The following is a 109884-nucleotide window of genomic DNA, read 5'->3' on the forward strand; positions in this document are numbered from 1 at the left end:
TTTATTGGTCCTATGCCCAGGCATGACGATGGGCATTTTATATCCCATGGACAACAACTGTTTCCCCCCTGGTGCCCCATTTAAGCAAAACACCTCAGCATCCTCCTCATCAACTTCCTCCTCAGCGCCAGCTACATCAATATCCTCCTCTCGGTCTACAACATTGACACCTTCATTATCTAAATCAGGAACTGCGCCATGGGTGATCCTTCCAGCATATGCAGAGGGTTTGCTGAAAATGGTGGAAGGAGCCACCTCTCCCCGTACAGCGATGGGAACATCAGGCATCGCAGCCACCAACACCCTTGGGGGTTTGTGATAACATGTCTTCTTTAGAAGGCAGAAATGTTTGCTGTGTTTTTGATGACAGCTGAAATCTCTTCAAATTTCTAAAGGGGGAGTAGGAGGGCTTCCATGGTCATGTGATGTTGAACCCTCAGTCATGAATACAGGCCAGGGCCTTAACCGTTCCTTGCCACTCCGTGTCGTAAATGGCACATTGCCAATTTTACGTTTCTCCTCCAATGATTTGAATGTATTTTTTTGGTCCTCCTTTTACTCAACTTTGGCTTTTTGGATTTTACATGCCCCGGACTTTGACACTGGACATCGGCCTTGGCAGACTACGTTGATGGCATATCGTCATCTATGTTATCATTACTTCTTGCATTTGCAGCAGATTAAGAAGTAAGAGGAAGCTGCCCTTCATCTTTCCCTAATTGATTCTCCATATTTTGGATCTCCATTATTTATGTGGAGTTATGTAATATATTACACCACAGGAGTGCAAGTATATACGGCAGTAGATGCACCAAATAATGAGATATTGGGGGAAATTTACTAAGAATACGAATACGTTTATTCTATCTTTTTACACTTAATCAGCACGGCGACCACCGCCCAGGGTCACCGGGGACAGCACCAGGCTTCAGCCTGGCCAGGTAAGTCTTGGAGGGGGGAATTTATTGGGGGGGTGTCCCCAGGACCCCTAGCCAGGCTGACTGGTCGGTAGGGTTAATGTTTTGGCCGCGGGACCTTACATAATAAGTGTCCCCTGTCTGTGACATTACCCTGCTGGCTGGTTGGGCCTGGGGCTGGTTCTTAAAATACGGGGGACCCCTACTCATGTTGTTCCCCCGTATTTTGGGAACCAGCCCTGGCCCTGGAGCCTGGGGCTGGTTTTAAAAAATCAGGGAACCCCTATTTGCTGGGTTTCCTGATTTTTTATTACCAGCCCCAGCTCTTTCAGCCTGGTGCTGGTTACGGCTGTGGGGGGGACCCCACGCCGTTTTATTTATTTATTTGTTTTACACTGAAGCCTGCGCGGAACTGACTGATCCGTGCAGGCTTCTGCCAAATACGACAGGAAAATAAAGTGTATTTTCCTGCCGTATTTGCCCGGCCATTCACGGATGTTTTACGCCAATTAGTGGCCGTATTTTCAAATACAGACGCTTAGTAAATCAGGAATCACCATTCTTTTGAATGGTGATTCCTGTCATATTCTATCGGTGGTGTATTCATTCGTATTTGTAAATACAAATACAAATGTCCCATCAATATGAAAAATCTTATTTTTGGCATAGTAAATGCCAAAAATACGAATACACCAAAAAAATAGTATTTTCCTATGAAAATACAGTACTTATGTAATATCTGGGCTCCCATTTTTCTTATGAGACCGCGTCCCCTCGCGGGGCTCGCTTCGCTCGCCACACTTCGGGCACGGTGGCTCGCTGCGCTCGCCACACTATATAAAATCAACTCCATGTGTAGTTGGATAGTAGGGGTATGAAAAAATGGGGTGCATTTAACATGGGAGCCCAGATAATACATAAGTACTGAAAATACGATTTTTTTTTTACGAATTTATCTTAGTAAATTTCCCCCATTATATATACGGCAGTAAATTAATTATGCCCCACCAGAAAGATGATATATATATATATATATATGATGTAAAGCCACCGGTTCTTGCTTCACGTTCTTCAAGAGTTGCTAAGAGTGCCGCACCTTCGAGTTTGTATATGGCAATTTGCATTGCTGTGAAGGCACCGGCTCACTTCACCGTGGTCAACTGGAGTGCCGTACCCTGGTCTTCATATATATATGATAGTAAATTAGTTAGGCACCACCAGAAAGATGAGTGGCGTAACTAGAAATTTTGCTCCCCCCAGCCAAAAAGAGTTTTTGCCGCCCCCCCTGGCAAACAACCCACTGCTCTCCCTTCATATGTGTAATATGGTGCGGTTTTCCAGGCTTCGCTGTTCCGCACCAGACAACAGCTCAACTGCTTTGCTGAGGCAGAGCAGCCAAGACACTATGCTGCTGCTCGGCTCCATGGAGAGAAGAGCCAGCGCAGCAGATACATACAGTAGTAATGCTGCAGTGTCAGGACCAGAGAGGGGTGGGGAGAGTGCACCAGTTCATTGTATTTTTAATTGTCATTTGCAGGGACTATGATCATACCTCCATTTTATCGGGACAGTCCCGATTGTCAGGGCCTGACCCGCTGTCCCACCCGCGGGCGGCAGTGTCCCGCGGTGTGGGGGGGCTGTTGGGAGTCCCCCCTGTCAGCTGCTAAGCAGCGGGGAATAAACGCTGTGCGCATGCGCACAGCGTCTATTCCCGCAGCCAGGGGGCTGGGGGCATGGCTAGAGGCTCACAGAGCCTCTGGGTCATGCCCCCATAGAGGCAAAATGGGGGCGTGGCCTCGCGGAAGAGCTGCGAGTATAGGCCACGCCCCCAAATTAGGCCACCCCCCCCGAAATGTCTACTCGGCTGCCCGGTGCCCTCCTCTCTGTAGCGCCGTACTCGGCAGCAGGCGCTGTTTGCTGGTGGGGGCAGTGGACGTAGGAGTGCGGGTGCGAGCCGACTGCGGCTCTGTTTGGTGTCACCCCACTAAAGGGTGACACCCGGTGCGGCCCGCACACGTACTGACTGTCACTCAGCCCAGCGCCCACACAGCCCAGCGCCCACACAGCGGGGGCTGCCTTACACTAGATTTACGCCACTGAGAAAGATATTATATATACGGTAGTAAATTAATTATGCACCACCAGAAAGATATACAGTAGTAAATTAATAAGGCCCCACCAGAAAGATGTAAGTAGTAAATTAATTAGGCCCCACCAGAAAGATATACGGTAGTAAATTAATTAGGCACCACCAGAAAGATATTATATATACGGTAGTAAATTAATTATGCACCACCAGAAAGATATACGGTAGTAAATTAATTAGGCACCAGCAGAAAGATATTATATATACAGTAATAAATTACTTATGCACCACCAGAAAGATATTATATATATGGTAGTAAATTACTTAGGCACCACCAGAAAGATATTATATATACGGTAGTAAATTAATTATGCACCACCCGAAAGATTTTATATGTTCGGTAGTAAATTAATTAGGCACCACCAGAAAGATATACGGTAGTAAATTAATTAGGCACCACCAGAAAGATATACGGTAGTAAATTAATTAGGCACCACCAGAAAGATATACGGTGGTAAATTAATTAGGCACCACCAGAAAGATATACGGTAGTAAATTAATTAGGCACCACCAGAAAGATATACGGTAGTAAATTAATTAGGCACCACCAGAAAGATATACGGTGGTAAATTAATTAGGCACCACCAGAAAGATATACGGTGGTAAATTAATTAGGCACCACCAGAAAGATATTATATATACAGTAGTAAATTACTTATGCACCACCAGAAAGATATTATATATACGGTAGTAAATTAATTATGCACCACCAGAAAGATATACGGTAGTAAATTAATTAGGCAACACAAGAAAGATATATGGTAGTAAAATAATTAGGCACCACCAGACAGATATACGTTATTAAATTAATTATGCACCACCAGAAATATATACAGTAGTAAATTAATGGTACTTGTGTATTTTGGCGGCGCCCCCGATCTCCATCGCGCGATGTTTTAATCGCATAGCATCGCATGCCATGCACCCGATGGCATGCGATGCGATGCAACGCGATTTTTGCCCCCCTATGCGATGAAAGATTGTATAAGCACCCTAAAGGGTGCTTTTAAGCACCCTAATGGGTGCTTACAATGTTAAATGCACCCCCACGCCACCCCCCCCACTATAAACGTGAACCCGAAGCGTGGCGAGCGCAGCCTCCGACCTTTTTATACCCCCACTATCCACGCCGGTGTGGAGTTGAGAATAGAAAGTGTGGCGAGCGCAGCGAGCCACAGAGCCCGAAGCGTGGCGAGCGCAGCGAGCCCCGCGAGGGGACGCGGATACCTTCACAGGTATCGGAGTCCCCTCGCGGCCTTCACAGGTATCCGCGTCCCCTCGCGGGGCACGCTGCGCTCGCCACGCTTCGGGCTCGGTGGCTCGCTGCGCTCGCCACACTTTCTATTCTCAGTGGGGGGGGTGGCAGGGGGGTGCATTTAACATAGTAAGCACCCATTAGGGTGCTTATACAATGTTTAATCGCATTGCATCGCATTGTATGGTATTGTATGCCATATACAATGTCATACAATTTTAAAATTGTATGGCATTGTACAATATCGCGCCGCATCGCATACCATCGTATGCCTTATGGTATGCGATGCAATGGGCGCCGCCAAACTACACAAGTACCAAATTAATTAGGCCCCACCAGAAATATGTACGGTTGTAAATGAATTTGGCACCACCAGAAAGATATACAGTAGTAAATTAATTATGCACCATCAGAAATATATACGGTAGAAAATTAATTATGCACCACGAGAAAGATATACGGTAGTAAATTAATTAGGCACCAGAAAGATATAATATATACGTTAGTAAATTAATTATGCACCACCAGAAAGTAATGTATGATTGCCATGAACTGTGGGGAGCTACTGTAGGTAATTGATATGAAAGGTATCACCACAGGTGCTGGCAATCCTACATTCCCAGGGAAGGCCAGGAACAGAGCGTTTTCTGGAGAGGGTCAGGAAGGCAACCCTGACATACATTCACTTACACACACACATACTATACATGCACTTACACACATACATACATGCACTTACACACACACATACATGCACTTACACACACACATACTGTACATGCACTTACACACATACTGTACATGCACTTACACACACACACACATACATGCACTTACACACACAAATACATGCACTTACACACACAAATACATGCACTTACACACACACATACATGCTTAGCGTTTCCACGCTCCACTGATGGGTGGTCCTCTTCTCCAGTAGACTGTTAGGTCCTGGCCGTATTTTAAATAAAATGGTTGCATTCGTACCGATTCAAGCTTGGTAAATTTCCCTCTATGGCCTTATACGGCCAAGTTTTATCGATCTATTCATTTGTACAGCTGAATTCGGCCAAGCCTGCTGTTTGTAAAAGCGGTAACTCAAATTTGCCGAGCACTGGGTACATTCATACAAATGTGATCATAGTAAATGTCCCTATTTGTGTACCACTGACATATATACCTGGATAACCCAGAGAAACTCTGACAATGGCGCAACCATACATGGTGGCGTCCTCCGCCCGCACATAACAGACACAGACATCAATCACCTCCTGAAAGATCTTTATTCAGGATTTTTTCCACCATTTTGTTCGGAAATTCTATGAAAAGAAACAAATTCTGAAGAAATAATGAATTTAGTCCTCAGGGGGCGGCTCTCCGCTTCGGATTGATGCCTACAATCAGGATGGGATGACTTGGGCAACTGCGATCCAGTTCAGTGGCTTTTGCTCCACAAACTAGATGACACCAATATTAGGAGTGAGGCACCTGGACATAACAGGTCCATATAGTTCTGTCACTTCTCCTACATAAACCCAGTAAAGTACAAAGTAGTTCTCAGAGTACACCATAGTCTAATCATCATCATCGTCGTCATCATCATCATCATCGTCGTCGTCGTCATCATCATCGTCGTCGTCATCATCATCATCATTGTCGTCGTCATCATCGTCGTCATCATCATCGTCATCATCATCATCGTCATCATCATCATCGTCGTCGTCATCGTCATCATCATCCTCTGTGTTGACCTTCCCAGATAACACATCTTCAATCCACTCCTCCAACTCGGACGGAGATGGCAAATCCTCAGCATCTTCCATATCCAGCCAGACACTGTCAGCCTGCAGAGCAGAGGATATGTTAGGACACCACAGGTCGATGGCTGCACATACTGTACTAAGAGTAAATCTGAGAGCCAGGCTGTGGGGGAAGGAGGTCAGGATTCCCACCAATGGGATGCTGGCTGGTCATCTCTTGAGAAGCAGTTGTAGGAGTGTCTGGGAAAAGTGCCGGATATTCCTGGGCAGTGGCTGAACAGACTCATACAGATTGCCCATCTCAGAGGCATGTTATGGGAACATGGTGGCCATGACTTGGCATACACAGACCATCACTCACACTGGGAGCCATACTCATAGATCTGGTGCAAGGATAGCACCAGGAATATTACATAACCTGCAGATGCTCCCAGTGGGCATCTTAGTCCTCCCAAGCTGTACACTAGTCATCTCAGGCCGGTGGCCGCCTTCTGATATACTCACATCTGTGACATTCACAACTCCAATCTGAGGCCGGAACAGGTCAATGTGGAATGTCCTCTCCCAATATGTCACCAGCTGAAGGTAGAAAAGAGAGGGTTGAATATGACATCATTCAGATTAACATATGACAAAATGACTACGATGTTCCTGACCTGACTGTCCTGTGTGACTGTAGACTGTGTTCCTGACCCGACTGTCCTGTGTGACTGTAGACTGCGTTCCTGACCCAACTGTCCTGTGTGAATGTAGACTGCGTTCCTGACCTGACTGTCCTGTGTGACTCTAGACTGTGTTCCTGACCTGACTGTCCTGTGTGACTGTAGACTGTGTTCCTGACCTGACTGTCCTGTGTGACTGTAGACTGCGTTCCTGACCTGACTGTCCTGTGTGACTGTAGACTGCGTTCCTGACCTGACTGTCCTGTGTGACTGTAGACTGCGTTCCTGACCTGACTGTCCTGTGTGACTGTAGACTGTGTTCCTGACCTGACTGTCCTGTGTGACTGTAGACTGCGTTCCTGACCTGACTGTCCTGTATGACTGTAGACTGCGTTCCTGACCCGACTGTCCTGTGTGACCGTAGACTGCGTTCCTGACCCGACTGTCCTGTGTGACCGTAGACTGTGTTCCTGATCCGGCAATATAGACTTGGCAATGTCGCCGTCACTCCCACCTTAGACCTCCCTATATTCCCAGGAACATCACTATGTACTTTTATTATCTCCATGACATGTGTCCTGTGTGGCCCTGACCAAGTCCCGCAGAAGGAAAGTCCTGCTCTATGAAAGGCCACTATTTATGTCTATGTCCCTGAGAAGGTCTCTGAGGAGGCCCAGGTTCCATAAGCATTGATTGTTTGCCACCGCTGACACCAGCTTGGGATCCCCATCACACCTTCTGCTATGTGATGTAACAGTGTCTTCTGCACAGGTCCTACATTGTATAATTGTTACTTTACCTTCTATCTCATGTTATTTTGTTTTAATAATGACCCCTCAATGTCCGGCACTATGTAATATGTTAGTTATTTATATATAATGTGTGATGCAAATCTCACCAGTGGGAAGTCATCTGGATCGATCCAGACTATGCTGAGTTCTGGATTCTCTGTATTCTCTCTGGCAACTTCCTTTAGGATCTGGATAAATTCATAACCATCTAAAATGAGATCCGGTGAGACCACCACAGGGAAGGAGATCCGGTGAGACCATCACAGGGAAGGAGATCCAGTGAGACCATCACAGGGAAGGAGATCCAGTGAGACACCACAGGGAAGGAGATCCGGTGAGACCACCACAGGGAAGGAGATCCGATGAGACCACCACAGGGAAGGAGATATAGTGAGTAGAGGCCACCAGATAATGGCACTGCTGTCATCATAACATAATCATTCCTGTCATCACCAAAACCACCTTACGTATCATCCCAATGACAAACATTCATCATCATCATCTCTCCTCATCATCATCATATCACCATAATCTTCATCATTACTATCAGTACCATCATCATCACCACCATAACCACCTTACTAATCATTACCCACCATAATCATTCATCATCATCATCAATCATCATCATCATCATCATCATCGCCCTCATCTTATATAGTGCAGGATATTCTGTTGCGCTTTACAATAGTAGACAGATAAAACAAACTGGGTAACAACAGACTTGGAGGTAGGAGGGCCCTGCTGTAAGCTTACAATCTATAGGGACATAGGAGGAAAACACAAGGATAGGCAGCAGTAATAGCATAGCAGTCCCACCAAGTTACAGGTCCAGAAGGGAAGCTATATAATACATAAGTGCCTCGGAGGGTTATGTGTGTGGTATATAAATATGATAGGCTTGCCTGAAGAGGGGAGTTTTCAGGGAACACTTGAAAGTTTGGAGGCTGGTGGAGAGTCTTGAAAGAAAAAAATGGGAAGTAACCAGGCGCTGATCTATTCTACTGATCTCTCTCCTTGAAATCCACCAATTCTATTTTCTGGAGGTCCTTATCGATGCCTATTGGACAACACTGACCTTGGTGTTAGTCCCTATATGCATGTAACGTTTTCTTTCATTCTGTGACCTCCCCTTCATTGGCCATCTATGGCCCTTATTCTGGTTCGGGCGGTACGGCCCGCGTGCGGCCGTACCGCCGATGTTTTTACTCTGCACATGCGCAGAGGTGAATCTGCGCATGTGCAGCCCCCTTCGCCGCAGACGTATTTCGTCCGCCGCAAAGGGGGCGTATAGGGGCGTGAGAGGCATCATGCCCTCATTTCCCTATGTGTACGCCCCGCGTTTCATGGGCGTTCCCATGCAAACGCGGGGCGTACGCATGCTAATGAGGGCATGACGCAACTCATGGGGGCGGACAGCTGACGTCGCCGGATGTCAGCTTTCAGCCCCCATACAAGCTACCACACGGACGATTGTCCGTGTGGTCTCAGCTTGCGGGAGCTGCCGCGGCGTGCGGACCTGCCTTCGATGGTCGACGACCATCGAATGCAGGGGGCAGCTCCCACCATGGTGGAGGCGTAGCCTCCACCATTTTTATGCGGATCGCCAGCCGTCCGTGTACGGACGGCCGTGGCGATCCGTAGGGTGGGCGGGGATTCGTCTGGTGCGGTCGGAGCCGCATATGCGGCTCGACCGCACCAACCAGAATAAGGGCCTATGACACAGGCAGACACAGTTTAAATCTTTACTGACCTGGGAAGAAACTGGTCCCTATGTGCCCGTAACAGGTTCTTTTAGGGTCTCTCAAATCAGGATACAAGGGATGACGGTTTTCCTCCAAAAAGTATTTATTCCACAAGAATGTTTAAAAAGTCCACAGCAACATTTAAAAGGTTAATACCAATTAAAAATAGGGAGCTGTTCCCAGGTTGGACATACACGCAATATACCAATTCCTCTCACCCGGAATGAGCACGAATTGTGTGCCGTACTCAGATGACAAAGAGCAGGTGTTCGTCCTTCCTGGTTCCAGCCTCCCTGTTTGTACAAACACCTGCTCTTTGTCATGGAGGTTGAGCGGGGGGGCGCACACAGCCTCCGCTACTGGCTGCTGTACTGTGTAGACAGCAGCGGAGGCAGGGATGAGGAGAATGGATGCCTGTGTGTGGCATCCATTCACCTCGCAGGCGGAGGCTGGGGGGGGGGGGGGTCACAGGGGCTGGGGGAAGCCCAGCAGCTTACCTTGGTGCAGAGCTTGCCCCCAGCGCGTCAGCGATCCTGGTGGAGTGATCAGCGTTCCCAGTGCTTGGAGATTATGTCATCTTTAAGCGCCACCCCGTTTACACTGCGGGTAGGTTCAATATCCTGGATCCAACCTGGCTTGGGTCCATGTTCCAAATGCCGGGTGGGATCCGGGTATTGGGTGTAAAGGGGTATCAGAGAAGCGAACACTAAAAGAGCGATCAGATAGGTAAGATGAGAACCAGGAAAGGGCTGTGTCATTAAGACCTAGGGAGTGTAGTGTTTGTATGAGGAGAAAGTGCCAGAGGGCTCGGGTCGAGAACGGAGAAGGTCACTGGCTGCGGAAGAGCGTACCACCTCATATCGGATGTTATCAATCTTATCCTTAGAGTAGGAGGCAATATAGTCATCATCATCATCCATCACCACCACCAAAACCACATTAATAATCATCATCACTATGGTTACTCATCATCATCGCTAACATCACAGTCATCATCATTACACTCAACACCATCCTCACCATAACCACAGTATTAATAGTGGCCCCTCATAATGACTCATCATCACCGATAATCATCATCACCAACCACATTAATATTCATCACCTCATCATTATTGTCAAACTTCATCATCATCATCACTATCATTACCATCATTTGTCTTAACGCCATCATCACCACACACAATATCATCATCATCATCATCATCATCATCACCACCCTCACAGCTATCATCATGATCAGTACTCTAAAAACCATCATCACCACTTATATCACATTAATGATCATCACCATAACCAGATATCAATATGAATGCTCCACTCCTCCTCCTCCTCCTCCTCATTATCATCACCATCACCAGTGTCCTCCTGTCCCATCGCCCAGCAGTAACCTCCTGTCCCATCGCCCAGCAGTAACCTCCTGTCCCATCGCCCAGCAGTTACCTCCTGTCCCATCGCCCAGCAGTACCCTCCTGTCCCATCGCCCAGCAGTACCCTCCTGTCCCATCGCCCAGCAGTTACCTCCTGTCCCATCGCCCAGCAGTAACCTCCTGTCCCATCGCCCAGCAGTGTCCTCCTGTCCCATCGCCCAGCAGTGTCCTCCTGTCCCATCGCCCAGCAGTGTCCTCCTGTCCCATCGCCCAGCAGTGTCCTCCTGTCCCATCGCCCAGCAGTGTCCTCCTGTCCCATCGCCCAGCAGTGTCCTCCTGTCCCATCGCCCAGCAGTGTCCTCCTGTCCCATCGCCCAGCAGTGTCCTCCTGTCCCATCGCCCAGCAGTAACCTCCTGTCCCATCGCCCAGCAGTAACCTCCTGTCCCATCAGACAGCAGTAACCTCCTGTCCCATCGCCCAGCAGTGTCCTCCTGTCCCATCGCCCAGCAGTGTCCTCCTGTCCCATCACCCAGCAGTAACCTCCTGTCCCATCGCCCAGCAATAACCTCCTGTCCCATCGCCCAGCAATAACCTCCTGTCCCATCGCCCAGCAGTAACCTCCTGTCCCATCGCCCAGCAGTAACCTCCTGTCCCATCGCCCAGCAGTAACCTCCTGTCCCATCGCCCAGCAGTAACCTCCTGTCCCATCGCCCAGCAGTAACCTCCTGTCCCATCACCCAGCAGTGTCCTCCTGTCCCATCACCCAGCAGTAATCTCCTGTCCCATCGCCCAGCAGTAACCTCCTGTCCCATCGCCCAGCAGTAACCTCCTGTCCCATCGCCCAGCAGTAACCTCCTGTCCCATCGCCCAGCAGTAACCTCCTGTCCCATCGCCCACCAGTAACCTCCTGTCCCATCGCCCACCAGTAACCTCCTGTCCCATCGCCCACCAGTAACCTCCTGTCCCATCGCCCACCAGTAACCTCCTGTCCCATCGCCCACCAGTAACCTCCTGTCCCATCGCCCACCAGTAACCTCCTGTCCCATCGCCCACCAGTAACCTCCTGTCCCATCGCCCAGCAGTAACCTCCTGTCCCATCGCCCAGCAGTAACCTCCTGTCCCATCGCCCAGCAGTGTCCTCCTGTCCCATCGCCCAGCAGTAACCTCCTGTCCCATCGCCCAGCAGTGTCCTCCTGTCCCATCGCCCAGCAGTAACCTCCTGTCCCATCGCCCAGCAGTAACCTCCTGTCCCATCGCCCAGCAGTAACCTCCTGTCCCATCGCCCAGCAGAATCCTCCTGTCCCATCGCCCAGCAGTAACCTCCTGTCCCAACGCCCAGAAGTAACCTCCTGTCCCATCACCCAGCAGTAACCCCCTGTCCCATCGCCCAGCAGTAACCTCCTGTCCCATCGCCCAGCAGTGTCCTCCTGTCCCATCGCCCAGCAGTGTCCTCCTGTCCCATCGCCCAGCAGTGTCCTCCTGTCCCATCGCCCAGCAGTGTCCTCCTGTCCCATCGCCCAGCAGTGTCCTCCTGTCCCATCGCCCAGCAGTATCCTCCTGTCCCATCACCTAGCAGTAACCTCCTGTCCCATCGCCCAGCAGTGTCCTCCTGTCCCATCGCCCAGCAGTGTCCTCCTGTCCCATCGCCCAGCAGTGTCCTCCTGTCCCATCGCCCAGCAGTAACCTCCTGTCCCATCGCCCAGCAGTAACCTCCTGTCCCATCGCCCAGCAGTAACCTCCTGTCCCATCGCCCAGCAGTATCCTCCTGTCCCATCGCCCAGCAGTGTCCTCCTGTCCCATCGCCCAGCAGTGTCCTCCTGTCCCATCGCCCAGCAGTGTCCTCCTGTCCCATCGCCCAGCAGTGTCCTCCTGTCCCATCGCCCAGCAGTGTCCTCCTGTCCCATCGCCCAGCAGTATCCTCCTGTCCCATCGCCCAGCAGTGTCCTCCTGTCCCATCGCCCAGCAGTGTCCTCCTGTCCCATCGCCCAGCAGTGTCCTCCTGTCCCATCGCCCAGCAGTAACCTCCTGTCCCATCACCCAGCAGTAACCTCCTGTCCCATCGCCCAGCAGTGTCCTCCTGTCCCATCGCCCAGCAGTAACCTCCTGTCCCATCGCCCAGCAGTGTGCTCCTGTCCCATCGCCCAGCAGTTACCTCCTGTCCCATCGCCCAGCAGTGTCCTCCTGTCCCATCGCCCAGCAGTAACCTCCTGTCCCATCGCCCAGCAGTGTGCTCCTGTCCCATAACCAAATCACGGAATATGTCATCTGAGGAGATCAGACACATCACTATGTTCTATACTTAGTATTAGGGGAATTAATTATCTAATTCCAGCATCTAAATAATCACAAATACGGTAACCCTTCCCCCTTATAACTAGAAATAAATGGAGACGCCGCCCTTACCTGGGTCCTCCTCCTCTGCAAAGGCCACAATGTGGATTCCATTCAGGTCATCCTCCTGTGACAGATACAGAAGAACAGAATAATGATGACTCATATGTAACATTGGCTTCCTAGACGGGAGATGCCCCTGGTGAGTACCTGTACTCTGGACATAGGGCCTTATTCTAGTTCACTCTTTCTGACAAAATCCTTCTTAGAAGTACAAACCCATGTGCACTGCAGGGGGGCAGATGTAAAATGTGCAGAGAGAATTAGATTTGGGTGAGTTATTTTGTTTCTGTGCAGGGTAAATACTGGCTGCATTATTTTTACACTGCAATATAGATCTCACTTTGAAGTAAAACCCCACCCAAATCTAACTCTCTCTGCACAAGTAACATCTGCCCCACCTGCAGTGCACATGGTGTTGTCCATCTAAGAAAGAGTGAACTAGAATAAGGCCCATAGGGACTATACTGTGCTTTGCTGTCCATTGGAGACCAGCTGGAGATCACTTAATTATCAACGTGCCATAAAGTGGTAGAACCTGTTCCTGGTAACAGCAGATTTATGGGGTGACATTCTATGGGATGAGATTTTTTTTTTTTCCATTTTTTTTCGCAAAAACTGCCGAAATCGCATGTTTTTCCATTTTCGCATATTTAATGAGCTGCGAAAATGTGAAAAAAGTGTGATTTTGGCCAACAAATTGGACATTCTGGAAATGCGATGGCTGTTTTTCGCAGCACATCGCATCCAGATGTTTTCACATTGAAAAGTATACAAATCGCATATTTAATGGTATGCGATTTGTATAAATGTGTCTAAAATTCGCCTAAAAATCAGACCAGGTTCTGATGGGCGAAATAGCCAGAACCCTGCACAGATCATTGAGATCTGTGCAGGGTTCTAGGAGGCCAATAGAATCAGTCTGAGGAGAGGCGCAGAAGATGAACATCTCTGCGTCTCTCCAGTCCGTGAGCGGGTATCAGCCGGGAGCAGCGCGTCTGGATCTGAAGATGCCGGGGACCAGGTGAGTAGGATTTCCTTCCTCAGGTACCCCTTTGGATTACTACGGATCCAGGACCCCGGAATCTTCAGCCCAGGAGCCCCGGACCCCGGACCAGCCCCGGAACCAGGACCAAGACACCGGAACCGGACTCTTCAGCCCTGGAGCCAGGACTCCGGACCAGCCCCGGAACCAGGACCAAGGCCCCGGAACCGGACCCCGGATCCAGGGACCGACCCACGGGCTCAAGGTAGGTAAGTATCAGTATGTGTGGGCTGTGGATGTATTAAACGTTTATTTTTCTGGGTGTCAGTGTGTGTTTTATTTAACTATTTCTTGTACTGTGGAACTACAAGTGGCAGCGGGCCCTTTAATGTTCCGCATGCTGGGACTTGTGGTTCTCCAAGTCCCAGCATGCGGGTAGGCTTGCTGGGACTCATAGTTCTACAGTATAAGACAATAGTTTTTATTCTTTTTTTTACACTTTTCATCAGCCCGATGCCCACCGCCTAGGGGCATCAGGGACAGCCCCGGACTTTCAGCATGGGCTGGTAAGTCCTGGAGGGGGGGCACCCCTTCTTTGGGGGGGGTCCCCACTTCCCCAGGACCCCTGCCCATGCTGACCAGCCAGGGGGATAATGCTTTGGCCGCGGGACCTTATATAATAAGTGTCCCCCGGCTGTGGCATTACCCTGCTGGCTGGTTGGGTCTGGTGCTGGTTCTTGAAATGCGGGGGACCCCTAGTCATTTTGTCCCCCTTATTTTGGGAACCAGCGCCGGACCTTGAGCCTGGTGCTGGTTTCATTAAATCAAGGGGAACCCCTATTTGTCGGGGACCGTGATTTTATGTCACCAGCACTGGCTCAATGAGCCCGGGGCTGGTTATGCTCTGGCGGGGGACACCGCGCATTTTTTTTTTTTTTTTTTTTTTTTTACATTGCGATTTCTTGCAAATGTGCGATTTTCAGACCTGAAAATCGCACATTTTCAGGACCAAAGAAATCGCATCAAATCGCACCTATTCGCACTATTTGGGCCGTTTTCGCATCTCATTAAATATGCGAAAAACGGCCCAATCTTGCGATTTTCAAAAGTGCGATTAGGTGCGGTAAAAAACATGCAGATTTTACTGCTACTCGTAGATTGTCACCCTAGGTGTTTTAGGAGTATTTGGCCTACAGTATGTCTACCAACCTGTTTGAGACAACAAGAGCTAACCGAAAGCAGAACATCTATGTCATGGCCCGCTGTGGTAGGTCGCTCCCATACTTACCTGTCCAGCATCGCCGGTCCCTCTGCTGTTTCAGAGGGCGGCTGAAGCACTCCGGCAGGTAGCTTGCTGGAGCCTCTCTCTGTGGGTCTGATGCATCCATCTTGCCTCTGGGAGGGAGGGCGACTTCTGGGTCTCTTCTGGCCTCTGCTGTAGGTTGGGGCCAATTACAGCCCTGCAGGAGGTATAAAACTCCTGGACCTGGATTTTCCTGTCACTGGTACCAACTTCCCAGAGTCCTTAGAGTGCGGTCTCAGCAGAAACACTCCAGTCTGGCTCTTTGGGTTCTTGCCACGTTTCCGGCTGCCGGGTCTGTTCCTCAGATCAGGCCAAATGGACCATCTTCAGTAAAGCTGAGTGCGCTACTTTTCAGTTCCCCTTATCACTCCCAGTGGGAGGTCTTCAGTGTAAACCCACTGTGACACTACCCAGACCACCCAGCAGGGGCACAGGTGTATTACCCGCTGCCACACTGTCCAGGCCACCCAGCAGGGGCACAGGTGTATTACCCACTGTCACACGTCCCAGACCACCCAGCAGGGGCACAGGTGTATTACCCACTGTCACACTACCTAGACCACCCAGCAGGGGCACAGGTGTATTACACAATGTCACACTACCCAGACCACCCAGCAGGGGCACAGGTGTATTACCCACTGTCACACTACCTAGACCACCCAGCAGGGGCACAGGTGTATTACACAATGTCACACTACCCAGACCACCCAGCAGGTGCCCAGATGTATTACCCGCTGTCACACTGTCCAGAGCACCCAGCAGGTGCACAGGTGTATTACCCACTGTCACACTGTCCAGAGCACCCAGCAGGTGCACAGGTGTATTACCCACTGTCACACTGTCCAGACCACCCAGCAGGTGCACAGGTGTATTACCCACTGTCACACTGTCCAGACCACCCAGCAGGTGCACAGGTGTATTACCCACTGTCACACTGTCCAGACCACCCAGCAGGGGCACAGGTGTATTACCCACTGTCACACTGTCCAGAGCACCCAGCAGGTGCACAGGTGTATTACCCACTGTCACACTGTCCAGAGCACCCAGCAGGTGCACAGGTGTATTACCCACTGTCACACTACCCAGACCAACCAGCAGGTGCACAGGTGTATTACCCACTGTCACACTACCCAGACCACCCAGCAGGTGCACAGGTGTATTACCCACCGTCACACTACCCAGACCACCCAGCAGGGGCACAGGTGTATTACCCGCTGTCACACTGTCCAGACCACCCAGCAGGGGCACAGGTGTATTACCCGCTGTCACATGTCCCAGACCACCCAGCAGGGGCACAGGTGTATTACCCGCTGTCACACGTCCCAGACCACCCAGCAGGTGCACAGGTGTATTACCCACTGTCACACTGTCCAGACCACCCAGCAGGTGCACAGGTGTATTACCCACTGTCACACTACCCAGACCACCCAGCAGGGGCACAGGTGTATTACCCACTGTCACACTATCCAGACCACCCAGCAGGTGCACAGGTGTATTACCCACTGTCACACTGTCCAGAGCACCCAGCAGGTGCACAGGTGTATTACCCACTGTCACACTGTCCAGACCACCCAGCAGGTGCACAGGTGTATTACCCGCTGTCACACTGTCCAGGCCACCCAGCAGGTGCACAGGTGTATTACCCACTGTCACATGTCCCAGACCACCCAGCAGGTGCACAGGTGTATTATCCGCTGTCACACTGTCCAGACCACCCAGCAGGGGCACAGGTGTATTACCCACTGTCACACTGTCCAGAGCACCCAGCAGGTGCACAGGTGTATTACCCACTGTCACACTGTCCAGAGCACCCAGCAGGTGCACAGGTGTATTACCCACTGTCACACTGTCCAGACCACCCAGCAGGTGCACAGGTGTATTACCCACTGTCACACTATACAGACCACCCAGCAGGTGCACAGGTGTATTACCCACTGTCACACTGCCCAGACCCCCCAGCAGGGGCACAGGTGTATTACCCACTGTCACACGTCCCAGACCACCCAGCAGGGGCACAGGTGTATTACCCGCTGTCACACTACCCAGACCACCCAGCAGGTGCACAGGTGTATTACCCACTGTCACACTACCCAGACCACCCAGCAGGTGCACAGGTGTATTACCCACTGTGACACTACCCAGACCACCCAGCAGGGGCACAGGTGTATTACCTGCTGTCACACTGTCCAGACCACCCAGCAGGTGCACAGGTGTATTACCCGCTGTCACACTGTCCAGACCACCCAGCAGGTGCACAGGTGTATTACCCGCTGTCACACTACCCAGAGCACCCAGCAGGTGCACAGGTGTATTACCCACTGTCACACTACCCAGAGCACCCTGCAGGGGCACAGGTGTATTACCCACTGTCACACTGTCCAAACCACCCAGCAGGTGCACAGGTGTATTACCCACTGTCACACTGTCCAGACCACCCAGCAGGGGCACAGGTGTATTACCCGCTGTCACACTGCCCAGACCACCCAGCAGGTGCACAGGTGTATTACCCGCTGTCACACGTCCCAGAGCACCCAGCAGGTGCACAGGTGTATTACCCGCTGTCACACTACCCAGAGCACCCAGCAGGTGCACAGGTGTATTACCCGCTGTCACACGTCCCAGAGCACCCAGCAGGGGCACAGGTGTATTACCCACTGTCACACTACCCAGCAGGGGCCCAGATGTATTACCCGCTGTGACACTGTCCAGACCACCCAGCAGGTGCACAGGTGTATTACCCACTGTCACACTGTCCAGACCACCCAGCAGGGGCACAGGTGTATTACCCGCTGTCACACTGTCCAGACCACGCAGCAGGGGCACAGGTGTATTACCCACTGTCACACTACCCAGAGCACCCAGCAGGTGCACAGGTGTATTACCCACTGTCACACTGTCCAGACCACCCAGCAGGTGCACAGGTGTATTACCAACCGTCACACTGCCCAGACCACCCAGCAGGGGCACAGGTGTATTACCCACTGTCACACTGCCCAGACCACCCAGCAGGGGCACAGGTGTATTACCTACTGTCACACTGTCCAGACCACCCAGCAGGTGCACAGGTGTATTACCCACTGTCACAGTGTCCAGACCACCCAGCAGGTGCACAGGTGTATTACCCACTGTCACACTGTCCAGACCACCCAGCAGGGGCACAGGTGTATTACCCGCTGTCACACTACCCAGAGCACCCAGCAGGGGCACAGGTGTATTACCCGCTGTCACACTACCCAGACCACGCAGCAGGGGCACCGGTGGATTACCCACTGTCACACTACCCAGACCACCCAGCAGGTGCACTGGTGTATTACCCACTGTCACACTGTCCAGACCACCCAGCAGGTGCACAGGTGTATTACCCACTGTCACAGTGTCCAGACCACCCAGCAGGTGCACAGGTATATTACCCACCGTCAGAGCTGGCCCTAGCCTAAATGATGCCCTAGGCAAGATTTTGGCTGCTGCCCCCTAGCACCGCCACTAGTTCCGCCTCTGACCCTGCTTCCCTTTCCCAGCACCATCAACCCACATCATAGCAGTCATCATTTTGGTGCTCCTACCCACAATATTTTAAATAGAAACAGTGCACATATTCGGGGCGAGATTTATTGTGTTGACCGTTTTCCGAAAATGCGATTTTTGCTCAAATCGCCCTGTATGGCCATTTTTTAAAATCGCATTTTTTTCCAGAAATCGCATTTTTAATGAGGTGTGTATTCCGGCATGAAAAGTGCGAGAAAGTGCGATGTAGGGCGATTTTCGGGATGAAAAGTGCGATTTTTTAGTCATGAAAAGGTGCGATTTTGTTAAAATGTGCGATTTTGTGATTAAAAAAAAAAAATTGGCGTGAGGTCCCCCCTCCTGTACATAACCAGCCCCGGGCTCATTGAGCCGGACCTGGTTCCAAAAATACGGGGGACAAAAAGCGTAGGGGTCCCTCGTATTTCTGAAACCAGCCCCGGACTCTTGGACCGGTCCTGGATCCAAAAATACGGGGGACAAAAAATCTGGGGTCCCCCGTATTTTGAAACCAGCACCGGGCTCCAACAGCCCGCAGTGTCATGCCATCTGGATACAGATGTTTCCTCATACATCTTGCCTCAATAGGCCATGCAGCTCCTGGCCAGTTCTGCTAACGTTGGGTGACTTTTTTTGCTGAAAATTCGTCTTATTTGCATTGTTATGACGAGCACACAAGGAGCTTCCAGTGATTAAAATGATGTGCAGCATGACTATATTCTGTGTGCGACTGTGGCTGTACCTGCATACGGAATGCTATGTTACAAAGATTTCCATGAATGCACTATTTCATATGCAGATACAGCCTCACTCACACAGAATATAGGCATGCTGCATATCATTTTAATCAGCAGAAGCTGCTGGTGCCCCTAAACATTCCAAATGCCCTAGGCAATTGCCTAGTTTGCCTATGCCTAAGGCCGGCTCTGCCCACTGTCACACTGTCCAGACCACCCAGCAGGGGCACAGGTGTATTAGCCACTGTCACACTGTCCAGACCACCCAGCAGGGGCACAGGTGTATTACCCGCTGTCACACTGTCCAGACCACCCAGCAGGGGCACAGGTGTATTACCCACTGTCACACTGTCCAGACCACCCAGCAGGGGCACAGGTGTATTAGCCACTGTCACACTGTCCAGACCACCCAGCAGGGGCACAGGTGTATTACCCACTGTCACACTGTCCAGACCACCCAGCAGGGGCACAGGTGTATTACCCACTGTCACACTGTCCAGACCACCCAGCAGGGGCACAGGTGTATTACCCGCTGTCACACTACCCAGACCACCCAGCAGGGGCACAGGTGTATTACCCACTGTCACACTACCCAGACCACCCAGCAGGGGCACAGGTGTATTACCCACTGTCACACGTCCCAGACCACCCAGCAGGTGCACAGGTGTATTACCCACTGTCACACTGTCCAGAGCACCCAGCAGGGGCACAGGTGTATTACCCACTGTCACACTGCCCAGACCACCCAGCAGGGGCACAGGTGTATTACCCACCGTCACACTACCCAGACCACCCAGCAGGGGCACAGGTGTATTACCCACTGTCACACGTCCCAGACCACCCAGCAGGTGCACAGGTGTATTACCCACTGTCACACTGTCCAGAGCACCCAGCAGGGGCACAGGTGTATTACCCACTGTCACACTGCCCAGACCACCCAGCAGGGGCACAGGTGTATTACCCACCGTCACACTACCCAGACCACCAAGCAGGTGCACAGGTGTATTACCAGCTGTCACAGTGTCCAGACCACCCAGCAGGTGCACAGGTGTATTACCCACCGTCACACTGTCCCAGACCACCCAGCAGGGACACAGGTGTATTACCCGCTGTCACACTATACAGACCACCCAGCAGGTGCACAGGTGTATTACCCACTGTCACACTACCCAGACCACCCAGCAGGGGCGCAGGTGTATTACCCACTGTCACACTACCCAGACCACCCAGCAGGTGCACAGGTGTATTACCCACCGTCACACTGTCCAGACCATTCAGCAGGGGCACAGGTGTATTACCCGCTGTCACACTACCCAGACCACGCAGCAGGGGCACAGGTGTATTACCCGCTGTCACACTACCCAGACCACCCAGCAGGGGCACAGGTGTATTACCCACTGTCACACTACCCAGACCACGCAGCAGGGGCACAGGTGTATTACCCACTGTCACACTACCCAGAGCACCCAGCAGGTGCACAGGTGTATTACCCACTGTCACACTACCCAGACCACCCAGCAGGGGCACAGGTGTATTACCCACTGTCACACTACCCAGACCACCCAGCAGGTGAATAATGTCACACTTGGGGACTTCCAGCACAAATCGTGTGGTAATAAATGTGGCCACAAGTTGTATTTCGCTGTGTACAGATATATGAGACAAGCAGGACATTCTCCATCTTCTGCCAGGCGTCACCCACTCACATAGATCAGACAATCAAATGACCAAATAATAGGTGACACTGAGACTACAGTTATTATAGAATAAGTGACAGACACAGGGAGAGATAAAGTGTCTGTGTCTGAGACTGGAGATTATTTTCAGATTCCGATCGTGTCACCAGATCCTGCCCAGGATCATTTTCTCCTATTATTAGACATCTCATCTAAATGCTAATGCACAATACACCCCCATCCAGACACATGACAGATAGAGGGGATGCGGTCATTCGTCAGACTGCATTTAGGTCTACAGTCATTAGGTCGACCCCACTAGGTCGACTGGAAGGAAGGTCGACCTGACTTAAGGTCGACATGGGCCAAGGTCGACATGACTTAAGGTCGAATTTGCATAAAGGTCGACATGAGGAAGGTCGACTGGTCATAAGGTCGACATGGGTTTTTCACTGTTTTTTGAGCCGACATGTGCCGACAGGCGGTATTTCATGCCCTACCATCCACTAGGGCGTGGTGGGAGAATAAAATAGTGTGCCGAGCGCAGCGAGGCACCGTGCCCGAAGCATTGCGAGCGAAGCGAGCGATGCGAGGGTCCGATTCTCATTGCCAACTGTGTCCATGTCGACTGTGTCGACATTCGGATCAAAAAACAGTGAAAAACCCATGTCGACCTTATGACCAGTCGACCTTCCTCATGTCGACCTTTATGCAAATTCGACCTTAAGTCATGTCGACCTTGGCCCATGTCGACCTTAAGTCAGGTCGACCTTCCTGCCAGTCGACCTAGTGGGGTCGACCTAATGACTGTAGACCTAAATGCAGTCCGAGAGCAGTGGGTTCAGGGTGTGAGGAGAGAGCAGAAGGAGCAGGGTGGGAGGACAGAGTAGAGGAGGAGAGTGCAGAGGAGGCAGGGTGTGAGGCGAGAGCAGAGGGAGCAGGGTGTAAGGAGAGAGCAGAGGGTGCAGGGTGCAAAGAGAGCAGAGTGAGCACGGTGCGAGGAGAGAGCAGAGGGTTCAGGGTGTGAGGAGAGAGCAGAGGGAGCAGAGTGTGAGGAGAGAGCAGAGGGAGCAGGATGCGAGGAGAGAGCAGAGGGAGCAGGGTGGGAGGACAGAGCAGAGGAGGAGAGAGCAGAGGAGGCAGGGTGGGAGGAGAGAGCAGAGGGAGCAGGGTGCAAGGAGAGAGCAGGGGTTGCAGGGGGAGCAGGGTGTGAGGAGAGAGCAGAGGGAGCAGGGTGCAAGGAGAGAGCAGAGGTTGCAGTGGGATCAGGGTGTGAGGAGAGAGCAGAGGGAGCAGGGTGTGAAGAGAGCAGAGTGAGCAGGGTGCGAGGAGAGAGCAGAGGAGGCAGGATGCAAGGAGAGATCAGATGGAGCAAAGTGCCAGGAGAGAGCAGAGCAGGGTACTGGAGAGAGCAGAGGAAGCAGGGTGCGAGGAGAGAGCAGAAGGAGCAGGGTGGGAGGACAGAGTAGAGTGCAGAGGAGGCAGGGTGTGAGGAGAGAGCAGAGGGAGCAGGGTGTAAGGAGAGAGCAGAGGGTGCAAAGAGAGCAGAGTGAGCACGGTGCGAGGAGAGAGCAGAGGGTTCAGGGTGTGAGGAGAGAGCAGAGGGAGCAGGGTGTGAGGAGAGAGCAGAAGGAGCAGGGTGCAAGAGAGAGCAGAGGAGACAGGGTGGGAAGAGGGCAGGGTGCGAGGAGAGAGCAGGGGGAGCAGGGTGCGAGGAGAGAGCAGGGGGAGCAGGGTGTGAGGAGAGAGCAGGGTGCGAGGAGAGAGAGCAGAGGGTATAGGGTGCGAGGAGAGAGCAGAGGAGACAGGGGTGGGAAGAGAGCAGAGGGAGCAGGGTGTGAGAAGAGAGAAGGGGGAGCAGGGTGCGAGGAGAAAGCAGGGGGAGCAGGGTGTGAGGAGAGAGCAGAGGGTGCAAGGAGAGAGCAGAGGAGGCAGGGTGCGAAGAGAGCAGAGAGAGCAGGGTGCGAGGGGAAAACAGAGGAGGCAGGGTGCGGGGAGAGAACAGAGAGAGTAGGGTGCGATGTCCGAGGAGTGAGCAGGGTGCGAGGAGAGAGCAGAGGGTGCAGGGTGCGAGGAGAGAGCAGAGGGAGCAGGGTGCGAGGAGAGAGCAGAGGGAGCAGGATGCAAGGAGAGAGCAGAAGGAGCAGGGTGGGAGGATAGAGTAGAGGAGAAGAGAGTAGAGGGTACAGGGTGGAAGGACAGAGCAGAGGGAGCAGGGTGGGAGGGCCGAGCAGAGGAGGAGAGAGCAGAGGAGGCAGGTGCAAGGAGAGAGCAGAGGGAGCAGGGTGCGAGGAGGGAGCAGGGTGCAAGGAGAGAGCAGAAGGAGCAGGGTGGGAGGACTGAGCAGAGGAGGAGAGAGCAGAGGAGGCAGGTGCAAGGAGAGAGCAGAGGGAGCAGGGTGCGAGGAGAGAGCAGAGGGAGCAGGGTGCGAGGAGAGAGCAGAGGGAGCAGGGTGCGAGGAGAGAGCAGAGGGAGCAGGGTGCGAGGAGAGAGCAGAGGAAGCAGGGTGCAAGGAGAGAGCAGAAGGAGCAGGGTGGGAGGACAGAGCAGAGGAGGAGAGAGTAACGGGTGCAGGGTGGAAGGACAGAGCAGAGGGAGCAGGCTGGGATGAGAGAGCAGAGGGTGCAGAGTGGGAGGAGAGGACAGATAGAAGTAGGTTATGAGGAGAGAGCAGAGGGTGAGAAGGGATCACAATGTGAATAGGGAGAAGAGTGTAAGTATGGAGAGCAGAATGTGAATACGGAACAGAGTGAGTAGGGAGCAGAAGGCGTAAAGAGTGTCTAAGAATGAATACAGAAGCGGACCCTGTCATTATATCTCACCCATGTCTCAAACATGTCCTCTGGACGCAATTTACGTAATGTTGCCCTAGAAAAAAGGACAGATATTGTTCCTAAATACCAAACATGGTGTCTAGGTAGCAGACATAAGTAATATTACATAGACTCTTTCTTTTCTAAATTAATTTAAATCCAAAAATGGTACATTCTTCAGGGGACAAGTATGGGTGCCTTTTAGGGGACAAGTATGGGCACTCCTCAAGAGACAAGTATGGGCGGTCCTCAGGGGACAAGTATGGATACCTCTCATGGGACAAGTATGGGCGCCTCTCATGGGACAAGTATGGGCGCTCCTCAGGGGACAAGTATGGGCGCTCCTCAGGGGACAAGTATGGGCGCTCCTCAGGGGACAAGTATGGGCACTTTTCAGGGGACAAGTATGGGTGCTTCTCAGGGGACAAGTATGGGTGCTCCGCTGGGACAAGTATGAGCACCACTCAGGGGACAAGTATGGTTTCTACTCAGGAGAAAAGTATGGGCACTCCTCAGGGAACAAGTATGGGCACCACTCAGGGGAGAAGTATGGGTGCTTCTCAGGGGACAAGTATGGGTGCTCCGCTGGGACAAGAATGGGCACGCCTCAGGGGACAAGTATGGGTGCTACTCAGGGGACAAGTATGGGCACTCTTAGGGGGACAGGTATGGTTGCTCCTCAGGGGACAAGTATGGGCGCCTCTTAGGGGACAAGTATGGGCACTCCTCAAGAGACAAGTATGGGCGCCTCTGAGGGGACAATTGAACATCCCCTTAGTAGGACACATCGTTCAGCAAGGTCCACTCACCTCCTGTGCTTGGATATAAAGTCCACCAGTTCATCCTCTGTGTAGGGTTTCTCTGGGATGGTGACTGGCTCATCCATAAATGGCTCATAGAAATCCACCTCATTCACCTTCAGAGTCAGAGTCTTTGCCACCTGACAAGAGAATCACATTGCCCTAAATTGCCTCATTCGCGCGACTGTGCCCCAAGTGTCCACAACCCTGATAACCTCTTATACTGCATCGTCATATACAGTACCCCAACCCAGTCTCCCATACCTGCTGCCATCTGCCCTCACCCAGCCTCCCGTGTCTGTCACCATCTGCCCTCACCTAGCCTCCCATACCTGCCACCATCTACCCTCACCCAACCTCCCACACAGCATCGCCATCTACCCTCAACTAGTCTCCCGTTTGTGCTACCATCTACCCTCACCTAGCCTCCTGTGCCTGCCACCATCTACCCTCACCCAGCCTCCCACACAGCGTCACCATCTACCCTCATCTGGCCTCCTGTACCTGCCATCATCTACCCTCATCCAGCCTCCTGTAGCTGCTGCCATCTACCATCACCCAGCCCGACGTACTGTACCTGCCACCATCTATCCTTATCCAACCACCCATACCTGACACATCTAGTGTATGTTGACCCAGCCTCCCTTATATGCCACCTTCTACCCTCAAGCAGCCTCCTGTACCTGCCGCCATCTGAATTAATCCAGCCTCCCATACCTGCTACTGCTACCATGTAACCTTTTCCAGTCTCCTGTACCTGCCACCCTCTACCCTTAGGCAGCCTCCTGTACCTGTCGCCATCTGAACTCATCCAGCCTCCCATACCTGCCATTACTGTATGTACCCTATTCCAGCTTCCTGTACATGCCGCCATCTAAACTAATCCAGCATCCTGTACCTGCCCCCATATACCCTCCTCCAGCCTGCTGTACCTGCCTCCTACCCTCATCCAGCCTCCTGTACCTGCCGCCACCTACCCTCATGCAGCCTCCCATACCTGCCACCATGTACCCTCATCCAGCTGCTCGTACCTGCTGCCACCATCTACCCTCATCAAGCCTCCCGTAACTGCGGCCATCTACCTTCATCCAGCCTTCTGTACCTGCCGCCATCTACCCTCATCCAGCCTTCTGTACCTGCCGCCATTTACCCTCATGCCGTCTCCTGTACCTGACGCCATCTACCCTCATCCAGCCTCCTGTACCTGCCACCATCTACCCTCATCCAGCCTCCTGTACCTGCCGCCATATGCCCTCATCCAGCCTCCTGTACCTGCCACTATGTACCCTCATCCAGCCTCCTGTACCAGCCACCATCTACGCTCATCCATCCTCCTGTACCTGTCGCCATCAACCCTAATCCAGCCTCCTGTACTTGCCGCCATCTACCCTCATCCGGCCTCCTGTACCTGCCACCATTTCCCTCATCCAGCCTCCTGTACCTGCCACCATTTCCCTCATCCCGCCTCCTGTACCTGCCGCCATTTACCCTTATATGGTCTTCTGTACCTGCTGCCATGTACCCTCCTCCAGCTGCCCGTACTTGCTACCATCTACCCTCATCCGGCCTCCTGTACCTGCCACCATCTACCCTCATCCAGCCTCATGTACCTGCCGCCATCTACCCTCATCCAGCCTCCTGTATCTGCTACCATCTAAACTCATCCAGCCTCCAGTACCTGCCACCATCTACCCTCATCCAGCCTCCTGTACCTGCCACCATCTACCCTCATCCAGCCTCCTGTACCTGCCACCATCTACCCTCAACCAGCCTCCTGTACCTGCCACCATCTACTCTCATCTGGCCTCCTGCACCTGCCACCATCTACCCTCATCCGGCCTCCTGTACCTGCCATCATCTACCCTCAACCAGCTTTCTGTACCTGCCGCCATTTACCCTCATCTGGTCTCCTGTACCTGCTGCCTTGTACCCTCCTCCAGCTGCCCGTACCTGTCACCATCTACCCTCATCCAGCCTCCTGTACCTGCCGCCATCTACTCTCATTCAGCCTCCTGTACACGCCATCATCTACCCTCATCCAGCCTCCTGTACCTGCCACCATGTACCCTCATCCAGCCTCCTGTACCTGCCACCATCTACCCTCATCCAGCCTCCTGTACCTGCCACCAAATACCCTTATCCAGCCTCCTGTACCTGCCATCGTCTACCCTCATCCAGCCTCCTGTACCTGCCACCATATACTCTCATCCAGCCTCCAGTACCTGCCACCATATATCCTCATCCAGCCTCCCATACTGCCCCCATATACCTTCATCCAGCCTCCTGTACCTGCCACCATGTACCCTCATCTAGCCTCCTGTACCTGCCGCCATTTACCCTCATCTGCTCTCCTGTACCTGCCGCCATCTACCCTCATCCGGCCTCCTGTACCTGCCGCCATCTACCCTCATCCAGCCTCCTGTACCTGCCGCCATCTACCCTCATCCAGCCTCCTGTACCTGCCACCATCTACCCTCATCCAGCCTCCTGTACCTGCCGCCATCTACACTCATCCAGCCTCCAGTACCTGCCACCATCTACCCTCATCCAGCCTCCTGTACCTGCCACCATCTACCCTCATCCAGCCTCCTGTACCTGCCACCATCTACTCTCATCTGGCCTCCTGCACCTGCCACCATCTACCCTCATCCGGCCTCCTGTACCTGTCATCATCTACCCTCAACCAGCCTCCTGTACCTGCCGCCATTTACCCTCATCTGGTCTCCTGTACCTGCCGCCATCTACCCTCATCCAGCCTCCCATACCTGCCACCATCTACCCTCATCAAGCCTCCCATACCTGCCGCCATGTACCCTCATCCGGCCTCCTGTACCTGCCGCCATCTACCCTCATCCAGCCTCCTGTACCTGCCACCATGTACCCTCATCCAGCCTCCTGTACCTGCCTCCATCTACCCTCATCCATCCTCCTGTATCTGCCACCATCTACCCTCATCCAGCCTCCCATACATGCCACCATCTACCCTCATCCAGCCTCCTGTACCTGCCACCATCTACCCTCATCCAGCCTCCTGTACCTGCCACCATGTACCCTCATCCAGCCTCCTGTACCTGCCACCATCTACCCTCATCCAGCCTCCTGTACCTGCCACCAAATACCCTTATCCAGCCTCCTGTACCTGCCATCGTCTACCCTCATCCAGCCTCCTGTACCTGCCACCATATACCCTCATCCAGCCTCCAGTACCTGCCACCATATATCCTCATCCAGCCTCCCATACTGCCCCCATATACCTTCATCCAGCCTCCTGTACCTGCCACCATGTACCCTCATCTAGCCTCCTGTACCTGCCGCCATTTACCATCATCTGCTCTCCTGTACCTGCCGCCATCTACCCTCATCTGGCCTCCTGTACCTGCCGCCATCTACCCTCATCCAGCCTCCTGTACCTGCCGCCATCTACCCTCATCCAGCCTCCTGTACCTGCCACCATCTACCCTCATCCAGCCTCCTGTACCTGCCGCCATCTACCCTCATCCAGCCTCCTGTACCTGCCACCATCTACCCTCATCCAGCCTCCTGTACCTGCCACCATCTACTCTCATCTGGCCTCCTGCACCTGCCACCATCTACCCTCATCCGGCCTCCTGTACCTGCAATCATCTACCCTCAACCAGCCACCTGTACCTGCCGCCATTTACCCTCATCTGGTCTCCTGTACCTGCCGCCATCTACCCTCATCCAGCCTCCCATACCTGCCACCATATACCCTCATCCAGCCTCCCATACCTGCCTCCATCTACCCTCATCTGGTCTTCTGTACCTGCTGCCATGTACCCTCCTCCAGCTGCCAGTACTTGCTACCATCTACCCTCGTCCGGCCTCCAGAACCTGCCACCATCTACCCTCATCTAGCCTCCTGTACCTGCCACCATCTACCCTCATCCGGCCTCCTGTACCTGCCATCATCTACCCTCATCCGGCCTCCTGTACCTGCCACCATGTACCCTCATCCAGCCTCCTGTACCTGCCGCCATTTACCCTCATCTGGTCTCCTGTACCTGCTGCCATGTACCCCACTCCAGCTGCCCGTACCTGCCACCCTTCTACCCTCATCCGGCCTCCAGTACCTGCCACCATCTACCCTCATCCAGCCTCCTGTACCTGCCACCATCTACTCTCATCTGGCCTCCTGCACCTGCCACCATCTACCCTCATCCGGCCTCCTGTACCTGCCATCATCTACCCTCAACCAGCTTCCTGTACCTGCCGCCATTTACCCTCATCTGGTCTCCTGTACCTGCTGCCTTGTACCCTCCTCCAGCTGCCCGTACCTGTCACCATCTACCCTCATCCAGCCTCCTGTACCTGCCGCCATCTACTCTCATCCAGCCTCCTGTACACGCCATTATCTACCCTCATCTAGCCTCCTGTACCTGCCACCATGTACCCTCATCCAGCCTCCTGTACCTGCCACCATCTACCCTCATCCAGCCTCCTGTAACTGCCACCAAATACCCTTATCCAGCCTCCTATACCTGCCATCGTCTACCCTCATCCAGCCTCCTGTACCTGCCACCATATACCCTCATCCAGCCTCCAGTACCTGCCACCATATATCCTCATCCAGCCTCCCATACTGCCCCCATATACCTTCATCCAGCCTCCTGTACCTGCCACCATGTACCCTCATCTAGCCTCCTGTACCTGCCGCCATTTACCATCATCTGCTCTCCTGTACCTGCCGCCATCTACCCTCATCTGGCCTCCTGTACCTGCCGCCATCTACCCTCATCCAGCCTCCTGTACCTGCCGCCATCTACCCTCATCCAGCCTCCTGTACCTGCCACCATCTACCCTCATCCAGCCTCCTGTACCTGCCGCCATCTACCCTCATCCAGCCTCCTGTACCTGCCACCATCTACCCTCATCCAGCCTCCTGTACCTGCCACCATCTACTCTCATCTGGCCTCCTGCACCTGCCGCCATCTACCCTCATCCAGCCTCCCATACCTGCCACCATCTACCCTCATCCAGCCTCCCATACCTGCCTCCATCTACCCTCATCTGGTCTTCTGTACCTGCTGCCATGTACCCTCCTCCAGCTGCCAGTACTTGCTACCATCTACCCTCGTCCGGCCTCCAGTACCTGCCACCATCTACCCTCATCTAGCCTCCTGTACCTGCCACCATCTACCCTCATCCGGCCTCCTGTACCTGCCATCATCTACCCTCATCCAGCCTCCTGTACCTGCCACCATGTACCCTCATCCAGCCTCCTGTACCTGCCGCCATTTACCCTCATCTGGTCTCCTGTACCTGCCGCCATGTACCCTCATCCAGCCTCCTGTACCTGCCACCATCTACCCTCATCCAGCCTCCTGTACCTGCCACCATCTACCCTCATCCAGCCTCCTGTACCTGCCACCATCTACCCGCATCCAGCCTCCTGTACCTGCCACAATCTACCCTCATCTGGCCTCCTGTACCTGCCACAATCTACCCTCATCTGGCCTCCTGTACCTGCCACCATCTACCCTCATCCAGCCTCCTGTACCTGCCGCCATCTACCCTCATCCAGCCTCCTGTACCTGCCACAATCTACCCTCATCTGGCCTCCTGTACCTGCCACCATCTACCCTCATCCGGCCTCCTGTACCTGCCATCATCTACCCTCATCCGGCCTCCTGTACCTGCCACCATGTACCCTCATCCAGCCTTCTGTACCTGCCACCATTTACCCTCATCTGGTCTCCTGTACCTGCTGCCATCTACCCTCATCCAGCCTCCTGTACCTGCCACCATCTACCCTCATCCAGCCTCTTGTACCACGGGATGAGATGCGCGAGGTGCTGTATGCTATGTGGTCAGTAGAGGGCGCAGCAGGGTAATCAGAGTGGGTACCACAGGATGAGATGCGCCAGATGCTGTGTGCAGTGTTGTCAGTAGAGGGCGCAGCAGGGGAAATCAGGTTGGGTACCACGGGATGAGATGCGCGAGGTGCTGTATGCAGTGTGGTCAGTAGAGGGCGCAGCAGGGTAATCAGATTGGGTACCACGGGATGAGATGCGCGAGGTGCTGTATGCAGTGTGGTCAGTAGAGGGCGCAGCAGGGGAATCAGATTGGGTACCACGGGATGAGATGCGCCAGATGCTGTATGCAGTGTGGTCAGTAGAGGGCGCTACAGGGGAATCAGATTGGGTACCACAGGATGAGATGCGCGAGGTGCTGTATGCAGTGTGGTCAGTAGAGGGCGCAGCAGGGGAATCAGATTGGGTACCACGGGATGAGATGCGCCAGATGCTGTATGCAGTGTGGTCAGTAGAGGGCGCTACAGGGGAATCAGATTGGGTACCACAGGATGAGATGCGCGAGGTGCTGTATGCAGTGTGGTCAGTAGAGGGCGCAGCAGGGTAATCAGATTGGATACCACGGGATGAGATGCGCGAGGTGCTGTATGCAGTGTAGTCAGTAGAGGGCGCAGCAGGGGAATCAGATTGGGTACCACAGAATGAGATGCGCGAGGTGCTGTGTGCAGTGTGGTCAGTAGAGGGCGCAGCAGGGGAATCAGATTGGGTAACACAGGATGAGATGCGCGAGGTGCTGTATGCAGTGTGGTCAGTAGAGGGCGCTACAGGGGAATCAGATTGGGTACCACGGGATGAGATGCGCGAGGTGCTGTATGCAGTGTGGTCAGTAGAGGGCGCAGCAGGGGAATCAGATTGGGTACCACAGGATGAGATGCGCGAGGTGCTGTGTGCAGTGTGGTCAGTAGAGGGCGCAGCAGGGGAATCAGATTGGGTACCACGGGATGAGATGCGCGAGGTGCTGTGTGCAGTGTGGTCAGTAGAGGGCGCAGCAGGGGAATCAGATTGGGTACCACGGGATGAGATGCGCGAGGTGCTGTATGCAGTGTGGTCAGTAGAGGGCGCAGCAGGGGAATCAGATTGGGTACCACGGGATGAGATGCGCGAGGTGCTGTATGCAGTGTGGTCAGTAGAGCGTACTGCAGGGGAATCAGATTGGGTACCACGGGATGAGATGCGCGAGGTGCTGTATGCAGTGTGGTCAGTAGAGGGCGCAGCAGGGGAATCAGATTGGGTACCACGGGATGAGATGCGCGAGGTGCTGTATGCAGTGTGGTCAGTAGAGGGCGCAGCAGGGGAATCAGATTGGGTACCACAGAATGAGATGCGCCAGATGCTGTATGCAGTGTGGTCAGTAGAGCGCACTGCAGGGGAATCAGATTGGGTACCACGGGATGAGATGCGCGAGGTGCTGTATGCAGTGTGGTCAGTAGAGGGCGCAGCAGGGGAATCAGATTGGGTACCACAGGATGAGATGCGCGAGGTGCTGTATGCATTGTGGTCAGTAGAGGGCACTGCAGGGGAATCAGATTGGGTACCACAGAATGAGATGCGCGAGGTGCTGTATGCAGTGTGGTCAGTAGAGGGCGCAGCAGGGGAATCAGATTGGGTACCACAGAATGAGATGCGCCAGATGCTGTATGCATAGTGGTCAGTAGAGGGCACTGCAGGGGAATCAGATTGGGTACCACGGGATGAGATGCGTGAGGTGCTGTATGCAGTGTAGTCAGTAGAGGGCGCAGCAGGGGAATCAGATTGGGTACCACAGGATGAAATGCGCGAGGTGCTGTATGCAGTGTAGTCAGTAGAGGGCGCAGCAGGGGAACCAGATTGGGTACCACAGGATGAGATGCGCGAGGTGCTGTATGCAGTGTAGTCAGTAGAGGGCGCAGCAGGGGAACCAGATTGGGTACCACAGGATGAGATGCGCGAGGTGCTGTATGCAGTGTGGTCAGTAGAGGGCGCAGCAGGGGAATCAGATTGGGTACCACAGAATGAAATGCGAGAGGTGCTGTATGCATTGTGGTCAGTAGAGGGCGCTACAGGGGAATCAGATTGGGTACCACGGGATGAGATGCGCGAGGTACTGTATGCAGTGTGGTCAGTAGAGGGCGCAGCAGGGGAATCAGATTGGGTACCACAGGATGAGATGCGCGAGGTGCTGTATGCAGTGTGGTCAGTAGAGGGCACTGCAGGGGAATCAGATTGGGTACTACAGGATGAAATGCGAGAGGTGCTGTATGCATTGTGGTCAGTAGAGGGCGCTACAGGGGAATCAGATTGGGTACCACGGGATGAGATGCGCGAGGTACTGTATGCAGTGTGGTCAGTAGAGGGCGCAGTAGGGGAATCAGATTGGGTACCACAGGATGAGATGCGCCAGATGCTGTATGCAGTGTGGTCAGTAGAGGGCGCTACAGGGGAATCAGATTGGGTACCACGGGATGAGATGCTCCAGATGCTGTGTGCAGTGTAGTCAGTAGAGCGCACTGCAGGGGAATCAGATTGGGTAACACGGGATGAGATGCTCCAGATGCTGTGTGCAGTGTGGTCAGTAGAGCGCACTGCAGGGGAATCAGATTAGGTACCACAGGATGAGATGCGCGAGGTGCTGTATGCATTGTGGTCAGTAGAGGGCGCAGCAGGGGAATCAGATTGGGTACCACAGGATGAGATGCGCGAGGTGTTGTATGCAGTGTGGTCAGTAGAGGGCACTGCAGGGGAATCAGATTGGGTACCACAGGATAAAATGCGTGAGGTGCTGTATGCATTGTGGTCAGTAGAGGGCACTGCAGGGGAATCAGATTGTGTAACACGGGATGAGATGCGCGAGGTGCTGTATGCATTGTGGTCAGTAGAGGGCGCTACAGGGGAATCACATTGGGTAACACAGGATGAGATGCGCAAGGTGCTGTATGCAGTGTAGTCAGTAGAGGGCGCAGCAGGGTAATCAGATTGGGTAACACGGGATGAGATGCGCGAGGTGCTGTATGCATTGTGGTCAGTAGAGGGCGCTACAGGGGAATCACATTGGGTACCACAGGATGAGATGCGCGAAGTGCTGTATGCATTGTGGTCAGTAGAGGGCACTGCAGGGGAATCAGATTGGGTAACACGGGATGAGATGCGCGAGGTGCTGTATGCATTGTGGTCAGTAGAGGGCGCTACAGGGGAATCACATTGGGTACCACAGGATGAGATGCGCGAAGTGCTGTATGCAGTGTGGTCAGTAGAGGGCGCAGCAGGGGAATCAGATTGGGTAACACGGGATGAGATGCGCGAGGTGCTGTATGCATTGTGGTCAGTAGAGGGCGCAGCAGGGGAATCAGATTGGGTACCACGGGATGAGATGCGCGAGGTGCTGTATGCATTGTGGTCAGTAGAGGGCGCAGCAGGGGAATCAGATTGGGTACCACAGGATGAAATGCGCGAGGTGCTGTATGCAGTGTTGTCAGTAGAGGGCGCAGCAGGGGAATCACATTGGGTACCACAGGATGAGATGCGCGAAGTGCTGTATGCATTGTGGTCAGTAGAGGGCACTGCAGGGGAATCAGATTGGGTAACACGGGATGAGATGCGCGAGGTGCTGTATGCATTGTGGTCAGTAGAGGGCGCTACAGGGGAATCACATTGGGTACCACAGGATTAGATGCGCGAAGTGCTGTATGCAGTGTAGTCAGTAGAGGGCGCAGCAGGGTAATCAGATTGGGTACCACAGGATGAGATGCGCGAGGTGCTGTATGCATTGTGGTCAGTAGAGGGCGCAGCAGGGGAATTAGATTGGGTACCACAGGATGAGATGCGCGAGGTGCTGTATGCATTGTGGTCAGTAGAGGGCGCAGCAGGGGAATTAGATTGGGTACCACAGGATGAGATGCGCGAGGTGCTGTATGCATTGTGGTCAGTAGAGGGCGCAGCAGGGGAATTAGATTGGGTACCACAGGATGAGATGCGCGAAGTGCTGTATGCAGTGTGGTCAGTAGAGGCCGCTACAGGGGAATCAGATTGGGTACCACAGGATGAGATGTGCGAGGTACTGTATGCAGTGTGGTCAGTAGAGGGCACTGCAGGGGAATCAGATTGGGTACCACAGGATGAAATGCGCCAGATGCTGTATGCATTGTGGTCAGTAGAGGGCACTGCAGGGGAATCAGATTGGGTACCACAGGATGAGATGCGCGAGGTGCTGTGTGCAGTGTTGTCAGTAGAGGGCGCAGCAGGGGAATCAGATTGGGTACCACAGGATGAGATGCGCGAGGTGCTGTGTGCAGTGTGGTCAGTAGAGGGCACTGCAGGGTAATCAGATTGGGTAACACAGGATGAGATGCGCGAGGTGCTGTATGCTATGTGGTCAGTAGAGGGCACTGCAGGGGAATCAGATTGGGTACCACGGGATGAGATGCGCGAGGTGCTGTGTGCAGTGTGGTCAGTAGAGGGCACTGCAGGGTAATCAGATTGGGTAACACAGGATGAGATGCGCGAGGTGCTGTATGCTATGTGGTCAGTAGAGGGCACTGCAGGGGAATCAGATTGGGTACCACGGGATGAGATGCGCGAGGTGCTGTATGCAGTGTAGTCAGTAGAGGGCGCAGCAGGGTAATCACATTGGGTGCCACGGGATGAGATGCGCCAGATGCTGTGTGCAGTGTTGTCAGTAGAGGGCGCAGCAGGGGAATCAGATTGGGTACCACGGGATGAGATGAGCGAGGTGCTGTATGCAGTGTGGTCAGTAGAGGGCACTACAGGGGAATCAGATTGGGTACCACAGGATGAGATGCGCCAGATGCTGTATGCAGTGTGGTCAGTAGAGGGCGCAGCAGGGGAATCAGATTGGGTACCACAGGATGAGATGCGCGAGGTGCTGTATGCATTGTGGTCAGTAGAGGGCACTGCAGGGGAATCAGATTGGGTACCACGGGATGAGATGCGCGAGGTGCTGTATGCAGTGTGGTCAGTAGAGGGCACTGCAGGGGAATCAGATTGGGTACCACGGGATGAGATGCGCGAGGTGCTGTATGCAGTGTGGTCAGTAGAGGGCACTGCAGGGTAATCAGATTGGTACCACGGGATGAGATGTGCGAGGTGCTGTGTGCAGTGTGGTCAGTAGAGGGCGCAGCAGGGGAATCAGATTGGGTACCACAGGATGAGATGCGCGAGGTGCTGTATGCAGTGTAGTCAGTAGAGGGCGCAGCAGGGGAATCAGATTGGGTACCACGGGATGAGATGCGCGAGGTGCTGTATGCTATGTGGTCAGTAGAGGGCGCAGCAGGGGAATCAGATTGGGTACCACAGGATGAGATGCGCCAGATGCTGTATGCAGTGTGGTCAGTAGAGGGCACTACAGGGGAATCAGATTGGGTACCACAGGATGAGATGCGCCAGATGCTGTATGCAGTGTGGTCAGTAGAGGGCGCAGCAGGGGAATCAGATTGGGTACCACAGGATGAGATGCGCGAGGTACTGTATGCAGTGTGGTCAGTAGAGGGCGCAGCAGGGGAATCAGATTGGGTACCACAGGATGAGATGCGCGAGGTGCTGTGTGCAGTGTGGTCAGTAGAGGGCACTGCAGGGTAATCAGATTGGGTACCACAGGATGAGATGCGCGAGGTGCTGTGTGCAGTGTGGTCAGTAGAGGGCACTGCAGGGGAATCAGATTGGGTACCACGGGATGAGATGCGCGAGGTGCTGTATGCAGTGTAGTCAGTAGAGGGCGCAGCAGGGTAATCACATTGGGTGCCACGGGATGAGATGCGCCAGATGCTGTATGCAGTGTGGTCAGTAGAGGGCGCAGCAGGGGAATCAGATTGGGTACCACAGGATGAGATGCGCGAGGTGCTGTATGCATTGTGGTCAGTAGAGGGCACTGCAGGGGAATCAGATTGGGTACCACAGAATGAGATGCGCGAGGTGCTGTATGCAGTGTGGTCAGTAGAGGGCGCAGCAGGGGAATCAGATTGGGTACCACAGAATGAGATGCGCCAGATGCTGTATGCATTGTGGTCAGTAGAGGGCACTGCAGGGGAATCAGATTGGGTACCACGGGATGAGATGCGTGAGGTGCTGTATGCAGTGTAGTCAGTAGAGGGCGCAGCAGGGGAATCAGATTGGGTATCACAGGATGAAATGCGCGAGGTGCTGTATGCAGTGTAGTCAGTAGAGAGCGCAGCAGGGGAACCAGATTGGGTACCACAGGATGAGATGCGCGAGGTGCTGTATGCAGTGTAGTCAGTAGAGGGCGCAGCAGGGGAACCAGATTGGGTACCACAGGATGAGATGCGCGAGGTGCTGTATGCAGTGTGGTCAGTAGAGGGCGCAGCAGGGGAATCAGATTGGGTACCACAGGATGAAATGCGAGAGGTGCTGTATGCATTGTGGTCAGTAGAGGGCGCTACAGGGGAATCAGATTGGGTACCACGGGATGAGATGCGCGAGGTACTGTATGCAGTGTGGTCAGTAGAGGGCGCAGTAGGGGAATCAGATTGGGTACCACAGGATGAGATGCGCCAGATGCTGTATGCAGTGTGGTCAGTAGAGGGCGCTACAGGGGAATCAGATTGGGTACCACGGGATGAGATGCTCCAGATGCTGTGTGCAGTGTAGTCAGTAGAGCGCACTGCAGGGGAATCAGATTGGGTAACACGGGATGAGATGCTCCAGATGCTGTGTGCAGTGTGGTCAGTAGAGCGCACTGCAGGGGAATCAGATTGGGTACCACAGGATGAGATGCGCGAGGTGCTGTATGCATTGTGGTCAGTAGAGGGCGCAGCAGGGGAATCAGATTGGGTACCACAGGATGAGATGCGCGAGGTGTTGTATGCAGTGTGGTCAGTAGAGGGCACTGCAGGGGAATCAGATTGGGTACCACAGGATAAAATGCGCGAGGTGCTGTATGCATTGTGGTCAGTAGAGGGCACTGCAGGGGAATCAGATTGTGTAACACGGGATGAGATGCGCGAGGTGCTGTATGCATTGTGGTCAGTAGAGGGCGCTACAGGGGAATCACATTGGGTAACACAGGATGAGATGCGCAAGGTGCTGTATGCAGTGTAGTCAGTAGAGGGCGCAGCAGGGTAATCAGATTGGGTAACACGGGATGAGATGCGCGAGGTGCTGTATGCATTGTGGTCAGTAGAGGGCGCTACAGGGGAATCACATTGGGTACCACAGGATGAGATGCGCGAAGTGCTGTATGCATTGTGGTCAGTAGAGGGCACTGCAGGGGAATCAGATTGGGTAACACGGGATGAGATGCGCGAGGTGCTGTATGCATTGTGGTCAGTAGAGGGCGCTACAGGGGAATCACATTGGGTACCACAGGATGAGATGCGCGAAGTGCTGTATGCATTGTGGTCAGTAGAGGGCACTGCAGGGGAATCAGATTGGGTACCACGGGATGAGATGCGCGAGGTGCTGTGTGCAGTGTGGTCAGTAGAGGGCACTGCAGGGGAATCAGATTGGGTACCACAGGATGAGATGCGCGAAGTGCTGTATGCAGTGTGGTCAGTAGAGGGCGCAGCAGGGGAATCAGATTGGGTAACACGGGATGAGATGCGCGAGGTGCTGTATGCATTGTGGTCAGTAGAGGGCGCTACAGGGGAATCACATTGGGTACCACAGGATGAGATGCGCGAAGTGCTGTATGCATTGTGGTCAGTAGAGGGCACTGCAGGGGAATCAGATTGGGTAACACGGGATGAGATGCGCGAGGTGCTGTATGCATTGTGGTCAGTAGAGGGCGCTACAGGGGAATCACATTGGGTACCACAGGATGAGATGCGCGAAGTGCTGTATGCAGTGTAGTCAGTAGAGGGCGCAGCAGGGTAATCAGATTGGGTACCACAGGATGAGATGCGCGAGGTGCTGTATGCATTGTGGTCAGTAGAGGGCGCAGCAGGGGAATTAGATTGGGTACCACAGGATGAGATGCGCGAGGTGCTGTATGCATTGTGGTCAGTAGAGGGCGCAGCAGGGGAATTAGATTGGGTACCACAGGATGAGATGCGCGAGGTGCTGTATGCATTGTGGTCAGTAGAGGGCGCAGCAGGGGAATCAGATTGGGTACCACAGGATGAGATGTGCGAGGTACTGTATGCAGTGTGGTCAGTAGAGGGCACTGCAGGGGAATCAGATTGGGTACCACAGGATGAAATGCGCCAGATGCTGTATGCATTGTGGTCAGTAGAGGGCACTGCAGGGGAATCAGATTGGGTACCACAGGATGAGATGCGCCAGATGCTGTATGCATTGTGGTCAGTAGAGGGCACTGCAGGGGAATCAGATTGGGTACCACAGGATGAGATGCGCGAGGTGCTGTATGCAGTGTAGTCAGTAGAGGGCGCAGCAGGGGAATCAGATTGGGTACCACGGGATGAGATGCGCGAGGTGCTGTATGCTATGTGGTCAGTAGAGGGCGCAGCAGGGGAATCAGATTGGGTACCACAGGATGAGATGCGCCAGATGCTGTATGCAGTGTGGTCAGTAGAGGGCACTACAGGGGAATCAGATTGGGTACCACGGGATGAGATGCGCCAGATGCTGTATGCAGTGTGGTCAGTAGAGGGCGCAGCAGGGGAATCAGATTGGGTACCACAGGATGAGATGCGCGAGGTACTGTATGCAGTGTGGTCAGTAGAGGGCGCAGCAGGGGAATCAGATTGGGTACCACAGGATGAGATGCGCGAGGTGCTGTGTGCAGTGTGGTCAGTAGAGGGCACTGCAGGGTAATCAGATTGGGTACCACAGGATGAGATGCGCGAAGTGCTGTATGCAGTGTGGTCAGTAGAGGGCACTGCAGGGGAATCAGATTGGGTACCATAGGATGAAATGCGAGAGGTGCTGTATGCAGTGTGGTCAGTAGAGGGCGCTACAGGGGAATCAGATTGGGTACCATGAGATGCGCGAGGTGCTGTATGCAGTGTGGTCAGTAGAGGGCGCAGCAGGGGAATCAGATTGGGTACCACGGGATGAGATGCGCGAGGTGCTGTATGCAGTGTGGTCAGTAGAGGGCACTACAGGGGAATCAGATTGGGTACCACAGGATGAGATGCGCCAGATGCTGTGTGCAGTGTGGTCAGTAGAGGGCACTGCAGGGGAATCAGATTGGGTACCATAGGATGAAATGTGAGAGGTGCTGTATGCAGTGTGGTCAGTAGAGGGCGCTACAGGGGAATCAGATTGGGTACCACAGGATGAGATGCGCGAGGTTCTGTATGCATTGTGGTCAGTAGAGGGCGCAGCAGGGGAATCAGATTGGGTAACACAGGATGAGATGCGCGAGGTTCTGTATGCATTGTGGTCAGTAGAGGGCACTGCAGGGGAATCAGATTGGGTACCATAGGATGAAATGTGAGAGGTGCTGTATGCAGTGTGGTCAGTAGAGGGCGCTACAGGGGAATCAGATTGGGTACCACAGGATGAGATGCGCGAGGTTCTGTATGCATTGTGGTCAGTAGAGGGCGCTACAGGGGAATCACATTGGGTAACACTGACCCCACAGCCATCTTACCGACTTTTCGAAGGTTGCAAAGAATTTGATGTAGGGGTGAAAATGTTCTGCAGCCTCTTCAAATGCCTTGTAATCTGCAAAGGAGATGAGGACATAGGAAGATGCTGAGCGTGAGATGACCCCCAGTCTTACGTGGCCTATGAGCGTGGGGCAATCCCTAAGGTGATGACATTACTGAAACTGAAGGGACGGGTCAGTAAAGGCCCCATACACTATGTGAGTTACACTATCAGGGGGGAAAAGTCGCACCCAGTTCCCCTGTAAAACGTCCGGAAGCTCCCCCGCAGGGTCACATGCCATTTTTCTCATGTAAAGACTCCTGAGAAGCTGCAGCAGAGAATTCAAAAACCGTAAATTAATGGGCGGCCTCTGATTGGCTGAGTAGCTCTCCCTGCCAATCAGTGACTGCTCATTCTTTTGTTTAAATCTCCTGCCCGCCGCTCAGATGTCGGACCCGCAGATAGGTGTGTGCCAGCGGCGCAGCACTGCTGGCACACACACCTACTGGCGGAATCGGACGTGATACATTGCGGGTGGTAAAAAGCACCCACGATGTGCCGATAATGGGTTCGATTTCGGTTTATCTTATATTCTGCAGGTCCAATCTCCGACTCCAGACAGCGCATTGGATCAGATGTCATACACATGATATCTGGGATGATTTCACCCAATTTCCCAATCAGCTTAAATCAGGCCTAAATGGTAGTGTATGAGGCCCTTAACTGTGATGCAGCTCTCACACTCGCTTCCATTCTGATCACTTCCTCTCACACTCTCCTCCACCCGCATCACGTCTCACACTCACCTCCATCCTAGTCACTCTGTCTCATGCTCACCCCCCTGATCCATTACTCTCACACTCACCTCCACCGTGATCACTTCCTCTCATACACACCTCCATCCTGGTCACTTCCTCTCACACTCACCTCCACCCTGGTCACTTCCTCTCACACTCGCTTCTATCCTGATCACTTCCTCTCACACTCACCTCCTATCACGGCCGGAGGATCTTGAGGACCCACCTCAGGTTCAGATTCAGGCGAGACTGGGGCGGGACGCCCTTGGAACTTGGCAGGTTGGATGTTCGACCTCTGCATATATTTTGGGCAGTGGGTTTTGGCGAATACTCCAAAGCGAGGGCGCGGAGTCTAACTGCCCAGCGGTCTTCTCCAGGGACCCCCGCAAGGAAGTTTGGTTTTCGCCGCGTCTGGACAGCAGGTCACGGCCCCTCACTCTGAGCACCCACGGGTGCCCTAGATGGAGCGGGCAGGATGAGCCGCACAGGTTAGGGGTCAGGACAGGAATAGGAAGGTCGTAGGGAGTACCGGGATGTTTGAGGCAATAACTGAGATGTGGATGACGTAAACCAGAGAATGCTGACGGAGGAACTGACGACTTGACCGGTGTGAGACTGTAACTGAAGACGGCACACTTGGCTTTTGAAGAATAAACGAGAACTGAAAAGAACCAAACTTGGTTTAAACGTAAACTGACAACTTTGTCCAAAAGGCGAGGCTTGAAACAGAAGACTGCCGACACGGCTACTGGAGATGATGACGGAACTGGAATATCAGGATAGCAGGGAGGGTCGGACTAACACACAGGAGCAGGAACAGGATCAGAGCTGGGACAGGAGAGCTGGATCTGACATGAGAGCAGGATCAGCAGTACCACACACAACCAGTGGAGCTGCAGGGAGATGCTGACAGCTGACGAGTTGTTCCAGCAATGAGGCTAAGAGCCTCCTGGAACTTATACCTCAGCCCAGCAAGGTCCGGCCCCCTAGTGGGGAGGAAGGTATCAAATAGAAGCCCTGAATGCCGGTCACGTGACCTGGCCAACATGGCGGCGCCCAGTCCCGGGAGCCGGCGTCTGTCGCTGCCGGACCCGCCGACAGACTGGGGAGCCTCCGGACCACCCGCCGCCTGCTTCCAGCCAGCCCTGCACCATCACGGCGCCAGGACTGGTGAACGCGGAGGGGTGAGTAGCCGGTGCTGGGCCTGGCGCCACGCCGGGTTGAGACAGTACCCCCCCTTTTAGGAGTGGCCACTGGACACTTAGCTGGGTTCCTGAGGAAGAAACTCTTTACCAGGTTTGGTGCATGGACATCTTCTGCTGAAACCCACAATCTCTCCTCCGGACCATACCCTTTCCAGTCTACCAAGAACTGAAGTCTACCCCGGAGTTGGCGAGCGTCCAGAATCTTTTTGATCTCAAACTCCACCCCTTTCTGAGTCTTCAGAGCAAGGGATCTGGGAGGAGTCCTCCGAAAACGGTTCAGAATCAGGGGTTTGAGCAAGGACACATGAAAGGTGGAGGAGACCTTCAATGATGAGGGAAGCCTCAGTCGGACAGCCACTGGGTTAATTATTTGCGTGATGGTATATGGGCCTATAAATCTCGGAGCCAGTTTCATGGTGGGCACCTTGAGTCGCAAATTCTTGGTAGACAACCAGACTCGGTCGCCCACATGATACAAGGGAGCAGCGGAACGTTGTCTATCTGCAAACTTTTTGTAGGGCAGAATGGACATTCTTCCAAATGTCTGAAAAGAAACGTAAGGAAGTGTTTACAGCTGGTACTTCGGTGGCCGGTAATTGAGGAAATTCAGGTACTCGGGGGTGTCTACCGTAAACCACAAAGGAGGGAGTCGTTTGGGACGAACTATGGTACATATTGTTATGCGAGAATTCGGCCCAGGGAAGCAATTCCACCCAATTATCCTGGGATGACGAAAGGTATAACCGAAGGAAGGTCTCGAGGTCCTGGTTTACCCTCTCGGTTTGCCCATTTGTTTGGGGGTGGTATGCGGTCGAGAATTTTAGTTGAATATGAAGAGTAGAGGGCACGCCAGAACCTCGCCACAAACTGTACTCCGCGGTCCGAAATGATCTCCTCTGGGAGGCCATGGAGACGAAAGACATGAGAGATGAACAACTGGGCTAGTGATGGGGCGCTGGGTAAGCCCTTGAGGGGCACGAAATGGGCCATCTTCGAGAAACGGTCGATGATAACCCAAATGGTGTTGAAACCCTCAGCGGAGGGTAAGTCTGTAATGAAATCCATCGCGAGATGGGACCAGGGACAGGATGGAATGGACAGTGGGCGAAGTTTCCCGGCAGGAGCCTGGCGAGGTGACTTATGTTGAGCGCATACTGGGCATGACGAAATATAGGACTGGACATCTTTTCGAAGGGAAGGCCACCAATAAGAACGTTGCAGGAAGTCCAATGTTTTCTGGACCCCCGGATGACCCGTGAATTTGGACTGATGAGCCCACTTTAGAAGCTTTGGTCTCAATTCAGTGGGCACGAATGTTTTGCCGGTCGGTGGGGTAGGCAACTGAGTAGCCGCAAAGACCATGGAGTCCAGCACAGGTGGTGTTAACCTCTCTTCCTCCGAGGGAGAAAAGGACCGAGATAAGGCGTCGGCCTTGGTATTTTTGAGCCTGGACGGAAAGATAATTTAAACTGGAACCGGGTGAAAAAGAGTGCCCACCGGGCCAGACGAGGATTAAGGCACTGGGCCGACTGGAGATACAGCAAATTCTTGTGGTCGGTGTAGACCGTAAATGGATGCTGCGCCCCCTCTAGAAGGTATCGCAATTCCTCCAAAGCGAGTTTGATAACGAGTAGCTCTTGTTCTCCTATGGGGTAGTTACGCTCGGCTGGAGAGAATCTTCGGGAAAAGAAACTGCAGGGATGAAGTTTCCCATCTTCCCCATACTGGGAGAGAACAGCTCCTACCGCCTCGGATGAGGCATCGACCTCGAGAATGAAGGGGTGCCTCAAATCGGGTTGTCGGAGGACAGGTGCTGTGACAAAGGCTTGTTTTAATTTTTTGAAAGCCTCTATGGCTGTTTGGGACCAGTTGGCGGGGTTAGCCCCTTTCCTCGTGAGGACCGTGATGGGGGCGACTATGGAAGAAAACCCTTGGATAAATTTGCGATAGTAGTTCGCAAACCCCAAAAAGCGTTGAACGGCACGTAAGGTTGTGGGCTGAGTCCAATCTAGGATAGCTGCTACTTTCTCGGGATCCATCTGTAACCCCTGCCCGGACACAATATACCCCAGGAAGGGCACTGCAGTTTGTTCAAAGAGGCACTTCTCCAGCTTACGGTATAATTTGTTCTGACGGAGACGACTCAGAACCTCCTTGACTTGATCCCGGTGGGTGTCCAGATCTCGGGAGAAGACCAAAATGTCGTCGAGGTAAACTACAACTGAAGTGTATAGGAGGTCCCGAAAGATCTCGTTCACAAAGTCCTGGAAGACGGCCGGGGCATTACAAAGTCCGAAGGGCATTACGAGATATTCGTAATGCCCATCCCTGGTGTTGAAGGCCGTCTTCCATTCGTCCCCCTCTCGGATGCGAATTAAATTGTATGCCCCACGGAGATCCAACTTAGAGAAGACTTTAGCACCTTTGATCCTATCGAAGAGCTCGGGAATGAGAGGCAAAGGATATCGATTCTTAATAGTGATCTCGTTAAGCCCCCGATAATCGATACATGGGCGAAGAGAGCCGTCCTTTTTTTTACAAAAAAAAATCCAGCTCCCGCGGGAGAGGAGGAGGGATGAATGAACCCCTTCTGTAAGTTCTCGGTAATATAATCTGACATGGCCCGAGTCTCAGCCAAGGATAGAGGGTAGATGCGTCCACGGGGAGGACTAGATCCAGGTATCAGATCAATAGGGCAATCCCACCTCCGATGGGGTGGTAAGATGTCAGCCGCCCTCTTGTTAAATACGTCCAGGAAGGATCTATAGGGAACGGGAACCTCAAATTGTGGTTTGGTCTCGGCACTACACAGGGGAACTACTCTACTTAGACAGGATTTAGCGCAGGAAGAGCTCCAGGAGAGGATCTGCATGGAAGACCAGTCAATCTGCGGGTTGTGTCTTCTTAGCCAGGGAAGACCTAGGACCATGGAAAAGGAGGCTCTGGGAATGACCAGAAATTCGATTTGTTCCTGGTGGAGTACACCTACCTGAGAGTTACAGGGGTAGTACGGCAAGATATCAGGCCTTGTGGAATGGGGCTACCATCCACTGCGGTTAGACAGATCGGGGTCTCTAATTCAAATAGTGGGATCTTATGTTGTTGAACAAAGTCTTGAGATAAGAAATTAGCAGCTGCTCCAGAATCCAATAATGCGGAGACGTTGATGTTCCCCTTTAAGGAAAGCTGAACCGCAAGTAGAGAGTCTAGACAAGTCGGAGAGGTTTGGACCTGTCCTAATCGGACCTCTCCAGACCCTATTAGGACCGAGAGTTTCCCGGACGCTTCACACATTGGGCAATTAGATGACCGGCCTCGCCACAATATAGGCAAAGATTCTCTCGTCGACGTCGCTGCCTCTCCTCAACTGACAGATGAGCCCGGTTCACCTGCATCGGTTCTTCAGGAGGTGGAGTAGGCACGGGAGGAGGACGAGGTACAGGATAGGTACGGGCACGCTCTCCTTTGTTTCTCTCCGTCTGTCTCTCACGGTATCGTAGATCAACCTTGTTACAGAGGGAGATCAACTCGTCTAGAGTCTCTGGAAGATCTCGTGTCGCCAGATCGTCTTTAATTCGCTCTAATAAACCGCTCCAGAAGGCTGAGAATAGAGCCTCTTCGTTCCAACTGACTTCTGATGCTAGAGTTTGGAACTGTACCACGTATTGAGCTACTGAGCGGTTCCCCTGCCGTATGCGGAGGATCTCCATAGCCGAGTAAGTATTGCGACCAGGCTCGTCAAAGATACGGCGAAATTGAGCAATGAAGTCACGGTAATTTGATAGAAGAGGATCGTCCCTCTCCCACAGTGGAGAGACCCAATCCAGAGCGGTTCCAGATAACAGAGAAACTATGTATGCCACACGCGTCTTGTCTGACGGGAAGAGACCAGGCTGCAAAGTAAAATGGACGTCGCATTGGTTTAAAAAAACGCGGCACTGCTTGGGTGTTCCATCAAACTTGCTTGGAGAAGGCAAATGGAGCTGATTGGAGGCGGAGGATGCGCCGGACTGAGAACGGGCAGAATCAGCTGGAGGCCGAGATGGAGCCTTAGGTAAGGATGTCTGTAGAAGATCTTGTCGGTGCGCAATGTCCTGAAGGCCCTGAGCCAACTGCCTCTGTGAATTCTCCAGCCCCTCCAAACGGGCCGCAATCTGCTGAAGTAAATCGGCCCCAATACCGGGTCCTGAGGCGGAATCCATGTGGCTGGAACAAACTATCACGGCCGGAGGATCTTGAGGACCCACCTCAGGTTCAGATTCAGGCGAGACTGGGGCGGGACGCCCTTGGAACTTGGCAGGTTGGATGTACGACCTCTGCATATATTTTGGGCAGTGGGTTTTGGCGAATACTCCAAAGCGAGGGCGCGGATTCTAACTGCCCAGCGGTCTTCTCCAGGGACCCCCGCAAGGAAGTTTGGTTTTCGCTGCGTCTGGACAGCAGGTCGCGGCCCCTCACTCGGAGCACCCACGGGTGCCCTAGATGGAGCGGGCAGGATGAGCCGCACAGGTTAGGGGTCGGGACAGGAATAGGAAGGTCGTAGGGAGTACCGGGATGTTTGAGGCAATAACTGAGATGTGGATGACGTAAACCAGAGAATGCTGACGGAGGAACTGACGACTTGACCGGTGTGAGACTGTAACTGAAGACGGCACACTTGGCTTTTGAAGAATAAACGAGAACTGAAAAGAACCAAACTTGGTTTAAACGTAAACTGACAACTTTGTCCAAAAGGCGAGGCTTGAAACAGAAGACTGCCGACACGGCTACTGGAGATGATGACATAACTGGAATATCAGGATAGCAGGGAGGGTCGGACTAACACACAGGAGCAGGAACAGGATCAGAGCTGGGACAGGAGAGCTGGATCTGACAGGAGAGCAGGATCAGCAGTACCACACACAACCAGTGGAGCTGCAGGGAGATGCTGACAGCTGACGAGTTGTTCCAGCAATGAGGCTAAGAGCCTCCTGGAACTTATAACTCAGCCCAGCAAGGTCCGGCCCCCTAGTGGGGAGGAAGGTATCAAATAGAAGCCCTGAATGCCGGTCACGTGACCTGGCCAACATGGCGGCGCCCAGTCCCGGGAGCCGGCGTCTGTGTCGCTGCCGGACCCGCCGACAGACTGGGGAGCCTCCGGACCACCCGCCGCCTGCTTCCAGCCAGCCCTGCACCATCACGGCGCCAGGACTGGTGAACGCGGAGGGGTGAGTAGCCGGTGCTGGGCCTGGCGCCACGCCGGGTTGTGACACCTCCACCCTGGTCACTTCCTCTCACACTCACCTCCACCCTGGTCATTTCCTCTCACACTCGCTTCAATCCTGATCACTTCCTCTCACACTCACCTCCACCCTGGTCACTTCCTCTCACACTCACCTCCACCCTGGTCACTTCCTCTCACACTCGCTTCTATCCTGATCACTTCCTCCCACACTCATCTCCACCCTGGTCATTTCCTCTCACACTCGCTTCTATCCTGATCACTTCCTCCCACACTCATCTCCACCCTGATCACTTCCTCTCATGCTCACTTCTATCCTGATCACTTCCTCTCACACTCACCTCCACCCTGGTCACCACCTCTCACACTCGATTCTATCCTGATCACTTCCTCTCACACTCACCTTCACCCTGATCACTTCTTCTCACACTCACCTCCACCCTGGTCACTTCCTATCACACTTGCTGCCATCCTGATCACTTCCTCTCACTCACCTCCACCCTGGTCACTTCCTCTCACACTCACTTCTTCTCACACTGTCCTCCATCCTAGTTACTTCCACTCACACCCACATCCACCGTGACCACTTCCTCCCACACTCAGCCTCATCCTGCTTACTTTCCCTCACGCTCACCTCCACCATAACCACTTCCTCTCACACTCACTTCCATCTTGGTTACTTCCTCTCACGCTCACCTCCACCCTGATCACTCTCTCACCACACTCACCTCCACCCTGATCACTTCCTCTCACACTCACCTCCACCCTCATCACGTCTCACACCCACCTCCACCCCGATCACTTCCTCTCACACTCACCTCCATCCTGGTTACTTCCTTTGACTCTTACCTACATCCTGGTCAATTCCACTCACACTCACCTCCACACTGTACACTTCCTCTCACACTCACCTCTACCCTGACCACTTCCTCCTCTCATCCTGGTTACCTCTTCTCACACTAACCTCCATCCTGGTTCCTTCCTCTCACACTCACCTCCACATTGATAATTTCCTCTCACACTCACCTCTACCCTCATCAAGTCTCACACTCACCTCCACCGTGATCACTTCCTCTCACACTCACCTCCATCCTGGTCACTTCATCTCACACTCAACTGCATCCTGGTCACTTCCTCTGATACTCACCTCCATCCTGGTCACTTCCTGTCACACTCACCTCCACCCGGATCATGTCTCACACTCACCTCCACACTGTACACTTCCTCTCACACTCACCTCCACCCTGATCACTTCCTCTCACACTCACCTCCACCCTGATCCCGTCTCACACTCACCTCCACCATGATCACTTCCTCTCATATTCACCTCCATCCTAGTCACTCCGTCTCATGCTCACCCCCCTGATCCATTAGTCTCACACTCACCTCCACCCTGATCACGTCTCACACTCACTTCCACCCTGATCACTTCCTCTCACACTCACTTCCACCCTGATCACTTCCTCTCACACTCCCCTAGTCCTTCACATCCCCCTCCACACTCACATACAGATTACACCACCCATACCGTATACTCACGCTCAGAGTCTTCTTTCTTGAAAAAGCCGATCACTCTGGTTTCTTCCTCCATCCGGTCCAAAGCCTTCAGCTCTGCGTGGCTATTAATGATCTCCACAGGGTCCTCAATCAGCTACAGGAAGGGGACAGAAGTATTATACAAATCCTATCATGTATCATTGTGCAGCCTGCTGTGCATACAGAGACCTGGAACTTACATCCAGCAAGAAATCCACCAGGACGTCAGCCGCCAACTCTCCATCAAACTCTATCACATTGTCTTCTTTAAAGGCATAAAGACTGCCTTCCTCTGTACAGCCTGCAATACACAATCAGTGCAACATGTCACTGTCGCTGTCCTCACGTCACTCATCTCCTGATATACTCTGTGCTGCTGGGAACCCTGCTCCTCCCACTATATAACTCTCAGTCTGTGGTTTCCTGCTGCCTCCATTCCCCTCCTCACATCTTGTCACTGCTCCTGTCACATGCAGCCCTGTCCTCACTGACACGTCACTCATCTCCTGATATACTCTGTGCTGCTGGGGACCCTGCTCCTCCCACTATATAACTCTCAGTCTGTGGCTTCCTGCTGCCTCCTTTCCCCTCCTCACATCATGTCACTGCCCCTGTCACATGCAGCCCTGTCCTCGCTGACACATCCCTCATCTCCTGATATACTCTGTGCTGCTGGGGGAGGGACTGCTCTTCCCACTATATTTGACTCAGCAGAGGATGCTGGGAGGAAGCGTCTTTGAGGCTGCTGGGTGGAGACAAGAAGAGAGGCTGCTAGAAGGATGACTACAACTGGAGGCTGTTGGGAGAAAGAAGTGGATTGGAGGCTGCTGGAATGAGAAAAAGAACAGAGGATGTTGGGAGGTGGACCACAACTGGAGGTTGTTGTGAGAAGGAAATGGATTGGAGGCTACTGATAGGAGAAAAAGAAAGGATGCTGTGAGGTGGACCACAACTGGAGGTCGTTAAGAAAAGGAAGTGGATTGGAGGCTGTTGGGAGGAGAACTGGAAAAGAAGATGCTGGGAGGACCACAACTGAAGGCTGCTTGGTCGAGAACAGACAAAAAGAGGATGCTGGGAGGGGGAATGGGATTGGAGGCTGCTGGGAGGAGAAAAAGAAGAGTGGATGCTGGTAGGGGCCCCACAACTGGAGGCTGTTGGTTGGGAGGAAGGAGATCAGAGGCTGCTGGGAGAACTGGTACAGAGGATGCTGGGAGGAGGACCACAACTGGAGACTGTTAGGAGGAGGAAGGAGATTGGAGGCTGGTGAGAGAAAAACTGACAGAGGTAGGGATAGCCATCATTGCCATTGATGGTTGCCATCGATGGCAATAGTGCAAGCAGACATTGATGGTTGCATACTATGTAATGGATGACCATTGATGGTCTACCTATTGATGGTCATCCATTTCTTTGACCAATTGGCCTGTGGACCAATTAGAACCTGGGGTGGGGCTTCAAGGGGTTGGGGGTGGAGCTATACTCCATGTCCTGGTCCGATGAGGAAAAACAAACCAAAACTATTTGGTTAATCTGTGCCATCGACAGAGGGAAAACACCTGGTTCTTCCCCATTGTGACCAAAACTATTGTACATCGGCCATAAACCATCGCCGATTAGGAATCATGGCCGTTCCTAAACAGAGGAGTCTGGGAGGATGACCACAATGAGGACAAACACAAATGGAGGCTGTTGAGAAGAGGAAGGGGATTGGGGCTGCTGAGAAGAGAACTGGAACAGAGGATGCTGGGAAGAGAACAGGAACAGAGGAGGCTGGGAGGAGAACAGGAACAGAGGTTGCTGGGAGGAGGAGAACAGGAACAGAGGTTGCTGGGAGGAGGAGAACAGGAACAGAGGTTGCTGGGAGGAGGAGAACAGGAACAGAGGTTGCTGGGAGGAGGAGAACAGGAACAGAGGTTGCTGGGAGGAGGAGAACAGGAACAGAGGTTGCTGGGAGGAGGAGAACAGGAACAGAGGTTGCTGGGAGGAGGAGAACAGGAACAGAGGTTGCTGGGAGGAGGAGAACAGGAACAGAGGATGCCGGGAGGAGGAGAACAGGAACAGAGGATGCAGGAAGGAGAACAGGAACAGAGGATGCAGGAAGGAGAACAGGAACAGAGGATGCAGGAAGGAGAACAGGAACAGAGGATGCAGGGAGGAGAACAGGAACAGAGGATGCAGGGAGGAGAACAGGAACAGAGGATGCTGGGAGGAGAACAGGAACAGAGGAGGTTGGGAAGAGAACATGAACAGAGGTTGCTGGGAAGAGAACAGGAACAGAGGATGCTGGGAGGAGAACAGGAACAGAGGATGCTGGGAAGAGAACAGGAACAGAGGATGCTGGGAGGAGAACAGGAACAGAGGATGCTGGGAGGAGAACAGGAACAGAGGATGCTGGGAGTTTCAGCAATAGCATAAGGACAATATACAAAATTACCAAGTTTCTTTGCAACCTTTGGATTCTTCTTGGGATCCAGAAATCCAAACCCAACGTGTTTCTTGTCCAGAACCTGTGCGGCCAGCTGTAAGACAGGAATAGTGGGTGACCCAACTGCTACACTCACCCTGTACTGTCACCTCTCGTACGCTATATGTGACAGTGCTGTTCCTAACCCCTATACTGTCCTGCCACATATAGACCCACCCATGTTCCTCCCTCTCACCACCCACATGCCCATCTGCACCTCACCACCTGCACCCATACGCTCTCCTCCTGGGCCAGATTAAGGACCTAATTGGCCTGGAGCTGGAAACATTGATGAGAACAGGAACAGAGGATGCTGGAAGGAGTACAGGGACAGAATGAGAAGTGGAGGAGGTGAGGACAATGTAGGCAGGTAGAACCATAAACTATATGCCCCAATATCTCCCTAAATGTATAAAGTACAAAACAGGAATGCGATGCTAAGGCCATGTGGTCATCTAGTGATCATCATGCTGTCATTGTTATGGTTTACGCCTGGGCTCTGGGTGATACGACAGCTGGCAGGAGGAAAAAGGTCAGGCGTGAGCCCGCAGCTGGGACCGCTGTTTAGAACGGCCACAGCGAAACCTACACTGACTCTGTTGAGTCCCCCGGGCAGATGGAATACCCCTGCAAGTGCTAGGCTTCGCCTGTAGCCGCCGTGTTCGACAGAGCCAGTTAGGCCGGCTCTGACCCCGATGCAGCCAGGTGTTAGGTAAAGACAAGGGGTGAGCGATCGCCAGGGGGTATCTCAAAAGGACCGTCTAACTACAGGGCCTAGCTAGGAAGAGGCCCCTAACTACCGGCACCTGGCCAAGAACAGGGAACGGTGACCCAGTCGCAGACACAAACAAGGAAATAGGGAATCTCGGAACAGGGACACCCCGAGACTGCGATTCCCCAAAACAAGGAGTAGCTAGAAGGGAAATACCCCTGCCTACCCAACGCTAAGGTGACAGACAATAACCAAAGAGGAAGGACAACAGAAATGATACCGCAAAGTAACAGCGGACCCACGGAGGGGTACAGCCACGGCGGGCCAAAGATGGTATAAGGAATAACCAGCAGGCTCCAACGGAGCACTTACGTGACCCACAGGCAGATAGGTAACGGGGACAGGTGCAGGCTCTGGCCCAGGACAGGATGATGATCCAAGCAGGCTGGGAGACAAGAGAGCAGGAGTATACACCAGGACACTTCAAAGACTGGAGCAACAATGCTCCGGGGACCGGGTAATCAGGCTTATGCTATTACTAGCAAGGAGCTGAGCTGCAGAGGATATATCCTGGGATCCAAACAGGAGACTGGAACAAGGGACCAGGAAGCGTGGCTAGGAGCAAACAGAAGTTCCCTGCAAATGCAGCAGGAACTTTAAACAGAAAGCTATCACTGGCAGAATACTGCAGGTGAGCCTGCCCTATAAAGGGCTCAGGTGATTAATTACACCTGAAGATTCAGGGAGCTGCCAGGCTAGTGCTTGATTAGCTTAATATCTCACAGCCTAGTGAATAAACTAAGCTCCCAGAACACAAAGCTGTAATGGCAACAGACCTGCCACTGGAGGTCACCAGTGAGTCAGAATGCCAAACAGAAACTGACAGAAAACAAAACAGACTGGTTCCCGACAGTACCCCCCCTTTGAGGAGGGGTCAACAGACCCCAAAATCCAGACCTCCAAAAATTAAATGTATCTGGATTCTGGATAACGGGGCAAAGGCAACAGAAAGGTGAACACAAGCTAAAACCACGGCTTGTCTCAGTGCCCCCCCTTGAGGGTGACCACAGGGCACAACCAAAAAGACAAACAAGACGATTCAGGAAAGCGGAAAAAGATTAATGCTTCTTTTTCTTTTTCCTAGATTTTGATGGAATCAGCAGTTTAAGGCCCCACACATTATCAGATCTGAGGTTACCTTCTATCAAATCACAGCTATGGGTTACCAAATCAGAAACAGAGTTGAAGTCTCGATCTGAGGAGATCATGAGAGTCTTTTTAACAGATGGAATCTCAGAAAGGGAAGAATGTCTTAATTGGCCATAGGCAGAACTCTTATTGGATTTCCCAGACCCAGAATTACAGGTACCAGATGTGTCCAAAAAATTTTTGTCAGGAGTCAGTGAGACAAAACCAATAGCTAAACTCCTGGATTCCGGACCAAGCGATGAGGCAGAAGAACGAACAAACAGAGACTGTGAGTCTCCAGAAGCCAGGTCCTTAAGCCCCTGGCTTCCCCTGGCTTATGCTGGGCACCACATTTCCAGGAGCTGGTGGAACCCCATCCTTCTTTTTGGGACTGAACTTCTTAATAACTGCATCACAGAAAGAAGATAGGTCTCGGATACAAGGGTCACCAGAATTAATCCGCTCGTAGGCCCATGTCTGAGGTCTACCCCTAAAGGCAGAAATGATGAGGTCCACAATGTTAGCCCAAGTGACCCCTGAAGATGGTTCTGATTCAAACAAGGAAACATAGTGTCCAACCAGGGCAATAAAATGGGCAAGATCTCCATCAAATACGATGGACGTAGGGCCATCCACCTCTGGGACCTCAGAACTGGAATTCTCTGTGTGAACGACCCCACTAGAAGTTAAAACTTCAGAAGTCTCCCTGGAAGCTGGCCTGACCGAGACCCCAACTGGGTTTATGGCTCTCAAGTCCTTTGCTGAGGCTGTGGTCTTTGGGACCTCAGCCAAGGAGATGGCCGCCCTTTCCAGGGATTCAGCCTCAAAGGTACCTCTTGGGGTAAAATGGACTGAGCCCCCTTCCGGGACCGGACTGGCAGAGTCCCCCTCAGGGACCGGACTGGCAGAGTCCCCCTCAGGGACCGGACTGGCAGAGTCCCCCTCAGGGACCGAACAGACTTGCCCACCTTCTGGGGCGAAACAGACTTGCCCACCTTCTGGGGCGAAACAGACTTGCCCACCTTCTGGGGCGAAACAGACTTGCCCACCTTCTGGGGCGAAACAGACTTGCCCACCTTCTGGGGCGAAACAGACTTGCCCACCTTCTGGGGCGAAACAGACTTGCCCACCTTCTGGGGCGAAACAGACTTGCCCACCTTCTGGGGCGAAACAGACTTGCCCACCTTCTGGGGCGAAACAGACTTGCCCACCTTCTGGGGCGAAACAGACTTGCCCACCTTCTGGGGCGAAACAGACTTGCCCACCTTCTGGGGCGAAACAGACTTGCCCACCTTCTGGGGCGAAACCGGCCTTTGGGCCCCCACTCGGGGCTACGGCCTTTGGGCCCCCACTCGGGGCTACGGCCTTTGGGCCCCCACTCGGGGCTACGGCCTTTGGGCCCCCACTCGGGGCTACGGCCTTTGGGCCCCCACTCGGGGCTACGGCCTTTGGGCCCCCACTCGGGGCTACGGCCTTTGGGCCCCCACTCGGGGCTACGGCCTTTGGGCTGAACACTTTCCGCACGGTCTTTAGGAAACCCGGAAGATCCCTTAGGATGGGATCGTCAGCCTCTATGAGAGGTTTAACCCACTCCAAAGCTCCTCCTCTAAAGCATGATAAGAGATAACGGACAGCAGAAGCAGGAGTCATCTTCACATTATGTGAGAAGTCCATTCCAGCGAGGAATTGCTGAGCAATTGGTCGGAGCTGGGCCAAATCTCCATCGAAGTATGGAGTGTTAGGAGTATCAGACACGCCCGGGGGGCCTTGGGCATCAAATTGGCTCGACTGACCTCGAGCACCACAAACGTTCAATGAGCCCCAAGCGCCCTTGCCGCAAGATGAGCCCCCGGCATCGGACTCGCCTAAGGAGACCGGCACTCCTGGATCCACAACCTCAGAGGCAACTCCGAGAACCCCAAGATCGGGAAAGATGTCACTAGAAATCCCGGCTGAGACTGATGTCAGGGATTCTTTTTTCGGAGTTATGCCTCCCAAGGCCTCATCAGGAGCAATGACCTCCATAACTCCATGTGGGGTTAAGTTCCCCAAGACCCTCTTAGGGGTGATGGCTTCAAGGACCCCCTCTGGGATTATGCCGCTTGAAGCCCCTTTTGAGGGAAAAACCTGATACTCATCTACGGGACTTAACAGTTCCAATGTTGAAAGAACGTTGATCTCCCTGACTGGAAGATTAGTATCTAACGTCTTTCTGTCTGGAATCTTTGTGGATGAATTCCACATTCCCGTCTGATTCCGTACCTCAACATGGGGCGCTCTAGTCTTAGGACCCCAGTTGTAAGTCGGAGCGTTACGTATGTGGGGTGTGTGGTCAGGCTCCTCCTGCTTAGAGGAGATAGGCATAGATGTAATCTCCTGATACCACTTGGATTGAGGAAAACCCTTCCCAGTACCACCACCAGGTCTGCGCAATTCGCAATACTGGAGAAAGTGGCCTGATTCCCCACAATACAGACATAGGTTAAAGTCTTTACGCCGTCGCCGCTCTTCTGGTGTGAGCCTTGGCCGTAAAAAACTTCTATGTCCCTTCTGAATCTCCTGATCTGAAGTTTGACTGACTACCCCCTTAGCCAGGGTCTCCCTAGGAGCTGGTTGAGCCCCAAAAACCTCAGACAGATCCAGGAAAATTTGGGTTAACAGATCTTGCAATTGCAGAAATGACTGCTGCAGACCCTTAACCCGCTCAGGTTTTAATTCTGTAAAGGCCGTATTTAAGGCCATCAAGGAAGCTTGCAAGGCCTGCATGATTAAGTACAGCAATGAAACAAACAGACCAGACCAACTGGGCAAGCTGAATAAAGCAAAACCCCGTAACGGGCAAAATGCGTGAAGAAAAAAAAATCTTAATATGGACAAATCTATAAGTCCCGCTACCAATCAAAAACACCCAAATCACCTTGAAACAATTTTATATATGCATGTATACCTATGACTACTGTGAACACATGCATATATCGGTATGGCCAGTGATAATGTTATGGTTTACGCCTGGGCTCTGGGTGATACGACAGCTGGCAGGAGGAAAAAGGTCAGGCGTGAGCCCGCAGCTGGGACCGCTGTTTAGAACGGCCACAGCGAAACCTACACTGACTCTGTTGAGTCCCCCGGGCAGATGGAATACCCCTGCAAGTGCTAGGCTTCGCCTGTAGCCGCCGCGTTCGACAGAGCCAGTTAGGCCGGCTCTGACCCCGATGCAGCCAGGTGTTAGGTAAAGACAAGGGGTGAGCGATCGCCAGGGGGTATCTCAAAAGGACCGTCTAACTACAGGGCCTAGCTAGGAAGAGACCCCTAACTACCGGCACCTGGCCAAGAACAGGGAACGGCGACCCAGTCGCAGACACAAACAAGGAAATAGGGAATCTCGGAACAGGGACACCCCGAGACTGCGATTCCCCAAAACAAGGAGTAGCTAGAAGGGAAATACCCCTGCCTACCCAACGCTAAGGTGACAGACAATAACCAAAGAGGAAGGACAACAGAAATGATACCGCAAAGTAACAGCGGACCCACGGAGGGGTACAGCCAGAGCCAAATTTCCCATTAGGCACGTGCCTAGGGGCGGCACATGTTTGGGGGCGGCACTTGGATGCCTGTGATAGTACTGTCAGCCCAAAATGTACCAATAACTGCAAAATATCCACTGTACTATATTCCATCTGAAATAGAGTGTAAATGGACAGACCATGCATACATAGCTGCCGGTTCTGTGGGTGCTCAAGGGCCTGAGCACCCACAAACAATGATGAGCAACCACAGACCCATAGCCTCTAAAGTCCCACTGCCAGGCCACATTTACTTGCTGATTTGCGCCCGCTGCACCCGCACCGCTGAATCTAGGCCAGGAGGAGTGTGCTGCCTAATGTGTGTTCTTTTTGTATACACATTGCCCTGTTTGTGTAGTATGTGTGCTTACAGTGGGCAGTATTAGTCAATAATATGTGTTGTGTATACAGTGTGCAGTATTAGCTATTGCTTATTGTGCGTACATTGTGATTCTGGACCGTTCAGGTCAGCATATTGCAGGGTCAAGCCCCCTCCCCAAATGACATGCCCCTTTTCATGAGGCCACACCTCCTTGAGCACCCTCCAGCAAAAACATAAATCGGCACCCCTGCATGCAGATACTGCCCCTGTAAACTCTCCTACTTAGTAAATATGTATTCATAATAAAAGAACATGTCACAGTTAGTGGCTTTTTTTTAATAAATCCATTATATTGGCTATTATCAAATGAGGGCTTATAAGTAATCAATAAAAATAATACAATTAGGTGGGGGAGGGGTGCAAACATAATTGTTGTGCCTAGGGGCGCCCTCATCCCTAAATCCGCCCCTGGGTACAGCCACGGCGGGCCAAAGATGGTATAAGGAATAACCAGCAGGCTCCAACGGAGCACTTACGTGACCCACAGGCAGATAGGTAACGGGGACAGGTGCAGGCTCTGGCCCAGGACAGGATGATGATCCAAGCAGGCTGGGAGACAAGAGAGCAGGAGTATACACCAGGACACTTCAAAGACTGGAGCAACAATGCTCCGGGGACCGGGTAATCAGGCTTATGCTATTACTAGCAAGGAGCTGAGCTGCAGAGGATATATCCTGGGATCCAAACAGGAGACTGGAACAAGGGACCAGGAAGCGTGGCTAGGAGCAAACAGAAGTTCCCTGCAAATGCAGCAGGAACTAAAACAGAAAGCTATCACTGGCAGAATACTGCAGGTGAGCCTGCCCTATAAAGGGCTCAGGTGATTAATTACACCTGAAGATTCAGGGAGCTCCCAGGCTAGTGCTTGATTAGCTTAATATCTCACAGCCTAGTGAATAAACTAAGCTCCCAGAACACAAAGCTGTAATGGCAACAGACCTGCCACTGGAGGTCACCAGTGAGTCAGAATGCCAAACAGAAACTGACAGAAAACAAAACAGACTGGTTCCTGACAGTCATGGTGATCGGCCTATTTATATGTGGAGGCCTGGAGCTGCAGCTTTATCTGCCCCATTGTTAATCTGCCCCTGGTCTCCGTCACCTCATCCTCCACACGCTCCCCTCCACCTCACCACCCACGTGCTCCACTCTACTTCACCACCCACACTCTCCCCTCCACCTCACTACCCTCGAGCTCCCCTCCACCTCACCACCCGTATTCTCCCCTTCTTCTCACCACCTGTGAGCTCCCCTCCACACCACCACATGGGAGCTCCCCTCCACCTCACCACCTGTGAGCTCCCCTCCACACCACCACATGGGAGCTCCCCTCCACCTCACCACCCATATGCTCCACTCTACTTCACCACCCACACTCTCCCCTCCACCTCACCACCCGCATTCTCCCCTCCACCTCACCACCCACACTCTCCCCTCCACCTCACTACCCGCATTCTCCCCTCCACCTCACTACCCACGAGCTCCCCTCCTTCTCACCACCTGTGAGCTCCCCTCCACACCACCTTCTGCAAGCTCTTCTCCACCTCACCACCCGTGAGCTCCCCTCCACCTTGCCACCCACAAGCTCCCTCCACCTCACCACCCGCACACCTCATCTCCCACATGCTCCCCTACACCTCACCACCCGCGAGCTCTCCTCCACCTTGCCACCCACAAGCTCCCTCCACCTCACCACCCGCACACTCCCCTCCACCTCATCACCCGTGAGCTCCCTTCCACCTTACCACCCACACACTCCCCACCACACCACCGCCCATGAGCTCCCCTGCACCTCACCACCCGCAAGCTCCCCTCCATCTCATCTCCCGCGTGCTCCCCTTCACCTCACCACCCATGAGCTCCCCTCCACCTCACAACCTGAGCGCTCCCCTATACTTAACCACCCATGAGCTCCCCTCCACCTCACCACCCGTATTCTCCCCTCCTTCTCACCACCTGTGAGCTCCCCTCCACACCACCACATGGGAGCTCCCCTCCACACCACCACCCACATGCTCCACTCTACTTCACCACCCACACTCTCCCCTCCACCTCACCACCCGCATTCTCCCCTCTACCTCACCACCCACACTCTCCCCTCCACCTCACCATCCGTATTATCCCCTACTTCTCACCACCTGTGAGCTCTCCTCCACCTCACCACCCACGTGCTCCACTCTACTTCACCACCCACACTCTCCCCTCCACCTCACCACCCACGTGCTCCACTCTACTTCACCACCCACACTCTCCCCTCCACCTTACCACCCGCATTCTTCCCTCCACCTCACTACCCACGAGCTCCCCTCCTTCTCACCACCCGTGAGCTCCCCTCCACCTTGCCACCCACAAGCTCCCTCCACCTCACCACCCGCACACCTCATTTCCCACATGCTCCCCTACACCTCACCACCCGCGAGCTCTCCTCCACCTTGCCACCCACAAGCTCCCTCCACCCCACCACCCGCACACTCCCCTCCACCTCATCACCCGTGAGATCCCCTCCACCTCACCACCCGTGCACTCGCCTTTACCTCACCACATGTGCCCTCCCCTCCACCTCATCTCCCACACACTCCTCTCCACCTCAACACCTGTACACTCCTCTCCACCTCACCACCCATGCACTCTCCTCCACCTCACCACGCAAGCCCTCATCTCCCACACACCTCCCTCCACCTCACCACATGCACACTAGGGCGGAGTGAAAAAACTGAAATTGAGAAATTCAAAATCGGCTAGTGTGGAAAAGTTGTGACTTGACTTGAATAAGAAATATGCAAAAGCATTTTGATCTGAGGCAACATCTTCTGTTCTGGCAAGAGGCCTGAAGTTTCACTTTTTTGGTGAAAATGACGAAAACTATGAAGATGCTCCGATCTAGTTATAATTATGTCAGGATGTCTTAGAGTGGTTCATTAATATACTTTAGCATAGTAAAAGAGAGTACGAGATTGTCCTAGTGCAAAGTGAATGACTTTGGTGGGAGAAAAAATCCCTAATAATTGACCCATTTTCATGGTCACAATTGTGAATATTGTGTGTTTTCTCCTGAACGTGTTTATAATAGAAGAAGCACAAATACTCTAAATGGAATTTCGGTGACACTGTGTGAAATATAACACTGCATAATAGCCCTTAATCAGACCTGATCGCAGTACAAATTTGTTCTCAAAAAGGACAAACAAATGCTGCATTGCAGGTGGGGCAGATGTAACGTGCGGAGAGAGTTAAATTTGGGTGGGGTGTGTTGAAACTGAAATCTAAATTACAGTGTAAAAATAATGCAGCCGGTATTTACCTTGCACAGAAACAAAATAACTCACACAAATCTAAAGGTGGCCATACATCTACAGATCGATTGTCAGATTGGGCCGGTTGGAACAAACAGCTGGTAATATCTGAATGACAGTTTTTCAGCATTTCAAAGCAAATGGTCAACTGTCATTTGCTCTCATCTTTTACCAGGATTTTATTCCAACCAGACAGATCGGACAATAAATCTGTAGATGTATGGCCACCTTAAATCTCTCTGCATGTTACATCTGCCCCACCTGCAGTCCAGCATTTTTTTGCCCATTTTGAGAACAAATTTGTACTGCGATCAGGTCTGATTAAGGGCCATTATGCAGTGTTATATTTCACACAGTGTCACTGAAATACATGAAATTGGATTTATGCTGCTCTCTTTGCAATGCATATACAAAGATACACAATCCTGTGTATATAAATAAGAAATAACTGTTGCAGTCTGTTATTGAAAAACAGTAACTGTTACAATAAGTATTACAAGTATACTGTCTAATGTATCATTTTACATATCACTTCTGTTTATTGACAGAAAAACAGTGTTGCATCCCCTATGCTGGGAACATGATTGGGCTGCATTACAGCATATAATTATGCCAAAGATAAGACAATATATTAACTGTTAAATACGTTGAAGTGTATTATGATGTAATAAATTGTAAGCTTGCAGCAGGGCCCTCTAACCCCCAAGTCTGTCTTTCATTACCCAGTTTGTTTTATCACTGTCTACTATTGTAAAGGAATCTGCTGAGCTATATAAGACACTGTAAATAAATAAATAAACAAATACATTAATTAAAAAAATAACAGGTTAATCATTCTATGAGTGGTGTCCAGCAGTACATGTATGCCAATCACTGTGTTCATTTCTAGGCAGCAGGGCCGTCTTAACAGCAGTGTGGGCACCTGGGCAAAGCAATGCACTGGGGCCTTTACCCATTCTCCCCTCCTAGGGGTGGGGGGTGGTATCAGCAGCAGCTTTGATGTCCCACGGGTGGCAGGGGGTGCTCTATCTTCCATTCAACATGTAGGACCTGGAGCAGTAACTTCTGCTAATTACTCCTTTACTGCGCAGGTGGTGGGAGGGAGAACACTAACGTGTGGAAGGGGGCACTGAGCTGTATGAAGGGTCCCTTGTAAATGACTTCCAGGGAGGTAGGGGGTGTTTTATACACAGGGGACGGTTGGATAATGGAGTGGGCTTAATATTCGTCATTTTCCGGTGGAAGGGCAGCTTGTTTTATTTCTCTTCTCACAGGTATGTGATTTAAACTGGTCCATTTCTCTACAAGTCGCAGCATTCTGCTCTGCAAAAATCCCTATGAGCCCATTGCAGCAGTATTACATGTATGTGATTTAAACTGGTCCATTTCTCTACAAGTCGCAGCATTCTGCTCTGCAAAAATCCCTATGAGCCCATTGCAGCAGTATTACATGTATGTGATTTAAACTGGTCCATTTCTCTACAAGTCGCAGCATTCTGCTCTGCAAAAATCCCTATGAGCCCATTGCAGCAGTATTACATGTATGTGATTTAAACTGGTCCATTTCTCTACAAGTCGCAGCATTCTGCTCTGCAAAAATCCCTATGAGCCCATTGCAGCAGTATTACATGTATGTGATTTAAACTGGTCCATTTCTCTACAAGTCGCAGCATTCTGCTCTGCAAAAATCCCTATGAGCCCATTGCAGCAGTATTACATGTATGTGATTTAAACTGGTCTATAAAACACTATAACTGCTAATCTGTATTTTTGCCCTTTGCATAACAAATGCTGTATTATTAATGTGTTTCTAGTCTTTATTGTACCTGTTTGAAGCTGTGGTCAGTGAGGCATACTTTATTGTAGTAAATGTTTTGGCTAGTGTTTATGTTACACAGGCCTTGATTAGCTGGTCATGTGACCTCAGCTGTAGTCTATCTTAATTAGACCTGCTATATCTGGTCATATAGAAGGCAGTCCTCTGCCTGGGCAGTTCTCTAACTGAGAAATCTACTAAGTGGGAAATATACAAAGTGGATTTACTTATAAAGAACAGTTATAAAACATTGAACAACATCAACCAAGGTAAATACTATACTTATTCCACACTTTCTCAAACAATCTCCCCTTTACCTGGTCACCAACAGACAAACTATCACATCATGCTCACCACAATGCTACTTCTCATTTCATTACATGGCATACTTACCAAACTTCAACCATCCTATAATCTCCCTGACACTCACCACTCAGTACACATTGCCTCTTCTATTATTCACGCCCCTCTTCTAAACACTCATGAGCTCTTTAATTACTTCTCTACTTGTTCTTTCACATCCACTTCCCATCACCAATACAGAAAACTGCAAACATCCACCTATCTCTATCTCTCCTTTCTAATCTTATTAGCTGGGGACATATCACCTAATCCAGGCCCCAACCACCTGACCCACCCAGATTTAATGGCTTCTAAGCCTAGAAATTCAGCTAACCTCATAAATATCACATGCCTCCCACCACACACCAAACAACTTACATGTGCCCTATTGAATGCACGCTCTGTTTGCAATAAATTAACATCCATCCATGACCTCTTCATCTCCCACAACTTCAATCTGCTGGCAATTACAGAAACCTGGCTCACACAATCAGACACGGTCTCGCCTGCAGCACTGTCACATGGTGGTTTCCACTTCACTCACACCTCTAGGCCTGGTAACTGTAAAGGAGGTGGAGTTGGTATATTACTGTCACAAGACTTCACATACTCAGTTCTCCCACCAGTTCCTTCACTGACATTTACATCATTTGAAGTACACTCCATTAGGGTTTTTTCCCCTTTCTCTCTGCGTGTTGCTGCTATCTATCGTCCACCTGGGCTTCCCAAATCTAAATTTCTGGAAGAATTCTCTGCCTGGCTCCCCCATTTCTTATCCTCTGACATCTCCACTATCATCCTGGGTGACTTCAACATTGCTATTGACAGTCCACCATCTCTGCATGCCTCCAAACTCCTCTCTCTAACCTCCTCTCTTGGCCTCTCCCAGTGGTCCGACGCCGCTACTCATGAGGAAGGCCACTGCCTTGACCTCGTTTTCACCAGGCTGTGCTCAGTCTCTGATTTTACTAACACTCCCTTCCCTCTCTCTGATCACAATCTCATTACTCTCTCACTCTCCTCCATTACCTCAAGCTCACTGACACAGAAATCATGCAAGCCTACTCTAACCCGCAGAAATACTAATGCTATTAATTTTCCACAACTTTCCACCTCCCTGCAACAACAGCTCTCACTAATTTCTACATTTACCTCTCCTGACTCTGCTGTTTCCCACCTCTACGAGACTCTTGAAACAGCCCTTGATGAAGTGGCTCCAGCTACCCATTATACCCCACGTAGGCTTAGATGCCAACCGTGGCACTCCAACACAACAAGACAACTACGAAATCAGTCACGTAAAGTTGAACGCCAATGGCGTAAATCTCGTAATATTACTGATTTCCTCACATATAAGACTAGCTACCACTCCTACTGCAATGCTTTGGACACGGCCAAACAAACATACTACCAATCTCTCATCTCTTCTCATGCCACCAACCCTAGGCGACTTTTTAACACATTTAAGTCTCTTCTGTACCCTCCCCCTCCTCCCCCACCGGCTACCATCAGTGCACAAGAACTTGCCTCCTACTTTAAGGACAAGATTGATAACATCCGAGATGAAATGGTATGCTCCACAATCTCTAACCCTCTTTCTGCCACACCTGAACCCTCTGGCACTTTCTCTTCGTTTGAGCCCACAAATGAAAAGGAAGTATCCGCACTCTTCTTATCCTCCTACTCTACTACCTCTCCTCTTGATCCTATACCTGCACAAGTCATTAAAAATCTATCTCCTGTGCTTATTCCAACCTTAACTAAAATCTGCAATCTCTCTCTTGCTACTGGTACTTTTCCGTCTCTGCTCAAACATGCAGCGATTACTCCCATTCTGAAAAAACACAATTCTGACCCTAACTCTCTCTCTAACTATCGTCCTATCTCTCAGCTCCCATGCCTCTCCAAGCTACTTGAGAGACTTGTCTACTCTCGCCTAACAAACTTTCTAAACTCCAACACCCTATTAGACCCGCTTCAGTCAGGCTTTCGCTCTCAACACTCCACTGAGACAGCACTGACTAAAGTGGTTAATGATCTGGTAACAGCTAAGTCTAAAGGCCATTACTCACTGCTTATTCTTCTAGATCTTTCTGCTGCGTTTGACACTGTGGATCACACTCTCCTTTTACAAACACTACACTCCCTAGGTCTTAATGATACAGCCCTTTCCTGGTTCACATCTTACCTATCTGATCGCTCTTTCACTGTTCGCTTCTCTGACTCTACTTCCTCTTCACTACCTCTGTCAGTCGGAGTTCCGCAAGGCTCAGTCTTAGGTCCTCTGCTTTTCTCAATCTATACCTCCTCGCTTGGCAAACTAATCAGCTCCTTCGGATTTCAGTATCACTTATATGCGGATGATACTCAAATCTATCTATCAACCCCAGAGTTGTCACCAGTGGTTTTGGGCCGAGTCTCTGAATGTCTCTCTGCCATCTCACTTTGGATGTCTTCTCGCCAACTCAAACTCAATATTTCCAAAACTGAATTACTTATATTCCCGCCAACTAAGAACAGTTACCATCCTGATATCTCCATCACTGTTGACAACTCGACAATCTACCCTACCCAACAAGCTCGTTGCTTAGGGGTCACCCTCGACTCTGACCTGTCCTTTGTTCCCCACATTCAATCTGTCTCCAAATCATGTTACATGCATCTAAAAAACATATCCAAAATACGACCGTATCTCACACAAGACACTACTAAATCTCTTATCCATGCACTCATTATATCCCGCATTGATTATTGCAATAGTCTCCTAACTGGACTTCCCAAGAACAGACTCTCACCACTGCAATCCATTTTAAATGCTGCTGCTAGGCTGATCTTCCTTGCAAGACGCTCATCGTCTGCTGATCCGCTCTGCCAGTCCCTCCATTGGTTGCCTGTATATTACCGTATTCAATATAAAACACTTCTACTTGCATATAAAGCTATTAACCATACTGCACCAGCATATATCTCTGCACTTATCACACAATATCTCCCATCTCGACCACTCCGCTCTGCACAAGATTTGCGTCTCTCATCTGAGCGGATCACCAGCTCCCATTCACTATTACAGGACTTTCATCGGGCTGCTCCCATCCTATGGAATGCCCTTCCATGCACAATTAGACTCTCCGCTAGCCTCCAAACTTTCAAGCGTTCCCTGAAAACTCACCTCTTCAGGCAAGCCTATCATATTTAAGTTCTACACGCATAACCCTCTGAGGCACTTATGTATTATATAGCTTCCCTTCTGGACTTGTAACTTGTTGGGACTGCTATGCTATTACTGGTGCCTGTCCTTGTGTTTCCCTCCTATATCCCTATAGATTGTAAGCTTGCAGCAGGGCCCTCCTACCTCCATGTCTGTCTGTTGTTACCCAGTTTGTTTTATCACTGTTTACTATTGTAAAGCGCAACGGAATCTGCTGCGCTATATAAGAAACTGCAAATAAATAAATAATAAATAAATTGTTTGACTGCAGATATCGCCATTATCTGGAAATAGATTTCTTAGCCTAGTATAAAAACCTAGAGTCCCAACTTTCAGGAGGTGCTGGGGACTTGGGGATCAGAGATCAGGAGCCAGAGCAATCCATTGACAAAAATATAAAACTACACCAGACGTTTGGAGCTGGAGCAGGGACCGGCTGCTGGAAGGCTGATATCTCTGGTTCTGGGCATGATAGAGACAAGCCGCTAGTGTCAGAGAGAACCTGAGAAATATGACTGGAAATTGTAATTAACAGGTCGGATGTGGACTGCTGCTTTGAAGTTGGATATCTGCAGTTCCCCAGGGCTGATTTTCAAAATTCTGGTATCCCTGGAAAAAGGGGATCCTCAGTTATTAACATAGAGCCCTTATACGTCCGGGGCCCCTGGGCAAGTGCCCATTAACCCCATACAAAAAGACGGCCCTGCTAGGCAGGATTGATCAGCAATACTTATTACAGCATAATGCACTTTAATGTATTTAACTGTTAATATATTGGCTTAGCTTTGGCATAATTATATGCTGTAATGCAGCTGCAGGTGGGGCAGATGTAACATGTGCAGATGGAGTTAATGTGGCCATACATCTACAGATTTATTGTCCGATCTGTCTGTTTGGAACAAAATACTGGTAATGGATGCTTTGAAATGCTGATACTTTGCTTTGAAATGCTGGAAAACTGCCAAAAACTGTCATTCAGATATTACCAGGTATTTGTTCCAACCAGCCAGATCTGACAATCGATCTGTAGATGTATGGCCACCTTTAGATTTGTGTTGAGTTATTTTGTTTCTGTGCAGGGTAAATACCTGCTGCATTATTTTTACACTGCAACTTAGATTTCAGTTTCAACACACCCCACCCAAATTTAACTCTCTGCACTTTACATCTGCCCCACCTGCAATGCAGCATTTGTTTTGCCCATTTTGAAAACAAATTTGTACTGCGATCAGGTCTGATTAAGGGCCATTATGCAGTGTTATATTTCACACAGTGTCACTGAAATTCCATTTAGAGTATTTGTGCTTCTTCTATTATAAACACGTTCAGGAGAAAACACACAATATTCACAATTGTGACCATGAAAATGGGTCAATTATTAGGGATTTTTTCTCCCACCAGTCAGTCACTTTGCACTAGGACAAGCTCGTACTGTTTTTTACTAAGCTAAAGTATATTAATGAACCACTCTAAGACATCCTGACATAATTATAACTAGATTGGAGCATCTTCATAGGTTTCGTTATTTTCACCTAAAAAGTGAAACTTCAGGCCTCTTGCCAGAACAGAAGATGTTGACTCAGATCAAAATGCTTTTGCACGTTTCTTATTCAGGTCAAGTCTCATCTTTCCCACACTAGCCCATTCTGAATTTCTCAATTTCAGTTTTTTCACTCCGCCCTAATGCACACTCCCCTCCACCTCACCCCCCTTGCACGTTCCCCTCCACCTCATCTCCCACGCACTCCCCTCCACCTCACTACCCACGAGCTCCCCTCCTTCTCACCACCTGTGAGCTCCCCTCCACACCACCACATGGGAGCTCCCCTCCACCTCACCACCCGCATTCTCCCCTCCACCTCACTACCCACGAGCTCCCCTCCACCTCACCACCCGTATTCTCCCCTCCACCTCACCACCCGTGAGCTCCCCTCCACCTTGCCACCCACAAGCTCCCTCCACCTCACCACCCGCACACCTCATCTCCCACATGCTCCCCTTCACCTCACCACCAGTGAGCTCCCCTCCATCTCATCACCTGCATGCTCCCCTACACCTCACCACCCGCAAGCTCTCCTCCACCTCACCACCCGCACACTCCCCTCCACCTCACCACCCGCAAGCTCTCCTCCACCTTGCCACCCACAAGCTCCCTTCCACCTCACCACCCACACACTCCCCTCCACACCACCACCCGCGTGCTCCCCTTCACCTCACCACCCATGAGCTTCCTCCACCTCACCACCCATAAGCTCCCCTCCACCTCACCACCCATGAGCTCCCCTCCACCTCACCACCCATAAGCTCCCCTCCACCTCACCACCCGTGCACTCGCCTTTACCTCACCACATGTGCCCTCCCCTCCACCTCATCTCCCACGCACTCCTCTCCACCTCACCACCCATGCACTCTCCTCCACCTCACCACGCAAGCCCTCATCTCCCACACACCTCCCTCCACCTCACCACATGCACACTCCCCTCCACCTCACCACATGCACACTCCTCTCCACCTCACCACCCATGCACTCTCCTCCACTTCATCTCTTGCATGCTCCCCTCCAATTCATCTCAAGCACACTCACCTCCACCTCACCACCCGCATACTTGCCTCCACCTCATCTCCTGTGCACTCCCCTTCACCTCACCACTTGCACATTCCCCTCCACCTCACTACCTGCATGCTCCCCTCCACCTCACCACCCACATCCTGCCCTCCACCCACGCACTCCCCTCCACCTTACCACCCACATCCTGCTCTCCACCCACGCACTCCCCTCCACCTCACCACCCGCATGCTCTCCTCCACCTCACCACCTGCATGCTCCCCTCCACCTCACCACCTGCATGCTCCCCTCCACCTCACCACCTGCATGCTCCCCTCCACCTCACCACCTGCATGCTCCCCTCCACCTCACCACCTGCATGCTCCCCTCCACCTCACCACCTGCATGCTCCCCTCCACCTCACCACCTGCATGCTCCCCTCCACCTCACCACCCGCATGCTCCCCTCCACCTCATCGCCCGCACCTTCATCTCCCGCATGCTTCTCTCCACCTCACCACCCGCATGCCCCCTCCACCTCATCGCCCGCACCTTCATCTCCCCTTCATCTCCCGCATGTTTCTCTCCACCTCACCATCTCTTTATCACCCCATAATCCCCTTATCGCCCCAGCCCCTACTTATTACCCTCTGCCACTCCTCTGGGCATCCTTAGCGCTAGCACCCCTGCCATGGTCTGGGCCCCAGAATAAGTCACCTAGCACTTAGCATTCCCCGCTGCTGGTGTTATATATAGGTGCCTGTACCATATACACAGTCACTCAGGACACTTCTGAAATGTATCTTCCTCTTGCCCATATTAAGGCCGGTCTGATTCTTTCCTATGTCTGCAGTCTACAAGTCACTCTTGGTGAATCTCCATAGGAATTGGGTTACCAGAGTGTGACAGAGGGGGGAGGGGGCACAGCTGTTCCCTGTCACAGAGAATCCCCGCATGTCAGAGTTGGGGAAGCACGGAGACAGGTGTCGGGGAGGAGGGGGGCCTGACCATGCTGACCACCCGCTGGCCCGCAGCAACATTGTAACACAGAGATATGCAGAACACCCACATGGGCACATTGTTGTAGATTTACTAAGATGGGAGTTGTAATGAAGATGTGACACACACACACACACACACACACACACACACACACAGTAGCGCACGCAGGGGGGGGGGGTTTCTGAGTACCCAGAAACCCCCCCCCAGGAGTCTAAGGGCCCTAGGCTGAAAGCTGAGGGACCCCTCTTTCCATTAGTACAAGAATTTTAAAAATCGGCCCTGGGAAACCGGAGATATCTGACCTCAAATGAGTGGTCCCCATCCAAGCCTATTAATTGCTCTTCCCAGTCAGATATTTCAGGTTCTGTCTCACTTAGAGTTTTTCTGAGGGTATATTCCAAAAGCTGTGACTCTCCCCCTTTGATGGACACTGGTAGTTTGTCTCTACTGTTCCCAGAACCAGAGATATCAGCCTTCTAGCAGCTGGTTACTGCTCCAGCTCCACACACCTGGTATGTAGTTTTATATACTCGTTGGCGGATTGCTCTGCCTCCTGAACTCTGATCCCCTAGTCCCCAATACCATTTGGTAGGTGGGATTCTCTAGTTTTTAATTCCATTAAAATCTAATAAATCTATTTCTGGGAACTGGAGATATCTGCAGTCAAGCAAGCTGTCCTCCCACCAGAAAATTATGAATAATAAGCCCACTATACACCCCTCCTCTGCATATTAAACATCCTCTACCACCCTGGAAGTTATGTATCAGGGCTCCTTCATTCAGCCTAACGCACACTTCTCCCACCATCTGTGCAGTAAAGGGGCAATTAGTGGAAATTACTGATCCAGGTGTATATGTGTGTATATATATATATATATATATATATATATTTTTTTTTTATTATTATTATTATTATTATTATTATTTATATACATTTGGTCTATCTATAATACTTTAACTGACCCGGCATATACTGGGTCACCTAAGTGTCCATCTCCGTGCTTTGCTCCGCCCCTCTGGAAACCCCCTTCTGAAAATCCTGTGTTTGCCACTGACACACACACACACACACACACACACACACACACACACACACACACACACACACACACACACACACACACACACACACACACACACACACACACACACAGCCATTCATGGTAATCATCAATGGCTGCCAGGCTGTGTGCATACCTCCCAACTTTTTGATCTTCAGAAGAGGGACACTCGCTCGAAAAGGGGGCATGGCCTATGCAAATGAGGGCACGTTCTATGCAAATGAGGGCACCATCGGGCCATGCCCCCATTTTCTGCCCTCTGTGTCGCTGAATAGATGCTGTGCGCACAGCGTCTATTCCGTCAGACTGGGGGACTTCCAACTGCCTCCCCCCACCACGGGATACAGCTGGCCCCGGGCTGGGACGGGGCCGTCCCAAAAAACCAGGACGGTCCTGCGATAAATGGGACAGTTGGAAGGTATGTGTGTGTGTGTGGTATAGACATTGATAATGTGACATCCAGGCAACTATTAGTGTCAGTATTACAATATGATATCGTGACAGACTGTGGAAATGTTTTCCCTAGACTAGAGATGGGTATACTGTGACAGTCTGTGGAAATGTTTTCCCTAGACTAGAGATGGGTATACTGTGACAGTCTGTGGAAATGTTTTCCCTAGACTAGAGATGGGTATACTGTGACAGTCTGTGGAAATGTTTTCTGGATGGATCCATAACATACACAGCCTGCACTGCACTGTATCAGGTCCTTGTACACTACAGTACTGTAAAGGCCCCCATACACTATACGATTTTGGGACGATTTCATCTGATTTCGGCACTTTGGGCCGATAACCGGATGAAATCGCCCCAAAATCGCAGGTGTGTGATATATGATCCGATCCGATGCGCGGTCCCGTGCGCATCGGACCGGATCAGGGAGGTCGGATGGTCAGCACATAAGATCATCCGACCTCCCTGTATGCTATGCATATGCCTGCCCACCTGTCAGGCATATGCATGCAGACACCGGGGGGCGGGGGAGCACGGCGGGCAGACACACTGACCTGGCCGGCATGCTGTGATAACAAATAGCAGCGGCAGTAGTGGGGGGGGGGGGGGGGGGCGGGCGGCGGCTCAAAAATGAGTTCCCGGCGGGTGCGGCGAGTGATGCTGACCTGGCCGGCATGCTGTGATCACAAATAGCAGCGCTGCCGCTGCGGGACGGGACGCACAGTGGCGGCTATTAGATTTTCAAAATACCTGTCAAATGACCGGCCATTCTGTGATTGGCTGAGAGCTCTCTCAGCCAATCACAGAACGGCCGGTCATTTCACAGGTATTTTGAAAATCTAATAGCCGCCACTGTGCGTCCCGTCCCGCAGCGGCAGCGCTGCTATTTGTGATCACAGCATGCCGGCCAGGCACTACTGCCGCCGCCCGCCCCCACTACTGCCGCTGCCCGCCCCCACTACTGCCGCCGCCCGCCCCCACTGCTCCTCACCGCCCTGCAGCTCCCCATTTGTTTTACATGTGATAAATCGCAAGCGATTTATCACATGTAAAAACTGGCTCATCAAGTGCCAAATTGTATGTGAGCCTCCCGGGGAGCTGCCGGGCGGCTCACAGGAGAATTGGGTCCGACTTGTCCTAAGGACAAGTCGGCCTAATGTATGGGGGCCTTAACACACACAGCCCACACTGCACAGCCGGGCATGCATATACAATCTATATATAGATTGTATATGCAATTAAATGAAATTCCTGGGGGAAATGGACGGTCACACTGCCGAGACACAGCCTGGCATGCATATAGATTCATATACATGCCCAGCTGTGTCTTGGCAGCGGGACCATCCATTAGCCCCATTTGGGGTAATAGATCCCTGTTCCCTGACATCTTTTCTAGAATATGCTAAATAAATTCTAAAGGCCCATACACACTGGGCGACTTTGAGCTGAATACCGCCTAGTGTGTACGGGCGGAGATGGTATAACCAGCAGATAAGAGATGGGGTGAACAGGAAAATCGTAATGAGGAGGGGGCAGTAATAAGGAGGAGGCAGTAATGAGGAGAGGAGAGTAATATGGTGAAGGCAGTAATGAGGAGGAGGTAGTAATGAACAGAGGAACGGGGCAGTAATGAGCAGAGGAAGGGGGTAGAAATGAGGAGGGGGCAGTGGAGAGGAGAGTAATTAACAGGAGGCAGTAATGAGGAGGAGGTAGTAATAAGGAGGTGTGACCGGACGCCTGCCCTTAGCTTTGGCTACGCCTTTCGGGTCCACAGATAGCGGTTCCTGGTCTCACGGGACCTGGCCAATAGGGGATTCCCTGTTACCGTCAGTAACCGCCTGTTACTGACTCCACCCACTACGCAGTGGGCGGGGTTATTGCTGCCACCACCAGACTCCTCCTACGTGGCGTCTGGAACCACGGATACCTCCTCAGGTCCAACCGCTGGCACCTGAGTACTACCTGCGTCGACACGCTGCTGGTGTCGACTGGTCCCCCACTGGTCACGGACCAGACCTCTGCTTTGGTAGCTGGCAGAGCGGAGACTCGGAGACGCTGGATGCTATGCCCAGAACAGCCGGAGAACGGAATTATTGCAATTAATTCTGTTGGTCGCAGATGAAGCAGACTTCTTGGGCAAAAGATGGTTTATTTGCTCAAGTAGAAGCTCTGAAAAGAGCCCTCTCCTAGGTCCCTAGGAGGTACAGCATACAAGTGATGTTACAGCATTCAGATACAGGCAGAAGTACCACAACTTGGGCTCACAGGCCCTGCTTATAAAGACAGAAAACACACTGACATTGTCAGATCCTCCCACATACATTTACAATTTGCATCTCAATCTGACATGTTACTTCCAGTGCATAACGAACCAGGATTACATACTACAAAGGATGAGTCCAATTTCCTTAGGATATATAACTTCCAGGAACAGGCATACCTCCCAACAGTCCCGATTTTATCAGGACAGTCCCGATTGTCAGGGCCTGTCCCGATGTCCCACCCGCGGGCGGCAGTGTCCCGCAGTGTGTGGGGGGCTGTTGGGAGTCCCCCCTGTCAGCTGCTAAGCAGCGGGGAATAAACGCTGTGCGCATGCGCACAGCGTCTATTTCCGCAGCCAGGAGACTGGGGGCATGGCTAGAGGCTCACAGAGCCTCTGGGTCATGCCCCCATAGCGGCAAAATGGGGGCGTGGCCTCGCGGAAGAGCCGTGAGTACAGGCCACGCCCCAAATTAGGCCACGCCCCCCGAAAATTTCAACGCGCCTCCGGCGCGCAGGAGCATCGCCCCGCCTACGGAGCTTCAAAAGTTGGGAGGTATGAACAGGGGAGATATTTATCTTCTGGACATGTTTACATAAAGAAACACAAATGTCTGCATTACCAACACCTGGCACACAGGATGGCCTGGGTTCAGTGACCCATCAAATATAGTACATAAATTTCCTTATCACCTTTTACACAGGACTTCAGACACAGAGCCTACTCCCTGCTGTGTTTTGGACACTCACAGACCATCTGACAAGAGGGGCAGATTAGCATCTCATTTCCCCATCACCAAGATTTGCTAAATTCCTTCCTCCAGAAATGTACAAAGTGCATTGTAAGTCCAGAATGCATTCTTTAATATTCAATACAATATACACAATATATGATGCAAGTGATAAAAGTGCTGATCACTATTCCGTGCGCCCCTGCTGCCTGTTTAAGTCAGGTACCTAAGAAAGGCTTTCCTTAACCCTTCACCGAAGTGCACAAGATCAAAATAGTTGGTACATATCTTTCCAGGCGCATAAGGGTTCAAATTCTCTCTGTTCCTCTCCAACGTATGATTTTATGTGGAGGAAGAGAATATATGGACATTCATAGTGAAGTACAATTTATTATGGCATACAATACATCAAAACATAAAAGCATCAAGATATAAAAACATATGTTCACTTGGATCTCCAAGTGTTGCACACTCTCGTGTTGCAATATGTAGAAATCAAATCATTCACTGCAGGTGGATATATCCCAAAGTGGGTATACTGCTGAAATTACCAGAGGTGTAGGAACTGACAGGCAGTTCTTAAGCGCGTGTGTTAAATGTCCCAGGGCAGGTAACACTGGTCAGCCTCCAACAGCTCTTGCGTTCAGTCAGGTCCACAACTGGGGTCCACCCGCTCCACCAACGCGTTTCGACTCAGACCTGAGTCTTTTTCAAGGTTTGCGATGTGAATAACATGTCCTGGGCGTTTCTTATACTGGTTCTTAATGATCAAATCTCCCGCAGCTGTGTGCGGATCACAGAAAACTACAATCCCCATAATCCTCGGTCCCGGACTTCTGTCCGGTCACATGTCCTCTTTAGTCCATTCTGGTAGGTTGGGGCACGCCATGCGTGCTGACACCTATCAGAACTACATTTCCCACAATCCTGCGATCTGGGCTTGCGTCCGATCACGTGTCCATTTACCGATGTTCCTACTGGATCGCGCTTCAGCGCGTCGCGTCCAATCTCTGTAGTGTCTGACCGGAATTTGACTACGTTGCCCATGATCCTCAGATGAAATAGTTGACAGTGGCTCGTTATAGTCTCTCAGACGTATCTGTTAGTGTCGGTTGCCTAGCAACATTCCGTCCTGCGGACCATTATAATATGTATATTGCTTATAGCTCAAAATACATATTATAATGGTCCGGTAAATGGACACGTGATCGGACGCAAGCCCAGATCGCAGGATTGTGGGAAATGTAGTTCTGATAGGTGTCAGCACGCATGGCGTGCCCCAACCTACCAGAATGGACTAAAGAGGACATGTGACCGGACAGAAGTCCGGGACCGAGGATTATGGGGATTGTAGTTTTCTGTGATCCGCACACAGCTGCGGGAGATTTGATCATTAAGAACCAGTATAAGAAACGCCCAGGACATGTTATTCACATCGCAAACCTTGAAAAAGACTCAGGTCTGAGTCAAAACGCGTTGGTGGAGCGGGTGGACCCCAGTTGTGGACCTGACTGAACGCAAGAGCTGTTGGAGGCTGACCAGTGTTACCTGCCCTGGGACATTTAACACACGCGCTTAAGAACTGCCTGTCAGTTCCTACACCTCTGGTAATTTCAGCAGTATACCCACTTTGGGATATATCCACCTGCAGTGATTGATTTGATTTCTGTATATTGCAACACGAGAGTGTGCAACACTTGGAGATCCAAGTGAACATATGTTTTTATATCTTGATGTTTTTATGTTTTGATGTATTGTATGCCATAATAAATTGTACTTCACTATGAATGTCCATATATTCTCTTCCTCCACATAAAATCATACGTTGGAGAGGAACAGAGAGAACTTGAACCCTTATGCGCCTGGAAAGATATGTACCAACTCTTTTGATCTAATATATGATGCAGTCCTAGCTCAGTGCCAAACATATATTTCATAAATACATATAATCTGTGCCTGGTGCCCAGCAGCAGGCTACAACTTACAACAGCACTGCAGGAAGGGTCCTGTCCCAGCTCAGTGCCTGGTGCCCAGCAGCAGGCTACAACTTACATCAGCACTGCATAAGGGGTCCTGTCCCAGCTCAGTGCCTTGTGCCCAGCAGCAGGCTACAACTTACATCAGCACTGCAGAAGGGGTCCTGTCCCAGCTCAGTGCTACTCATACAGTTTAAAACATGTCAAGTGCCCTTGTTCTGAATAACGGCAAAGCACGGAGAGTTAACCCCTTCAGTGCTGTAGCCGCCATTAACCCCGTGTGCCGGGCTCTCCGGCCACAGGAGGATGTAGTAATGAGGAGAGGGCAGTAATGAGGAAAGGACAGTAATGAGGAGGGGGCAGTAATGAGGAGGGGCAGTAATGAGGAGAGGAGAGTAATAAGCAGGAGGCAATAATGAGGAGGAGGTAGTAATGAGGAGGGGGCAGTAATGAGGAGAGTAGAGTAATAAGGAGGAGGCAGTAATGAGGAGGAGGTAGTAATAAGGAGGAGGTAGTAATGAGGAGAGGGCAGTAATGAGGAAAGGACAGTAATGAGGAGGGGAGAGTAATAAGCAGGAGGCAGTAATGAGGAGGAGGTAGTAATGAGGAGGAGGTAGTGATGAGGAGGAGGCATTAATGAGGAGGAGGTAGTAATGAGGAGGGGGCAGTAATGAGGAGAGGAGAACAATAAGCAGGAGGTAGTAATGAGGAGGAGGTATGGTAGTAATGAGGAGGAGGCATTAATGAGGAGGAGGTAGTAATGAGGAGAAGGTAGTAATAGGAGGGTGCAGTAATGAGGAAAGGACAGTAATAAGGAGGAGGTAGTAATGAGAAGGAGGTAGTAATAAGGAGGAGGCAGTAATGGGGAGGGGGCAGTAATGAGGAGGGGGCAGTAATGAGGAGGGGCAGTAATGAGGAGGGGGCAGTAATGAGGAGGGGACAGTAATGAGGAAAGGACAGTAATAAGGAGGGGGCAGTAATGAGGAGGAGGCAGTAATGAGGAGGAGGTAGTAATGAGGAGGAGGCATTAATGAGGAGGAGGTAGTAATGAGGAGGAGGAGGTAGTAATAAGGATGAGGCAGTAATGAGGAGGGGGCAGTAACAAGCAGAGAACAGTAATGAGGAGGGGGGATTAATAAGGAGGGGGCAGTAATGAGGAGGAGGCAGTAATGAGGAGGAGGTAGTAATAAGGAGGAGTAATGAGGAGGGGGCAGTAATGATGAGAGAACAGTAATGAGGAGGGGGCAGTAATAAGGAGGGGGCAATAATGAGCAGAGTAAGGGGGCAGTAATGATGAGAAAACAGTAATGAGGAGGGGGCAGTAATAAGGAGAACAAGGGGGCAGTAATGAGGAGAGGAAGGGGGTAGTAATGAGGAGAGGAAGGGGGTAGTAATGAGGAGAGGAAGGGGGTAGTAATGAGGAGAGGATAGAAATAAGGAGGAGGCAGTAATTAGGAGGGGGCAGTAATGAGGAGAGGACAGTAATAAGGAGGGGGCAGTAATGAGGAGAGGAAGGGGGTAGTAATGCGGATAAGATAGTATGAAGGAGGAGGCAGCAATGAGGAGGAGGCAGTAGAGGAGGAGGAGTGTTGGGAATCAGGATTTATGGTTCAGACAGCTTTGGTTTTCTGTTCAGTTTGTGTTCACTGGTGGCCTCCAGTGGCAGGTCTGTGCCACATCAGCTCAATATTCTGTGAGCAATTATTCACAAGGCTGTGAGGTAATGAGCTCATTTAGCACTTGCTTGGGAGCTGCCTGGATATCCACCAGGTGTTATCAATCACCTGAGGCCTTGATAAGGCATGCTGACCTGTGGAATCCTGCCAGTGATAGCTTCATGTTACCAGTGTTTATTTCCTGCTTCCTGTGCAGGGAACTCTCTGTCAGCTCTCAGCTACGCTACCTGGTCCCTTGTTCTGGTCTCCGGTTTGGATCTCAGGATATATCCTCTGCAACTCAGCTCCCAGTTCCTTCGTCTCCTTCTGGGTCCCATTACGTCTGCGGCTCTGCTTCCATACCTGGCCCTGATCCACTGTTACCTCCTTGCCGTGGGTCACGTAAGTGCTCCAGTGGAGCCTGGTATTATCTCGCTTTTTACTCGGCGGCTTGCCGATTTCTTTAGTTTTTGGGGCTGCTTAGCCCATAGTTTAAGTTGGGGGTTCTGGACTTCGCCCCGCCGTGGGCTTAGCCTGCCTATTTCTCTGGTGGTTTTCAGTGTACATTTCTCTGTTACCCTCTGTCCTTCATTCCAGTTCCTTGTTAGGCAGGGCTCCCCGTTCTGTATTGGGTTGCTTTGGGGATTCGCTGTGCTGTGTTATACCCGAGTCTGTCTCTTGTGCCTGCAACTGGGTCGCAATCCCGTCATTGGCCAGATGCCGGCAGATAGGGGATCTTACTTAGTTAGGCCCGTTCGTCAGATCATCCTTTTGAGTAACCCCCTGACGATCGCTCACCCTTTGTCAGTCCTTAAGACCTGGCTGCATCGGGGCTGGAGTGGGCCTTACTTGCTCCTTCGAAAGCGGCGGCCACAGGTGAAGCCTAGTTCCTGCAGGGGTTTGACATCTGCCCGGGGGACTCAATGAAGTCAGTGTAGGTTTTGCTGTGGCCGTCCTAACCAGCGGTCCTGGCTATGGGCTCACGCCTGATCTCCAGCTTCCAGCCTCCGGTAGTTGCATCCAGCGCCCAGGTGGAAACCATAACAAGGAGGTAGTAATGAGCAGAGGAACAGGGCAGTAATAAGCAGAGGAAGGGGGCAGTAATGAGATGAGAACAGTAATGAGGATGGGACAGTAATGAGGAAAGGACAGTAATGAGCAGAGGAAGGGGGCAGTAATGAGAAGAGAACAGTAATGAGGATGGGGCAGTAATGAGATGGGGCAGTTATGAGGAGAGGACAGTAATGAGGAGGAGGTAGTAATGAGGGTGGGGCAGTAATGAGAAAAGGACAGTAATGAAGAGGAGGTAGTAATGAGGAGGGGGCAGTAATGAACAGAGGAAGGGGGCAGTAATGAGGAGAGAACAGTAATTAGGAGGGGGCAGTAATGAGGAAAGGACAGTAATGAGGAGAAGGTAGTAATAAGGAGATGAAGGGGGTAGTAATGAGGAGAGGAAGGGGGTAGTAATGAGATGCAGATCTTGGTGGTAGTAGCAAGGATAGTATTAAGGAGGAGGCAGCAATGAGGAGGAGGCAGTAGAGAGGAGGAGGTAGTAATGATCAGAGGAACGGGGCAGTAATGAGCAGAAGAAGGGGGCAGTAATGAGGAGAGAACAGTAATTAGGAGGGGCAGTAATGAGGAAAGGACAGTAATGAGGAGGGGGCAGTAATAAGGAGGGGGCAGTAATGAGGAGGGGGCAGTAATGAGCAGAGGAAGGGGGCAGTAATGAGGAGAGAACAGTAATTAGGAGGGGGCAGTAATGAGGAAAGGACAGTAATGAGGAGGAGGTAGTAATGAGGAGGGGGCAGTAATGAGCAGAGGAAGGGGGCAGTAATGAGGAGAGAACAGTAATTAGGAGGGGGCAGTAATGAGAAAAGGACAGTGATGAGGTAGTAATGAGGAGGAGGCAGTAATGAGCAGAGGAAGGGGGCAGTAATGAGGAGAGAACAGTTATTAGGAGGGGGCAGTAATGAGAAAAGGACAGTAATGAGGATGAGGTAGTAATGAGGAGGGGGCAGTAATGAGCAGAGGAATGGGGGCAGTAATTAGGAGGGGGCAGTAATGAGAAAAGGACAGTAATGAGGATGAGGTAGTAATGAGGAGGGGGCAGTAATGAGCAGAGGAAGGGGGCAGTAATTAGGAGGGGGCAGTAATGAGAAAAGGACTGTAATGAGGATGAGGTAGTAATGAGGAGGGGGCAGTAATGAGCAGAGGAAGGGGGCAGTAATGAGGAGAGAACAGTAATTAGGAGGGGGCAGTAATGAGAAAAGGACAGTGATGAGGTAGTAATGAGGAGGGGGCAGTAATGAGCAGAGGAAGGGGGCAGTAATGAGGAGTGAACAGTTATTAGGAGGGGGCAGTAATGAGAAAAGGACAGTAATGAGGATGAGGTAGTAATGAGGAGGGGGCAGTAATGAGCAGAGGAAGGGGGCAGTAATGGGGTCTCATGTTCTCTCCCGTCTCCATGTCCCACACCTGACGTGTAAATTCCTCACCTAAGGAGGTGACAATCCGTTGACGAGTCCTGGCCGGGAGACAGTTCTGGCCATGAGGACGAAGAGTAAAATGATCTGTTAACTTGATATAGTAATTACCGGTGTAGTCTGCCACGTCTCGTTATTACTGTGACTGATATAGCTGCACATATAGCACAGCACAGACATCACTCACATCAGTCATAAGAGTTATGGGGGACACAACTGGACGCCATGTTTATTTCATACATTATACATGAGCAGTGTAGGGGATTACCTGTTACACATTATACCTGAGCAGGGCAGGGGGTTACCGGTTATACATTATACCTGAGCAGGGCAGGGGGTTACCTGTTATACATTATACCTGAGCAGTGCAGGGGGTTACCTGTTATACATTATACCTGAGCAGTGCAGGGGGTTACCTGTTACACATTATACCTGAGCAGTGCAGGGGGTTACCTGTTACACATTATACCTGAGCAGTGCAGGGGGTTACCTGTTATACATTATACCTAAGCAGTGCAGGGGGTTACCTGTTATACATTATACCTGAGCAGTGCAGGGGGTTACCTGTTATACATTATACCTGAGCAGGGCAGGGGGTTACCTGTTACACATTATACCTGAGCAGTGCAGGGGGTTACCTGTTATACATTATTCCTAAGCAGTGCAGGGGATTACCTGTTACACGTTATACCTAAGCAGTGCAGGGGGTTACCTGTTATACATTATACCTAAGCAGTGCAGGGGGTTACCTGTTATAAATTATACCTGAGCAGGGCAGGGGGTTACCTGTTATACATTATACCTAAGCAGTGCAGGGGGTTACCTGTTATACATTATACATGAGCAGTGTAGGGGATTACCTGTTATACATTATACCTAAGCAGTGCAGGGGGTTACCTGTTATACATTATACCTGAGCAGGGCAGGGGGTTACCTGTTATACATTATACCTAAGCAGTGCAGGGGGTTACCTGTTATACATTATACATGAGCAGTGTAGGGGATTACCTGTTATACATTATACCTAAGCAGTGCAGGGGGTTACCTGTTATACATTATACCTGAGCAGGGCAGGGGGTTACCTGTTATACATTATACCTAAGCAGTGTAGGGGGTTACCTGTTATACATTATACCTGAGCAGTGCAGGGGGTTAACTATTATACCATATACCTGAGCAGTGCCGGGGGTTACCTGTTACACATTATACCTGAGCAGTGCAGGGGGTTATCTGTTATATATTATACCTGAGCAGTGCCGGGGGTTACCTGTTATACATTATACCTGAGTTGTGCAGGGGGTTATCTGTTATATATTATACCTGAGCAGGGCAGGGGGTTACCTGTTACACATTATATCTGAGCAGGGCAGGGGGTTACCTGTTACACATTATATCTGAGCAGTGCAGGGAGTTACCTGTTACACATTATACCTGAGCAGTGCAGGGAGTTACCTGTTATACATTATACCTGAGCAGTGCAGGGGGTTACTTGTTATATATTATACCTGAGCAGTGCAGGGGGTTACCTGTTATACATTATACCTGAGCAGTGCAGGGGGTTATCTGTTATATATTATACCTGAACAGGGCAGTGGGTTACCTGTTATACATTATACCTGAGCAGTGCAGGGGGTTACCTGTTATACATTATACCTGAGCAGTGCAGGGGGTTATCTGTTATATATTATACCTGAGCAGTGCAGGGGATTACCTGTTACACATTATACCTGAGCAGGGCAGGGGGTTATCTGTTATACATTATACCTGAGCAGTGCAGGGGGTTACCTGTTACACATTATACCTGAGCAGTGCAGGGGGTTACCGGTTATACATTATACCTGAGCAGTGCCGGGGGTTACCTGTTATACATTATACCTGAGCAGGGCAGGGGGTTACCTGTTATACATTGTACCTAAACAGTGCAGGGGGTTATCTGTTATATATTATACCTGAGCAGTACCGGGGGTTACCTGTTATACATTATACCTGAGTTGTGCAGGGGGTTACCTGTTATACATTATACCTGAGCAGGGCAGGGGGTTATCTGTTATATATTATACCTGAGCAGTGCAGGGGATTACCTGTTACACATTATATCTGAGCAGTGCAGGGGGTTACCTGTTATACATTATACCTGAGCAGTGCCGGGGGTTACCTGTTATACATTATACCTGAGCAGTGCAGGGGGTTACCTGTTACACATTATACCTGAGCAGTGCAGGGGATTACCTGTTATACATTATACCTGAGCAGTGCAGGGGGTTACCTGTTATACATTATACCTGAGCAGGGCAGGGGGTTACATGTTATACCTGAGCAGTGCCGGGGGTTACCTGTTATACGTTATACCTGAGCAGGGCAGGGGGTTACCTGTTATACATTATACCTGGGCAGGGGGTTACCTGTTATACATTATCCCTGAGCATGATGGGGGGGGGGTCACCTGTTATACATTATACCTGAGCATGATGGGGGGGGGGGTGTCACCTGTTATACATTATACCTGAGCATGATGGGGGCTGTCACCTGTTATACATTACACATGAGCTGGGGGAGTGTAACCCGCTATGAATTATACATGCATTATTATTACCTTCAGAACTATGCATCCACTACCCTATTATAACCTTATTAATGCCTATAATCACAACACTAATACCATCTTCAGTACTATTATCATTTTTAGGAGTATTATTATTTATGTCACTGTGATCACTCTTAGCACTATCATCAGCAGTGCTACTATCACCTACTGCACTATTATCATCTTCAGACCTATTATCACCTACTGCACTATTATCACCTACTGCACTATTATCACTTACTGCACTATTATCATCTTCAGACCTATTATCACCTACTGCACTATTATCACCTACTGAACTATTATCACCTACTGCACTATTATCACCTACTGCACTATTATCACCTACTGCACTATTATCACTTACTGCACTATTATCATCTTCAGACCTATTATCATATTCAGCACTATTATCATCTTCAGCTCTATTATCACCTACTGCACTATTATCGTCTTCAGACCTATTATCATATTCAGCACTATTATCATCTTCAGCTCTATTATCACCTACTGCACTATTATCATCAGCAGTGCTACTATCAGCTACTGCACTATTATCATCATCAGCCCTATTATCATATTCAGCACTATTATCACCCATTGCACTATCATCATCGGCATCACTACAATTAGCTATTGCACTATTATCATCGGCAGCACTACTATAACCTATTGCACTTTTATCATATTCAGCCCTATTATTACCTATTGCACTATTATCATCGGCAGCACTTCTATCACCTATTGCACTATTATCATCGGCAGCACTACTATAACCTATTGCACTATTATCATCTTCAGCACTATTATCATCTTCAGCACTATTATCACCCATTGCACTATTATCACCTACTGCACTATTATCATCAGCAGTGCTACTATCACCTACTGCACTATTATCATCAGCCCTATTATCATATTGAGCACTATTATCATATTCAGCACTATTATTACCTATTGCACTATTTTCATCGGTAGCACTATTATCACCTATTGCACTATTATCTTAAGCACTATTATCATATTCAGCACTATTATTACCTGCAGTATTGCACTATTATCATCGGAAGCACTACTATCACCTATTGCACTATTATCATCTGCAGCACTACTATAACCTATTGCACTATTATCATCTTCAGCACTATTATTATATTCAGCACTATTATCACCTAATGCACTATTATCATAGGTAGGACTACTATAACCTATTGCATTATTATCATCTTCAGCACTATTTTCATCTTGAGCACTATTATCACCCATTGCACTATTATCATCATCAGCACTACTATCACCTATTGCACTATTATCTTCAGCACTATTATCATATTCAGCACTATTATCACCCATTGCACTATTATCATCGGCAGCACTACTATCACCTATTGCACTATTATCATTGGCAGCACTACTATAACCTATTGCACTATTATCATCTTCAGCACTATTATTATATTCAGCACTATTATCACCTAATGCACTATTATCATCTGCAGCACTACTATCACCTATTGCACTATTATCATAGGTAGCACTACTATAACCTATTGCACTACTATCATCTTCAGCACTATTTTCATCTTTAGCACTATTTTCATCTTGAGCACTATTATCACCCATTGCACTATTATCATCATCAGCACTACTATCACCTATTGCACTATTATCTTCAGCACTATTATCACCCATTGCACTATTATCAATGGCAGCACTGCTATCACCTATTGCACTATTATCATCTTCAGCACTATTATCCCTTCTAGCAGTATTATCTTCAGCAGCAGTGTTATCAACTGTTGCACTATTATATTTGACTGCATTCGAATTATCTTTAGCATTATTATCATCATTAGCACTGTTATAATCTTCACCACTATTTTTATCATCCACTCTATTATCATCGGCAGCACTATTATCACCTATAGTACGATTATCATCTTCAGCACTATTAACACCTATTTCTCTATTATCATCAGTATCATTATTATCACCTATAGCACTATTATTATTTTCAACACTATTATCACCTATGGTACTATTATAATCTTCAGCACTGTTATCACCTATAACACAATTATCATCTTCAGCACTATGATCATCTTCAGCACTATTATCATCTTCAGCACTATTATCATCTTCAGCACTGTATCATATTCAGCACTATTATCGCCTATAGAACTTCTATCATATTCAGCTCTATTATCACCTATAACACAATTACCATATTCAGCATTATTATAACCTATAGCACTATTATAATCTTCAGCACTTTTATCATCTATTGCAATCTCCGATCCCTGCTGCGATCCTCCCTGCAGCGCCCCCGGCCGCATCCCCCATAGTATCAACATCGGGCAGCCCAGCATCGATAGCCCATTGTAGCCTATGGCTACATATCGCACTGCCCGAGCCGCAGTGCGGTCAACGGGGTCGCAAGAGGGTCAGCGCATAACCGCACATGCGCAGACCCCCCGGCTTCCGGCTCCTGGCATCGCAGAGACAGGCTCCTTTCGGAGCCCTGTCCCTGCAGTGCCAGGTATGATACATCCCGGTGATATGATCACATTTTACAATGCGATCCTGGGCAGTAATATTCCGCCCAGATCGCATTGTAAATGCGATCTTGATAAATGTGCCCCTATGTCATGCTATCACTCACACTCACGCTCACAGTATCACACTATGGCCCTTATTCTGGTTGGTGCGGTAATGTCCGCGTGCGGTCGGTCCGCCGATGTTTAGTGTTCTCTGCGCATGTGCGAACTGGACGCACGGCCAAAATCCGCATGAAATGTGTACACTACGAACAGGGGGTGGAGAGGGGCGTGAAGGGCTGTTTGGCCTCATTAACATATGCATACGCCCCGCGTTTTTATGGGCGTTCCCATGAAAACGCTGGGCGTACGTATGGTAATGCGGCCGTGACGCACGTGTAGGGGGCGGACATATGACATCGCCGGATGTCAGCTGCCCGCCCAGATCCCTGCTTTTGCACGGAAAAATGTCCGTGTGGTCTGAGGTTGCGGGAGCTGGTGGAGCACTCGGTCCTGCATTCGATGGTCTGCGACCATCGAATGATGGGGGAGGTTCCCTGAGATGGAGGAGGCGTATTCCGTGTAAAATACACGTGCGGTCATGCTATCACTCACACTCACGCTCACACTATGTGATGTTATCACTCAGTCACACTCAGAGTATCACACTATGTCATGCTATCACTCACACTCATACTCACATTGTCACACTATGTCATGTGATTACTCACACTCACCCTCACAGTCTGACACTATGTCATGCTATCAATCCCACTCACACTCACCCTCACAGTATCACACTATGCCATGCTATCAATCCCACTCACACTCACCCTCACAGTATCACACTGTCATGCTAACACTCACACTCACAGTATCACACTATGTCATGCTATCACTCACCCTCACAGTCTGACACTATGTCATGCTATCACTCACACTCACAGTATCACACTATGTCATGCTATCAATCACACTCAAACTCACCCTCACAGTATCACACTATGTCATGTTATCACTCACACTCACCCTCACAGTATCACACTATGTCATGCTATCACTCACACTCACAGTATCACACTATGTCATGCTATCAATCATACTCACTCTCACCCTCACAGTATCACAATATGTCATGCTAAAACTCACACTCACATTATCTCACTATGGCCCTTATTCTGATCGGTGCGGCCGGATCCGAATATGCGGCCAGGACCGTGCGTGCGAAACCCCGCCTTCCATACGGATCGCCAACTCCGTCCGAATGCGGTAAGAAGCTGTCCGAACGGACCGCACGTGTATTTTTCATGGAATACGCCTCCTCCATCTCAGGGAACCTCCCCCATCATTCGATGGTCGCAGACCATCGAATGCAGGAACCGAGTGGTCCACCAGCTCCCGCAACCTCAGACCACACGGACATTTTTCCGTGCAAAAGCAGGGATCTGGGCGGGCAGCTGACATCCGGCGATGTCATATGTCCGCCCCCTACACGTGCGTCACGGCCGCATTACCATACGTACGCCCAGCGTTTGCATGGGAAAGCCCATGAAACGCGGGGCGTATGCATATGGTAATGAGCCCAAATAGCCCTTCACGCCCCTCTCCACCCCCTGTTCGGAGTGTTCACATTTCATGCGGGATTTGGCCGTACGCCCCGCTCGCACATGCGCAGAGATGCCTCTGCACATGCGCAGACACAAAACATCGGCGGTACGAACGCACGCGGATATTACCGCACCAACCAGAATAAGGGCCTATGTCATGTTATCACTCACCCTCACAGTATCACACTATGTCATGCTATCACTCACTCACCCTCACAGTATCACAGTATTTCATGTTATCACTCACACTCACCCTCACAGTTTCACACAATGTCATGCTAACACTCACACTCACCCTCACAGTATCACAGTATGTCATGTTATCACTCACACTCACCCTCACAGTATCACACAATGTCATGCTAACACTCACACTCACCCTCACAGTATCACACTATGTCATGTTATCACTCACACTCACCCTCACAGTATCACACTATGTCATGCTATCACTCACCCTCACAGTCTCACACTATGTCATGTTATCACTCACACTCACCCTCACAGTATCACACTATGTCATGCTATCACTCACACTCACCCTCACAGTATCACACAATGTCATGCTAACACTCACACTCACAGGATCACACTATGTCATGTTATCACTCACTCACCCTCACAGTATCACACTATGTCATGCTATCACTCACACTCACCCTTACAGTATCACACTATGTCATGTTATCACTCACCCTCACAGTATCACACTATGTCATGCTATCACTCACACTCACCCTCACAGTATCACACAATGTCATGCTAACACTCACACTCACAGTATCACACTATGTCATGCTATCACTCACGCTCACAGTATCACACTATGTCATGCTATCAATCACACTCACGCTCACAGTATCACACTATGTCATGCTATCACTCACCCTCACAGTCTCACACTATGTCATGTTATCACTCACACTCACCCTCACAGTATCACACTATGTCATGCTATCACTCACACTCACCCTCACAGTTTCACAATATGTCATGCTAAAACTCACACTCACAGTATCACACTATGTCATGCTATCACTCACACTCACCCTCACAGTATCACACTATGTCATGCTATCACTCACACTCACCCTCCCAGTATCACACTATGTCATGCTATCACTCACACTCACAGTCTCACACTATGTCATGTTATCACTCACACTCACCCTCACAGTCTCACACTATGTCATGTTATCACTCACACTCACCCTCACAGTCTCACACTATGTCATGCTATCACTCACACTCACCCTCACAGTCTCACACTATGTCATGTTATCACTCACACTCACCCTCACAGTCTAACACTATGTCATGTTAACACTCACACTCACCCTCACAGTATCACACTATGTCATGTTATCACTCACACTCACAGTCTCACACTATGTCATGCTCACACAGTCTCACCTCCAACACCATCTCGGTCAGGTGTGCCTGCCTCTGTGCAGTGCGGTCTCCTGGATCAGGACTCTGCTGTAGCAGGACACAGAAGACATCATTCTTCTTCATCAGCTGCCGGTAGTTCCTCTCCCCGATTTCCAGGACACGGTCTCGGCCATCATATGTGGGGAAGTGGAGGCCTTCCTCAGCCCCGCACAGGGCCAGCAGGGTCCCCCAGAGAAGGAGGTTGAAGGCTTGCATGGTGCAGAGTGACAGGGAGAGCCACGGGCGCCCACCTTACATAGCGGCCCCCACACACACCCCTTGCCGGATTTAGGACACAGTTGTTTCAGCACTATAAATAGCAGGGTGAGGGGCAGGATTAGCTGGAGGGGTGGCAGGGGTCAGTCCTGTATGGGGTATGCAGGAACGCTCCCTCTAACTGTCGCAGTCCTTATGTCAGTGGTCCAAGGGGCCTATTCACCAATCTGCATTACTACTGAGCGGTTATTCTTACAGACCCAAATTATCGCAGAAACATCTGAGGAACACAGACCCCGGTGTGGTAAGGGTTAATGCAACACAGAGCTGGGCATGCGTAGGTATAACTGGTGTTACCCTGTAGCCTCTGTGTCTCCCCCCTCAGGTCCCTGTCGGAGGAGTGTTAGGAGATAGGTGCCCTCACCTGTACAGGTATAACTGGTGTTACCCTGTAGCCTCTGTGTCTCCCCCCTCAGGTCCCTGTCAGAGGGGTGTTAGGAGATAGGTGCCCTCACCTGTACAGGTATAGCTGCTGTTACCCTGTAGCCTCTGTGTCTCTCCCCCCTCAGGTCCCTGTCAGAGGGGTGTTAGGAGATAGGTGCCCTCACCTGTACAGGTATAGCTGCTGTTACCCTGTAGCCTCTGTGTCTCTCCCCCCTCAGGTCCCTGTCAGAGGGGTGTTAGGAGATAGGTGCCCTCACCTGTACAGGTATAGCTGGTGTTACCCTGTAGCCTCTGTGTCTCTCCCCCCTCAGGTCCCTGTCGGAGGGGTGTTAGGAGATAGGTGCCCTCACCTGTACAGGTATAACTGGTGTTACCCTGTAGCCTCTGTGTCTCCCCCCTCAGGTCCCTGTCAGAGGGGTGTTAGGAGATAGGTGCCCTCACCTGTACAGGTATAACTGGTGTTACCCTGTAGCCTCTGTGTCTCCCCCCTCAGGTCCCTGTCGGAGGAGTGTTAGGAGATAAATGCCTCACCTGTACAGGTATAACTGGTGTTACCCTGTAGCCTCTGTGTCTCTCCCCCCCTCAGGTCCCTGTCAGAGGGGTGTTAGGAGATAGGTGCCCTCACCTGTACAGGTATAACTGGTGTTACCCTGTAGCCTCTGTGTCTCTCCCCCCTCAGTTCCCTGTCAGAGGGGTGTTAGGAGATAGGTGCCCTCACCTGTACAGGTATAGCTGCTGTTACCCTGTAGCCTCTGTGTCTCCCCCCTCAGGTCCCTGTCAGAGGGGTGTTAGGAGATAGGTGCCCTCACCTGTACAGGTATAGCTGGTGTTACCCCGTAGCCTCTGTGTCTCTCCCCCCTCAGGTCCCTTTCGGAGGGGTGTTAGGAGATAGGTGCCTCACCTGTACAGGTATAACTGCTGTTACCATGTAGCCTCTGTGTCTCCCCCCTCAGGTCCCTGTCGGAGGGGTGTTAGGAGATAGGTGCCCTCACCTGTACAGGTATAGCTGCTGTTACCCTGTAGCCTCTGTGTCTCTCCCCCCTCAGGTCCCTGTCAGAGGGGTGTTAGGAGATAGGTGCCCTCACCTGTACAGGTATAGCTGCTGTTACCCTGTAGCCTCTGTGTCTCCCCCCCTCAGGTCCCTGTCGCAGGGGTGTTAGGAGATAGGTGCCCTCACCTGTACAGGTATAGCTGCTGTTACCCTGTAGCCCCTGTGTCTCTCCCCCCTCAGGTCCCTGTCTGAGAGGTGTTAGGAGATAGGTGCCCTCACCTGTACAGGTATAGCTGCTGTTACCCTGTAGCCTCTGTGTCTCTCCCCCCTCAGGTCCCTGTCGGAGGAGTGTTAGGAGATAGGTGCCCTCACCTGTACAGGTATAGCTGCTGTTACCCTGTAGCCTCTGTGTCTCCCCCCTCAGGTCCCTGTCGGAGGAGTGTTAGGAGATAGGTGCCCTCACCTGTACAGGTATAACTGGTGTTACCCTGTAGCCTCTGTGTCTCTCCCCCCTCAGGTCCCTGTCGGAGGAGTGTTAGTAGATAGGTGCCCTCACCTGTACAGGTATAACTGGTGTTACCCTGTAGCCTCTGTGTCTCTCCCCCCTCAGGTCCCTGTCAGAGGGGTATTAGGAGATAGGTGCCCTCACCTGTACAGGTATAGCTGCTGTTACCCTGTAGCCTCTGTGTCTCCCCCCTCAGGTCCCTGTCAGAGGGGTGTTAGGAGATAGGTGCCCTCACCTGTACAGGTATAGCTGCTGTTACCCTGTAGCCTCTGTGTCTCCCCCCTCAGGTTCCTGTCAGAGGGGTGTTAGGAGATAGGTGCCCTCACCTGTACAGGTATAGCTGCTGTTACCCTGTAGCCTCTGTGTCTATCCCCCCTCAGGTCCCTGTCAGAGGGGTGTTAGGAGATAGGTGCCCTCACCTGTACAGGTATAGCTGCTGTTACTCTGTAGCCTCTGTGTCTCTCCCCCCTCAGGTCCCTGTCAGAGGGGTGTTAGGAGATAGGTGCCCTCACCTGTACAGGTATAGCTGGTGTTACCCTGTAGCCTCTGTGTCTCCCCCCTCAGGTTCCTGTCAGAGGGGTGTTAGGAGATAGGTGCCCTCACCTGTACAGGTATAGCTGCTGTTACCCTGTAGCCTCTGTGTCTATCCCCCCTCAGGTCCCTGTCAGAGGGGTGTTAGGAGATAGGTGCCCTCACCTGTACAGGTATAGCTGGTGTTACCCTGTAGCCTCTGTGTCTCCCCCCTCAGGTTCCTGTCAGAGGGGTGTTAGGAGATAGGTGCCCTCACCTGTACAGGTATAGCTGCTGTTACCCTGTAGCCTCTGTGTCTATCCCCCCTCAGGTCCCTGTCAGAGGGGTGTTAGGAGATAGGTGCCCTCACCTGTACAGGTATAGCTGCTGTTACTCTGTAGCCTCTGTGTCTCTCCCCCCTCAGGTCCCTGTCAGAGGGGTGTTAGGAGATAGGTGCCCTCACCTGTACAGGTATAGCTGGTGTTACCCTGTAGCCTCTGTGTCTCCCCCCTCAGGTTCCTGTCAGAGGGGTGTTAGGAGATAGGTGCCCTCACCTGTACAGGTATAGCTGCTGTTACCCTGTAGCCTCTGTGTCTATCCCCCCTCAGGTCCCTGTCAGAGGGGTGTTAGGAGATAGGTGCCCTCACCTGTACAGGTATAGCTGCTGTTACCCTGTAGCCTCTGTGTCTCTCTCCCCTCAGGTCCCTGTCGGAGGGGTGTTAGGAGATAGGTGCCCTCACATGTACAGGTATAGCTGCTGTTACCCTGTAGCCTCTGTGTCTCTCCCCCCTCAGGTCCCTGTCGGAGTGGTGTTAGGAGATAGGTGCCCTCACCTGTACAGGTATAGCTGGTGTTACCCTGTAGCCTCTGTGTCTCTCCCCCCTCAGGTCCCTGTCAGAGGGGTGTTAGGAGATAGGTGCCCTCACCTGTACAGGTATAGCTGCTGTTACCCTGTAGCCTCTGTGTCTCCCCCCTCAGGTCCCTGTCAGAGGAGTGTTAGGAGATAGGTGCCCTCACCTGTACAGGTATAACTGGTGTTACCCTGTAGCCTCTGTGTCTATCCCCCCTCAGGTCCCTGTCAGAGGGGTGTTAGGAGATAGGTGCCCTCACCTCTACAGGTATAGCTGCTGTTACCCTGTAGCCTCTGTGTCTCTCCCCCCTCAGGTCCCTGTTGGAGGGGTGTTAGGAGATAGGTGCCCTCACCTGTACAGGTATAGCTGCTGTTACCCTGTAGCCTCTGTGTCTATCCCCCCTCAGGTCCCTGTCAGAGGAGTGTTAGGAGATAGGTGCCCTCACCTGTACAGGTATAACTGGTGTTACCCTGTAGCCTCTGTGTCTCCCCCCTCAGGTCCCTGTCGGAGTGGTGTTAGGAGATAGGTGCCCTCACCTGTACAGGTATAGCTGCTGTTACCCTGTAGCCTCTGTGTCTCCCCCCTCAGGTCCCTGTCAGAGGGGTGTTAGGAGATAGGTGCCCTCACCTGTACAGGTATAGCTGCTGTTACCCTGTAGCCTCTGTGTCTCCCCCCTCAGGTCCCTGTCGGAGGAGTGTTAGGAGATAGGTGCCCTCACCTGTACAGGTATAACTGGTGTTACCCTGTAGCCTCTGTGTCTCCCCCCTCAGGTCCCTGTCAGAGGGGTGTTAGGAGATAGGTGCCCTCACCTGTACAGGTATAGCTGGTGTTACCCTGTAGCCTCTGTGTCTCCCCCCTCAGGTCCCTGTCGGAGTGGTGTTAGGAGATAGGTGCCCTCACCTGTACAGGTATAGCTGCTGTTACCCTGTAGCCTCTGTGTCTCCCCCCTCAGGTCCCTGTCGGAGGAGTGTTAGGAGATAGGTGCCCTCACCTGTACAGGTATAGCTGCTGTTACCCTGTAGCCTCTGTGTCTCCCCCCTCAGGTCCCTGTCGGAGGGGTGTTAGGAGATAGGTGCCCTCACCTGTACAGGTATAGCTGCTGTTACCCTGTAACCTCTGTGTCTCTCCCCCCTCAGGTCCCTGTCGGAGGGGTGTTAGGAGATAGGTGCCCTCACCTGTACAGGTATAACTGCTGTTACCCTGTAGCCTCTGTGTCTCCCCCCTCAGGTCCCTGTCAGAGGAGTGTTAGGAGATAGGTGCCCTCACCTGTACAGGTATAACTGGTGTTACCCTGTAGCCACTGTGTCTCTCCCCCTCAGGTCCCTGTCGGAGGAGTGTTAGGAGATAGGTGCCCTCACCTGTACAGGTATAGCTGCTGTTACCCTGTAGCCTCTGTGTCTCCCCCCTCAGGTCCCTGTCAGAGGGGTGTTAGGAGATAGGTGCCCTCACCTGTACAGGTATAACTGCTGTTACCCTGTAGCCTCTGTGTCTCCCCCCTCAGGTCCCTGTCGGAGGGGTGTTAGGAGATAGGTGCCTCACCTGTACAGGTATAACTGGTGTTACCCTGTAGCCTCTGTGTCTCCCCCCCTCATGTCCCTGTCAGAGGGGTGTTAGGAGATAGGTGCCTCACCTGTACAGGTATAGCTGCTGTTACCCTGTAGCCTCTGTGTCTCCCCCCTCAGGTCCCTGTTGGAGGGGTGTTAGGAGATAGGTGCCCTCACCTGTACAGGTATAGCTGCTGTTACCCTGTAGCCTCTGTGTCTCCCCCCCCCTCAGGTCCCTGTTGGAGGGGTGTTAGGAGATAGGTGCCCTCACCTGTACAGGTATAGCTGGTGTTACCCTGTAGCCTCTGTGTCTCTCATCTCTCAGGTCCCTGTCGGAGGGGTGTTAGGAGATAGGTGCCCTCACCTGTACAGGTATAGCTGCTGTTACCCTGTAGCCTCTGTGTCTCTCTCCCCTCAGGTCCCTGTCGGAGGAGTGTTAGGAGATAGGTGCCCTCACCTGTACACGTATAGCTGGTGTTACCCTGTAACCTCTGTGTCTCTCCCTCTCAGGTCCCTGTCAGAGGGGTGTTAGGAGATAGATGCCCTCACCTGTACAGGTATAGCTGCTGTTACCCTGTAGCCTCTGTGTCTCTCCCCCCTCAGGTCCCTGTTGGAGGGGTGTTAGGAGATAGGTGCCCTCACCTGTACAGGTATAGCTGCTGTTACCCTGTAGCCTCTGTGTCTCTCCCCCCTCAGGTCCCTGTCGGAGGGGTGTTAGGAGATAGGTGCCCTCACCTGTACAGGTATAGCTGCTGTTACCCTGTAGCCTCTGTGTCTCCCCCCCCCCCTCAGGTCCCTGTTGGAGGGGTGTTAGGAGATAGGTGCCCTCACCTGTACAGGTATAGCTGCTGTTACCCTGTAGCCTCTGTGTCTCTCCCCCCTCAGGTCTCTGTCAGAGGGGTGTTAGGAGATAGGTGCCCTCACCTGTACAGGTATAGCTGCTGTTACCCTGTAGCCTCTGTGTCTCTCCCCCCTCAGGTCCCTGTCAGAGGGGTGTTAGGAGATAGGTGCCCTCACCTGTACAGGTATAGCTGCTGTTACCCTGTAGCCTCTTTGTCTCTCCCCCCTCAGGTCCCTGTCAGAGGAGTGTTAGGAGATAGGTGCCCTCACCTGTACAGGTATAGCTGCTGTTACCCTGTAGCCTCTGTGTCTCCCCCCTCAGGTCCCTGTCGGAGGGGTGTTAGGAGATAGGTGCCCTCACCTGTACAGGTATAACTGGTGTTACCCTGTAGCCTCTGTGTCTCTCCCCCCTCAGGTCCCTGTCGGAGGGGTGTTAGGAGATAGGTGCCCTCACCAGTACAGGTATAGCTGCTGTTACCCTGTAGCCTCTGTGTCTCTCCCCCTCAGGTCCTTGTCAGAGGGGTGTTAGGAGATAGGTGCCCTCACCTGTACAGGTATAACTGCTGTTACCCTGTAGCCTCTGTGTCTCCCCCCTCAGGTCCCTGTCAGAGGGGTGTTAGGAGATAGGTGCCCTCACCTGTACAGGTATAACTGGTGTTACCCTGTAGCCTCTGTGTCTCTCCCCCCTCAGGTCCCTGTCAGAGGGGTGTTAGGAGATAGGTGCCCTCACCTGTACAGGTATAACTGGTGTTACCCTGTAGCCTCTCTGTCTCTCCCCCTCAGGTCCCTGTCGGAGGGGTGTTAGGAGATAGGTGCCCTTACCTGTACAGGTATAGCTGGTGTTACCCTGTAGCCTCTGTGTCTCCCCCCTCAGGTCCCTGTTGGAGGGGTGTTAGGAGATAGGTGCCCTCACCTGTACAGGTATAGCTGCTGTTACCCTGTAGCCTCTGTGTCTCTCCCCCCTCAGGTCCCTGTCGGAGGAGTGTTAGGAGATAGGTGCCCTCACCTGTACAGGTATAGCTGCTGTTACCCTGTAGCCTCTGTGTCTCCCCCCCCCTCAGGTCCCTGTTGGAGGGGTGTTAGGAGATAGGTGCCCTCACCTGTACAGGTATAGCTGGTGTTACCCTGTAGCCTCTGTGTCTCTCATCTCTCAGGTCCCTGTCGGAGGGGTGTTAGGAGATAGGTGCCCTCACCTGTACAGGTATAGCTGCTGTTACCCTGTTGCCTCTGTGTCTCTCCCCCTCAGGTCCCTGTCGGAGGGGTGTTAGGAGATAGGTGCCCTCACCTGTACAGGTATAGCTGCTGTTACCCTGTAGCCTCTGTGTCTCCCCCCCCCCTCAGGTCCCTGTTGGAGGGGTGTTAGGAGATAGGTGCCCTCACCTGTACAGGTATAGCTGCTGTTACCCTGTAGCCTCTGTGTCTCTCCCCCCTCAGGTCTCTGTCAGAGGGGTGTTAGGAGATAGGTGCCCTCACCTGTACAGGTATAGCTGCTGTTACCCTGTAGCCTCTGTGTCTCTCCTCCCTCAGGTCCCTGTCAGAGGGGTGTTAGGAGATAGGTGCCCTCACCTGTACAGGTATAGCTGCTGTTACCCTGTAGCCTCTTTGTCTCTCCCCCCTCAGGTCCCTGTCAGAGGAGTGTTAGGAGATAGGTGCCCTCACCTGTACAGGTATAGCTGCTGTTACCCTGTAGCCTCTGTGTCTCCCCCCTCAGGTCCCTGTCGGAGGGGTGTTAGGAGATAGGTGCCCTCACCTGTACAGGTATAACTGGTGTTACCCTGTAGCCTCTGTGTCTCTCCCCCCTCAGGTCCCTGTCGGAGGGGTGTTAGGAGATAGGTGCCCTCACCAGTACAGGTATAGCTGCTGTTACCCTGTAGCCTCTGTGTCTCTCCCCCCTCAGGTCCTTGTCAGAGGGGTGTTAGGAGATAGGTGCCCTCACCTGGGGCGGGATGTTGTAACATCCGCGCCCATTATCGCCGGACATCGCATTATTAATAACGGCATATGCTGTAACATATGCCGTTATTAATGCAAGGGACAGCTCTTGCGGTAAGAGCTGTCCCTTGCGATGCGGTGACGGCGCTGGACTTCCGGGTCTGTGACCCGGGAGTCCATCTGCGCATGCGCAGACCCCGGCGCCGGCCGCAGGGCACGCTGGGAGGGATCCGTGACGGATCCCTCAAACAGCGCTGCGGTAAGAAGCCCATAGGCTTCTGCAGGGATTCGCCAGCTTTAGCTGGCGATTCCCTCCGCAGCGCTGACACTGCGGAGGCGCCATATAGCATATAGAGATGCGGTAGAAACCCCGAAAACGGGGTTTTTACCGCATTTCTGCTATATAGCATCCCGCCCCTGTACAGGTATAACTGCTGTTACCCTGTAGCCTCTGTGTCTCCCCCCTCAGGTCCCTGTCAGAGGGGTGTTAGGAGATAGGTGCCCTCACCTGTACAGGTATAACTGGTGTTACCCTGTAGCCTCTGTGTCTCTCCCCCCTCAGGTCCCTGTCAGAGGGGTGTTAGGAGATAGGTGCCCTCACCTGTACAGGTATAACTGGTGTTACCCTGTAGCCTCTCTGTCTCTCCCCCTCAGGTCCCTGTCGGAGGGGTGTTAGGAGATAGGTGCCCTTACCTGTACAGGTATAGCTGGTGTTACCCTGTAGCCTCTGTGTCTCCCCCCTCAGGTCCCTGTTGGAGGGGTGTTAGGAGATAGGTGCCCTCACCTGTACAGGTATAGCTGCTGTTACCCTGTAGCCTCTGTGTCTCTCCCCCCTCAGGTCCCTGTCAGAGGGGTGTTAGGAGATAGGTGCCCTCACCTGTACAGGTATAGCTGCTGTTACCCTGTAGCCTCTGTGTCTCCCCCCTCAGGTCCATGTCGGAGGGGTGTTAGGAGATAGGTGCCCTCACCTGTACAGGTATAGCTGCTGTTACCCTGTAGCCTCTGTGTCTCTCCCCCCTCAGGTCCCTGTCGGAGGAGTGTTAGGAGATAGGTGCCTCACCTGTACAGGTATAGCTGCTGTTACCCTGTAGCCTCTGTGTCTCTCCCCCCTCAGGTCCCTGTCAGAGGGGTGTTAGGAGATAGGTGCCCTCACCTGTACAGGTATAGCTGCTGTTACCCTGTAGCCTCTGTGTCTCTGCCCCCTCAGGTCCCTGTCGGAGGAGTGTTAGGAGATAGGTGCCTCACCTGTACAGGTATAGCTGCTGTTACCCTGTAGCCTCTGTGTCTCTCCCCCCTCAGGTCCCTGTCAGAGGGGTGTTAGGAGATAGGTGCCCTCACCTGTACAGGTATAGCTGCTGTTACCCTGTAGCCTCTGTGTCTCTCCCCCCTCAGGTCCCTGTCGGAGTGGTGTTAGGAGATAGGTGCCCTCACCTGTACAGGTATAGCTGGTGTTACCCTGTAGCCTCTGTGTCTCTCCCCCCTCAGGTCCCTGTCAGAGGGGTGTTAGGAGATAGGTGCCCTCACCTGTACAGGTATAGCTGCTGTTACCCTGTAGCCTCTGTGTCTCCCCCCTCAGGTCCCTGTCAGAGGAGTGTTAGGAGATAGGTGCCCTCACCTGTACAGGTATAACTGGTGTTACCCTGTAGCCTCTGTGTCTATCCCCCCTCAGGTCCCTGTCAGAGGGGTGTTAGGAGATAGGTGCCCTCACCTCTACAGGTATAGCTGCTGTTACCCTGTAGCCTCTGTGTCTCTCCCCCCTCAGGTCCCTGTTGGAGGGGTGTTAGGAGATAGGTGCCCTCACCTGTACAGGTATAGCTGCTGTTACCCTGTAGCCTCTGTGTCTATCCCCCCTCAGGTCCCTGTCAGAGGAGTGTTAGGAGATAGGTGCCCTCACCTGTACAGGTATAACTGGTGTTACCCTGTAGCCTCTGTGTCTCTCCCCCCTCAGGTCCCTGTTGGAGGGGTGTTAGGAGATAGGTGCCCTCACCTGTACAGGTATAGCTGCTGTTACCCTGTAGCCTCTGTGTCTATCCCCCCTCAGGTCCCTGTCAGAGGAGTGTTAGGAGATAGGTGCCCTCACCTGTACAGGTATAACTGGTGTTACCCTGTAGCCTCTGTGTCTCTCCCCCCTCAGGTCCCTGTTGGAGGGGTGTTAGGAGATAGGTGCCCTCACCTGTACAGGTATAGCTGCTGTTACCCTGTAGCCTCTGTGTCTATCCCCCCTCAGGTCCCTGTCAGAGGAGTGTTAGGAGATAGGTGCCCTCACCTGTACAGGTATAACTGGTGTTACCCTGTAGCCTCTGTGTCTCCCCCCTCAGGTCCCTGTCGGAGTGGTGTTAGGAGATAGGTGCCCTCACCTGTACAGGTATAGCTGCTGTTACCCTGTAGCCTCTGTGTCTCCCCCCTCAGGTCCCTGTCAGAGGGGTGTTAGGAGATAGGTGCCCTCACCTGTACAGGTATAGCTGCTGTTACCCTGTAGCCTCTGTGTCTCCCCCCTCAGGTCCCTGTCGGAGGAGTGTTAGGAGATAGGTGCCCTCACCTGTACAGGTATAACTGGTGTTACCCTGTAGCCTCTGTGTCTCCCCCCTCAGGTCCCTGTCAGAGGGGTGTTAGGAGATAGGTGCCCTCACCTGTACAGGTATAGCTGCTGTTACCCTGTAGCCTCTGTGTCTCCCCCCTCAGGTCCCTGTCGGAGGAGTGTTAGGAGATAGGTGCCCTCACCTGTACAGGTATAGCTGCTGTTACCCTGTAGCCTCTGTGTCTCCCCCCTCAGGTCCCTGTCGGAGGAGTGTTAGGAGATAGGTGCCCTCACCTGTACAGGTATAGCTGCTGTTACCCTGTAGCCTCTGTGTCTCCCCCCTCAGGTCCCTGTCGGAGGGGTGTTAGGAGATAGGTGCCCTCACCTGTACAGGTATAGCTGCTGTTACCCTGTAACCTCTGTGTCTCTCCCCCCTCAGGTCCCTGTCGGAGGGGTGTTAGGAGATAGGTGCCCTCACCTGTACAGGTATAACTGCTGTTACCCTGTAGCCTCTGTGTCTCCCCCCTCAGGTCCCTGTCAGAGGAGTGTTAGGAGATAGGTGCCCTCACCTGTACAGGTATAACTGGTGTTACCCTGTAGCCACTGTGTCTCTCCCCCTCAGGTCCCTGTCGGAGGAGTGTTAGGAGATAGGTGCCCTCACCTGTACAGGTATAGCTGCTGTTACCCTGTAGCCTCTGTGTCTCCCCCCTCAGGTCCCTGTCAGAGGGGTGTTAGGAGATAGGTGCCCTCACCTGTACAGGTATAACTGCTGTTACCCTGTAGCCTCTGTGTCTCCCCCCTCAGGTCCCTGTCGGAGGGGTGTTAGGAGATAGGTGCCTCACCTGTACAGGTATAACTGGTGTTACCCTGTAGCCTCTCTGTCTTTCCCCCTCAGGTCCCTGTCAGAGGGGTGTTAGGAGATAGGTGCCTCACCTGTACAGGTATAGCTGCTGTTACCCTGTAGCCTCTGTGTCTCCCCCCTCAGGTCCCTGTTGGAGGGGTGTTAGGAGATAGGTGCCCTCACCTGTACAGGTATAGCTGCTGTTACCCTGTAGCCTCTGTGTCTCCCCCCCCCTCAGGTCCCTGTTGGAGGGGTGTTAGGAGATAGGTGCCCTCACCTGTACAGGTATAGCTGCTGTTACCCTGTAGCCTCTGTGTCTCTCATCTCTCAGGTCCCTGTCGGAGGGGTGTTAGGAGATAGGTGCCCTCACCTGTACAGGTATAGCTGCTGTTACCCTGTAGCCTCTGTGTCTCTCTCCCCTCAGGTCCCTGTCGGAGGAGTGTTAGGAGATAGGTGCCCTCACCTGTACACGTATAGCTGGTGTTACCCTGTAACCTCTGTGTCTCTCCCTCTCAGGTCCCTGTCAGAGGGGTGTTAGGAGATAGATGCCCTCACCTGTACAGGTATAGCTGCTGTTACCCTGTAGCCTCTGTGTCTCTCCCCCCTCAGGTCCCTGTTGGAGGGGTGTTAGGAGATAGGTGCCCTCACCTGTACAGGTATAGCTGCTGTTACCCTGTAGCCTCTGTGTCTCTCCCCCCTCAGGTCCCTGTCGGAGGGGTGTTAGGAGATAGGTGCCCTCACCAGTACAGGTATAGCTGCTGTTACCCTGTAGCCTCTGTGTCTCTCCCCCCTCAGGTCCTTGTCAGAGGGGTGTTAGGAGATAGGTGCCCTCACCTGTACAGGTATAACTGCTGTTACCCTGTAGCCTCTGTGTCTCCCCCCTCAGGTCCCTGTCAGAGGGGTGTTAGGAGATAGGTGCCCTCACCTGTACAGGTATAACTGGTGTTACCCTGTAGCCTCTCTGTCTCTCCCCCTCAGGTCCCTGTCGGAGGGGTGTTAGGAGATAGGTGCCCTTACCTGTACAGGTATAGCTGGTGTTACCCTGTAGCCTCTGTGTCTCCCCCCTCAGGTCCCTGTTGGAGGGGTGTTAGGAGATAGGTGCCCTCACCTGTACAGGTATAGCTGCTGTTACCCTGTAGCCTCTGTGTCTCTCCCCCCTCAGGTCCCTGTCGGAGGAGTGTTAGGAGATAGGTGCCCTCACCTGTACAGGTATAGCTGCTGTTACCCTGTAGCCTCTGTGTCTCCCCCCCCCCTCAGGTCCCTGTTGGAGGGGTGTTAGGAGATAGGTGCCCTCACCTGTACAGGTATAGCTGGTGTTACCCTGTAGCCTCTGTGTCTCTCATCTCTCAGGTCCCTGTCGGAGGGGTGTTAGGAGATAGGTGCCCTCACCTGTACAGGTATAGCTGCTGTTACCCTGTAGCCTCTGTGTCTCTCCCCCCTCAGGTCCCTGTCGGAGGGGTGTTAGGAGATAGGTGCCCTCACCTGTACAGGTATAGCTGCTGTTACCCTGTAGCCTCTGTGTCTCCCCCCCCCTCAGGTCCCTGTTGGAGGGGTGTTAGGAGATAGGTGCCCTCACCTGTACAGGTATAGCTGCTGTTACCCTGTAGCCTCTGTGTCTCTCCCCCCTCAGGTCTCTGTCAGAGGGGTGTTAGGAGATAGGTGCCCTCACCTGTACAGGTATAGCTGCTGTTACCCTGTAGCCACTGTGTCTCTCCTCCCTCAGGTCCCTGTCAGAGGGGTGTTAGGAGATAGGTGCCCTCACCTGTACAGGTATAGCTGCTGTTACCCTGTAGCCTCTTTGTCTCTCCCCCCTCAGGTCCCTGTCAGAGGAGTGTTAGGAGATAGGTGCCCTCACCTGTACAGGTATAGCTGCTGTTACCCTGTAGCCTCTGTGTCTCCCCCCTCAGGTCCCTGTCGGAGGGGTGTTAGGAGATAGGTGCCCTCACCTGTACAGGTATAACTGGTGTTACCCTGTAGCCTCTGTGTCTCTCCCCCCTCAGGTCCCTGTCGGAGGGGTGTTAGGAGATAGGTGCCCTCACCAGTACAGGTATAGCTGCTGTTACCCTGTAGCCTCTGTGTCTCTCCCCCCTCAGGTCCTTGTCAGAGGGGTGTTAGGAGATAGGTGCCCTCACCTGTACAGGTATAACTGCTGTTACCCTGTAGCCTCTGTGTCTCCCCCCTCAGGTCCCTGTCAGAGGGGTGTTAGGAGATAGGTGCCCTCACCTGTACAGGTATAACTGGTGTTACCCTGTAGCCTCTGTGTCTCTCCCCCCTCAGGTCCCTGTCAGAGGGGTGTTAGGAGATAGGTGCCCTCACCTGTACAGGTATAACTGGTGTTACCCTGTAGCCTCTCTGTCTCTCCCCCTCAGGTCCCTGTCGGAGGGGTGTTAGGAGATAGGTGCCCTTACCTGTACAGGTATAGCTGGTGTTACCCTGTAGCCTCTGTGTCTCCCCCCTCAGGTCCCTGTTGGAGGGGTGTTAGGAGATAGGTGCCCTCACCTGTACAGGTATAGCTGCTGTTACCCTGTAGCCTCTGTGTCTCTCCCCCCTCAGGTCCCTGTCAGAGGGGTGTTAGGAGATAGGTGCCCTCACCTGTACAGGCATAGCTGCTGTTACCCTGTAGCCTCTGTGTCTCCCCCCTCAGGTCCCTGTCGGAGGGGTGTTAGGAGATAGGTGCCCTCACCTGTACAGGTATAGCTGCTGTTACCCTGTAGCCTCTGTGTCTCTCCCCCCTCAGGTCCCTGTCGGAGGAGTGTTAGGAGATAGGTGCCTCACCTGTACAGGTATAGCTGCTGTTACCCTGTAGCCTCTGTGTCTCTCCCCCCTCAGGTCCCTGTCAGAGGGGTGTTAGGAGATAGGTGCCCTCACCTGTACAGGTATAGCTGCTGTTACCCTGTAGCCTCTGTGTCTCTCCCCCCTCAGGTCCCTGTCGGAGGAGTGTTAGGAGATAGGTGCCTCACCTGTACAGGTATAGCTGCTGTTACCCTGTAGCCTCTGTGTCTCTCCCCCCTCAGGTCCCTGTCAGAGGGGTGTTAGGAGATAGGTGCCCTCACCTGTACAGGTATAGCTGCTGTTACCCTGTAGCCTCTGTGTCTCTCCCCCCTCAGGTCCCTGTCGGAGTGGTGTTAGGAGATAGGTGCCCTCACCTGTACAGGTATAGCTGGTGTTACCCTGTAGCCTCTGTGTCTCTCCCCCCTCAGGTCCCTGTCAGAGGGGTGTTAGGAGATAGGTGCCCTCACCTGTACAGGTATAGCTGCTGTTACCCTGTAGCCTCTGTGTCTCCCCCCTCAGGTCCCTGTCAGAGGAGTGTTAGGAGATAGGTGCCCTCACCTGTACAGGTATAACTGGTGTTACCCTGTAGCCTCTGTGTCTATCCCCCCTCAGGTCCCTGTCAGAGGGGTGTTAGGAGATAGGTGCCCTCACCTCTACAGGTATAGCTGCTGTTACCCTGTAGCCTCTGTGTCTCTCCCCCCTCAGGTCCCTGTTGGAGGGGTGTTAGGAGATAGGTGCCCTCACCTGTACAGGTATAGCTGCTGTTACCCTGTAGCCTCTGTGTCTATCCCCCCTCAGGTCCCTGTCAGAGGAGTGTTAGGAGATAGGTGCCCTCACCTGTACAGGTATAGCTGCTGTTACCCTGTAGCCTCTTTGTCTCTCCCCCCTCAGGTCCCTGTCAGAGGAGTGTTAGGAGATAGGTGCCCTCACCTGTACAGGTATAGCTGCTGTTACCCTGTAGCCTCTGTGTCTCCCCCCTCAGGTCCCTGTCGGAGGGGTGTTAGGAGATAGGTGCCCTCACCTGTACAGGTATAACTGGTGTTACCCTGTAGCCTCTGTGTCTCTCCCCCCTCAGGTCCCTGTCGGAGGGGTGTTAGGAGATAGGTGCCCTCACCTGTACAGGTATAGCTGCTGTTACCCTGTAGCCTCTGTGTCTCTCCCCCCTCAGGTCCTTGTCAGAGGGGTGTTAGGAGATAGGTGCCCTCACCTGTACAGGTATAACTGCTGTTACCCTGTAGCCTCTGTGTCTCCCCCCTCAGGTCCCTGTCAGAGGGGTGTTAGGAGATAGGTGCCCTCACCTGTACAGGTATAACTGGTGATACCCTGTAGCCTCTGTGTCTCTCCCCCCTCAGGTCCCTGTCAGAGGGGTGTTAGGAGATAGGTGCCCTCACCTGTACAGGTATAACTGGTGTTACCCTGTAGCCTCTGTGTCTCTCCCCCCTCAGGTCCCTGTCGGAGGGGTGTTAGGAGATAGGTGCCCTCACCTGTACAGGTATAGCTGGTGTTACCCTGTAGCCTCTGTGTCTCCCCCCTCAGGTCCCTGTTGGAGGGGTGTTAGGAGATAGGTGCCCTCACCTGTACAGGTATAGCTGCTGTTACCCTGTAGCCTCTGTGTCTCTACCCCCTCACGTCCCTGTCGGAGGGGTGTTAGGAGATAGGTGCCCTCACCTGTACAGGTATAACTGGTGTTACCCTGTAGCCTCGGTGTCTCCCCCCTCAGGTCCCTGTCGGAGGGGTGTTAGGAGATAGGTGCCCTCACCTGTACAGGTATAGCTGCTGTTACCCTGTAGCCTCTGTGTCTCTCCCCCCTCAGGTCCCAGTCGGAGGGGTGTTAGGAGATAGGTGCCCTCACCTGTACAGGTATAGCTGCTGTTACCCTGTAGCCTCTGTGTCTCTCCCCCCTCAGGTCCCTGTTGGAGGGGTGTTAGGAGATAGGTGCCCTCACCTGTACAGGTATAGCTGCTGTTACCCTGTAGCCTCTGTGTCTCCCCCCTCAGGTCCCTGTTGGAGGGGTGTTAGGAGATAGGTGCCCTCACCTGTACAGGTATAGCTGCTGTTACCCTGTAGCCTCTGTGTCTATCCCCCCTCAGGTCCCTGTCGGAAGGGTGTTGGGAGATAGGTGCCCTCACCTGTACAGGTATAACTGGTGTTACCCTGTAGCCTCTGTGTCTCTCCCCCCTCAGGTCCCTGTCGGAGGGGTGTTAGGAGATAGGTGCCCTCACCTGTACAGGTATAGCTAGTGTTACCCTGTAGCCTCTGTGTCTCCCCCCTCAGGTCCCTGTCAGAGGGGTGTTAGGAGATAGGTGCCCTCACCTGTACAGGTATAACTGGTGTTACCCTGTAGCCTCTGTGTCTCTCCCCCCTCAGGTCCCTGTCGGAGGGGTGTTAGGAGATAGGTGCCCTCACCTGTACAGGTATAGCTGCTGTTACCCTGTAGCCTCTGTGTCTCCCCCCTCAGGTCCCTGTTGGAGGGGTGTTAGGAGATAGGTGCCCTCACCTGTACAGGTATAGCTGCTGTTACCCTGTAGCCTCTGTGTCTATCCCCCCTCAGGTCCCTGTCGGAGGGGTGTTAGGAGATAGGTGCCCTCACCTGTACAGGTATAGCTGCTGTTACCCTGTAGCCTCTGTGTCTCCCCCCTCAGGTCCCTGTCAGAGGAGTGTTAGGAGATAGGTGCCTCACCTGTACAGGTATAGCTGGTGTTACCCTGTAACCTCTGTGTCTCTCCCCCCTCAGGTCCCTGTCGGAGTGGTGTTAGGAGATAGGTGCCCTCACCTGTACAGGTATAGCTGCTGTTACCCTGTAGCCTCTGTGTCTATCCCCCCTCAGGTCCCTGTCGGAGGGGTGTTAGGAGATAGGTGCCTCACCTGTACAGGTATAGCTGGTGTTACCCTGTAGCCTCTGTGTCTCTCCCCCCTCAGGTCCCTGTCAGAGGGGTGTTAGGAGATAGGTGCCCTCACCTGTACAGGTATAGCTGCTGTTACCCTGTAGCCTCTGTGTCTCTCCCCCCTCAGGTCCCTGTCAGAGGGGTGTTAGGAGATAGGTGCCCTCACCTGTACAGGTATAGCTGGTGTTACCCTGTAACCTCTGTGTCTCTCCCACCTCAGGTCCCTGTCAGAGGGGTGTTAGGAGATAGGTGCCCTCACCTGTACAGGTATAGCTGGTGTTACCCTGTAGCCTCTGTGTCTCTCCCCTCAGGTCCCTGTCAGAGGAGTGTTAGGAGATAGGTGCCCTCATCTGTACAGGTATAACTGGTGTTACCCTGTAGCCTCTGTGTCTATCCCCCCTCAGGTCCCTGTCAGAGGGGTGTTAGGAGATAGGTGCCCTCACCTGTACAGGTATAACTGGTGTTACCCTGTAGCCTCTGTGTCTCCCCCCTCAGGTCCCTGTCGGAGGGGTGTTAGGAGATAGGTGCCCTCACCTGTACAGGTATAGCTGCTGTTACCCTGTAGCCTCTGTGTCTCTCCCCCCTCAGGTCCCTGTCGGAGGAGTGTTAGGAGATAGGTGCCTCACCTGTACAGGTATAGCTGGTGTTACCCTGTAGCCTCTGTGTCTCCCCCCTCAGGTCCCTGTCAGAGGGGTGTTAGGAGATAGGTGCCCTCACCTGTACAGGTATAGCTGCTGTTACCCTGTAGCCTCTGTGTCTCCCCCCTCAGGTCCCTGTCGGAGGGGTATTAGGAGATAGGTGCCCTCACCTGTACAGGTATAGCTGCGGTTACCCTGTAGCCTCCGTGTCTCTCCCGGCTCAGGTCCCTGTCGGAGGGGTGTTAGGAGATAGGTGCCCTCACCTGTACAGGTATAACTGGTGTTACCCTGTAGCCTCTGTGTCTATCCCCCCTCAGGTCCCTGTCAGAGGGGAGTTAGGAGATAGGTGCCCTCACCTGTACAGGTATAACTGGTGTTACCCTGTAGCCTCTGTGTCTCTCCCCCCTCAGGTCCCTGTCGGAGGGGTGTTAGGAGATAGGTGCCCTCACCTGTACAGGTATAGCTAGTGATACCCTGTAGCCTCTGTGTCTCCCCCCTCAGGTCCCTGTCAGAAGGGTGTTAGGAGATAGGTGCCCTCACCTGTACAGGTATAGCTGGTGTTACCCTGTAGCCTCTGTGTCTCTCCCCCCTCAGGTCCCTGTCAGAGGGGTGTTAGGAGATAGGTGCCATTACCTGTACAGGTATAGCTGCTGTTACCCTGTAGCCTCTGTGTTTCTCCCCTCAGGTCCCTGTCAGAGGAGTGTTAGGAGATAGGTGCCTCACCTGTACAGGTATAGCTGGTGTTACCCTGTAGCCTCTGTGTCTCTCCCCCCTCAGGTCCCTGTCGGAGGGGTGTTAGGAGATAGGTGCCCTCACCTGTACAGGTATAGCTGCTGTTACCCTGTAGCCTCTGTGTCTCTCCCCCCTCAGGTCCCTGTCAGAGGGGTGTTAGGAGATAGGTGCCCTCACCTGTACAGGTATAGCTGCTGTTACCCTGTAGCCTCTGTGTCTCTCCCCCCTCAGGTCCCTGTTGGAGGGGTGTTAGGAGATAGGTGCCCTCACCTGTACAGGTATAGCTGCTGTTACCCTGTAGCCTCTGTGTCTCTCCCCCCTCAGGTCCCTGTCAGAGGGGTATTAGGAGATAGGTGCCCTCACCTGTACAGGTATAGCTGGTGTTACCCTGTAGCCTCTGTGTCTCTCCCCCCTCAGGTCCCTGTCGGAGGGGTGTTAGGAGATAGGTGCCCTCACCTGTACAGGTATAGCTGCTGTTACCCTGTAGCCTCTGTCTCTCCCCCCTCAGGTCCCTGTCGGAGGGGTGTTAGGAGATAGGTGCCCTCACCTGTACAGGTATAGCTGGTGTTACCCTGTAGCCTCTGTGTCTCCCCCCTCAGGTCCCTGTCAGAGGGGTGTTAGGAGATAGTACAGGGCACACTGGGTACAGGGCACACCATAGAGGCTGAAGCTAGGTACATATACAGGAGACAGAACTCACACTGGGTACAGGGCACACACTGGACAATTAGGCTAGGTATATATACAGGAGACAGGGCACACACTGGGTACAGGGCACACACTGGGTACAGGGCACACACTGGGTACAGGGCACACAGGATGCTGAGGCCAGGAACATATACGGGAGACAGGGTACACACTGGGTACAGGGCACACACTGGACGCTGAGGCCAGGTACATATACGGGAGACAGGACTCACACTGGGTTCAGGGCACACACTGGACAATTAGGCTAGGTATATATACAGGAGACAGGGCACACACTTGGTACAGGGCACACACTGGGTACAGTGCACACACTGGGTACAGGGCACAAACAGGACGCTGAGGCTAGGTACATATACAGGAGACAGGACTCACACTGGGTACAGAGCACACAGTGGACAATTAGGCTAGGTATATATACAGGAGGCAGGGCACACACTGGGTACAGGGCACACACTGGGTACAGGGCACACACAGGACGCTGAGGCTAGGTACATATACAGGAGACAGGACTCACACTGGGTACAGGACTCACACTGGGTACAGGGCACACACTGGGTACAGGGCACAAACAGGACGCTGAGGCTAGGTACATATACAGGAGACAGGACTCACACTGGGTACAGGGCACACACTGGATGCTGAGGCTAGGTACATAGAGACAGGACTCACACTGGGTACAGGGCACACACTGGGTACAGAGCACACACTGGACAATTAGGCTAGGTATATATACAGGAGGCAGGGCACACACTGGGTACAGGGCACACACTGGGTACAGGGCACACACAGGACGCTGAGGCTAGGTACATATACAGGAGACAGGACTCACACTGGGTACAGGACTCACACTGGGTACAGGGCACACACTGGGTAAAGGGCACACATTGGGTACAGGGCACACACTGGAAGCTGAGGCTAGGTATATATACAGGAGACGGGGCACACACTGGGTACAGGACTCACATTGGGTACAGGGCACACACTGGACGCTGAGTCTAGGTATATATACAGGAGACAGGGCACACACTGGGTACAGGGCACACACTGGGTACAGGGCACACACTGGGTACAGGGCACATACTGGACGCTGAGGCTAGGTATATATACAGGAGACAGGGCACACACTGGGTACAGGGCACATACTGGACGCTGAGGCTAGGTATATATACAGGAGACAGGACTCCCATTGGGTACAGGGCACATACTGGACGCAGAGGCTAGGTATATATACAGGAGACATGACTCACATTGGGTACAGGGCACATACTGGACGCTGAGGCTAGGTATATATACAGGAGACAGGACTCCCATTGGGTACAGGGCACATACTGGACGCAGAGGCTAGGTATATATACAGGAGACATGACTCACATTGGGTACAGGGCACATACTGGACGCTGAGGCTAGGTATATATACAGGAGACAGGACTCCCACTGGGTACAGGGCACACACTGGGTATAGGGCACACACTGGACGCTGAGGCTAGGTATACGTATATACAGGAGACAGGGCACACACTGGGTACAGGGCACACACTGGACGCTGAGGCTAGGTATATATACAGGAGACAGGACTCACATTGGGTACAGGGCACATACTGGGTACAGGGCACACACTGGGTACAGGGCACACACTGGACGCTGATTCTAGGTACATATACAGCAGACAGGGCACACATTGGGTACAGGGCACATACTGGGTACAGGGCACACACTGGGTACAGGGCACACACTGGACGCTGAGGCTAGGTACATATACAGGAGACAGGACTCCCACTGGGTACAGGGCACACACTGGGTACAGGGCACACACTGGACGCTGAGGCTAGGTATATATACAGGAGACAGGGCACACACTGGGTACAGGGCACACACTGGACGCTGAGGCTAGGTATATATACAGGAGACAGGACTCACATTGGGTACAGGGCACATACTGGGTACAGCGCACACACTGGGTACAGGGCACACACTGGACGCTGATTCTAGGTACATATACAGCAGACAGGGCACACATTGGGTACAGGGCACATACTGGGTACAGGGCACACACTGGGTACAGGGCACACACTGGACGCTGAGGCTAGGTACATATACAGGAGACAGGACTCCCACTGGGTACAGGGCACACACTGGGTATAGGGCACACACTGGACGCTGAGGCTAGGTATATATACAGGTGACAGGACTCCCACTGGGTACAGGGCACACACTGGACGCTGAGGCTAGGTATATATACAGGAGACAGGGCACACACTTGGTACAGGGCACACACTGGGTACAGGGCACACACTGGACGCTGAGGCTAGGTATATATACAGGAGACAGGGCACACACTGGGTACAGGGCACACACTGGACGCTGAGGCTAGGTACATATACAGGAGACAGGACTCCCACTGGGTACAGGGCACACACTGGGTATAGGGCACACACTGGACGCTGAGGCTAGGTATATATACAGGTGACAGGACTCCCACTGGGTACAGGGCACACACTGGACGCTGAGGCTAGGTATATATACAGGAGACAGGGCACACACTGGGTACAGGGCACACACTGGACGCTGAGGCTAGGTATATATACAGGAGACAGGACTCACATTGGGTACAGGGCACATACTGGGTACAGCGCACACACTGGGTACAGGGCACACACTGGACGCTGATTCTAGGTACATATACAGCAGACAGGGCACA

The 109884-nt window shown here is 52.1% G+C and overlaps 1 protein-coding gene across 1 annotated transcript; it reads right to left on the reverse strand.

Moving 5' to 3' along the window:
• Nucleotides 1-5638: 5638 nt before the first annotated feature.
• On the reverse strand, nucleotides 5639-88475 carry CASQ2 (calsequestrin 2). The gene is made up of 11 exons (XM_083170918.1): nucleotides 88242-88475; nucleotides 51403-51487; nucleotides 49169-49269; nucleotides 48972-49083; nucleotides 40211-40284; nucleotides 24887-25017; nucleotides 24087-24132; nucleotides 13054-13108; nucleotides 7642-7742; nucleotides 6586-6660; nucleotides 5639-6165 (listed from the first exon to the last, which is right to left on the reverse strand). The coding sequence occupies exons 1-11, from the start codon at nucleotides 88473-88475 to the stop codon at nucleotides 5896-5898; spliced, it is 1284 nt and encodes a 427-aa protein (XP_083027044.1). The 3' UTR covers nucleotides 5639-5895.
• Between the last annotated feature and the right edge of the window lie 21409 nt (nucleotides 88476-109884).

This window comes from Crinia signifera, chromosome 2, assembly GCF_055691185.1.
Source record: "Crinia signifera chromosome 2, ASM5569118v1, whole genome shotgun sequence".
Taxonomy (NCBI): Eukaryota; Metazoa; Chordata; class Amphibia; order Anura; family Myobatrachidae; genus Crinia; species Crinia signifera.

Excerpts from the sequence above, each read along its gene's own strand:
- CASQ2 (XM_083170918.1), bottom strand. The coding sequence starts at position 88,475 with ATGCAAGCCTTCAACCTCCTTCTCTGGGGGACCCTGCTGGCCCTGTGC. Across the intron at positions 40,285-48,971 it reads CAAGAAAGAAGACTCTGAGC|ATTACAAGGCATTTGAAGAG; the intron begins GTGAGTATACGG and ends TCTCCTTTGCAG. Across the intron at positions 25,018-40,210 it reads TTGCAACCTTCGAAAAGTCG|GTGGCAAAGACTCTGACTCT; the intron begins GTAAGATGGCTG and ends TTCTCTTGTCAG.